This window comes from Typopeltis vanoorti, chromosome 15 (genome assembly GCF_054136105.1).
Source record: "Typopeltis vanoorti isolate ZY-2024b chromosome 15, IOZ_Tvanoo_1.0, whole genome shotgun sequence".
Taxonomy (NCBI): Eukaryota; Metazoa; Arthropoda; class Arachnida; order Uropygi; family Thelyphonidae; genus Typopeltis; species Typopeltis vanoorti.
This window is the reverse complement of record NC_143563.1, coordinates 9,373,399-9,517,577: the sequence shown is the minus strand read 5'-3', so window position 1 is coordinate 9,517,577 and position 144,179 is coordinate 9,373,399. Positions and strand designations below refer to the sequence as shown.

Below are 144,179 nucleotides of genomic sequence, written 5' to 3'. Positions count from 1 at the left end.
TCACAGGGTGGTGCATGATCGGAATGGATTGCCATTGGATGTTGTGAGTGCAAGCATTGTGAATGAATTCAAGAATAAGCATGACAGCTGATGACTGTAGGATGACTCTCTGGATAGATCCCTAACTCACTGGAAGTCTTTCTCTTAATAAAAAAAAATTCATACATTTTTATTCATTAACAAAATTTATTAATTAAGTTTTATGTTAGTTTTCTTAGAAACTGACGCTTCGTACATCTGAGGCTGAAACTGCATCGCTTCCGAAGACCACTGGCACTAAAATCATTTAGCTTTTACGTGTACATAAAGTTTAACGCAATTAAGGAAAAAACGAACAGAAGAGGTGACCAGTATATTAAAAATATTGCCTCACAATTGACGGCTCTTTTAGCTAAAAATAGGAAGAAATTAAGGGAAAATATTTCCTTATTTTTCCAAAGCCGCACACTTTACTACTTTTCTGCAATAAAAATAAGACACACAATAACTATTCTTGGGCGGTCTATAAAGAAAGTGAAATTTCTTTATAGACTGCTTAAGAATGTAAAGAAAGTGAATTTTATTAAGAAGTATTAATGAAGAAGTATATTACAAATAATAATATCATATAACAGGGATACAAATGCAAGTATTATTGTAAAAAAAAGTAATAACAGAAGAAAGTAAAAAGTAATACTACATATATTGTAATATCTACTCATACCAGTCACTGAATTAGCAAACTTTTATTTTACGTACAGGAATGCAACTGCTATTACTGATCCTCTTCAATTCGATCACAAAGTTTTTTTTTTTTCTTTTTCAGCCTCACCCTCACTGACTACATATTGACACAGTGAATGAGTCATGCATGGGAGGTGGCTCACGTACTTCGTCCTGTCTGTAAGATCAAAATCACAGCCACCATAGTTGGTACAGTAATTATTAATTTTGCTTACGTTCGGCGGTGACATCATTGCCTCTGGGAATTCACGTGTTTTCTGCTTTGTGATACCAATTATCGTCTGTAATACCCTTTATTCTTTACTTCTATGGTTCACAAAAGAAAGAAATTTTGTCATGTGATAGTTTCCTTTTGGGTACTTTATTTATTTATTTTTTCCCCCTTTAAGTATTTAGTGAAAGTTTAGAGCTATTTTCAAACACCAAATGGTAGGAACTTTTCCTATGCTTATTGCACAGTGTTATGTCCGTTAGATCAGTCTGTTTGAACTGTTCGCAGTTACGTAGCATTTAGTTTTTGGATGCTGCCTTCTTTGACTATGAGTTGTTTTTATCTATATTACTTTTGTGTTGTCGTTCTTCCTCAAGAACAATTCTCTGTCTCTTGCCCGTACAATTAACTACATCATTTACTGTCTTTTGCTTTGTTTAATAATAAGAAGTTGCTGATTAAGTCTGGCCATGCGAAATGTTTATATAGCCTCGCCATCCATTTACTATTAACATTTTTATCTAATCAGATGACGGCCAGTTTGATGTCCATTTTCCTATTGATAGGTGTTCTGTGAGCATGCATGATGTTCTTCCTTTCAACTCCGAGTTAATTATTCGGCTATAGTATATATCTTTTCATTGCAAACTTCTGGTAAGCCATTTATTTTAATATTGTTTAACTAGGAGCACTGCTTCAGTAGCGCACTCAGGATTTAATCTTGGTGGGGGCCCGAGTTGAGTAGACGATTTGAGAATACGCACTACGCATCGCATACGACCTATGACTGAGCACCTGCAATGATCGCTAATTCATAAGTAGTATAGAAATAGAAGACATGACACAACATGAATAAAAAAAAAAAAGAATTTTAATTAGAAAAGGATTTTTGGAAAATTTTCTAGTTTTTTTTTTTCTTTTTCTTTGGGGGTAAGGGCCCCTTGGTCTCTCCTCTGGGTGCGCCACTGCACTGCTTCATGTTATTTTCCTCCCTGTAGTTTCTTAACCCTCCGGAGCTCGCGGTGGTAAAATTGCAGCGTAGGTCGCGGTATATTTGAGAGATACATTCATTACTAGTATGCGCTAAAATGCAATAAAACATAAAGAAAAAAACACTGTAAATATAATACATGATGGTAAAAATTAAGTGGATATTGAATCCAACATTATTTCATAGCCGAATATAGAAACTACAACAGTTTCGTGCCGAATGAGCATAAGCACCCTTATGGGCAACTCGTAGTAAAGGTGGAGTAAGCTCCAGATCACTTTCCTTAGTATTTTCCATAAATGTAAAGCACATCTCCTAGAACACATGCATGATAAAAATAATTTGGCTCTCTATTTCAGTAATACATGATGGTTTATTTATTTTCAGTTACAATCTAGAAATAATTGAACAAAGAATAAAAAAAAAAAACCACTAAACCATGCTATACTGACATCGGAGGTCGCGGTATCTCTCAGATACAATTTACTGTCAAATATCACAAACATTTACATAACATGTGTTAAACAAACTGACAGCAAAAAACAGTGCGGAATATCACTCGTAACATATGAATGCAGAGCTACTCATGATCTCCCAGCTATACGCTGAATTGTGTAAGAATATTTATATTAAACATTTTGCATGTTTCTGTTAGATCAGCTGCAAACTATGGAGGGTTAAGAGAACCCTTATGCCTGCTTCCGCTTCCCCGTCATCTCTTTTTAAAGCTTCAGTGTAACTGTTGGTGTTACTGCTAGTATTTATTCTATCGAGAGCTTGAGGATAATTAGTTACAGACGTGTCTAGTGCAACTACGACATTTCCATTTTAATTTCTTGCTTTGACATTTTTTCTAATAGATTCCAAAATGGGGATGATCAAATATTCGATACATTCCAAACAGCATTGCAATAAGTGGCTTTCAATGTCACCATTGCAGGTTTTGCAATTTACAGTGGACATGACTTTGTTTAGTGACCTTGAAGAGGATTATTAGGGAGGCACCGTTTAGTGAACTAGGCAGTCATTGCTGCACTTAGGATTATATTGCATCATGACTACGGCCTTTGTTCTCCTAGTGTAGCTTGACCAACACTGTTGGCTGGCTTTGCAGTGGCGATGATTTATTTCTATTTGTTTTATGTAATAGTGAAATCGATTCTAAGTGTTCTCTCTCTCGGGCATATGATTCACTATCTGCTGAGATCATATTTATTTATTCGTGTTACCTCAGTCAGGTATCGTCTACCACCTGCCACGTCTTAGACTGTCCTTTAGTTCGAATTCCTTTGTTTGTCACGCTCAATGTCCTGTCACGGCCAAGTAACTTTGTTTGTTTGATAGGATGATTTAATTCTACTTACACTGTATATAATGGCTGTGAATTTCGTGTATTTTTCTGGGCGAGACCAGCGAAATGTTACTTCAGTTGAAAAGTTCTGTTAAAGGGTTATTCACAAAGGGATCGAACTGGGGTGCTTGCAAGCAAAGAGCTTCGTCTGTGCCGATTGTGCTACAGAGGCTCCTATGACATTTAATACTTTCATTGCTGTTTTTTATTCCTCAAACATTTCGTTTTAACGAATCTTCTGGGTTCGAGAGTACTGCGTGTACCGTGATTACTAACTACGCTTATTGGTCCATAGCACATTTAGTATAGCGTGAGATGCACATAAAAAATTAGAACTATTTAAGTCCTTTTCCCTCTCTATTTATACAAACAGATGGGTTTCGTATAAAACTTTCATGAGAGATTTCTTTCACTGTACATCTCCTTAAGATGTACAGTGAAATTGTTTATACTAACTAAGCGCATTGATGAAATATTATTGTCAATAAGTATTTATTCATCATTTATGGACGTAGTAATTTTGTTTGTGTAATGAAAAACGAATCACAATGATAAATTTAAAAATAATATTGTTGAAGTAGGGAATGTCATTGTTAGTGAGAACCAGGGCCGGTCCGAGAGTATCTGATGCTCCTAGGCAAAAAAAAAAAAAAAAAAAAAAAAATTTAGGCGCCCCTATACATTGTCTCTTTATATATTTTTTGTCATACTCTCACAAGCACACGTACACCTGCACATGTGGATATTTATAAAAATAATATTATTATGAACATTAAAAAATATTAATCAAAACTAATACATTTGTATACATATATGATTACTTCTAATATCTGTATAGCAAGAAAATTATTACATCTTAAATAAATCTTAATTTCCCGAGGCGACTGCCTAGGTTCGCCTAATGATAAAACCAGCCCTGGTGAGAACATCACCTCCTTGCTTATAGGAGTTCTAAAGGATTTCGGTCAGGGTTTCAACATTTTCTAATTCTTAGCCCAATTACAACCTCTTGTGTGTGTGTGTGTGTGGGATTCCAGTTATTAACAAACATACAAACAAAAAATGCTTAGTTGCATATGATTACAACATAGCTCTGAGTAATCTTATAAACTTCATTTACTAGAAATATCAGAATCTACTAACGGATACTCACGTATTATCTTGATTTGGAGATATAAAAAAAAAAAAAAAATCGGTCGGGTACGGCCTTTACAGGAAAGGAGCGTCAGGCTTGACTCGGAATACTTTTCCATAAGTAGTTTTTTTTTTTTAAGAAAATGATAGAAATCAGTCACATAAAAGGTGTTCCCCATTGATAACGTCACTGACGTATGCGACGTGTGCCATGACGTCATATAAACATTTTGTATAGTGATCAGTTTTAACGCTAAATTTGAGGTTTCGGCTGACATATTTTTTGTCACATCCCTGTTATTTTTTGTTCCATCACAATGAAACAAAAAATAACATTTTTTGTTTCATTGTGAAGTGTTTGGCAAAAATTGACTAGTAAATTGTCCCGATTGAAACACCAAGATCAAGATGACTTAACAAATTTTAGCAAAGATCTCAGAAAAATGACATTTAGAGAATCTTCATAGCTCAGTCGATATAGACGAGGCACTTTGGTCGGAAAGACCTGGGTTCGATTCCCGTCCAAGACGTGAGGAACCTTTATTTGGTCTCTTTGGACTAAAGGTAAGCAAGTCGATCTCATATTGAGGTAGAAGGTTTTTTTCACCCGAAAACTCGGATTTTTCGTACCTCAGAACAGACAAACCGGCCTGTGAACACACACGGATCTACGGTCATAGAATACATACTTAAGGAGGATTCAACCAGTCCTAAGGACGGAGAGGGAAAGGGGAGAAACCCCACACGAATAAATAAATTACATTTAGAGGGGAGAAGTAACGTATTTACGGAAGAGTAAAAAAAAAAAATGAAACCAAGATGAACTGCTTATGCTGCGAAATACATCAGTAGAACGACTAGGTATCGATAAAACCCACATTGTCACGTGGTTTACACAACAGCGTTCAAAGAGAGCCCCATTACAAACTGGTCATTGTTCCGAGATGACTTTATTGAAATCAAGAACATATTATTATTATAAATAATTACTAATGCATTGTTATTATATCTGTTAAACAAACAATTAAAGGAATCACTAACACAGTCCTACTTTGATGCAGTCAGAAATTGAAATTTCTCTATTGAAAGTTAATCCCGTGAGGCACCACAGCGGCTGAGTGGTTAAGCACAAGTCTCTTGCTTCGAAGAGAATTGTGCTACTTATAAAATTTTTCAAGATTTTCAGGCAGACGTTCGTTCAAGATATTTTGAGGACATGAAGAGTATTTTCAATCCTTCCGCCATAATTTTTATTACCCAATAAGCCTGCTTTTGCAATATTATATAAATACTTTACTGTTACTAACTTCGTAATTAATTTGATAAGATAAACAAAGGAATTTGCTATGAAAGAGAAGTCGAGAAATTAGTTCAAAGATCTCCTGTCTCTCTGTCATCTTTGGCGTATCTTTTAGGTGGGACATTCGTTAAAATCGAACATTATTTCTATTAAAGGACTTCCTAATCATGACTTCCTATCCCCCCCACAAAAAAAAGACAAAAAAATCAGGCGTGAATCCGGATGCCTTCTAATTTAGCATCTGGGTTCATACATAGCCAGACAGACATAACAGTTCTTATTAAATGCAGTCACACTGACATTATCCTAAAGAACTTTGAATCCTACAACACTGCGAAGCGTTGCCTTTATCAGGGGCAACTCCCATCCCTTAAGGGACAACAACTAGTATATCCGGTTTGTTTAATGCTCATCTCCGGAAATGAGAAGCGAGGTTTTGGCATAACTAGGCATTCGTACTAAAGGTGCACGCCCGACCAGTTATTTAACAAGAAACAGAGAAGAAACTCTCACGACGACGGACTGAAGAACACACACACACGCACGAGCAAACACCAGGTAAAAGAACAATTGCCAATTTCTAAGCGTGCAGTGATATTTTTCCATTGATAGTTTGTCTCGGCAGTATCTGATCACGTGACTTCGAACTCATCGGAGTTGCTTTCAAAATCGGCTCGTTAAATCCCACAGAAAATGAGGTAGGTTGTCCCATCACTTTTGTTGACGTAGTGTACGTTTACTTCCTGATATAGAGGGCAGCATTATATAAACGGATGTTGTTTCCGCTGTGTGCGCTTCTATAAATACGTAAAGCCCTCCTACATAGTACGGTGGTTTTTCCCATCTCAAGGGCTAATTACGACCCAGCTCCATACAGGACAAAACAGGTAAATCCCCATTCTCACCCCCCCCCCTCACACGGGCTAGAGATAACAACTCCGGAGTTTCTCATTGCAATGAGTGCGAAATATTCGGGGGTGTGTATATTGGAAAAGGTTAAAAGGAGTTCAATATAAGCAAAACGTTAACAGAGTGTGTCATTACAGGTAAGAAGAGGACGAAATGTCGTTGAAGATTTGCGTGTTTCTGTTGATAGCGCCGTCGTGGGCTTTCTCGGCCAATGTTGGTAAGTACTAATGGTTTTTAGCGCCACTGTCTGCGCACGTAAACTTTCCTGCTGTGTGAGCGATGTATTAGTCACACTTATTTCATGTGTTTATTTCTGGTATTAGATGGTTAAGTTACATTAAGAATTTTCGTGCAACTACACCCAGATGTGTGCGATTTGCCAGGCACAGTTAAAATAACTGACTTTTTATTTAGAGATAACTATAGCGCATAACCTCTTTGAATGTAACTATGATTTAATAAGAGCTGATGCATTGAATTCGAGCAAAATATTTTTATTATTTTTCAATAGCTATTTACTTTATCAATGTAACAATATAAAATATTTAAAATAAATAAAATATTCTTTAATTTTCAGTACGAAAAACTTATATTTTAAAAAAAATTTCAAACACCTATTATTTTAATCATAATCTGTTATATAATAATGTATTTGAAGCAATAGCCGGCCTCAACATCGCTGTCCTTCGTGCTTAAATACACAAGTTTCTGAAAGGAACAATTGTGATTTGTCTTTGTTAATTATCAACTAAGACAAAACGCATGAAAAAGATGGTGTACGATGTAATGTGGAGTCATTGGATGAATTATGTAACAACAATAATAAATTAATTTCGAATACAATGTTTCATTTAATATATTATATATATATATAGTTTTATGAAAAAAATTGAATGACTTGAACCTAGATTTAATTAAAAAGGTTTTAATATAAACACACTACTAGTTTCGGCCTGTAACAGCCTTCTTCAGGTGACATTATAAAAGAAAAAACACTAAACATTGAGGGTTAAAAGACTATGAACAACATAGACAGTCTTTATACATAATTAGCATGAAAACGTTGTGATATATATGATCATTCTGTCATATATATATATATATATATATATATATATATATATATATATATATATATATATATATATATATATATATATATATATATATGTATGTATATATATATATATATATGTATGTATGTATGTACATATATGTATGTACATATTATAAGCTTGGTTATTTTTCGTCTACTGCTATCACACATGCGCGTAACATAAACATGCTAGTATGCTCAAATGTCCAACAAGGAAGATTCATATATATTGAAAGCATTTCCAAAATTCTGGAAATACTTTTAATTCTGCAATTTTTTTTTTGTTTGTTTGTTTCTTATAGACAGGGTATTCTTAATAAAATTAAAATTTATCAACGTATTATTGTAATTTGCTATAATTACAACATATTATCATAATTCAAGTAACTTGTTAGTCCGAGTTGAAAAAGAACGCATCAATTTTTGTCTTTCGCAGGGACAAACAGTACATCGTCCTCAGGCCGCATTTTTGTATTCCCAAATGACCCCGAAGTCCGGAGGTCAGGTAGATGCACGGCCATCACGAAAGAGCCGGGGATTTGCGTGAGTGTTTTTAATTGTCCCGACTGGATCAACTACATCCGGGATCGTCCGTGCGACTGGGATGACGAAGTTCCGTACATGTGTTGTCCTGGACGCATAAAGGCTGCTGCCTCCGAGCAGACCGACGCCACCGTGCCCAATCTACGTACTTCCGGTAAGTCACCTGAATGCAGGCGATCACCCGATTACAGGCATCGCCGCTTAAACTCTTTTATAGTGCAATGTTGAAATAACCCAAACCAGTTCTAAACTGTTTGATGACACTCTGTTTGCATTCACACTTGCAAGGTGACATTTATTAACTTGTTTATTTTTTCCCGTGTTTTTCAAAGGTTGTGGGCTTCGACGAACACGCATGGTGAGGTCAACGAGTGCACCACCCGTAACGACCGCCGAACAACTACTCAATAGTAAGTGAGCTATCTTTATATTTCTATTTATATAACCGGTATCATTATTTACATATGCATCCGGTGGAATGCCGATTTAAGCCTTCTTTATGTAAGCTTTTGTGTGTGTGTGTGTGTGTGTGTGTGTGTGTGTGTGTGAACCTTTCAAAACTTCACGGTAGAAATAATCTATTATAATCTCCAATGTATTAGTAGGAACTTTCGTATTATGAAAATCAATTCACCCTTCTCAATAAGGATCATTCTCAGATATGAGATTTCGATTTTTATTTTGTTTTATATATAATTTATTTTATTCTACTCATTTAATTAACATTTTAAGATAATTTTATGAAATAAATATGCAAATATTATAAACTAATAAATTTTATCTAAAGCTTTTAAATTATTTGAAAGTTTTAAAATATATGCTGAAAATTATCGCCGCACCTTTTTATAAACCAAAACATAAATATTAATAATACAGTATATCCGAGGTTTTTTTTTTCTTTTAAGAATTTAAGAATCTGTTCCATTGTAAACCCTTCGCTTGTGATCATAAATTTTTAAAGAGAGAAAATATAGCATGTCTAAATCTAAATCTCTGTTTTCTTCTCCCTACTAATTAGAAAAAATTAACTTTCATTTTGTGTTCTGAGAGAATTTAACTGCATTACAACTCTAGAGACGTGAAAGCAAAATTTCTCAGGACTGAAAAATGAATAACTAAACCTGAGACGATTGCAAAATTTCAGTGTAATCTGTGAGGTAAAAATGCTGCCCACTGGTTGCATTTTGATTACCTGTCTATATAATGAGAGTGTTTGTTCGTTTGTCTCTGACGTTTGCTTTCTCAAATAGGCAAGACATTCTGGAATTCAAGCTAGAAGTTTTAATATACACAAAATTTTTTCAAGCGCTTCCAATTTGTGTTTCGATCAGACCATTCATAGAAAGCAATGGGGAGAAGGTGAAAATTATTATATATTTTACGATAACCCCACTCTGGCTGAATGCAGTTAAAAAAACTGTTGGATATGGGATTACCTATTAAATTTAGTCACAGCGATTTCATTTCGTAGGTCAATTAGACCATTTCTAGTGGAAAAAAAATTTGGCAAAACAACTGTATCTAGAGTTAATATGAACCACACAGGTTGTTTTTCCCCATAAATATAAACCCCACCCAGAAAAGTTGCAAATCTCTAGTACTTGAATACTGTAGTTGAATTAAGGCTCATATAAGCGCCTTCGTATCGCAATTGGAAGAACGACGGTACATTGCGCCCTTCGATTGGAATAGGCCTGAGTTCGATTCTCGTCGCGACGGAGGAATCTTTATCTGGTCGATTTCAATCGAAGGTGAGTTAGCCGATCTCATACGGAGGTAGCAGGGTTTTTTCTCCCGGAAACTCGGGTTTTTCATCCCGCATACAGACAAATCGGCCCTTCAGAACACACGCAATTTATAGACAAAAAATATTGGTGGAGATGGGCGGTAGATGGCGTTGATGGAGATGATTCGTAGTAGAGGTTCGGTGTAGTGGTTGAAACAGTTGTAGGTTCCTCCCGCGATGAGTCTTCGGACTCCTTGGAGGTATCAGGAATAATAATGATAATAATAATCTAAATAAACTAAAAATGATTATTTTTAGTTTATACTAAAATTAATATTTTTAGATTATTAATTCTTGTGTTAGATGAGACTAGTTTCTAAAATAAATATGTAATTATTATATATATTATATTATTATATTATTATTATATATTATTATTATTATATTATATTATATATTATATTATATTATATTATATTATATTATATTATATTATATTATATTATATTATATTATATTATATTATATTATATTATTATATTATATTATATTAAGTTAGCAAAATTTATAAAAAACTCTTAAAGTATTTGGTATTTTGAAATTATATTATGAAAATTATTGCTACACCTTTTCGAAGCGAAACATAAATATTGACAATATAATAAAGGATGGATATGCTATCAATTTGACCAATCGGGATCGGTATCGTGTGAAGAACTCGCTATATAGTTTGTCATATTTTTCGAATATAGATCAATGTCCCATCATCTATCGACATGATGCTCTCATAAAAATAAGAATAATTCTCCGGAATTACAAACGGAAATGCGAACATTCGAAAATTTGAACTCTAAATTTCATAGCCTACCCGCTTTCCATCGCTTGTCCAACAAGCTATGGATATAAACATTGATTCTTTGTGATTGACTTTAGATTACGTTAATTTCATTCCCAATGTGAAACCACTGTCTCTCTTGTTAGAGGACAAAAGTGCCTTCAAAAACTTTCATGTTTGTTCTGTGGAGCAGGGTTTCCGAATTATCAGAAGATCCATTTGCAGTACTAATTTAATGTTCTACATAATGTTGGTGAAATGCCCATTAAAAACAAACAAGAAAAAAAAATTAAGGGCTAGTGGTACAATACACTGTAATAGAGGTCTGTTTCGAGCAGTCCTGGGTACCAGTGATATTGGATGATGCGTTGGATTATGGTTGTAATTCCATTTTTATTGGCAAAACGATGGCCTCCGTAGCTTTTTGGTTGGAAAGAACTGGGACACGAAGGCATAACGCAAACAGGAGACCTACCTGCGTTATTTTTGTTGTTGTTGTTGTCGTGCTACCGTCCGATCGCAAGCAGTAATCAGGTTTCTAGCATGCCAAGTTTGGCCGTGACTGACCATTGAGCGCAATGCAAAAGGAAGATGAGATTGGCAAAACGATTTGAAGCTGTAATAATCAGATTCGCTTCCCTCTCTTCTTCTCCTTATGGTGCTATCTTCAGTTGAAAGTCAGCGACCATCTCGGCGAACAGTTAATCTGAGCAGTTGTCGCTGCTCTTTCCTGTCCACGTCTTGGTATTGTCAAACCATGATATTCTTTTTCTTCCTCTAGCTCCTTTGCCATCAATTCTTCCTAACAAAAACAGTTTGTAGAAGTTGGTATTTGCTGTTTCTCATGATGCGGCTAAAATATGACGTTTTTCGTTTCTTGATGGTTTATATGAGATCTTTGGGTTTGCCAATGGATTTTAAGGCCTCTTCATTGGTAATTTTTTCTGTCCATGATATCTTTAGCATTCTTCTATATAGCCACATCTCAAACGCTTCAATTTTCTTGATGGTTGTCGCCTTCAATGTCCATGTTTCAACTCCATAGAGAAGAATGGACTAGACGTAACGTCTCGGCATCTGACTTCTGTGTTTAGATCCTTATTGCAGAAGAATGTTCTTCTAATTTTCATGAAGGACTGCCGGGCAACTTCAATCCGTTTTTTTTATATCTATTTCAGGATCCCACCTTTGATTAAGCCAGCAACCAATATATTTATACCTTGACACTTATTATTATTATTATTATTATTATTATTATTATTAAGAGAGACCTCCAGGGAGTCAGAGACTCATCGAGGGAGGCCACATACTACACACACCAGCTATCATACTTATTCTTGAATTCATTCACACTGTTTGCACTAACAACATCCAATCGCAATCCATTCCAATCACGCACCACCCTCTGAGAGAAAAATCTGGCCCTTACACCGTTCTTGGCAGCCTTCATTCTCAGCTTCCAAGGATGCCCTCTCGTCCTTTCCTCACCCTCCATAAATTGAAAAATCCCATCAATTGAAATCCTGCATGACCCTTTCAGCAGTTTGTAAGTCTCAATCATATCACCCCTCTTTCTCCTATTTGCTAGTGTCTGCAATCTACAAATTCTCAATCTGTTTTCATAATCAATATTCCACAATCCTGATGTCATTTTTAACACTCGCCTTTGTACTCTCTCCAATATATCAGAATCACATCGGAAATCAGGAGACCAGACCTGCGCACAATAGTCCAAGTGAGGGCTTATCAAGGCCTTGTAGAGAAGCAAAATAATAAAAAAATCTTTACATGTGAACGTTCACTTGAGCATTGCAATTATCTTTTGAGTTGTATTTGCAATCTTTGCCACATGACCCCTGAACTTCAACGTCCTATTAACACTCCAAGATCCCTAGCCTCATCAGTTTCTTTTAGATTAATCCCACCAATATAATACGACATTGGATAAGTAATCATGCCGAAGTGGATGACTCTACATTTATTGACATTGAACTGACACCCATATTCCCATGCCCACAATTCCAGCTTATTCAAATCATTTTGCAAGGACTGCATATCAGCAGCATTCATGATTATCCTGCCTACCTCTGCATCATCAGCAAATAACTGTATGTCGCTTGTCAAATCCTTCCCAATATCATTAATGTACAGATTGAATAACAGTAGACAAAGCACTGATCCTTGTGGTACACCACTTGTTACCTTAAACCTTGCAGACTCAGATCCCCGTATACAACCTTTTGATATATGTCAGTCAGCCATCCTCTTATCCATGCTAATGTTGTATAACCCAAACCCATTTTCTCCAATTTATGCAGCAGTCTGTCATGTTGTATTCTGTCAAAAGCCTTAGCAAAATCCAAAAGATTCATGGTGCATCCATTCCCCTTGTTTAGTTCAATGGTAACGTTGTCATAGAATGTGAGCAAGTTGCTAAAACATGACCTTCCCTTAGTAAACCGATTTGCTCATTACAAAGTAGAGATTCACTGTCAACCCATTTCTGAATGCGGGCCTTGACTAATTTTCTAAAATCTCCACCACCACTTCTGAAATACCAATTGGTCGATAGTTGGACACATCGGTCTTTGCACCACCCTTGTGCAATGGAATTACCATACATTCCTACCACACCTGCAGAATCGTTCCTGTTCTGAGACTCGTGTTAAACATCCTGGTCAAAGGAATGGGTAGTTCATCTGAACACTCTTTTAACACACGTGCTGATATTCCATCAGTCTATACTGCTGAATTCTTATTCAGTTTGTACAACAATTCTAATACTTCGTCCTCACATTCCTGCGTTTCTTCATCTAGTGAAGAGGTAACAGTGAGCTCAATGTTGCGTTCACCAGGTTGATAGCTTTTAACGAAATGGGCTCCATCTGGATTTAGAAGAGTTATTCTTTCATATTCATTCTTTCTTCTACTTGCAGCATATCGATAGAATTCTTGTGGGTTTTCTTTCGCGCGCAGAGCCAATTTCTTTACATAATCAGACTTTGCTTTCCGTACAACAGTTGTGAGTATTCTAGCCTGCTTCTTATAACGTTCATAACGGACTTCATCCTTATGCAAACGGTGTTCCTTCCACATCATCCTTTTCTTACGAATCTCTTGCTTAATAAGATTACACATCCATTTGACTCCTACTCTATTTATTCTTCGAACTCTCGGGACACATTCTGATATCGCATCATTTAAACATTGTTTAAATGCTTCCCATACACTGTCGATATCCTTTCCATCCAGCAACCGATCCCATTCCACTGAATTCAGTATACTCCTGTAAAATTTCCTGCTTTGTAGTTCAACATGTAACCTTTTCTGAATGGAACATTCATAAACTTAGTCACTTCCCAAGTGAGTACTGCATGATCACTGTCACCAACTGGAGGCAGAAAAGTTACGTCTTTAACTGAAATGCCCTCTGACACTATAATCTAATCTAGCACTCTTTGCCCTCGAATTCCTTCTGTCACATGCAGAAGGAACTCGAAGATTGATATTTTCTTCCCATTGAGTGTCAGTTTCATTGATGAGGTTGGATGTCTGCTGATGACCATGTATTTCGTCTTGTTGATGTTTATATTTATTCCCATTCTCTGGCTTTCTATGTATACTCTGTCAATGAGTTTTTGGAGATCCATAATGTTATCTGTAATTAGCACAGTGTCATCTGGATATCGTAGGTTGTTAACAATCTTTCCATTTATTGTGATTCCCTCTGGACATTCTTCCAATGCCTTTTTAAAGATTACCTCTGCGTATATGTTGAACAAGAATGGTGAGAGCATGCATCCTTGTCTCACTCCTCTTTTGATGTTAATATCACTGGTGGTAATGTTGTCTAATTGAATGGAGCTGACTGATTCCAATACAGATTTGTTATTAGTCTTATGTCTTGTTCGTCTAGCCTTGTTTGTTGAAGGACTTCTATTAAGTTAGTGTGTCTGACTTTGTCGAATGCTTTTTCAAAATCTATGACACACATAAAGACAGATTTCTGTTTTTCTATGCATTTTTGTATCAATATTTGGGCACAGAAAAGGGCCTCTCTAGTACCAAAACTATTCCGAAAGTTAAAAGTAAAGAAACTCAGAGTTTCTTTACTTTTTCTATAGAGGCGATTCTGAATTATCTTCAAAAATATTTTTAATGTTTGACTCATTATACTAAGAAGTCGAAAGTCACCACAGGAATTTACTTTGGGTTTCTTTGGGACAGTGATAAACGTAGAGTTGAGCCAATCTGGTGAAAATTCGCCACTTTTATATATTTCATTGAACAGTTTTTCAATAAGTTTGATGTTATCTGGTTCTGTTAATTTTAAAAATTCTGTTTTCACGCCATCTGGTCCACTGGCTTTTCCATCTCCACTTTTGCTGTAATGGTGGAAAGAATTTATTGGCAAAATGATTCCAAATTTTAAGGACAATTTTGCCCTTCCTCCATCCGAAGGACTTTAATTTTGGTATTTAGAATTACTATTAAACTGCCCCAATATTTCTTTGAACTACGACAAAACAAATGGTATTGTCGCTGCCTCTTTCGTCTGGGACAGAATGCCGAAATTTCCCAAATGTAGGCTGAAATGACTATCGCTTACTTTCTCCAAGAGTCAGTTTCAGATTTTATATAATATAATATTTAATAGTATGTTTATACTTGTCATTAATTTATTAATGACATTCATTAATTCATTAATTTATTAATGCATATTATTATTATTTATAAATTTATTTATTTTTTTTTTTTGATTGTGTCCTTTGCAATTTATTCTACGAATTCCAGTTGATTTTGTTGTTTACAGCAGACATTTAATTGAAGTTTCTTTTACAGACACTGATTTCCCCGATAATTTCTGGGATAATGTCATAGAGGGAGCCACTGCCGAAGAATATTCGTGGCCATGGATGGTATGTATCAGCAGCGCTTTTGCCGATTAATAAAATGTTGATATGATCTAGCCATTAGCTGATTAATCTGATTAATGTTAACCAGATTTCTGTATTCAATTAAGTAATTTCTTTCCAGGCTACCATCATTCAGTCATCATCTTCAGGAAAATTAAGTGGATGTGCGGGATCTCTCATAAGCAACAAACACGTGCTCACTGCTGCGAGCTGCTTTGACAGCGGAATTGTGTAAGTATACTTCGGTATATGTATATAGTATTTTCTTATGTACAATATCTTTTTACGAGTAAGAATATATTATCAAAGAATGGTTTGATTGGTTATACTTATTATAAGAATACTATGTCTATTCTGTTGTTGATCGTTAAATTGTACGTATATTGGGTAACGATGTATGGATAAAAGAATTCAAAATAATACATATCTGTCATAACAAATATTGTTAAAATTTATTTAATATTATTTAGAAAATAATTGTAAATATTTAGTTAATAATAAATCTTCTTAAGATATTTGTAATTTTTAAAAATATTTTTAGTAGAAATAAGAATTTAAGAAAACACCTTTTATTTTATTCGATCAGTATTTTACATATATTTTTATGTAGTACAACAATTGTTGTGGGAATCAATCGACCGTGAGTTGCGGTGATTGATTCATTCAATCCAAAATCCAATACCCTTGGAGGGTAATGGATGGCAATGCTGTAGCCAATGAAGTTCTAACTGAGGCTCGGCTATTGCTGTTACCCTCCTGCCATGATCAGAGCTTTAATAGCGCAACAACACCTTATATCCCTACACTGTACTCTACAGATAACGGGGAAGATGAAAAGCATTTTTGCTTCGCCCCTTTAAGCCAGTCCTTATTATAAGGACAATTGTTGTGAATGATGATTCCACCCTGGGAGGGCAATGAATGGCAATGCTGTAACCAATGAAGTTTTAACTGAGGCTCGGCTATTGCTGTTACCCTCCTGCCATGATTAGAGCTTTAATAGCTCAATAGCACCTTATCCTTACGCTGTCCTCTATAGATAACGGGGAAGATGAAAAGCATTTCTTGCTTCGCCGTGAGATGTGGCGATGGCTATGACTGAAGAAAATCCTTCAGCTCTTCACGTCACTGACGGGAATCGAACCTATTACACTCCTTCCCCAGGCATATGGTTGCGAAGCACAAAGCCACTAGGCTAACTGCGAAATACAAATAAATTGAAAAATAATAAAATTAATTTTCTGTTTCTAATTAATAAAAACAATTGTTATACCCACTGTAGTACTATTGGTTTGCAACATGTTGTGGTGGGGTCACATAAAAAATAGGAAAACCGCTTTTGTGTTGGACATTAGTAATTCCCCCCCCCCCCTACCAGAAAATAAAAATATAAAGCTGTTTGGAGATAGGAAGTTCTCTAGTGTGCATTTAATTTATTTCGTTTTAGTTAATTTTTTTATATTTTACTTTTTGCTTCTCTGATACATTCATATGCGTATTAAAAATAACGAAATTCAGGAAAGTGACAAAGTTCAAATTTGTTTTCTGCGTTTATCATTAGCGATCCATCTCAGATTACTGTTCTGTTGGGGTCTCAACGTTCGACAGCCGACAACAAGGACGCCACATACCATATGGTGGAGAAAATCACTTTGCACGAACAGTACGAAGAAGGTGAAAGTCATGACAATCTCGCCATCATTTATCTGGAAGGAGAGTCTGAGATAACCAGCACGAAATATCCACTCTGCTTGCCAACTCCTGGCCTGTCCCAAGAAGAGTTACTTGGGTCACGCTCTACAGCCTTGGGATGGAGTGAGACAGGTAAGCCCTCCTCTCACTCTCCATTCATAACATTAATGTATTCTGAGATTCTTCTTTTCTCATGACTTTTATATTGTGTTTTGTGTTATTTTACAATATTTTACTACTGTTGTCCAATTTTCAATATTAGTGGATGTCTTTTTAACATCTGTTTAACTTTAATATACATATATATAACAAATGTTTGTTGGTGTTTGAGACGATGCATATAAAATTATCTTTTAACCAAGTTAGCAGTCAGAGAAGGACTCGCTTTGATAGCTACGATATGAAAACAAACGATATTTAAACATCCTGTAAGAGAACTCGCTATAAATCATTAAATATATATATATATATATATATATATATATATATATATATATATATATATATATATATATATATATATATATAGATATAGATATATATATATATAGATATAGAAAGAAAAACTGGACAAAATTTAGTCACGCAACCGACAATAACAAAATGTTTGAGCGTACACCTTCAAACAGAAAATCTGAATTCAGAAATTTTTAATTGTAATAGATATATTTAATGAAAAAAAAAGGTGTACTAATAATATTCATTTTTTTTAGAAATATTTTCTCATTTAAAATAATAATGAAATATACTAAAGTATATTATTACATTACATATGATTTTTATTTTATATTTTAATTTAGATGAACTTACCGAAGCAAAATTCTATGTTGTGCCTCCAATTCAGTGTCAGCAGTTTTATTCCAGTGATTCAACTGACGTAGATAGTTACGTGTGTGGAGTTGCTACTGCCGGAACCGCTTCAAACTGTAAGGTGAGAATTTTAGATAACAAAACAAGTCATGTGATCTCAATACGATATATTAAATCAGTTAACTTCAATCATGGATTCTAGTGCAACTAATGCCTGAATAAAAATTAAAAATAAAATATAAAATTGATTGAAATCACAATTTCTATTTAATAATATTAATATTTAACAGGTTAATATAAATAAACTATGTGATAATTAATTAATTTTCTTTTTCATTAATTTTTTATTCGTTAACAGGTCACTTCCGGAGGTCCCTTAATGATCGAAGACCGAACCAATTCTTGGACTCTCATTGGAGTCGCCACTTCAAATTTCGACTGTGCCCAAGTTGGGACGTACTCGCTTTTCACCAGAGTGTCCAACTATCTGCAATGGATCAGTGACAATACAGGCATTGGCAAAGGTCTCGCTTGGTGATATTTTAAACAACGTACTCCCTTACGAGGAGATTATTTTGCTGTTTATGCAATTCAAATAAATCGAATTGTAGTCCACAAGTGTGAAGTGTTTTGAATTTAATCGAATTTCAAACCACACGCTCACCCTTAAAATAAATTATATGATTTGACAAAGTTTCACGTGTTTTTTTTTTTTTTTTTTTTTTAAATCTTCCAAGTTACATTTATCTGATCAAAGATATCAAACTGCTGCTAATCCCAACTATTAGTCTAATATGAAAGGCATTATATGGAATTGGTTGAATTTTGCGTTGTAACAATCGTTCTTTTCACTAGTTTGGGAAAGTTGCCTCTAATTCCTCTTCCAGAAGAGCATTGCTGCGTTCAGACATTGATGGGACGATTCTGCCTGGTTCACAATCGGCGTTCCAGTTCATCCCACAGGCGTTCCATGGGAAATTATATAAAGGAGGTAGAGGAGGTGCGAGATCCGGGAATCTTAGTGGACAGGAAGGGAAGTTCAGGGTACACATTGCAAAAGATGTGTGCAATGTGTACCCTGTTTTCTGGATAATCTGGAAATATTATCCAGAAAATTGCTGCTATAATACTAATCCCAATAAACAAGGATGAAAAAGTGAGGTTATACTGCATAAAGCACAAATCAGGCCAGCCACATTTGGATTTCTGCGCATAGAGATGGTCACCTGATCAGATAATATGGGCGATACAGAAACGTTGAAAAGAATTCAGAGTTGAATAACTAACACATCAGAACAATGGAATGTTGAGTATGAAGACATGTGATGATAATGTGGTCCACAGAGCTTGACAAACAGGAGGGGAAGAGATTATATGCCTAAGACATACTTTTTTTTACATATATAGCGTGGTGAGAACAGCCTGAAAGGAGATTTATTGCATAGGGGTGGGTGGTGATATAACAAATAATTTTTCCTGGGAACTGAATAAATATCACGCAGGTAAGAAATGGAAAATATTTTTGTATGGTGAGTGAAATTCATTGCCAGAAAGGGTAATAAATGCTCCAGAGCTTAATGTTTTCATGGCAAGATGAGAGAGATGCTGTAGTCTGTGAGTGACTCACGCAATAGATCTTCTGAATCCATAAAGGACTGTAAATAACGCTAAAAGTCATCGAAACAAACTTTATGGGAAGACAAATGAATGAAGAAGGATCGATATTTTATGGGGTACCCCAGCTATACTAGAGGTACTTCACGAAATACTGACTTCTATATATTTGTATAGCATATAACAGGGAGCATGTCTCTTCAAATCAACGAACCATGCGTCGCACTACATGTGCCCATCATCAGGCCGTTTTGCAGTCTTTAGGCCCATACTTCCGATGTGCTGCTGCAGTATCCTTCTCCCTTCCTATGGACACATTTCACAAGCAAGGTACGTTTAGACAAAGTGAGATCCATCGTGCAAGTCGAAAGACTGTACCTCCCATTTTTATTTTATGTTGCTCACATGACTGTCCGTTGTCACTCTCTTCAATTCTTTCTAAAAAGAGCCCTTTTAGCTCACTGGAAGTGGCGGATGCATCCACAGTACTAGTCCGCTTGAAGAAACACATAACTTCAATTCTAGTCGCCGAGTAGGGGAACTTTTTTTTCTGAGCCTTTCCTCGATCGGTCCCCACGTTAGTCTATTTCTGGCACAGCAAATCATTTTTTTTTCTCTCCTGGGGATTCAGGGTTTTCGTTCAGTGAACTCACTAAAATCGACCGTGGAACACACACACACACACACACACACACACACACACACACACACACACACACACACACACACACCATTTCAGAAAATAGTGTATTGTGTTAGGATTAGGACCACAAGATGGCGCCACTGGTCACTTGCCTCTTTACTGTATGTATCTCAAAATTAGTGATAGTCTTGAGCCAGCTATCTCTAATTGAACACTGGTAGAGATTAAACTAGGCACTTAATTTCCAAAGTTAGGTATGACAAAATTGACGTCTTCTACCCCCTATACGGAAATAAAAGACGTTAGCGGATTTATTTTATTTTACTTTTTATGGGAAATACAAACTCAACTTCCATGCTACCTTGAATCATCTGAATTAATAAACGATGGCCATTATGGATTCCCCCACTATCAGTTAGCAGGGATCTGTAGGTGGATGGTTGTTTGAAATTTTATCAAGGCAACTAAGGCTATCATGACGTATCTAATATTCTAAATTTTGTGTGCGTCTATGGCGGGTTCGCGTGTTTTGAGGGATGAGTTTCCAGGAGGAAAAAACTGTGCCATTTGTGCATGAAACTGAGTAACACATTTCCACATTAACTAAACTTTTATTACATATTTCTTGGCTTTATGCAAACCGCTTCTTGCGATTTAGGCACCCGTTTTTATTTCCATAGTTTGTCTTGCGTATCACCCATCCCATTCTAAATAAATGCCTAACCACTCAATCATTGTTGATCCTTTTAGTTTCCTGTTGAGTTCTGAGTGTGAAAATCTGATGACAAAAGTGACGTCACTGTAGTAGAAATATTCATCGGGATTAAGATTGTTGGCAACATTGTTTCCAATATATTTTTCATTCTTGGGAAGTATTTTACTGCGTTTGAGATTAATTGCATTCAATTCCTACTCAGTTCTTTCATCTTGACCGATCACTGCTCAGAGACCTTAAAACACTTTACCTCCTTGACATTCTCAGGTTCTGCAATGTTTTTATGCTTTTCTTATATCCCTACTATCAACGTTACTATCTCTTTGTACCAATGATATCGCCAATTATTTAGATTCTGGGTTCCATTCCGAATATATATTTTTTTCAATATTTTTTAAATGCATTGAATTCTTGAAATCAAACTGTTCAGTGACTGACTTCCTTTTGCGGAGTATCTTCCAGAGTTCAGATTAATCTATTGAAGACTTAACAAGGTTTAAGAATCACGCCAACGGTCTACACCCTCTATCCGAAAAGAAACCGAACTTTTCGAAAATATAAGAAACTAGTGGCTCCACCTGTTGTATCTTTTTGTTGTCGAAAGCGGCAACCTATGTTAGTATTGTGTCAACTGTTCATGACATTTATTTCATTAGAAGCCGAGTTATAGTGGCAAGAGTGACAGTGCGTTTTGACGAACTGTCGGTCGTCACGATATTCATGCCGTACGCGACGAATACTCGCTATCAATCGCTTCAAAACTCCGAGATAAAACTCGCCATTGACCGTTTGGCCAGCAGGAACGAATTCTTTGTGGATAATGAATGTCTTTGGAATCGTAGAAACAAATCAGCATTGTCTTTACTTTTGACTTCTCCAAGCGACTTTTTTTTCGGATGCCCCTCTTCTGGTGGTCTCCACTCAGCACTCTGGCGCTTTGTTTCAGGCTCATACTCAAAACACCACGTTTCGTCATCAGTAACGATCGTTTCAAGGTCGTTTGAGTCATTATGAGCGGTTTTAATGAGGTCCTTGCAGTGTTGAATTCGATACATCTTTTCGTTGTCAGTCAACTTGGGGGAACAAATCGCGAATTAAATTTACGAAAGCCCAAACTCTCGGTCAAAATGTTGTGCACAGTTGATTTTGGAATCCCCAATTCATCTTCAATCAATCTCACGGACGATTTCGGGTTTTGTTTGATGAAATCACGCACGTTTTGGATGTCAACTTCTCTCAGTCCAGTTTTTGGACAGCTTTTCGTCGTCCTCAAGTGTCTCACGACCACTTTGAAATCGCTTAAACCACTCGTAAACTTGAGTACGTGATAAGCATTCATCACCGTATGCTTTTTGAAGCATTTGATGCGTTTCGGTAAACCTTTTACCAAGTTTAACACAAGAGTCAATCGCAGCTCTCAGTTTGAAACTCATTTTCCAACCGTTCGTCAAAACGCACTGTCACTCTTGCCACTATAACTCGGCTTCTAATGAAACAAATGTCATAAACAGTTGACAACACTAATGAAGGTTGCCGCTTTCGACAACATAAAGATACAACAGGTGGCGCAACTAGTTTCTTCTATTTTTGAAAACTTCGGTGGATGTTTGTTTGAAATTTTATCAAGGCCAGGCGGAACGACAAAGGGTGTAGATAATGCTTTGTGGAGTCTTCGTTCGTAGGATTAGTGCGATGGTCGATTCAACATGCACCGTCCTGATATCGATTTTTTTTTTTTATTTACTGACATTAAGAAGGAACATTTGTTACCAATAAAAAGGATGCAAAATCTTCCGAGTTATGAAGGTAGCTCATGTTCATATATCCTCGTATGTTCTCTCGTATGTAGATCGATGATTCTGGAAGTTCTCATCACGCAGAACTTCCAAGACCCTTGGACGGTTATAGGTGTTGTCTCTTGGAGCTACAACAAGGTCGACGGGTTTTGTTTGTGAAAGTGTGTAGCTACCTCTCATAGATCGTAGAATATATTCCAATGAGTGCGCCATCTATCGTATAAAAATACATTTAAAGTTCAGAAACTCATAATTATGTCGTTGCGAGCAAACTTCTTTGTATGCCTTTAAATTTATACTGAAATAAAGTTACAGAAAATGTCAATAACTCAAAATACAGTACTGAGTTTTTCGCTATTTCATATATAGAGACGTTGAAAAGTATGTTGTTGTTTTTTTTCGACCAAAAAAAAACTAATGTAATAAAAAAGAACTAACAGTAGGTTTATGGGACGTAATGATTTAATGGCCTACTTAGTGTCTCCACTTAAACCAGTGGCTTCATCTGGGTTTGGGATGAACATGCAAATATACAGAAAATAAGGTTAAAAGAAAGTATTGCTGAACAGAATCATTTAGGATGGTCAACGTGACAATTTTTGTTATCCTTCATAATGGTTTTACTTTACTGTATTTATTTTATCATTAAGTAAAATGAAGATCTCACAATTTCTACTGGCTATTCTGATTATAAAAAAATTAGTAAAGTGTAACTTTTCGAAAAAAAACGGAACACTCTTTTTTATGAGATAATACGAGAAAGATAATCGGATTGAATCTATGGGAAACGACCCTGGAATAAAAAAGGTAAAACGAAAATGGAAACGACAAAATATAATATACATAGCAAACTGGAATGTAAGAGGAATAGCATATAAAGAAAGAATTAGACCAAATATTAAATGAAAGAAAATTTAAAATAGCAGTAATCACTGAAACAAAAAAAGAAATTAAAAGGAACCATGAGAACTGAAAATTTTAATGTAATATGTAATGGATTTGACAGAGATCAACGAACAAAAGCAGATGCTAGGATTTGGATTCATAATTCCCTTTCAAATTAGTTAAAATATTATAAATTATGGAATGAACGATTAATAGAAGCTAGAATAAAAATAGATAGAGGCTATTTAACAATAATTGGTTTATATGCCCCAGAAGAAGGAAGAGAACAGGATAATATTGATTTTTATAATCAGCTACAAAACATATATAATAAAATAAATAAAAATGATTACATAATTTTAGCAGGAGACTTAAATGCCAGAATTTAAAACACGAAAATTAATAATAATATAGGAATACATGGAGAACATACTCTAAACAGAAATGGTAAAAAATTGATTGACTTTGTAGTTTATAATAACCTAAAAATAATGAATTCCATCTATAAGCATAAAGACATACATAAATATACTTGGGCAGCAAGAGGATGGAAATCAATATTAGATTACTTCATATTAAATGAAAAGACATCAAAATTTTCACTAGATGTTAGAGTTCACAGAGGATATGAAATAAGCAGTGACCACTTCCTTGTTAAAATAAAATTAAGATTACCACCTAAATGGCTACAAGTAACAAAAACAGAAAGAAAAATTGAAACATGGGTTTATAAAACTAGACTAATAAATGACACAAATGTACAATGGCTATATGAACAAAGAATTAACCAATATCTAGATAAAATAAAACAAAATAAAGAAATAGAAATAGAATGGCTTAATATAAAAACGATACTAAATGCAGCAGCAAATGAAAGCTTAGGAAAGACCAAAAATTTCAATAAAAGAAAAAAAACTGAAGATATGGAACAATACAAACAAAGAAATAATCAAAATGAAAAAGCCTGTCATGAATGGTTAAGCAGTAAAAGATTAGAAGGTGAAATAGAAATAAAAGAATAAGAGCCATAGCTAAAAGAGAAGTCAGAAAAAGACAGAGAATCATGTGACCAATTTGTTTCTAATTTAGAACATGATTTATATAAAATAAGACCCAATGTATATAAGATTTTGAAACATTTAAGTATATATACTTAAAATTAAACACCGAATTGAAATTAGAAGAATTTCTAAATTTCTATACAGAATTGTGGACAGATAAATATTTTAAAAAAGATAACTGGGAAACATTTAATGAAAATGAAAAGGAAGTAACTAATGAAGAATTAGAAATCAGCCTCAAAGAAACAAGAAAATTCATCTGGAGAAGATAAGTTAGGTTCAAAATTAACGTATTTTTCGGACCATAAGACGCACCTTTTTACATAGAAAAATCGACTGAAAATTGGGGTACGTCTTATGGTCCGAAGGTGATATTAAAATACGAATCTTTACACTGTACCGAAGCTGTTAGCGAAGTTCAATTACTGGCGCAATCTGTTACTAAAAATGAGTAAGTACGCCACTGAAGGTAGGTACCTAAGTTATCTCGCTGCAAGTGGGTGAATCACCGATTTAGAGCGTCAATAGTCATTAGTGTATTTGTACGGTTCATTTTAATTATTTTTTATAAGTCGTTAACATTTTTATCTTAAAATTAGAAAAAATGAGTGTAAAACAAAAAAGACTTTCACATAACGTGAGTTATAAATTAAATGTGATAAATTATGCAAAACAATATATAAACAGAGCAGCGGAAAGACATTTTGGTCCACCACCAACAGAAAAAATGGTTCGTGAGTGGAGAAAACAAGAGGAACAATTAAAACTGATATGTAAACACAAGAAAACATTTCGTTCGCACCTAGAAAAATGGCCAGAATTAGAAGTACAAATGAAAAATTGGGTAACAAATCATCGAAACATGGGAATATCTGCTTCTACGAAAATGATAATTTTTGAAGCGAAACGATGAGCAACTGCTAATGGAATTTTAGATTTTACCGGATCACCGTCTTGGTGCTTTCGATTTATGAAAGGACACGGGTTATGCATGAGTACAGAAACCACCCTAGCCCAAAAAATGCCGGCTGACTATGAAGCTAAAATTATAGAATTCCATAGATTTGTCATATCAATCAGCGAGAAGGAAATTTAACTTTGAGCTTAATCAAATTGCGAACATGGATGAAGCACCTCTAACTTGTGATGTTCCTTCAAATCGGACAGCAGATTCAAAAGGCAACAAATCAATAGTGATCAAAACAACAGGTCAAGAAAAAACTCACTACACTGTAGTTTTAGCTTGTTGCGCGGATGGAACAAAACTACCCCAATGTTAATCTTCAAGAGAAAAATGTTACCGAGAAATGAAATTCCTCGTGGCATTATTATCCACGTTCGAGATAAAGGCTGGATGGACGAAACAGGAATGAAATTATGGATACAAAAGATATGGGCAAAACGTCCAGGTGAGTTGTTTAAAAAGCCTGCGATGTTAATGTGGGATCAATTCAGAATGCATAAAACAGAATCAACCGAGAAGCCTCTAAAAGAAATGAATACAGAATTAGGTATCATTCCTGAAGGTCTTACAAGTCAATTACAACCCTTGGATGGATCTATTAATAAACCATTCAGAACTTTTATGCGGGAAGAGTGGAACAAATGGATGGCAAAGCCAAATCACGATGTTACAGCAACAGGACGTATGAAACGGCCAACAATTTCATTAGTATGTACCTGGGTGAAAAATTCATGGGAAGCTGTGAAAGAAGAGACGATTATAAAGTCATTTAAGAAATGCTGGATAGGTAATGCGATGGATGCTACCGAAGATGACGCAGTTTTTGAAGGGAGTGACAACAATAGTTCAGACGAAAGTAATACGAACGGTGACATCAACGAGACGAGTGACAGTACCGAGAGTGAACATGAACTGAATATTGATAATAAAAATGACTGTAACAATAAAATAAAAATTACGGTAAGTAAGAATTTGCAAATATCTTTATATAATAATTTTTTTTTTCTAAAAATCGTCTCATAGATTTGGTGCGCGTTTTATCGTCCAAAAAATACGGTATATAAATATGCAGGAACAAGTTTCAAAGAAATTTATTCCTGCATAGCGGAATTTTAAATAGCAAACTAATGAAATATTCCGAAACTTTATTTTAGAAGTACAGAATGGATTTAGAAAAGGACGATCATGTATAGACCCGGCCTTTTGCCTAAAATTAATAATAGAGAAAAGAAGAGAATACAATTTAGAAACACATATTGCATTTATTAACTTTGAAAAGGCATTTGACAAAGTTAAAAGAAACATATTATTTAACATATTAAAAGAAAGACAAATACCAAATAATATCCTAAAAGCTATCACAAGTATATATGAAAATAATCAAATACAAATAAGATTAAATCACGAGCTATCATATACGAGAGAGATAAACTAAGGGGTCCGACAGGGATGTCCCCTCTCAGCAACTCTTTTTAATATCTACTTAAATGAAATAATAATAAAATGGAATAAAAATTTCCATCAAGGAATTAAACTTTCTTCTACTTTTTGCCAACGACCAAATAATAATTACAAATTCTGAAGATAACTTACAGAAAGCTATTTTAGATCTAAATGAGATATCCAAACATTATGGTATGATAATATCAACGGAAAAATCAAAAACTATGGCCTTTAAAGGACAAGATCCAGCAAGAACTAAAATAGTAATAGATAACAAGATCTTAGAACAGGTGAATTCATTTAACTACCTAGGACGAATGATCACTTATGAAAATGAAAAAGATATAAACGTAAAAATTTCAAAATATTTAAAAATAACAGGTGTAATTATCTCTATATTTAAACCTGACCTACTTCAAAACCAAACCAGAGTAAAAGTATACCCCACCGTCCCATTGTATGGAAGTGAAATGTGGACAATAAAACAAAGATTAGTAACAGCTGAAATGAAGTTTATGAGAAAGACTGCAAAGTATACTTTATTTGATCACAAAAGAAACGAAGAAATTTCAAAAGAATTAAACCAGGTATCAATAATAGAAAAAATAAAGAAATATAAATATAAATGGACACGTTCAAAGAATGAAAACAGAAAGATTACCAAAACAAGCCTTAAATTACAAACCATTAGGAATAAGAAAGCCAGGACGTCTTCTAAACAGATTCAATGATGACTTTTAAGGCCGGAACGGTCTAAATCCCTGACAAACATGATGATGATGATGAATTTTTTTTAAATTGTTTTATTTTATTCAAATATGTTTTCGTTAACTAATCCAGTTGAAGCTCGGTTTAATGTGACATTACCGAGGCTGACAGATACGTGAATCAGAGCAAAAGATTTGTTAAATCGTAAAGTCAGCAATGGATCCGATGCTGACACCTTACAAATGAATGCCCGTCGAGAGACAGAGAGAGAAAAAGGAACGAACCAGAAAGACAGTGAAGTAAGATTTCTTGATTAATAAACCTGAAAGATTTGAGCACCACAAGAATATTAATATTCTGTTCGTGGAATGCAATGCCCAGTTCCGTAGAAACGCGAGCCGGTTCTTAAGCCTTCTGGTCGTAGAAGAGTCAGTACTAGTCAAGAGGATGCAATTGCCAACGAGCAGGTTTCACAGAAACGGCCTATAGAAAGAAGCGATTGACCCACAACAGATTGTTCTTTTGTGTGCCGAACGTTTCTAACAGAGTTCACAGTATCCAGGTAAGTTTATTAAAGATGTCATTGTTCTCTCAAAGGTCATGCAATTTACTTGGAAGATTTAAAGTTTCACCATTATTGGTGTATATTAGGGTTTTACGTCATCATGGTAGAAGTTTTGACGCGATATGACGTCACAATGGATACGACTGAAGAATCAATAAAATTGTGACGCCAGCCTCTCTCTTTGTCATGCAAGTACGCATGTGCATACATGACTGTAGTTTTCCATGGCATAATTTTTTCCTGTTATCCAAGACACTGTTGACTCTTTCACCAATTACCAAAATCGGATGCAAGTTGTTTCATTGTTAATCAAATAATTGCTAAAAATATGATTTACTTAGTTTTTTATTGTTTGTTGTGAGGTATTTCGAAGGCTTAACGTAGAACAGTTATTATAAAAGAAATTGGCTATCATTGCTGAACAACTAAATTATTACTGGGGAAAAAATGAAATGATTCGCCATTTTTTGCTATTTTTTTTACGAAATTTTTTGCTGTTTGTTTACGAAAAACGTGTAAATTACAAAATGTAATATAACTTTATTTACTTTATTTAAATATTAAAATGTACCTGAAAATTATTACTATGATTATTCTTATTATTACTAAGTGAATTATACTTTTATGTTATTTACATGAAATGTTACAAATAGTTCTGTTTGTTACCTAAATATTATACGCATGCAACGTACTTCAGAGCTAATAAACTGCTTATAAAAATATCATCGACATCCCACTACGAGCTGATATTGCAATGCCATGACCTCCACGAATTTATTTTATCGAAATTAATTTTTATATCTATGTTTGTAATATTGATACCTATATTGGAAAAGAAGATAGAAACGAGAGAGATAAACAGATAATGACCAATAGGATCAAAACAATATACACATCACGAAATTCCTCACCTTGTTTCTTTCTTTTCAGGACATCCGACATGAAAAAAGCATCGTGCCGGTTGTCATGGCAACTGGCATATTTGAGCGATCTTCCAAGCAAGCTTCAAACTCAATTAGTTTATTTAATTTGAATATCATAAGCGGATAATTTCAGTGTTAGTCTATCGTTATCAGATAAGTATACTGTGATATCTTACTGTAAGAGGAAAGTACAAACATTACGTAGAATAAAGAATACGAAACACTAATGCTATGCTAATATACAACCATATTACATTTTAGTGGTGAATTCAATTGAATGCTGCATAAAAAAAAAAAATCACATTATTTAAAACAAGTATCATCGTAGACTAGAGAAAACTATGTACCCATATATAATTATTAATTATTTTTAAATTAAAAAATAAGCATAAAATTGCTATAAATCTTCTTGGATTTCCATTGGTATATATTTGGGTATGCTATGCTTATTTCGTAATTTATTTTCATATATTCTTTATTTTTGTATTTTATTACGTTTATATAGTTTTATTTTTATATATATTTTTAGTCATGTATATATTTAAACTGTTGAAAAAGTTTAACTTAAAAGACTAAAGGAAACATTTGAGGACCGACGCTATTCAGTTTTGATATATGTTCAGCAGAGACTTAGGAGTTCGTCAAATACAGAAAATACATTTTCCTATAAATTCTTTCAGTGTGGAACAACAGACATTGAATTTAAGCAAACTGTGGGTTACAATATTTAAGAAATACCTGATGGCAAAAGGCTGATTCAAAGAAAGTAGAGATAGGTGCTGAGTTATTTACAGTGCAATTAAATTCATAAAACATGTCAGTTAGTCAAGCTGTAACTCTTTGTTTTGCCAGTAGGTGGAGTATGGACATGTTGCTAATTGTTGGCACAAAAATACTGTATTTGTATTTCTAGAGATTAGTCATATTGAGAGGGAAAAATGTAATAAAAAGATATGAAGTAGTAATATTTTAGACCTTCTTTATATCATTATTATCATTATTACGCAACAATTCCAGGGAGTCCAAAGACTCATCGACGGAGGGCACCTACCTTCATCATCCACACCAACGCCATCTACCGCCGACCACCCCTACTAGTATTTTCACAGACAATCACAAATTATTTTTTCATTAATATATTTTAATCTTTTTCATATCTTTTTTGATTTTTTAATAAAAACATCGAAATTCACCATTAGCGTACGTAGGATTTATCAAAGGTCTAAAAAGAATATGAAGATCTGCTTGTTTAGTCAATACTATGAGTTCTTCAAGACTTATAAAAAAGAATAAAGCCTAACTATTAAAATATAAAGCATTTCAAAGGATGTGATTACTACATTGAGTTGCAATACCATTGAAGTTGATACCTTCTGTTTTCAAACAAAGTTGCAGCCTGGCGATTACAACCATAATGTTGCAGATACGAATTCAACTGGGGATTCATCAATTTAAATGTTGAATGAATTAATGAGAAGTTTCTTAAAGAGATCAAAAGTATTGGTCATTATTTTGGTTTATAATTGTATCTTATCTGATGCTATTGGTAAGTTAACATGCAAGTTAATTAACTAGTGGTATTTATTCTTCACACTTGTTTGTTTCCATGAAGTAAAACTGGTTTTCCCTTCGAAGTGTGCTTTTATTCTGATAAGTTTGATTCGCTTCTATTTAAAAACGAAAGTCGTTTTTAATACATTTAGTTTAATCCTTTATCCAAGTGCAAGCAAACAAAGTTTGCACCTGAAGTATCTTCAGGACTGAGGCAACTCGTGGTAAAGGTGAACCTAGCTCTCATTACCCCTGCTCTTAGTATTTCCCATAATGCAAAGCACATCTCCTTGCGGACATGTATAATGCTAGGTATTAAGGGAAGGGCCACTACCCAGACCGATTTTGACCTTTATTGAAGTCTCGTCAGTGGGAGCCAGACCCAGAGGTGGTGGACTTTACCTATATGATGTGTCGAAAAGGTGTCTCACCTTATTATTAAATTACTTTGGATTTAGAGAAAGATGTTGAAAGTTTTTTTTCCCACTTGGTTAGACTATAATAAATTTAGTTTAATCCTTTATCCCAGTGCAAGCATTACGAATGCAAGTAAGAATGAAAATCAATTCTATGCAAAGATTAACTGTCAGGGATGAACAAAAGCATAATCTAAAGCTGAAAGAATAGTGCAAGTTTATTAAACACTGACATTTAACTCCAAGTGAGTATAGGATGCTGAAAATACTGCAGAAATTAAAGCAATGTAGCAAAATTACATGATTTTCATTTTTATTTCATTTCGTTTATTTATTTTCATTTTTTGTAAGATGTAATAATATCGGTTTTAATTTCGAATTTGGGATATCCAAATAATGGAATTCTGTGAATTCTTCCTCCCCTCTTTCTCTTTATCTCTCTCTCTCTCTCTTCGAATATGTGCATCAACCTGTTCAAAGAGTCCTTACGTGTTTGGAGGGTCCTCATTCCCACCTAATAAGTGACCATGGATAGCAAGTACTTCAGTTATACTTTGAACTTACAGAAGAACATTCAACATATACTGAACACCGAAAGTATCACATAAAAATATACTGACTTGACTATTTATAAAAATCTTTACTATTTCTTTATCTTTCATTTGATTCGAGTGGCCTCTAGAATGAACTAGCGAACGTCAAGATAGATCGTCCCTCAATAGTAGAGCCGGAGAGCACTGATGAAGAAAAAAAAATTAAACAAAGTAAGTAATTTTGAAAGCAATCTATTCTAGTTCACCTTCATCTACCTTCCAACTTTAGTATACAACTCACTTTCTTTACAACTGGATCCTTGTGTGAACCATATCTAGCTATAATGCCTATAATGAGGTTTGGCTAACTTGGTTATCATCAGTGTACAACATTAGTCAGAAAATGCAGCGCTGTTTTCTCTACTTCAGCCCAACGTCCGGCTGTTGTTCTACAAGAGGCAAGTATTCCCATGTTGGATGGAGAAATCTGCGGGAATCATTTCAGAAGAGATGATTCTGCCAACTCTTCCACTGTTATCTGTGCTGAAAAAGGCAGATGAAATATTAAAGCATGTCTAGTAAGCAGATTTGTTAAAAAATTTATTAATATTTTTTTTTCTTTCGCATTAAATACAACACCGCTCTTTGAAATTCAGAAAAATAAAAACTCATGCATTCAACATCTGTCAGCAAATTAAGCCCATTGTGATGGATTGTTTCTCTTCCGTAGGGTGATTCAAGAAGTCCTCTCATACGGGGGGGGGTGTAAAAATTCTTGTATACTTATAGGTGTTGTCTTATATGGAGCTAACTGTAAGCAAAGCTGTGTTAATCACGTTATCCAACTACATCCAGTGAATTTTATAAACTATCATATGACTGCGCCATCTACCGTACAAAATTGAATTTAATGTACAAAAAAATCAAAATACATGTGTGTGTGTGTGTGTGTAAATTGACTGTTTTTGTATCTTCATAAAATATTTGAAAAAAGTTACAAATCGTACATAACAATACTTATTAAAATTAATTCAATTTTTTATTGTATAAAATTATTAATGAAGAATTGACCGGAAAAATCAAATTATGCTGATTAATATACATATATATTAATCAGCAGATTATGTAATTTACATACAATCTGTGATTATGTTTACTTCAATTTGAAGACTATTATTTAATGCAGAATATATCGATATTATCCTCAGAATGGCCTATCAATGGGGATTACAAACATGCAATCACGATGTTGGTTCAATGTAGTCCAATGTATCTACTTTTAAACAGTTGTCCCTGAACTTGCACCATTCTACCATGACGGCTGAGTGGATGATGTATGTTAGTTCCTGAAGAACAGATCGAAGAATCCAAACGCAATCTCATGGATGTTTGTTAAAGGCTGTGGATTGCAGCTGATTTACGTGGTTCGATTTGATGTCGTACTTCAAAACAGTTCCTTGCTGGAATTGACATAAAATGTTACAACTTAGACAAGGGTAGTTTTACTAAAATAAACTTTATTTTATGGTGAAGGGTACATCACACACTAAACTTGTAAAACTAATTATATTAATGTTTATAAGTTTCACCATTTTTCAATTGTATTTCCCCATTAAATACCACACATCCACACTAGGGTTGCCACCTTTCGGTGTCTAAAGAGGGACACATTTATCGAATGAAAGTCTTCCCCTCTCCTAAATGCATGAAATGAAAAAACCAAAGTTGAATATGTAATTCTAACCTTATAAAAAATTAAAAGATTGAATACATTGGTACCAGTATTAGTGATTTAACAATACTGTATTTGTATTTTAAAGTTTAATTTGTATGATTTTACCTTAAAAATGAACAAAATTCACTATAATATAACTTGAAACACTTTTAATGGGGAGAAAATACTGAGGAGCACAAATCTATCTGTTCTTGAAATTTAAGATTTGAAACTCTACTTCTTATTTGATTTGGCTGCTTCTAAAAGATGTCTGTTTTATTTCACTCTCACAAAATAGTCCTTGCAAGTATCTGTAACATTTTTTGAAATGATTATTTCAGTTTTAATGAAGTCAATTGAGCACTTTTTTCTTGAGTCCATTTTAAGTTTATAAGAGAGAACACCCTTTCTACAAAGGCATTACTATTAAGGATGCTTAAAACAAACCGCATGAGCTTATAGGAAATACGAAAGGAAAGGAACAAACAAACTAATAATTTTTTAGAAGAATCAGAAATCAGCCTGAAAGAAACAATAAACGGAAAATCACCTGGAGAAGATAAGCTAAGTTCAGAACTATCTACATATGCAGGAACAGGATTCAAAGAAAGACTCCTACTATTTTTAAATAACATTTATACAACTGGTAACCCCTTAATATAAAGGAAAAAAACAATTGCGATTCCTATCTTTAAAAAAGGTAGTAGAGATGACCCTAAAAATTATAGAGCCATAAGTATGCTAAATCCCTGTTACAAAATATATAGCAGAATATCAAATAGAAAACTAATGAAATAATCCGAAAACTTTATTTTAGAAGTACAGAATGGATTCAGAAAAGGACGATCATGTATAGACTCGGCCTTTTACCTAAAATTAATAATAGAGAAAAGAAGAGAATACAATTTAGAAACACATATTGCATTTATTGACTTTGAAAAAGCATTTGACAAAGTTAAAAGAAACATATTATTTAACATATTAAAAGAAAGACAAATACCAAATAATATCCTAAAAGCTATCATAAGTGTATATGAAAACAATCAAATAGAAATAAGATTAAATCACGAGCTATCATATACAAGAGAGATAAACCAAGGGGTCCGACTGGGATGTCCCCTCTCAGCAACTCTTTAATATTTACCTAAATGAAATAATAATAAAATGGAATAAAAATTTCCATAAAGGTATTAAACTTTCTCCTACTGTGAACTTAAACACTCTCCTTTTTGCAGACGACGAAATAATAATTACAAATTCTGAAGACAACTTACAGAAAGCTATTTTAGATCTAAATGAAAAAGCCAAATATCAAGAGAAAAATCAAACACTATGGCCTTTAAAGGACAAGACCCAGCAAGAACTAAGATAGTAATAGATAACAAGATCTTAGAACAGGTGAATTCATTTAACTACCTAGGATGTATGATCACATACGAAAATGAAAAAGATATAAACATAATAATTACAAAATATTTAAAAATAACAGGTGTAATTAACTCTATATTTAAACTAAACAAAGATTTATAACAGCAGAAGTGAAGTTTATGAGAAAAACTGCAAAGTATACCCTATTTGATCACAAAAGAAACAAAGAAATTATGAAAGAATTAAACCAAGAACCAGTAATAGAAAAAATTAAAATATAAAATATGTTGAAAGAATGAAAATAGAAAGATTACCAAAACAATCCTTAAAGTACAAACCATTAGGGAAAAGAAAACCAGGACGTCCTCTTAAACGATTCAACGATGACCTCTAAGGCTGGAAAAGGCCATGCTTGGCCTAAATCCTTGATATGCACGATGGTGGTGATGATGATGGGCTTATAGAGAGATTGGGAATGTTTTCTTTACCAATATTCTGAATAATCTCCTTCCATTTCATGCCTATGGTCTCGCCTGATGTGTAGTCCACTTTAGTGGTATTTATTATGTCACAATTCATGCAGAATACCTCGTATAACTCATCCAGGCTAATGTGGGAGTCTAGATTAAGTGCCTTCACAGTCTCTTTGAGATGCTTGAAAGACAATTCACTAGAGGTTTAAGTTCTTCAGCAGAGTAAAAAGATGGTTTTCTGTAATACATCAAATCAAACCAAACAAAGTGCCAGAAATTGATGGTATAAGACCTATGGATATCAAGCAACACGCAACTAGCTTAGGTGCTATCCGGCAAAAATTAATAAATAAAATATTTAAAACAGGACAGATACCAAATATGCTAAAGACCGCCATAAGCACACCCATATACAAACAAGGAAAAATAAATTTAATCAGCAATTACAGACCCATAGCAACATTACAATTATCAATCAAATTATGGAGTGGATCGTACTAAAGAAACTCACAGCATATACAGAGAACTTTCATATTATCCCCAAAACACAATATGGTTTTCAGAAAAATAAGGGAACAACATCTCTCTTGGAAGACTTTACAGACGTAATTAACACCGCCTTAGACAAAAACAAAATAGCCATGGTAGTCTTTATAGATCTAACCAAAGCATTCGATACACTTACACATCAAACTTTGTTAGAAAAGCTGAGGCATGTTGGAATAGACGGGCCTCTTCACAGGTGGTTCACAAACTACCTTCAAAATAGAAAGCACATCACACATATCGGGTCAAACCGAAGCAGAGAGCTACCAGTAACCTGTGGAGTACCACGGGGAGCTGTACTCTCCCAACTCTATTCAACATTTACACTCACGATATTAATCAGCTACCTCTCAAAGGTAAGATCGTCCAATACGTAGACGATACAGCTATAATATTCATCCATAACTTTGTCAAGAATTAGTCCTAGTTCTTCCATGTCATTACAAGGAAGTACAAACATAGCCCAAACAAATATGCAACATGACATAAATCTGATCATAGACTGGCTCACGAAAAACGCCATACACCTAAACTCAGAAAAGACAAAATTAATGATATTCAGAAATCCACTGACTCGACCAGTTGACAACAAATATGTAACCATCCGACATCCAGTTTCCAACATAAAAAACACACAGAACAGCAAAACCACTACAATCACTCAGGTTGAAACGATACGATACCTTGAACTGGAATAGCCACATAAACCATCTACACAACAAACTTCACTGATATCAGTTGAGCTCTGAAAGCTATATCAGCTGGAGATTACACCCAGTTATGATCAAGAATTGGTTTAGTAACCATCAAATATGTCTTGACGCACATGTTGAGGGGTCAAGCAAGGATAACCGCAATTATCCTTGCTTGATCTAAGTCTTTATGGTAGGGTGTCCTAATAATATAACCCTTAGAACATACATACATAATATTTGTGCTACCAAATTTCCACCTTCCCTGAAGAATTATCATAAAAATAACAAACACGTAACGATCTCTTATACACATAACAGTCTGCGTGCATTGTGTTGCAAAAACAATAGACCACCTATCATAGACTTGACTAACTGCTGATACACCATTCTGGGAAAGTGTTCCTCTAAATGTCTATAAATCCCTTTAATGAGAGAAAAATAAACAGGAAAAAAATGTTGTTTCATCGCTCTTTGCACTTAACCTTGTTAATCAGGCCATTCTACAGTCAGTCACTTATTCTTGATTTTGTAAGGATATTTATGTCTTTCCCAGAACTACAAAACGTAGTCCAGACCGTTGTCATATTCCCACGACACCAGCGTTTTTTTCTCTAAGCTTCTCTCCTATAATTTTTCTTATCCTCGTCTCAAAAAATACGTTTGTATAAATCTTACCTGGATCACTTAGCAGAGAAAATCATATCAGAACATCGCATCAAATATTGTGGTAATATGAGTATCGTATTTCTGGCCAAATATCATCTACTCCTTTTCTTCTTCAAGTATTAATATGTACTCCTGTTTGCAGTCCTCTCGAACATTTTCTATTATTTTCTCACTGCTTGCTTGCTTCATTCAGACACATTTCAAAATAATTACTCCAGACTCATAGAATATTTTTATCTTCAGTTTTCGTATCACCGTTATCATCGTTAATTCCTTTTTATTCTGCCCTCCATTTCTGAGGTCTTTCAAAGCTTCCAGAACATTATCCCATCTTTCTAATATTTAGGTTATGCATTCTTACCGTAATTTTCTTATTACTGTGTTTAGCTACTTAATGGATTAATTCTCATATATTTTTCTCTGTGAACTTTCGGCATGCATTCTTCATTTCCAAAACAGCTTCTATGACTTCTTTCGTCCACCATGGTTTCATTCATCCTTGCCTACAACTTCCCCTCATTCGTCTCTAGCTGAATCAATCAATCTTTTCTTCAGAGTTTGCCAATGAGACTACAAGGTTTGGTTCTTGTTTTTACAGCGTTTCATTTATTCATGAGTAATGTTTGTATAGTTGAATATACACTTAAGCTACTCATCTTCAATCTTTTCAACCTTTGTTAAATATTGTACTTCTCAATGTTATATTCATTATTAACGAACGTAAGATTAGGTGATAACACTTTCAGTATAAAATCATCTCTACACTCTTGTGTCCTGAACTAGCATGAAAATATCACTATCAACGATAATGTAGCCAATGAGACACCCATTTGCCTTCTCTCCTAGTCAATGTTTGCACATCTTTATGTTGGAATATGGCGTTACTAATAACTAGTCGGATTCCTGAGCAGAAGTCCAGCAGATAACATTTTTATTATCTTTGCCATTTTATTCAAATTTCCTCAAAACTTTTCGATATGCCTGGTGGAATTCATCGCTACTCTGCTATTTAGATCTCCAACAACGACGACTTTTTCCATTTTCTTTTGCCCCCCAACCGGAATGAAACCTTATAATCTTGTACCATCATACTTATTTCTGGTTTAAGCCGATATCCACTCTAATAAACTAATATCTTGGTACATTAATTATATTCATGAAACTTTGAGTGGTTTCCTAATTAAGTGCTTCACTAAAAAGTGAAATGAGATTAGCAACCTTATTTCAAACTAAATGCACGTAGAGATTGGAGAAAATTAATTTACAGTTGGCATTACAATTATTTGAAATGTGAAAATTGATTTTCACATTTCAAAATTTAGATATGTTGATTCTATTGATTTTTACACATTTTTTATTATCTTTAAAATGTTGAATATTTTAAAATTCAAAAAAAAAAAACATTTGAAGGAAAACTTTGAAGGATTGATGATGAAGATTTATTCAAGGCAAATATACCATCTATGGAACTTTGGAGATCGTAAAGATTGAAACATACCATTTGATTTTTAAGACCATGGATTTAATAAACATTTATACAAATCGTCTACTAGTTTCGCTAGCTGTAACTGTCTAGCTTTGTCAAAACGAGAAAGGTTATGCTAGTATTAAATGCAAAAAAACAAAAGAATAAAGTAACGGTATAAAAACAGTTAGGCAAATTGCAGTTCACGCATGACATCACACGCATCAGGCGTGAAGACTTAGTTATTGTTATTAAGTCGAGTTTTATCATTTTTCGCTTAATTTAGTTCCTTTAAACTTAATGAATTTAACAGATTTTTTCACATGTCTTTTAATACTATTCCCTGGTTTCTATTGAGATTATTTCCTGTTCGTAGGACTACTGCAGCTTCTTTAAAGGTTCTACATCTAAAATCCTCTTCGATGTATGGCATGGAACTGTTATCCCAATCTATTGAATGGTTTGAAGTTGAGAATTGATGTGCTAACCCTGAGGTGTCTGTTCTGTTATGATTCACATCTCCGACATGTTGTTCCTTCTTTCGAATTTCTAGGCTTCTTGAAGTTTGGCCTATGTAGGTAAGTCCACACGTACATGGTATTCTATAAACACCTGCGTATTTGTAGAAAGCGACTCTATCCTTAGTGGATCTTAATAACTGTCTTGTAGTTGTGGTAGGTTTAAAACAACACTGATGTTAAAGGGTCTCACGATTCATGCAATTTTGGTGGAGACTGATCCAGCATAGGGTATGACGATGGAAGATACGTACTGGGTCGTCCGAGGTTGTTGCTGGAGGTTGTTTCTATAGAGACTTTTGTTGATCGTAAAGATGCATAAAAAATACTTTTTCTTAGAAATTCCTTCAGCATGAACCCGGGCTTGCCTGAAAAGAACGACAGACATTCAATTAAAGAGGTTCTCGGTGGGTTACAATGTGTAAGAAGTATCAGATGGCAAAAGAATATCAAAGCACAACGCACTATCTAATCACGACTTAAAATCACTTTCTTAATTCAGCTAACCCACACGATGGGTTTGGGTTTATGATTTCTTGCAAATCACTGGGTGATCGGGAAAACTTTGGAGACTGACGGGGGGGGAGGGTCAGCCTCCTCCAGCAGACAATCAGAGAAAGCTGGCCCAATATTATCAATATTTATAAATACAGCATCGATGAAGAGACAACTGACAAGTGTCGCCATCTAATGTTCCCTAACTCTAACACATCATTATTTGTCCGAAATAGTGTGGGTTCTGCGATAAATGTTCTTGAGTTTACGGGATGAAAACTCCAAGTTTCGGAAAGAAATTAAGCTACTTTCCTGTGTCAGAGACCAACTAACTCCGAAAGTCGAAAAAAAAGGCTTAGTAAACGTTTCTCTAGTCGGTGATCAGAATTGAAACCTTAAGACGCTCTTTCGTAGGGCTGTCCAGCGCCGTGGACGGCAGACGACACTTCCATTGAGACTATATTATTAAACCAATAGGACATATACACATAGTAAATAATATTTAAAATATATACAGCTACTTTTATCCCGAGGGATAGTATTGTTTGTTATAATCATTGAATTTTGTGAAATTGCTTCTCACAGTTCTATTGTTCAAAACTTATTGTGATTTATATATAAGTTCATTTCTTTTTTCGTTTCAGCATTCTTTTGTAAACAAATTATTTTATATTTAAGACATTTCTTATTGCATTTCTGACCTAATTGTGTTTTTCCATACTTAATTCTAATTACATAACAATAATTACACTGGTGTCTACAAGCTAAGGACGAACTACATTCTTACCTGTAGATAAAAAAATCATGATTACAGCCATGGCCATACATTTATTGCCAGAATATTAATAAACTGCAGTGTGTTTTAAATTTTGTACGTATTAAATTGCAATATATTTTTGATAAAAGTTACACATTTCGCAAGGACGTAGTTAAGGAATTAATGTACAGTGCTTACAAAAAAACTATGCGGAGAGACATTTCAGTACGGAATATGTTTACTCCGAACTGCGATTCATCGCACAACGTAGTACAATGCTTAGCACCAAGTAAGGAGTTCTTGAGGCAAATTTGCCAATCCTCCATCTTCAGAGTAAAGAAAAAAGTTTTTGTTATTTTCTGAAGGGAAATTTCGAGCCTTAATGCGTCTCCCTATTGCGTTCTAAACGTGTTCTATGGGGTTGAGATCTGGGGAGCTTGCTGGCCACTCGATTCGATTAATATCCTTGGTCTCCAGAAGATTCCCCCCTTTCGTGTACGATGTAGTGTGGTATTATCATCCGTAAATATGAATTATTCCTCCTACTGCGCCACAGAACAATCGAATGTGACGTTGAAAAATTCTTAAAAAATATCGCTCACCAGTCATGTGTGAAGCATTGGATGATCTCAGGACAGGAATTAGGATAAGTGGTACATTGATCAGTAATCTGAGGTATGCTAATGATACAGTACTCCTTTGTAATGACATGAAAGAACTAGGACTAATTCTTAACAAAGTTAACAAGATCAGTAATAACAGAGGACTTCAACTCAATCCTAGCAAAACAAAGATTATGATTCTCCAAGGAAATACAAACAGAGAAGCTCTTGAGAAACAAATTTTGAGAAATGGAGAAAGAATTAAGGAAGCCAGCAAGTTTGAGTACCTGGGATCCATTATTAATGTGAAGAAAATTGCTGTTCAGAAGACATCAGAAGAAGGTTTGGAATGGCTAAAAACAACAGTCAGAGACCTGTCTAAAATCTGCATCCAAAATGAGGATTTTGGATGCAGTTGTTTTTCCAACAGCGACTTATGGATGCGAGACTTGGAACCTAAAGAAGTCAGATAAGAAAAGGATATCTGCTTTTGAATTATACAGAAGGCCGTTGAGGATATCATACACTGTAAAGCGTACAAATGAATGGGTGTTAGAAAAGATCAGTAGAACTTTAAGGCACCTTAAGGATATTGACAGAAGAAAGTTAAAATATTTGGGACACATTGAAAGGATGGAAGGAGGACTTCTCAGAACAGTAATAGAAGGTAAAGTTCCTGGAAAAAGAGGAAGTGGTAGACCATCAATGAGATTGATGGTGTGTGTGGAGCAACTAATCTTCAGAGAGTTGAAGTCTCCAGAAAAGCATACAACAGGAATACATGGTGAGGCCTGGTGTGGCATATGACTGAGCATCGGAGTGACCATACGGCATCTGTGGATGTCCAGTGAATATATAGATAGATATAGATAAACCAGTCATAGTCCATTTTCCAGTACTTGTACCTCGGTGCTTCCATTAAGCATAATGTCTCCGACCATGACCCGTCGTATCTATCCATTTCAAGAACATTCTCGCTAAGGTAGGCAGTACCACTTTCACGCCAGATCAAGTGTCGTCTAGAATCGGAGGAAAATTAAAATGACTCTCATCTGTAAAGAGTACATTAGCTCATTGGTGTACTGTCGAATTTTTATTACAACATGACTGAAAAAGTACTCTATGATGAGCTGTGGATAAAGGGACCCAGAGTAAAGACCCCCCCCGGGCGTATAGACCTATTTGTCGCCAACGTTTCAACACAGTTTGTCGAGATATTCGCGTAACTCTGCTTGCATGGAGCAGACTTGCAACTTACCTTGCCATGGTGCGTCGATTACTTTTTCCAAACATTTGTCTTCATGCTCCGTGGTAGAGCGAGGGAGACCTTTTAGCAAACGTCTGGAATATATTCAATAATTTCACGCGTGAAATCAACTCTAGTATGTCTTTGAGATACTACAAGATATCAAAGTTTTCAACTTGATTCCATCACAAACTGAGACAATTCGCTTAACGCAACGTTTATCTTTTATCCTGTTTACCGATATCACATGATCCTTTGCATGCGATTCGAAAAATCAGAATGGAATGTGTTTCTACTCGAAATCGTCAGTTATACAACAAATTGCCACAAGTTGATTCGTCTGAATTTGGGGTTGTAATCTTCAAAAATAATGTTCGTTCCTTCTTAGGTTTGGACACCAGTGTGTGTGTGTGTGTGTGTGTGTGTGTGTGTGTGTGTGTGTGTGTGTGTGTGTGTGTGTGTGTGTGTGTGTGTGTGTGTGTATTGTTAAAGTTAGTCCTATTTAGAGATAAAAAAATTGAACACATCTTAAAATATATATTAAGTAGTAATATTTTATTGACCATTAATAATAATAACAATTGATTCAATGAGTGTGTGTGTGTGTGTGTGTGTGAGAGAGAGAGAGAGAGAGAGAGAGAGAGTGGATGGGTGCGTCTAAGTGACACTTGTGCAATTCAGAGTGTTCTGCTTTCTTTCTTTCATTTTTTTTTTTTTTTTTTTTTTTTTTTGCAGTGGCAAATTCTCAGAATGGTAACTTCAATTGCAAAATTCTCCAGACAGGTGAATGGACTTAGAATTATCGGATTAGTGATCTGAATTACCGATGGCGTCTAAACTATTCCCCATTAGGATTATCCTGCGATGGATCCCAATCAAGTAGAGGTCAATAATTAAGTTTTGTAAATAATGTCGAAATATTTCATTGATGAGCAAAAATAATTCTTTGCTCATCAATATTTTTCATTTTTTAATAAAAAAATGACAGTTTATTAAAATGCTTTAATAAAAAAATTCATCTTATTCTTATTCATCTTCTTTAGTTTCTCTGCTAATGTTAATTACATGAACCTGCTATCTAATAATCGCATTGATAACTAAGTTTGATCGCATTTTTCTACTCCTAAAATTAATATAGTGTATAATGAACATAATCTTGTTTCTGATTTCAAACTATTTTTTATATGTCAGAACCTTGAAACTACCAACAGTTCTCGTCTATAAACAGAGATCACCTTTTTCAAAGAAGACCAAGAATTGAACCAGTTATGGTTCAACATTATGAACCAAGAAGATGGGTCACTTTACAAGATAAGTTGTGTAACGATCTACAATGGACACATTTCTTCCTTTTACTTTATCAAATTCTGAACCTCATTTGCCTCTGTTGCAGGGGAGGCTCGCGCATAGGCACTGTGGAACTGCAGCACCCCCAATTTTTATCGATATATAAATATATTTATTAATTTATTTATATTTGCGTGTCATATTTAATTTTATCATCAACAATCCTATACAATTCTCTTATTTTGTATAAAAAATAATAAAAATCCATCTTGTAGCACTTAGGAGGGCGCTAGCAGCACTGTGTTTACCACGGTGTCATATTGCTACGCGCGCAAGCATATGCACTTCATAGTAAGATGCGAGCTATTAGCGTAATGCCGCACTGTCCGTTGCGCAGTTCCAGTGTTGTTTATATGCAGTTTGCGCCAGTAGTAGTGTTCGTAGTGCTTATCGTGTTTACTCCGTCTCTTTAAATATTTGGACATTACAATTAAAGACATAACATTTGTTATAGTTTTTATTTTAGAACGTTATTGGGATTATGATAATGGATTTTATTTTTTAAGTAATTTTGAATTATACTACTGTATAATTTTATCGATAATAAACAATATTTTTTCATGTTTAATTTTTTTAAAAAATTTTTTACCATAATTTTGATATTTTAGCCAAACACGTATACACTGTACTCACAGTGTGTATGTATATTTCGAAAGTTGCAGCATCCCCACGATTTAAAGCCATGAACCGCCACTGTTCTGTTGTGCAGGAGTACGTTTATTTTTTCCCCCCCAAATTCCTTTACTACATGGGATTTTAAGTGTTATCCATTCTAAGTAAGTGACCTAACCATCTAATGACATTAATTTAATGCTAATGATGTGTGGATCGTTAATGGAAGGATCCATTGAAGTTAAACTGTTCATATTTGTCTAATGTGTTAAAACTAAGAACTTTTATTGTTAAAAGACCATAAGATTTAATTATTACAAATACAAAGAGCCAACAAGTTTCACTAGCCACTGTCTAGCATTTTCAAGGCTGTACTGGTGTGAAAACAAATGCATCAAGTTACATTTAAAACATACACTTTAGTAACTGTTAGGCCGTTATTACATTTGATCATTCGTGTTTGATGGCGTGCATGCGTTCGAATTCTTCAGTCAGAATCTGGTACATGACCACGTGTTGTGTAGGTTTTCGCATATTGTAGTTCTGTTGAGGTGAGAGAATTGATGAGATATTTCCATATGTCTTTAAGAACAATGCCCTGATTTCTATTTAAATTATTGCCTGTGCGTAGCACTACTGCTGCTTCTTTGAAAGTTATTAGAAGGATCCATTGTTATTCTACTTACTTCACTTCTTTCGTATCAACATTTTTTTTTCCAACTCATAATAACGTTGTCTACATGGTCTATATTTCAGTAATGTTACAGTTCATATTAGCCTATTATAGCATCATTCTATTAATATATAAAAAAACGCTGTTTAAGACAAAAAGGTCGTTCTGAAAGTCACCCTGATTGATGATAACGTGTTAGTAAATATTTCAAATTATAAAATGATTTGAATTTAGCACTTAAAGGAAAATTTCGACTTTCGGCTAATACTACTAGGTTAATACTAGCTAACTTACCTATGGTTGAAAAGATTAAAAAAAAATCGTATCCTAGATGGGATTTAAACTTAGGTGTTACCATGAATTCCATGGCAGCACAGAATGTGGTTATTGAATCTCGCTCGCCTCAAAAATATACAGTCAAGTCAGGCAAGACAAAAACATTGAAAGAGTAATAATCCAAGTAGATAAGGGGCTTCTAAAATTTAAAAAAAAAATTCTTCAGCTGTTTTCACAGGGAGCACTCTGGCGTGAGGACGATTACTACAAAACGCTTCAAGCGAAAACTGTCGAATAATTATCACATAATTCTCTCATTTTTTAGTTGATTTCATTTAAGAATTTCAGTTTTATTTAAAATATAATAAAATGGTTTTAATTTTTTTTTATTTTATTTGAGATGTGTGAATAATGGAATATGGTGGATTTCTTCTGTTTTTCCTCCTGATTTTAGAATGCGGGCATCAACCTCTTGCAGAGTCCTTACATTTCTGGAGATTCCCCATCTCCACCCATTAAGTGACCTTGGATGGTGAGTCCGAATTTCTAGACATTCCGCACATGCTTAATACTGAAATTCTCAATCGACGCTTTCTCTCCATTGGTTCTCATCCGATCAGGTTGCCATCTATCGAGAACCTGAAAATTTTCAGTGCGGGGGTTCCTGAATCTCAGACTAACACATACTTAGTGCAGCTCATTGCTTTTGTGATCAGAAAACTGGAAGAGTGCACTTAAATTTCAATTGGCATGAAGCATTTTCTCTAATTCACTAAGAAATATCTGTGGAGTCTTTCTCTGAATAAATTTAAATATTTTAAAAAATCTTGATAGTGTTTCTAACCGAAATCTTTGTTTGTTCCCGTTAGGCATGTGTCCACATATTTCATTTGTGCTGGATCAAACAACCTCAGCGGAACTCTACATTGAAGAGCTCTTTGTTCATCCTTCCTTTGTTTTCGCTGGCCTCGAGAATGATCTAGCGATCGTAAGGATACGTTCTGTTCCTCCCTGAATGCATCACGTGTGTTTGCCGGTGGTAGAGACCCCGGTTCTGGCGAAGAGCCGATTCTCATTGGTTGGGGACAACCGAACCAAAGTAAGTAATTTCTGAAGCAAACCATTCTGATTCAACTCGAAATATTTATAGAACAGATTTCTCTAAAATAGCCACAGAATTCAAAGTTATTTTTTCTGTTTCAGCGCAGCCCTCGGTGGAAATTCTTCAAGAGGCAACCATTCGTATGTTGGATGAAAAATCTGCAGGAGTTACTTCAGGAGTAACGAATCTTTCATTACTCATTTCCACCAATGTCATCTGTGCTGGAAATGTTGAAAAAAATATTGGAGCATGTCCAGTAAGCAAATCTGTCTTCTCATTTTGTTAGATTTTTTTCATCTCATAACATCATCATTTAAAATCCAGAAAAACAAAATATGCATTTGATATCTGTCAGCAACTTACGCTCATTCTGATTGATTGTTTCCACTTCCATAGGGAGATCCTGGAAGTCCTCTGATGCTGAATGGTAAAGATTCTTGGACAATTATAGGCGTAGTGTCTTATGGAGCCAAGTGTAGTGAAAGTCGACCAGCTATCGTTGTCAGAGTGTCCACACACACCCAATGGATTTTAAGAATTTTAGAAGTTATTACATGACTGCGCCATCTGCCGTATAAAAATGAATTTAATATACAAATATTCAGAATACCTTTTTTGGTTGTAAATTTTCTATTTTTGTGTCTTCATAAAGTATTTAAATAGTTACAAAAATGTGATGAACTAAAACTGTACAATTTTTTACGTTTGTATGGACAGAAATGTTTTCGTTTTATAGAAATAAATGTTAAACTCTGAGTAAAACGTATTTACGAGAAACTCGTTGATGATAATAAATTTGCAATAAATTAATTTTGGGTGGATAAGAATTATCAGTTAAGTGTAGATCTCATGAGAGCAAAATGCTTCATCAACTCTTCTGATTTTCTATCTAATGTGTTTTTTGTGTTGTTAATCAACTGATTATGTAAATGAATTTGCATATAAATTATGATGTAGAAACAAAAGAAGAGTTTACTTCACAAACCTAATTAATAAGAAAAAAATACATGCATTCTGAGAATTATTCTAGGGACAGACATGATTTCGTAATTAAGTAATTTTAATTGATTCTTTTATTTTTAACTGGATATTCTGTACTTTGTAATGTAAATGTTCCAAGATTCCTGGAAGATTGTGGAAATTCTCTTAGAAATCAAAATAGACTATTGTGTTTTCTTTATAATTTATTATGCAACATACAAAAACGATTTTAAATCCCACGGCTAGCTAATCTTTCCTTTGGTGATAGGCAGTGGGGCTTGTGGCTTGAAATCGTGGGGGTTCTGCAACTTTCGAAATATACATACACACTGTAAGTGTAAGTACAGTGTATACGTACTAGAGATGAATACCAGGAAAGACCATCAAATATTAAAACAGGCTCGACAGCAGAAAGATGCTGAAAACTCACCAAAATATCAAAACACTATTCTGGGATCCATTTACAATCTCTGAATTGGGAGATGCCTTGGAGAGACTAGATATAAATAAATCATGTGGACCAGATAACATACAAGGAATTATGATCAAACATCTTCCTTCCCTAGCTTGGCTACTTCGCCTATACAACAATAGTCTAAATCAAGGAAAAGTTCCGAAAGACTGGAAGACAGCCACAATCATACCAATCTTAAAGCCTAAAAAACCGAAAGACCAACCAGGAAGTTATAGACCAATTTCAATGACTTCAATTCCAGACCAATTAATGGAAAAAATGATACTCCAACGTTTGAATTACTATCTAAACAAAAATAGTATACTACCACATTTTCAGGCTGCCTTTAGAAGAAATCACACAACAAGTGATCAACTTTTCTACTTAACCCAGACAATTCAAGATAACTTCCAGTCCGATCGAACCTACCAAATCCACCATTGCAGCTTTTATAGATTTTAGCAATGCCTTTGACAAGGTGTGGAGGCAGAAACTCGTTTCCAAACTTTGTCATATTGGAATAGAAGGGAAAGTTTTTAACTGATCTATGACTTTCTAAGAAATAGAACAATTCGAGTTAGAATAAATAATACCTTTTCCAAGAAAGTGAAAATAAGACAGGGACTCCCTCAAGGTAGCATTTTGAGCCCACTCCTTTTTTTCCATCTACTTGAATGACTTAGATAAAAATATAAATAAAGAAACAAAGATAGCTATGTTTGCTGATGATTTGGTTCTATTCTCAGTTTACAACAACCTAGAAAAAGCAGAAGGTCACTTAAACAAAGCCATTGAAAGTTTAGCTACATACTTCTTCTTCTGCAGCTTCTCCCACTTAAGTGGGGTCACTGTTGAGTCTCCTCCACACCTTCCTGTCTTGGGCGGTCACCACATCCAAGTTCATCCTCAAATCCTCTTCTACCAGCTCCCTCCATCTCTTCTTTGGTTGCCCACGCTTCCTCCTTCCTTGCACACCCATCTGCATGACCCTTCTTCCCACATATTCGTCCTCCCTCCTCATCCCATGACCAAACCATCTCAACCTTGCCTCCTGTATTTTCGCTCCTAAGTTCGTAACTTTCACTGTTCCCCTGACATAGTCATTTCTCAGACGATCCTTTCTGGTCACACCGCACATCCACCTAAGCATTCTCATCTCTGCTACTTCCATCCTGCTGATGTTATTTTTCCTCAGGGCCACAGTTTCTATAGCATATGTCATAGCTGGCTTCACTACTGTCCTATAGATTTTGCCTTTCAGATTGATCGGCACCCTCTTATCGCACAACACTCCAACCATCTCCCTCCAGTTCCTCCAACCCGCTTGTATCCTGCATCCCACTTTCTTCTCAGCTCCTCCATCTTCTTCCACTGTTGAACCTAAGTATCTAAAGTCCCTCACCTTCCCGATGACATTTCCTTCCAGCTCCAGATCTGTCTCCTGTCCGCCGCCCACTGTGCAACACATATACTCTGTCTTACTTCTGCTCAGTCTCATACCTCTCTTCCAGTACTTTTTTCCATCTTTCTAGTTTAGTTCCTGCTTCTTCTCTTGAATCTGCACACAGCAAGATGTCAACTGCATACAACATTGTCCAAGGCGTATCTTCTCTCACCTCCTCTTTACCACCTCCATCACAATATTAAACAGAAACGGACTTAACGTTTCTGTTTAATATTGATGCAAGCCAATTGTTACTTGAAAACTTTCTGTTTATCCCAGACAGGTCCGAACACTTGTCTTCACATTTCTGTACATTTCCCGCACCAACCTGACATATTTCTCCGGAACCGTCTTCTCCCTCAGACACCTACAGACTTCTTGCCTTGGCACTCTATCGCATGCTTTCTCCAGATGAATAAATGCCAGATGTAGCTCCCTTTGTTTCTCTCGATACTTTTCCATCATCTGCTGTAACCCAAAGATAGCATCTGTTGTTGATCTACCAGGCATGAATCCAAATTGTTCCTTTGCAATCTCCACCTTCTTCTTCAATCTACCATCAAGAACCCTTTCTAGGATTTTCATTGTGTGGGACATCAACTTTATTCCTCTGTAATTTTTACAGTCTTGTGCATCCCCTTTACCCTTGAGATGGGAACAAGAGTACTCTCCCTCCATTCCTCGGGTATATTTTCCTGTTGGCAAACTTTCATGAACAGGTCCCACAGCAGGTCAATTCCCTCTTCCCCCAGTGCCTTCCATGCCTCCACTGGAATTCTGTCGGGGCCCAACGATTTTCCATTCCTCATTCTCTTCATGGCCTCCATCATTTTCACTCTACTGATGTTCTGCACCATCCCCTCAGAAGGCTGCCCATCTTCTCTGTGAGTCCTTGCATTTTCCTCATTCAAAAGTCCCTCAAAGTATATTTTCCATCTGTTTCTTATGTCCACATCCCTCCATAATATTCTTCCTTCAGCGTCTTTGATCTGCCTCACATGTGAGATGTCCTTTGCTGCTTTATTTCTACTTTTCGTTAGTTGGTAAATTTTTCTCTGTCCTTCCTTTGTTTCTAATTGATCATACAGATCTTGATATGCCATGGCCATTCCACCACCAACCCTCCTTCTGCTCTCTAATCTTTCCAGATGTCGCACCAAGCACCTCGATTGCACAGCTCAGAATTACTTTTTAATTATGTTTCCACCAATCTTGTACACTTTCCAGTCCATCCGGAATCCTCTCTAACACCCTCTCCCTAAAACGATTCCTCACACTCTCCTCTTTTAAGCGAAACCACGTAACTGTCTTCATCCCATGGCATCCAGAGGTTTTTATCTTCGATCTTATTTTAAATTCTGCGCACAGCAGTCGGTATTGCTGTGCTACTTGATCTGTTGGAATTACTTTACAATTTGTCAAAACCTTAAGATGTTTTCTTCTAGTCAAAATGTAGTCAATTTGTGAATTGTTGTTACCACTCCTAAATGTTATCAAATGTTTTCCCTCTTGTAGAAAAACGAGTTCACAATTGCCAGATCAAACGCTACTGCAAAGTCCACAACCCTCTCTCCTTCCTGGTTCATCATTCCCACTCAGTAGCCACCATGCACCCTTTCACAGTCTCTATTCTGTCTCCCTAAGTGTCCGTTCAAGTCTCCTCCGACAATCACCATCTCATTTTCTTCCAGTTCCCTCACTCTTCATCTAACACGATCCAGAACTCATCTTTCTCCTCTGCTGTACAACCAACTTGCGGGGGGCATATACACATAATACGACCACCCGCTCTTCTCCAAGACCCAATTTCATTCGCATGATCCTGTCGTTCCTTCTACCCACTTCCAGTACTTCACCCTTCATTCTGCCACATACCACAATTACTACACCATTTCTTCCCTCGTTATTCGCCCCAGAGTAGAACAATTTATATCCATCTCCCAGTTCCTTTGCCTTTCCCTCCTTCCACCTTGTCTCCTGCACACATAAAATGTCCAAATTCCTCTTCCTCATCATGTCTGCCACCTCTCTTCCCCTTCCAGTCATGCTTCCAACATTCAGTGTTTCCACTCGCAATATCTCTCACTCGCAATACCTGCTGGGCTCGCTTCTTTAACCGCACCCGCCCTTGATGCGGTAGCATTCGTCCACTTCTCGCAGATGTAGGGCGATGTGTCTGCGCGTCGCTTAAGGGGTACGCCCTAGCCCTTATATCATTTTCTCTTTGAATGATATCATAGTTTGAGCTGGCATTGACATTTTACGACCGGATGCCCTTCCTGACATCAACCCTCGCCATTTATCTAGGCTTGGGAGGCACCTATTGAGGCTAGCTTGCCTCCTTCGGTGGCTGCATAAGAGGAAATGACTTAGCAAGATAGGAAAGACTCACCCCTAGCCCTCGAATACTCTAATAGCATCGGGGGAAGGAGCAAGGAGAGGAGAAAGAAGCAAAGAAAGAAGAGGAGGGACCAGTCTACAGAATAATATAACAGATGTATATTACATGAAGTAAGGCATGGTCCAGCATCTGGTACCTCGGGTTTGCCATGCCCGTACTCACTAAAGTGAGCCCTTGAGCCTGAAGTTTAGCTACATACTGCGAAACCAAAAAATCAAAATTAACCCTACTAAATCAGAAATGTGTGTTTTAACTATTAATATCCACCTCAGAAAGTGGAGACCAAAGATTAAGCTAAACAGTCAACTAATTACATTTAATGAAAGCCCCAAATACCTTGGAGTTACTCTGGATCCATCGCTAGGCTTCAATAAACATATCAACAATGTTGCAGTCAGTGCAAAAAGAAGATTAAATATCATGAAAAGTATCTCAGTGGCGAGCTGATGCTAAAACCTTAAAAGTCACATATACCTCTATTATCCGTCCCATAATGGAATATGCTTCGCTGATCTGGATGAAAACATCACAAACCAGTTTAGACAAGTATATAAAAATTCGGAAAAATGCAGCTAAAATCATATGTAGACTAAGGAATACAACTCCTGGAAAAATAGCAGAATTCGAATCCAAACTTGTTCCTTTAAAAATTAGGTGGCAAGAAAATCTTACAAAATTTGTAGAAAAAAGAGTCAACCTTGCACATCACAGAATAAGTGAATTTTCTAAAAACTGGAAACCAACAAACAGAATAAAGAAAAAATCAACAATGCATGAAATCATGGAAAATAAAATTCCCTTGGATTGTCCAAATAAAATAGCCGACTACCCAGCATTTCCTCCAAATCAAGACAGGAAAAATATAGTTATCAACTTCGAAATAGGGAAATGAGAAAAAAAGCCTAGAAAACCATGAAATCTTGAGATCATTAGCTCTTTCAAAAATAATGGAATATGGACCTGACTCAATAAAGATCTACACAGATGGCTCCAAAAATCCAAATGGCAATTCTGGGAGTGGCGTACTCATCTATGGCTCTCATAATATAGAACTAAAAACAACTAACAGTATTGAATGCAACTCGTACCATGCAGAATTAATAGCCATTAATCCAGAACTGCAATATTTGGACAAACAAAACCCGAAGGAGTTTATGTTTTTCACATATTCCTTAGAAACCCTTCAAGCTATTAAGAACTGCTACACTAGCCATCAAGAAATACTTAGAGACATAGCAAAAAACATAAAAAAACTACATAAGGATTCCGAAATAATCTTCCAATGGATCCCATCTCATGTGGGATTAAAGGGAAACGAAACTGCAGATGAAATAGCAAAATGGCTGCAACATCAAGTGATACCACAGACTTCGATCTTTTTAAACCCAAAAAGAAAACATAAAAAGAACATTTCTTCAGGACATGACTCACCACTGGTACTCAGCAGAAAATCCAGGACCTACCATCAACTCCAAGTTTAATCGCAGTGCCACTACCATCATCTCTCACTTTAAGACCGGCCACACAAGACCAATCAAGTTTAGCAATGGTATAAAATCTTCCCCACCTGTAAAATCTGTAACATCGAGGAAGCATCACCAATGCATTTGCAAAACTCTATGAATATTTCCAAATGTGAACTCTATAACAACCCAGAAAAGGTGCTGTATAAAATACATGAACTTGACCTCTATGAGATGGTGTAATAATACCATGGGATAATAAAAAAAATTAAAAACAAATTAAAAAACCAGTGTATACGTGTTTGGATAAAATATCAAAATTATGGTAAAAATTAAAAAAATATTATTTATTATCGATAAAATTATACAGTTTGGTATAATTCAAAATTACTTACAAATAAAATATATTCTTCTTGTTTTGTTTCATGAAAAAATATTGTTTATTATCGATAAAATTATACAGTTTAGAATAATTCGAAATTACTTTAAATTTTTTGAGGGTATAATTGTCAATAACCCCTATAATGTTCTAAAATAAAAACTATAACAAATGTTGTGTCTTTAATTGTAATGTCCAAATATTTAAAGAGACTGAGCAAACACGATAAGCACTACGAACACTACTACTGGCGCAAACTGCATATAAACAACACTGGAACTGCGCGAAGGACAGTGCCGCATTACGCTAACAGCACGTATCTCAATATGACGTGCATATTTTTGCGCGCGTAGCAATATGACACTGTGGAAAACACAGTGCTGCTAACGTCCTTCGCCCTCTTAAGTGCTACAAGATGGATTTTCATTATTTTTTATACGAAATAAGAGAATTGTATGGGATTGTTGATGATAAAATTAAATATTATAAGCAAATATAAATAAATTAATAAATATATTTATATATCGAGAAAAATTGGGGCTGTTGCAGTTCCGTAGCACCTATGCACGAGCCATCCCTGGCGATAGGTTTTCCTCTTAGCTTCTTAGAAGCACCAAAAGTGCATTAATCTTGTCAATTTGAATTAACAGTTATTAATGAAGGTAGTAGTAATTCTTCTTGACAAGATCCTGCCTGGCAGGTTATCATTCTACATGTTAGAAACAATATGTTTTTATTTATTTATTTAATTTATTTATTCATGAATTTGAGATTTCAAAGGCACGACACATAAACACGCACTGCTTTCTGGGAAAATTCCCATGTATTGCCGCTAGTCGTGCCATCTGCCGAGTGCAAAGTGAAATTCCCTAAAAATAAAATTTACCATATAGATAGATTTGCATACCCCACAAATCGACAAAGCCATAATAGTAGACATACGGGAAAACGAAACAATGTTTAGAATATCGGAAACAGCCATGAAATGTCACAAAATCTCAATAAACGTTCACAGCCCCTATATAATATCCGAGAGTTGGAAGCTCCGCAACATAAAAATTAGGTGACGACTCTGAACAACAGAAAACAACACAGATATACCCAAGACAAAGACACCAAGTTAACATGACATAGCCTCCACTTTTCGTAAGAGCTCCGAAGATGAAACGGCTCACACATCCCCTATTTCCACCCCTAATCTCGTTTCATCATATACTATCCTTCCCCCCCCTCCTAACCAAAAATTCCCCCTGCTTCTCAAAGAGTTCACACCCCACCCTTAAAACCTGGGTTTTAAATTCATCCCTTTGACTTATCCAATTCTCCCATTTCTTTCTATTTCCACATCCCCCCACACCTTCCTTTCTGTTATACTTCAGCAGTGATATATAAATGTCTATCGCTATACGCCTCATGTTGCTTCAAAAAAAAAAAAAAGAAAAAGAAAAAGAAAAAAATACTTTTTAATATGTAAAAATATCTTCATTTTGTTTGTCACGATGTTTGTCATTCTAGTAAAACGTTATTTAGAATAAAGAAGACAAATTTAATTTATTAGAAAAAGAAATATGAAACTACACTTCTTCGTATGGCACTAGCAATAGTTTCAGCTGTACGACTCTGCCTTCTCTATTATTTGCAACAAAAAAGACTGAAAAGAAAATAGCACTTAATGAATTCAACCAATTCGAATTTGACGAAGTTGGTTTTTATTCATCGGTTTTTATTCAATTTCCGCAAGTAAAAAAATCTAACAATGACATGCATGACACTTTTAATTTGTAACTTTTTTGATTATATAAATAAAAAAAAAACACATAATTCAGTTTAAATGAATTAAACAATTCATTCTCTCGATCTGTCTGCGGAATGTTCGGAAAGCTGCGACTTGATTTACTTCTTCTTTGGTACGTTTTATGTTTCCTGGGACACTTGTAGGGAAATTGAGATTTGTGCAGCTAAGAACCTCTCTATTTCACTCAGTCTTCGCTCCAAGCACGTAAACACTAAACTGCGTTCTGCGGCATAGATCGAAAGGTAAGGCTATGCTTTCTGTTTAGAAATATAATCTTTGCTGTTTTCCTCTGTGGCGAAAGTAACTCGTTTTGTTGAAGCATTGAGCTCACACGTTTTTTATCTGTCTTAGTAAAAGCAAATATTTTATTTATTTATCAGGTAGATGCTTATTCTCCCACATAGTTTAAACCTATCATTTATGGGCATGCTATATTGCAAAAATTATCCGATATAGGAAAAATCGATATAATAAAATTATATCTTAAACTCTATAATATCAGTTTACCTAACCGTGGTGTTTGCATCACCACATCAAGCCATGCTTGGATTCAACTTGCACATTTCATAACACACTAAGATAGTAAAGCTGACTGTTGGTCAGCAAATCAGATAGACGTGATTGGGTATATGAGGAATACCACAAGAGCAGTTGCTCGCATCACTCATTCCGTGTTGTGCTTTCTATTAAGAGTTTTAAGAAAGTAGGTATGATGATTTCGGATATTATTTTGGCTTGGGAGCAGATCTTTTGTTGTAACGCCGTAAACGTGAAATAAATAGAAATATTTTGACATTTCAGACAATTCAGCCTTGTCAAGTTGAACAGATACTTCAATTCGAAAATATATTTCGAATTAATGCTAGTGCAAAGGTTTGAGCTGACACACTAACGCAGACTTTCCATCTCAAGTGTGTGAGATACATGTTCGGATAAGTTAGATTGCATTGGCCGTGGATGAGACTTAAAACACACATATTTATGTATTATTAACACTATTACAAGATGCTTATTTAAAAACCGGATTCAGTCTGGAGTTTATTCAGAATGCATTTATACTTCTGCAGGAAATCGAGTCATAAAAGCAAAAAGCGACATATTGAACCATGACCCTTTTGGAACTCTCAGTACTGAGTTTGTTAGCAATTTCAATGCAGTATTCTGATCCAGGTAAGCACTTTGATTTTGCTCTAATTGTGGGTCTTAATATGAATGAAAACGTATGCAAATTAATACGATAGACTTTGTAGTTAATAAATAATATATGAGTTTTTATGTGTGATTTTTTCAAGTATTATTCTGATATTTATACAGATTTATTTTCAAAGAAAGTTTGAATATTTGATTATAAATACAATAAGAAAACTTTGATTATTTCAACTTGCTTAATTCACAGAAAAATATTTTTTTCTTCAACCATGTAGTTTCATTTGGCTCTCAATGAATGCGAACACGTGATTCAAGTGGAATAATTAGTAATTTTAATGTACACAAGTAAACAACCCGAGTGAGACTGCCCATCTTGCAGATTTACTAAAAATTGCAAAGATTCTCCATCTCATGGATCTTTAAAACATTTGAAATATTTATGACTTTTCCGACTTATAAAAACGTCCTCAAATCAGCCCACATAAGGATCCAATATTATTCCAATTCCTCATCATGTTATAATCATATATCTTGCATCATTCTTCAGATTGCAGGAAAAATTAATTTTCCCTGATGCTCGGTCGTTGATCTTCCCTTGATAATCCAAGAGAAGAACAATCGTATGTGATACAAAAATACATTCTGTTTCTGCATTTGTCCACAATTTATATGCTACTAAATACAAAGTGATCCAAGAGTTCCATTCAGGCAAGTCCTCATTTAATAATCACTAAAGAACAAATAAACAAATACCAAGTGTTCAAGTAGTATGAATTACAGTTGATTCATAATTTGTTAAAGTAGGTTATCAGTTGTGTTTAACAATGATAAGAGGAATAAATTTCTTTCACTTGAGCATATTGTAGTGATCTGTCATAATTGATGTCGTTTTAGAATGTGGACTTCGCAAGAAACAGCTTCTGACATTGTTTCCAGGATCACCCGAATCCTTTGATGCTAGTAAGTATTTCTCTGTTATTTCCACTATTTGAAGTCATATGACCCAAACCATGAAATGAGTACTATTCTCCAAGCTTATTTCATCCACGATTTATTTATTTTTCTTATACAGATCAGTGAACTCTTCTTTCCTCTCTCCCATAACTTTTAGGTTAAAATTGCACTTCTTCAGGGATTTTCTTTTTATAGATAGTTTAGTGCACGTGAAAACAAACAGAACCTCAAAAATGTCCTCCACTGTTATACAAATGTCCATGTACTCAACACAGGTTTCAGGACTTCAGTATAGTATGCAGACATACTTAAGTGGTACCAAATATAGATATTGCCTTATTTTGCAGAAATATTTCACATATTTTTACAAATGATCAGTGAGATCATTGGAGAGACTAGATTTCTAGATTTTCTTAACCTAAAAATGGCACATCATAATTCTCTGATATCCATATCTAAGTGCAGAATTAATTTTCTCCAGAATAAATATCTACGCAGAAGCAGATCTCTCTCTCTCTCTCTCTCTCTCTCTCTCTCTCTCTCTCTCTCTCTCTCTCTCTCTCTCTCTCTGTATTCTTTTATTCACGTGTAAGACACCAAGTCTGTGCGTGAAGTGGCTTCGCGACTAGGCTACAGTCTTTCTATACCAGTAGTTATTAAACAAATTAAAACAAATCCGGATAGTGTGAATTACCACAGTCTTTTTTTCCTAATTCCACAGATATTACAGTTGTCCGATACGTTATAGGCGGGAAAGACGCACCTCCACACTCCTGGCCTTGGATGGTAAGCACTCATCAATTATTCGGCATTTAAAATGAGAATGCTTTGATATCTGAACAGATGCAGTTCAATATGCTTAACTGCTTTGTTTCCTTCTGTGTTTCAGGCTGCACTATTCACTAACTACTCCAAATACGGATTGGAATTTCGATGTGGGGGCTCTTTGATTACCAGCAAATACATCATAACAGCTGCTCATTGCTTTCTGATTGAACTTCCCAGAACTGAGCCAAAAACCATGTAAGGATTTGTTTCTCTGATATCCAGAGCCGATTTGCCTTCTAATTTTTCTAGTTTATTTTCTTCATTGTTTCTTTTTTTTTTCTTATTGCAGCGATGCATCCCCTTTCATCATTTATTTAGGATCGAACGAAGCTAACGACGGATCTCCGCACCAGTTGCAGAGCGTGAAGGTTCACGAAAAATACAATCGCACAATGTACATGGATATCGCGTTGTTGAAGCTATCGACAGAAGCCATCCTCAGCACCAAAGTATTTCCAGTGTGCCTGCCTCCTGCATCCATGACTGGCGAGCGATACGTGAATAGAGAGGTCGTGGTTACTGGATGGGGTACCACCGTTTATTGTACGGTTCTTGATTCTTTATTATTATTATTATTATTATTAGATTAAAAATATTTAAAATTATTATTATTATTATTATTATTTCTCCGAGTGTTTTCATTTTTGTTATTCGAATAATCCCTAATAGGGGGCAAAAAAAGCACAATTCTGCAGCAGGCCAAGATAAACATCGTATCAAATTCGAAATGTCGTAAGGCTTACGAAAGATTCAGAAAGAATATATTCATCTCCAAAGGAGTTACTGATGATATGCTGTGTGCTGGAAGACGTACTGAAAGAGTGAATGCTTGCACGGTGGGTTATCGCAAATGAACTGGAAGTGAAAAATAAATACTACCGAATAAGTAAAAAAATTTGATTTATTTATTTTGACAATATTAATAAGGATGTCTATATTTATAAGAAATTATTTTAAAGTTTAATGCCTTTTTAAATTCTGCATTGAAGTTTTGTAAATAAAAAATATTTATTAATCATTCTTCTATAAAACTCTAACACCTTTTTTATATTTGTATGTTCAATATACTTTTTAAATTAAGTTTATCAAATGTGTTACCATTATTAAATTAAATTAAAGGATATACACATGCATACGTCTTCAAGGCCCACCTTTCCTAATTGGGTTGTGGGGGAAAAGAGGAACTTCCAATGGTCACGATCCTCTGCCACCGAGCTAAGGTGTTCCGGGGGGAATTTCAAACGTGGCCACCCAAACCTTTGGATTTTGGATAGATATAGATATATAATCTATCCAGCGAGTCCTTGGCCTTCCACGTGGCCTCCCACCCTCTGGATTTGCAAAGAGGGCCTGCTGAGGTAGCCTTTCTTGTGGCATTCTGACCAGTTGCCCGTACCAAAGTAACTGTGATCTCTCAACACGGAGAAGCAGCGGTTGAGTATTGAGATTTTCCCGAATTGCAGAGCTTCTGACCCTGTCGAGTCTTGTGAGCCCCGCAACCACCGAGGGAACCTCATTTCAGCCGCTTGGATTCGTGTCCGCATTCTTTCGGTCGTTACCCAGCTCTCATGACCATAGGTGAGGATGGGAACACAGACTGTATTGAAGACAGCCACCTTTGCCTTCTGGCTTAACTCCCACTTCAATACTACCGAACGGCCAAGCTCCCGCAATATTGCACTTGCTAAGCCAATTCGAGCATCTAGCTCTACGTCCCATTTTCCATCATTCGTGAATACGGACCCAAGGTATTTAAACTTCTCCACCTGTCTCATTGGGACTCCACTTACATGTAGCGTGCACTAGGATGGTTGTCTTGAGACCACAAATGTTTCAGTTTTGGCCACACTGATCTTCATTCCAGCGTCTGCGCAAACAGCTACAAACCTATACAGGGTCCGCTGGAGGTCATCTGTGGAAGAGCTAAGCAGAACTAGGTCATCTGCAAAAAGCATGTCCAATGATACATCTTCCAATTCTGACACGCTCACTGCCTCGGCTGTGCCTATCAATCCATTCCATAAATATTATGAAAAGGAGGGGTGACGGAACACACCCTTGGGAGAGGCCAACGGAGACTGTGAAAGGTTCAGACTTTGTGCTGTTTACCCTGACACAAAAATCTGGGCATTCATACAGGGACTTGATGGCAGCTAATAGTTGGCCATCCACTCCATACTCCTGTAATACATGCCAAAGCTTATCGCGAGGAACCCGGTCATATGCCTTATCGAAGTCCACAAAACATGTGTAGGCATTCTTGGCATATTCCCAAGATTTCTCAAAGACGCCTTAAAGTGAAGATTTGGTCAGTTGTGCTTCTACCAGGACGAATGCCACATTGTTCTTCCTGGAACTTTGACTCAACTATGCTTTTGTACTGTCTTTCCAAGCACTAGCATACACTTTCCCAAGCAGGCTAAACAGAGAGATGCCACGATAGTTTCTGCAATCCTTCTGGTCTCCCTTCTTGAGGACTGGTATTATTATGCCTATCAGCCATTGCTTTGGTGCTCGCCCAGATACCCAAGCAGCCTGACAGACTCGAGTCAGCCAGAGAACACCGTCTCGATTTAAGGCTTTTAGCATTTCGGGCCGAATTTCATCATCGCCAGCAGCCTTGCCCGATTTTAGCGATTTTATTGCTAAATGGACCTCTTCTGCTGTGAGACTAGTCATTGCCCCGAACCTACAAGTATTCCCTCCATCTGTGGAGGATATCCTTCTCGGTTGTTAAAAGTGCACCATCAGAGGCCTTAATTGCCCTTGCTGTGCACGACTTCCTCCCTCGAGGGCGGCGGATGGCGGATTAAAGTGGATAAATGATACAATTAATTTTTAATTTTGGTATTATTATTTCTATTTTTCTATTTTTTCTGATTGAAGAAGTCAATTTTAAAACCATTTATTATTATTATTTCTTTCTTCATAAATGCTAAACCCTATCTTCGAAGTCGATGGGATTACCTCCCTCAGCACCGCTTAAACAACTAATATTCATAATCACTATTATTATAGTTATTAATATTGCTATTATTTCCCTAACATTGAACTATTCGAACTGAATAATAATAATAACAATAATAATAATAATAATCTCCTTCTTTCTTTCTCTCTGTGAAATATATATTTAGAAAAAATATTAATTAATTCAAAATAGTATACCTAATCCCTGTAGCCACGAGAAAATGTAACAAATATATCTTAGTTTTATATAAAACATAAAATGTATGGAAGATGATAGCTTTTAAATGACAATATGAATATAACAAGTATTCGTTTGCACATGTGTGCAACGTATAAGTTGCAGTAGTAGGTACGAATTTTAAAGACTGAATAACTATTTTAAAAATAGTATTAATAATAATTACATGTATTAATTTTTGTTACAGTAAAGAGAATTAATTAATTAATTAAATTAATTTTAATTCATTTTTTAATTCCCCATTGATATGTCATTCATAGATAATATATTGTTATATTTCTTCTATAACATTTTCATACCTCTTTCATATTTGTATCTTAAATATACTTTTGAAATTTAAGTTTATGAAATCGGAGCGAATCGACCGTGAGATGCGGTGATTGATTCATTCAATCCAAAACCCTTGGAGGGTAATGGATGGCAATGCTGTAGCTAATGAAGTTCTAACTGAGGCTCGGCTATTGCTGTTACTCTCCTGCCATGATCTGAGCTTTAATAATAGCTCAATAACACCTTATCCCTACACTGTCCTCTACAGATAACGGGGAATATGAAAAGCATTCTTGCTTGGCCCCTTTAAGCCAGTCCTTATAAGGATATAAGGATAAGTTTATGAAATGTATTAGGATTGGTAGGGGTTCGGATGAATCAATCGACCGTACGATGCGGTGATTGTTTCATTCAATCCAATACCCTTGGATGGCAATGCTGTAGCCAATGAAGTTCTAACTGAGGCTCGGCTATTGCTGTTACCCTCCTGCCATGATCAGAGCTTTAATAGCTCAATAACACCTTATCCCCACTGTACTCTACAGATAACGGGGAAGATAAAAAGCATTCTTACTTCGTCCCTTTAAGCCAGTCCTTATAAGGAAATTTATTAAAGTAGATAAATTATATTCAAATTATACATTTTTAAATTTGGTATCATTCATTTTACTTAGCAATGAACCTTTTGTATCGTGGTGTTAAAAAATCTTAACTGTTCTCGAAGACAAATACGATCATTAAATATTAAAAATATTATTAAAATTTATTGCCAATTAAAAAAATGTATTGTGAAAAAGTGAGCATTCAGCATTCCTTACTGCTAACAAAAAAAATCAGCTTCAAATGTAAATTTTGAATTTAAATAAACTACAAATTGATGTAGTTAGCAAACTGTTGTTACAATATAATTATTATTATTTTATTTCAGGGTGATTCTGGAGGACCTTTAGTAATGAAAGAGAACAAAACCCGGTTTTTGGTGGGGATAGTTTCGTTCAGCTATCGCTGTGCAGAGAAAGGCTATCCTGCCTTGTACACTCGAGTCACATCATATCTGGATTGGATTACTAGCCACATGGACTGAAGTGAAAAGAAGACCTTTTTTTTTTTTTTAAATTTTCCTTTGCTTTTCGATGCTGTTTATTTACTTTATTTGAAATCATTGATGATAACCCTGTAACCATTTTGCTATTACACTCTAGTTTAATAAATGCCTCCAGTGAGTTTTTAATTTAATGACATCGTCTAATGCTCTACTTAACACAAACTGCACCCTTAACTCTTCAAAGAAACCTGGCATATCTGAAACCAGTCCTTTGAAGTGGTATCGCGAATGACAACCTTATAGTCCTTATAAGGACTGGCTTAAAGGGGCGAAGCAAGAATGCTTTTCATCTTCCCCGTTATCTGTAGAGGACAGTGTAGGGAGAAGGTGTTATTGAGCTATTAAAGCCCTGATCATGGCAGGAGGGTAACAGCAATAGCCGAGCCTCAGTTAGAACTTCATTGGCTATGGCATTGCCATCCATAACCCTCCAAGGGTATGATTCGTCCAAACCATGACAACCTGAAATGTAGATGGAAGACATATGCTAATTATGTGCGTATTCTGTTGGTTTGCTTAAAGAACATTCGCCTCTTTAGTATGAAATAAAAAAAAAACCTTAAAACAAGGATCTAAACGATATGCTTCTAAAGTATGGTTTATGAATCCATCATAGTATCAGGAAAACGACAGACAGGATTAATATATTTAATACATTTTCTCATTCACACAATCAACGTCATGGAAACGCGTTCGACCTATATTCAAGTTAGTAATCAAACTTTATCTCGTAGTCAAAAGATGCAACCATTTATGAGCTTTTCCATCTCCAGAAAGGGGCATTTTTTATATTTAAATAAATAAATAAAAAAAGTAAATGCAAATAATTCTTTTGCAATCAACAAACATAATTTATGTGGCTAAGATTTGAATTCATTATTTAAACTATTCTTAATGTATTTATTTATAGTAAATTATGGCGTTTTCCTAACCAAGTACGATTTTTTTTCTCTGTTTCCATAATGATGTAAAAGTGTTAACTATTGACGCGGAAATTTAATATTGCGAACCTCTGTAAGGAATGCTGGGAATGTACCTGACTTGGTATCACGTTGTTTGTCGAAGTATTGAATTGCATTGCGCAACTGCCGAGGACATTTCAGAAGTGCACTGTAGAATAGAAAAATTGGCTAAGAATACGTTAGAGTTGCAGTCGACTGCATCTTTCAAAAATAACATCGTTCATTTGACGCTTTATATAAAGAAGTACGGTAACTCATAGGTAAAGTATGATTTCGTTTTATTACAAATAAACTATGACTTCTCTATATGGAAATCACAGTGGTTTATATTATATAATTATTATTTATACATAATAATTTTGTGAAGAAAACGCACTTATTATATAATTATTATTTATATTTATATATATTTAAATATATATTTAATTAACTAATTAATATATAAATTGTTTAATAATATATATAAATATATAAATAATATAAATACTATATAATATAATAACATATAATATAATATATAAATAATATATAAATATAAATTAATTAATTAATATATAAATAAATGAATTAATATATAAAGTGTGTGTATATGTATATATGGTGGGGTGGTCAGAATATACTGAATAAGGACTCGTGGACCAACAGGGTCATAAGGGGTAATCATCTTGATTGTAAAGGAAGTGGCACTCCCATGGACACCTAGCTTGATCTATCCTCTTCTTCTTCTTCTTCTTTGAGGAATATCCACTCACTTTAATCTTTCCTATAAGGTCTTATCAGCCAACTCTTCTTATTTTATGTCCCTTGTGCTATTAGAGTACTCGAAGGCCATGGGGTTTTTCATTTCTGGCGTAACAACTATGTCCCTTTTATAAACCTTTACTATAATTCTACTCTATTCTCCTATAATCTACTCTTTTCCCTTCAATATACCCTATTCCTCCTATGGGTTTAATCTGGAAGAAGGCTTGTTTTCAGAAGCCTTAAGGCAGCAGCGCTAGCACTTAACCATCAATCGTCAGTCTAGTCACCTGACATGGAGAATATAATTCTACTCTTAAGGTGACAGAAAAAGGTAATCGGAATGGATCTATGGAAAACGACCCTGTAATGAAAAACGTAAATCGAAAATGGAAACGGCAAATATAATAAATATAGCAAATTGGAAGGTAAGAGGAATAGCATATAAAGAAATAGAATTAGACCAAATATTAAATGAAAGAAATTTTAAAATAGCAGTAATCACTGAAACAAAAAAAGATATTAAAAGGAACCATGAGAATCGAAATTTTTAATGTAATATCGTTAAAACATTATAAATTATGGAATGAAAGAATAATAGAAGCTAGAATAAAAATACATAGATGTTATTTAACAATAATTGGTTTATATGCCCCAGAAGAAGGAACAGAACAGGATAATATTGATTTTTATAATCAGCTACAAAATATATATAATAAAATAAATAAAATGAATATGTAATTTTAACAGGAGACTTAAATGCAAGAATTTAAACACGAAAATTAATAATAATATTGGAATATGTGGAGAACATTGTGTATATCATTTCTGGGAAAACTCCCATGTTACTCCTCTTAATAAACTATTATAATTACGGCTATTTAGCCTGCTTCAGTTTAGGAGTGCCCCTGTTTATGTCATTGGCTATTTACTCATGGATTCTTAGGGAACCTACAATGCCCTACAATGCCTAAGAATCCATGAGTAAATAGCCAATGACATTTAAACAGGGGCACTCCTAAACTGAAGCAGGCTAAATAGCCGTAATTATAATAAAAATGTGGAGAACATACTCTAAATTTCGTCTTCTTCAAGTGTCATCCCCTAGAAGGAGGTTGGCAACCGTGGCACGGAACTTTTTTCCTTCTTTTGTTGCTCTGGAACATTCATGTTACTCTACACAGGAATGGTAAAAAATTTATCGACTTTATAACGTTAGATGTTACAGTTCAGAGAGGATACGAAATAAGCAGTGACCACTTCCTTGTTAAAATAAAATTAAGATTACCACCTAAATGGCTACAAGTAACAAGAACGGAAAGAAAATTTAAAACATTTGTTTATAAAACTTAGATTTTTAAATGACACAAATGTACAATGGCCATATGAACAAAGAATTAACCAGTATCTAGATAAAATAAAACAAAATGAAGAAATAGAAATAGCATGGCATAATATAAAAATGATACTAAATGCAACAGCAAATGAAAGCTTAGGAAAGACCAAAAAATTCAATTAAAGGGAAAAAACTGAAGATCTGGGATGATACAATCAAAGAAATAATCAAAAAGAAAAAAGAAGCCTATCACAAATTGTTAAGCAGTAAAGATTAGAAGATGAAATAGAATATAAAAGAATAGGAGCAATAGCCTAAACGGGAAGTCAGAAAAAGAGATAGAGAATCATGGAACAAATTTGTTTCTAATTTAGAACATGATTTATATAAAATAAGACCCAATGCACGAGTATATAAGATTTTGATACACTTAAATACAGATACTAAAGACAACATAAAATTAAACACCGAATTTAAATTAGAAAAATTTCTAACAATCTATACAGAATTGTGAACAGATAGGTATTTTAAAAAAGATATCTGGCAAACATTTAATGAAAATGAAAAGGAAATAAACAAAGAAGAATTAGAAATCAGCCTGAAAGAAACAAGAAACGGAAAACCACCTGAAGAAGATAAGCTAGGTTCAGAAGTATATAAATATGCAGGAACAAATTCAAAGAAAGGCTGCTATTATTTTAAAATAAAATTTATTCAACTGATATCCCAGCAATAGAATGGAAAAAAGCAATTGCGATTCCTATCTTTAAAAAAGATAATAGAGATGACCCTAAAAACTATAGAGGTATCAGTATACTAAATTCCTGTTACAAAATATATAGCAGAATCTTAAATAGAAAACTAATGAAATATTCCGAAAACTTTATTTTAGAAGTACAGAATGGATTTAGAAAGGGACGATCATGTATAGACCCGGCCTTTTGCCTAAAATTAATAATAGAGAAAAGAAGAGAATACAATTTAGAAACGCATATTGCATTTATTGACTTTGAAAAAGCATTTGACAAAGTTAAAAGAAACATATTATTTGACATATTAAAAGAAAGACAAATACAAATAATATCCTGAATGATATAATAAGTATATATGAAAATAATCAAATACAAATAAGATTAAATCACGAGCCATCATATACGAGAGAGATAAACCAAGGGGTCCGACAGGGATGTCCCCTCTCAGCAACTCTTTTTAATATCTACTTAAATTAAATAATAATAAAATGGAGTAAAAATTTCTATCAAGGAATTAAACTTTCTTCTACTGTAAACTTAAACACTCTCCTTTTTGCCGAAGACAAAATAATAATTACAAATTCTGAAGATAACTTACAGAAAGCTATTCTAGATCTAAATGATATAACCAAAGATTATGGTATGAAAATATCAACGGAAAAATCAAAACTATGACCTTTAAAGGACAAGATCCATCAAGAACTAAGATAGTAATAGATAACAAGATCTTAGAACAGGTGAATTCATTTAACTACCTAGGATGTATGATCACATATGAAAATGAAAAAAAATATAAGCGTAAAAATTGCAAAATATTTAAAAATAACAGGTGTGATTAACTTTATATATTTAAACCAAACCTAGTTCAAAAACAAACCAGGCTAAACGTATACAATACATTAGCCCTACCGGTCTTAATGTATGGAAGCGAAATCTGGACAATAAAACAAAAAGACAAACAAATATTAACAACAGCAGAAATGAAGTTTATGAGAAAAACTGCAAAGTATACTCTTTTTGATCTCAAAAGAAACGAAGAAATTATGAAAGAATTAAAGCAAGAACCAGTAATAGAAAAAATTAAAAAATATAAACATAAATGGATGGAACCGTTCAAAGAATAAAAACAGAAAGATTACCAAAATAAGCCTTAAAGTACAAGCCATTAGGAAAAAGAAAACCAGGACGTTCTCTTAAACGATTCAACGATGACTTCTAGGACCGGAACAGGCCATACTAGGCCTAAATCCTTGATACGCATGATGACGATGATATATATATATATATATATTTATATATATATTTTGACAATTCATTTTAACTCACTATAAAATAAGTCATTAAACTTATTTTATTTGACTAGTGGCTATGAGCTTCGCAACCATATGCCTGCGGAAGGAGTGTTCTAGAAATGTTCCCGTCGGTGACGTGAGGAGCTGAAAGATCTACCTTAGCCATAGCCAAGTTAGCCCTTCTCGGGCATGGACAGTAGGGTTTTTTCACCAGTTTATCTGGGGTTTTTCATCCCGCAAGCAGGCTAATCGGCCCCGTGAACACACAGACTCAGTCATAGGATACACCAGGGCGTAGGGCTGACCACCTCATCCTGTGAACGGCTTGAGGTTAGTGTTGCCAAATGAAAATTACTGAAAACAGCTAAATCCTAAATAAAAAGAGCTAAAAAGGATGAAAAATGGAAATTCGCAGCTAAAATGTTAAAAGTAGTAGCTGATACTTTTCTTACTTTATTCAAGTTGAAGTGATACTTGCATATAAGTGGCTAAATAGATCTTCCATGTGGTCTTTTGCGCTTAATTCACCCACGTTTTCACTTAGATTTTCAGCTTTATTATATGTGGCCATCGTTCCAATATTACACAGTGTTGATGCTGGTAAATCATAGTCTGTACAGCACTTGTTGTTACGTCTGAGGCCATACTTGACTGACAAAATAGCTGTCAGCATTGGCAATTCCATCTTGTTTCTTAATTTAGTTTTAACTACATTCATGAAACTAAAAATTCTTTCAATTTCCGCATTTGGGCGTATTAATAAATGTATTGCACACTCAGCAATTTCTTTAAATTGATTCATTCCACATGCATCTTTATATTCTCGTACTTCAGTCCAGAATAGCTCAGTGTTTTGTATATTTGTCCATTTATTTAAGTGGATAGTATTGTACTGGCATTCAGCAGCAGCAACATCTTTTTCTGTTTTCAGCATTATTTGTAAGATGGGAGTAACAGGTTCTTTTATATGTTTTAGGGCAGTGTTTCTCAAAGTGTGGTACGCAAAATGTCGTTAGAGGGTACGTGGCAATTTTCGGCTATGCATAATTAAAGGAGTCATTACATTTTTCAACAAACAGTGCAATTAGAGACAACCGGGATAAAACGGCACTAACTAATGAATCACATCCCCTCTCCAACAGAAACGGTTGTATAGACCAAACAAAACCATATGGTGCCGGTGGAACATATGGTTTTTCTTGACACCACCCCCGTAGTTAACGTGTTAAAACTAAGAAATATATAGTGCATATGTTTCAGATATTGTGGAATTCGGTTGAAGGGAATTAGCATCTCAACTTAACTGTTGAAATGCTAATTTGTCTTTGGTTCGCGCGATCTTTTGTTAATACCGAACCAATCATATGCAGTTCTTCACTGCTCTACGTATCTCAAGTCTTGTAATCACTGGTAATTTTTGCTTGAAATAATGGGAAAGAAGATGACGCTATTTGGGTAGATGACTTTGACGATTCACACAAAGAAACTGTTCTCAATGCCAAAAGCAGTGATAGCGAGTAGGAGCTTCTTGGTAAGTCGCACATTTTCAGATTTTTTCTGAAAACTTTAGTTTTCAGAAAAAATTCTAATAAAATTCCCGCACGTATCTCGCAACACGATTTTTTAGCTTTAATTTTGGGAAAAAAGTTAGAGTTAAATTCGAGTAAATACAGTATTTTTTTTTTAATTTTCAAATTCTTAGGTATGGACGTTAAAGATTGAATTTATAAAATCCCCAAAAGAGAGCAATATAGCAAATACAAGCAACAAGAAAGTGTTGATATTGCATCTGGATCAAATGAAACTGATAAGAGTGTGTCGTCTGACATCTCTGGAGAACCAAAATTTAAAAATAAATAATATTTTTTGTTTGCATGAACATATAAACAAATATTTTAAATTAATTTATTAGTTTTATTAGTTTTAATTAAATTTAATCAATTTATTTATTTATTTTAATTAACTAATTAATTTATTTTTAAATGAGTAATGAATTTATTTTTTTAAAATAATTAATTAGGGGGTACTTGGTAATGAAAATTTAAGAAGGGGTACGCGGATATCTGAAGTTTGGGAAACACTGTTTTAGGGTATTGTCAACAGAAAAATAAGACATCATTCTTAAAATGTCCAAATTTTCAGGCACCCTTTGCTTAAGCTGTTTGAAGAGACCAAGAAGAGACTCTCTTGCTCTTCTAAGATTTCGCTCATTATTTTGCATTATTTTCTTTTGTATCATCAACTCTGAAATTTTTCTTTCAGATCTGTAACCAAGATTTGGATCGGGATCCAAATAGCCATCAATCTCTGATTCTAGAGGGTCGACTGTGGATGATGGTAGCACTAACATATTAGTAGTAGAGCGAATCAAAGTAGTAGAGCGAGACAAAGGTCTCTTCAAATAATCTCATATTATCCACACTGTTAGATTCGAAAATTTTGTTAACTTGCTAAACTAAAACTAGGACAGGATGCAAAAATAAAAGGTGCAACAGATTCATTTCATCTCCCACAAAATTTGAGCTTTGTAACATTTCTCAGTCACACTCACGACTTCGAAGTGAGTTTTTAATTCCAATCACTGGCTGAGAATTCTGTCTACTGCAGATTCAATGGAGAGCCACCTTGTTGCACAATTGCTTACAATTTTCAGAGGAGCATCATCTTCGTTTATAGTTTGGTACAGCTCTTTGTATGCTGCTTGTCTTCAAGAAGAATGTGAAAACCACTTATACGTTTCGGCAACTAAAAATTCTAATTTTCTTGGGAGAGATTCTACACAAGTGTGAGACATTGTCAGTTGTAATGACTGACATACATGTCTAATTAAAATTAACGAGGGAATATATGCCTTCAGTTGTTCATAAACGCCATTATTGACACCCACCATAACACTGGCATTGTTTGTACCGTTTGCAATGAGATTTTTAATGTCCAATTTCTTGGTCAAGAGCTCTTTTTTCAGTGCAGCCACACTACCACTAGCGTCACACTTTTCTAGAACCACCATGCTCAGAAATGTATGCATAATGTTGTTGAATTTCCTGCTATAATAAATGATGGCCATTCCTAAAATCTTATTCACTGTGATATCATTCGATTCGTCTATTAGCAATAAGATCTTCTTCAAAATGCTTACTTATAATATTCTTTACAATTGCAGAGCACTTAGTTCGGTGCATTTTTACCTTTGGCATAATTTGACTGTCTGGGATGATATTTTTGCCAAGATCTACTAGATGATCGCAACCGTTGAATGATGAGTGACAACAAAGAAATAATGCTAACCTACCTTCAGAGTTCGCGGTCTCATCAGACTTTTTCCCAAGCATATTTGTAATAGGAACAGCCTTATGTGGAACTGCAGCAAGATGTTTCTTAATTTCGCTATGCTTTACAAGCTGACAATATTTAGCAGCTACATCACATTTGCAAAATTTATAGTGGCCTTTTGTAGCGTCACCAGGAACTTCACACAACCATTTACTAAACATTCCCATTTGCAGCCACTCCCTCCTAAATGTTTGCTTGTAAGCTTTAGTTTTCTTTGCTCATTTTTGAAGAAGGGTATACAACTCTTTACCGCAACGAATTACGATCAGTCTTTGAAAATTTCCCACTCGCTGTCGTAACTACCAACCAAAACACTGTGCAAAGACTAACATGTAGCGGTACTACCAACTTTAAGGCGAAAAAAATGGTAGACTGTTGGGCCACGTGACTGAATGATGTCATCATGCGTTTGAAACGTGTACAATACTCGCACGTAAAGTACAATACAATTCCTTATCAAATGCGAACATCTGGAAAACTTTTAAAACAATTTCTTTAACAGTAAGTTGTAAAAACAACTAAAAAGACCTGAAACTATTTCTGAAGGAGCTAGATTTGAAGCTGGGTGCTAGATTAACATTTTTATAGCTAAGGAAGAAAAAAGAGAGCTAGATCTAGCTCCAAAAGAGCTAAATTGGCAACACTGCTTGAGGTCCGTTGATTAATAAACCCTCTACACTGCAAGATAAAAGAAGAAGAGATGAGATTATATAATAATTTTGCGATGAAAACACATTTAAAGTCCTTAAAATGGCGAAACAAGAATGTTTTTCATCTTCCCCGTTATCTGTAGAGAACAGTGTAAGGATAAGGTGTTATTGAGCTATATAAAGCTCTGATCATGGCAGGAGGGTAACAGCAACAGCCGAGCCTCAGTTAGAACTTCACTGGCTACAGCATTGCCATCCATTACTCTCCCTAGATACCCATTTTGGTCGCCTCGTACGACATGCATGAGCTACACTGGGGCTGATACGTTAAGTAAAGTCCTGTATAAAAATTAGATTAGAACGATCCCAAGACCACTCAATAGTGGCCGAAAGATCGTCCAACTCAGTGTTCGTTCCACTCAGTGACGATTCCCTCCCCCCTACCCCCACCAGCACCGAGCAGAACTGCTCATATTCCAGGGAGAAGCATTCACTTACAAAGCCCCTCGCGGGCCACGCCAGAGAACACCCTCCCCAGAGACACAAAATGTTCTCTCAGGGAAAACTCCCCGAAATCTACTCCCCCTCACCGGGAGCAAAATTCGAAAGAAACCCGAGAGAGCGAAATTCTGCGTCCATTTAGTTGCCTTTTACGACACGCATGGATTTGGGGTGGAGCTATTCTTATCCCGGCCACCACACAGGAAGAAAATATAGTTATAAGTCCTTATAAGGACTGGCTTAAAGGGGCGAAGCAAGAATGCTTTTCATATTCCCCGTTGTCTGTAGAGGACAGTGTAAGGATAAGGTGTTATTGAGCTATATGAAGCTCTGATCATGGCAGGAGGGTAACAACAATAGCCGATCCTCAGTTAGAACTTCACTGGCTACAGCATTGCCATCCATTACCCTCCTTGTATATCCATTTTGGTGGCCTCATACGACATGCAGGAGCTACATTAGTGCTATTCTTATCCCGGCCACCACACGGGAATCCTACCATATTTTGAAAATACAGTTATCTTATAGTTCTTATAAGACCTGGCTTAAAGGGGCGAAGCAAGAATGCTTTTCATCATCCCCGTTATCTGTAGAGGACAGTGTAGGGATAAGGTGTTATTGAGATATTAAAGCTCTGATCATGGCAGGAGGGAAACAGCAATGTCTGAACAAAATAGCACAATTAATCTATAATATTAAATATACTGAATGGTATAATAAATTTTTGAGAGTAGAATTATATACGAATAATAATGTTAAGGAATTAAATACATTTTTCTTGAAATATAGTCGTGAATAAAAGAAAATTAGGTACTGTCATCACTACATTTCGAGATCCATCGAAATTGATTCTTCTTATTATTAAAAAAACTTTGAAAAGTAGTTTTGTAAGCATCAATCACTCTCTCTCTCTCTCTCTCTCTCTCTCTCTCTCTCTAAACAAGTTTGAACTGTTTATCATACGAAAACTGAATTAGTGACTCTCAAAAAGGATGTCGTGCACTTTTTATTCCGTAAAACTGCTTCTCTAATTAATAATAGAAAGAAAAATATTCAGATATTTGAACACTGAATTTAAAAATGTATGAAACTAGAAAAGATGCAGTTAATTTTGGACTGCAATATATTATTTATAAATCTAATAATTAATTAAACTGTAGTAGTATAATATACCTTTTTTTAGGCAAAATAGAATAATAAAAAGGCAATAAGTCGTGCCATAATCGTGGAACTTATGGTGGTCATCAGTTTGTTAGTAGGGCTGACGCAATCCTAGAATTCCCGTAAGTATCCTGATGTTTAAGTGATTTTGATTCGTAATATGAATGAGAATGCTTTCGTTTGTAAAATTGATATTTCTGCATTCTCCAAATTATTAAATGCTGATTTCAAAATAAACACTGAAATCAAGTGTGAATGCTTGAAGGGTAGGCATACTACTCTGATGATAACATTTTGCCGTAATGAAAGAGAGAAAAAAAAACTATTTTTTATAGATTATAGTTAGGAAGGTAATTTCAAAATTTCTGCACAATGCAAAGTTGAGGAATTAATATCTTAGATATTATCAAAATATCTAAGTTATTATTATTATTTCTTCGTACCAAACCTATGGTGATGATTTTTTTAAAATAATTTTCTACAGGTTCAATGGTAAAATAACAGAGTTATTCTTGTGATGAAATTCTTTAAGTTATTTAATTTTAATGTCTTTAGCAAAAATTAGGAACAGAAGATGATTATACTATAGCAAAATTACTCATGCATTTAACGTAAACATAATGATAAAATTGCTGCATGATTTGCTTTCTAACATATTCGCAGATAACATGCAAAAAATCGGAGATTTTTTCAGATTTGTTATGTATACTATGAACATAACCCAACATTACTGGTTAAAAGGGCGAAGCAAAAAATTTTTTCTATTCCATGCTATCTGATAGGGGTACAGTGGAGAAAGAAAATTTATGATCTAATTGCCAACCCTGAGAGGGAATAGAGATTTCGCATCATTGCGTGCAGCTAAGATGGCTTTTGACCTTTTGAGTTTGAAGAGATCCGTTTCGTCATAGTTTGCAGCTTGTTGAACGAGTTCATTGTGGTGTATAGACATTTTTAAGAAGAACTTTGCTGCTAAAGATTGCAAGAGTAGATATAAGGGATATTTGTTGTATCTCGATGAAAGTTAACGTTTCCAACAAACTATGGCGCATTTAGGATCATACGTAAGCATTTGTTTTGCATTGTTCTCAGTTTGAGTATATTAGTGTTGCATGTGTGGCTCTAGGCTGGAGACGCGTATGTAATTATGGGACAAATTATCAACAGGTAGAGAAGCAATTTGATTCTGGTGTTTAACTTGCTGTTCCTGTTAATTAGAGGGCAGAGTTGGGTGATGGCCTTATATGCCTTAGCACAAGAGGCTTTGATATGAGGATTGAAGATTAATATTTTGTCCAGCAGTACACTAAGATATTTGGCTTTTGTTTGCAAGGAATTTCGGTACTAAACACAATGCGATCCCCTTTAGGAGATGTTGAACTTCTAGTGAAAAGCATAGCAATGCTGTTTTGGGGACTTTACTTGCAACCTCCATTTGAAGAACCATTGCTCTAGTTTTAGCAGATTTTCTTGAATTTTTTTGGTAACAAGATGTGGCTGAAGAGATCTGGCTAGTCCTTATCCTTATAAGGACTGGCTTAAAGGGGTGAAGCAAGAATTCTTTTCATCTTCCCCGTTATCTGTAGAGGACAGTGTAAGGATAGGGTGTTATGAGCTATTAAAGCTCTGATCATGGCAGGAGGGTAACAGCAATAGCCGAGCCTCAGTTAGAACTTCACTGGCTACAGCATTGCCATCCATTACCCTCCAAGGGTAATGGATCACCGCATCTCACGGTAGATTCCCAGATCTGGCTAGTGAATGCTATGAAGTTTATTATTATTATTATTCCTGACACCTCAAAGGATTCCGAAGACTCATCGCGGGAGGACACCTACAACTGATACAACTGTCTCAACCACTACACCGAACCTCTACTACGACTCATCTCCATCAACGCCATCTACCGTCCTCCTCCACCACCACTACAACTAATATTCTATGTCTGTAAATTGCGTGTGTTCTGAAGGGCCGATTTGTCTGAATGGGATGAAAAACCCGAGTTTCCGGGAGGAAAAAAACCCTGCTACCTCCTTATCAGATCGGCTAACTCACCTTCGATTGAAAATCGTCCATATAAAGATTACTCCCGTTTAATATTATTTATTTAAATAAATAAAGTTGCGGTGTTTTGCCATAATTTAATTTAAATCAATAAATCACATTAATTTTTAGTAGAAATACAGTAATGTCAGTTTTAAAGTTTAAGATAAAGGTCGAACAGCGTAAATAGTGATCAGAATGTTAATCAAAAGTAAATAAAAAATTCAACTAGTTTTTGGAATGTTGTGATTATTTTCAACATTGTGTCATCATTACATGCAGGATACGAACATCATCATCGCAGTAGTACGAACAAAATCCCATCAGTCCATAGCATATACTGCAATAATAACTATAATAATTATTATAATTATGCTTCATTCACCACGTAGGATATTTCTTAAAGTTCTTAAAAGAACTGGGAGATGGACTGAGTCCTTGACTCTTTATTTCGTCATCTGAATGAAGAAAATCTGAGTGGATGGGGTATTATAGAGCTAAAAGCTCTAGTCATGGCTGGGTAACGGCAATAGCCAATCCTTAGTTAAAACTTCCTTGGCTACAGCATTATCATTCATTACCCTGGAACTCCTAAAAAGGACTTTTTCCTTCATTAAACTCACGTACGATAGTTGAACTTAATTGGTTGATGGACTGAGTCCTTGACTCTTTATCCCTTTACCTGGATTTTAGTTTGTGGGTGATGAGATTATTGGGTAATTTACCCGCTCATTGTGAGCATTGAGGCTGTATCAGCTTTCTCTTGCGATGGAGGATTTCGGTTTTTATGTTAGAAACAATCTGAGGGTTTGTAGTCCGCTGCTTGTCGAATTAGCTGATTTGGGTGATTATCCGTGATTGTGAAGAATTTCTCTGCAATGCCTGTCATGTAGGTCTTAATATCTGGAAGACTGGCTTCTTGATGTAACTGGATGTTTCTGATGAACCATGGGGCATTAAATGCCATTCTTAGGCATTTATTCTGTAATATCTGAAGTCTGTTGATGTTGCTTTTAGTTGTGTGACCCCAGGTTGGAGAGGCGTAAGTTAGTTGCGGTATGATTACCGATTTGCAAAGGAAAATTTTCTTGCTTATGCTTAGGAAGCTGTTCCTATTCAATAGTGGATATAGCTGTGCTATGGTCTGACTTGACGTACGATAGTCCTTATAAGGACTGGCTTAAAGGGGCGAAGCAAGAATGCTTTTCATCTTCCCCGTTATCTGAAGAGTACAGTGTAGGGATAAGGTGTTATTGAGCTGTTAAAGCTCTGATCAGGGCAGGAGGGTAACAGCAATAGCCGTGCTTCAGTGAAAACTTCATTGGCTACAGAACTGCCATCCATTACCCTCCAAGTGTATTAATCACCGCATCTCACGGTCGATTCCCACGCAGAACGCAGAACAATACTGACTTGATAGGTGAAGTATAAATGCTTTTCATGTTCCCCTCCATCTGAAAAGGAAAGTTCTTTGAATGGAGAATTATTGAGCTTTAAGTGTGCCCTGAAAGGGCAGTGAGATTAACTTTGTTCAGCTGAGCATAGAATTGATTTGGGTCTCTTGTATTTGCTGAAATCTGCTTCATTATGGTCTGAAGCTTGCTTGATCAGTGGCTTCGGATGATTAATTGTCTTGATGAAGAATTTTCAGCTAGGTCGTGAAGGAGGGATGTGATGTAGGGAATGTTGACTTCTCTGTGAATCTGGGGGTTTTTGATAAACCATGGGGCTTCCAAACTCATTCTCAGACATTTGTTCTGTATTCTCTGCAGCTTTTGAATATTTTTGTTCGAGGTGTGACTCCGTGCAGGAGATGCGTAAGTGATGACTGGGCGTATTACCATCCTGTATATGAGTAGTTTGTTCTGAGTATCGAATTTACTTTTTCATGGGGTAGAGCTGCGCTATTACTTTGGATGTCTTTGAACTTATGTGTTCTATATGATTGGTGAATTGTAGTTTTTTATCGAGAATCACGCCGAGATATTTGGCTGTATTCTGCCATGGGATTTTAATTCCTATTAAATGTATATCTTCCTTGATTTGAGGCTTTTTTCTAGTGAACAGTATGGCTGAACTATTTTGTTGGTTGGCTTGGATTCTCCAGTCCATCAACGATTTCTGTAGTGTGTGAATACTGTTTTCGAGTCTTTTGATAGCTAGTTTGGGGCTGAGAGATCTTGCTAATAATGCAGGTGATACTGTATTATTAGCAGATGATACAGATGACTCTTGGCCCCCTTGCTGTTTTCTAGCTATATAGATAGAAAACAGCAAGGGGGCCAAGAGCTGCGGCACTCCCGCCAGAACTTTGCGTCTAGTTGACACAGTTTCATTTATTTTGACTTGCATATATCTGTCTCGGAGGTATGAGTGAATTATTTTAATTAGATTAGTAGGTATATTGAATGTGATGATCTTGTAGAGAAGGCCCTGATTCCACACCTTATCAAAAGCCTTTGCAGCATCTAAAAAGACTGCAGCTGTATGAAGGTTCCGGTTGAAGCCTTCAGAGATGAATTCGATCAGACTGTGGATCTGCTGAACGGTGGAGTGGTTTTTTCTAAATCCAAGTTGTTCATTTGGATTATACGTAGTTTATCCATTTGTGATTGAAGTCTTGTAAGGACTACTTTTTATGCGATCTTTACAAGGTTAGACAGAAGACTGATAGGTCTTTAGCTTTCAGGGAGTTGAGTATTTTTTCCAATATTTTTGATTGGCGTTACATCTGCTATCTTCCATGTTAAGGGGAAATACTTGAGTCTGAGGATGGTTAATTGTGTTGACTAGATGTACAATGGCTTTTCTGGGGAGCAGTTTGATTATTTTGTTTGTAATTCCATCTGAACCTGGAGCTTTATTGTTGGGTTTTGATATTTATAACTTCTGTTGGAGAAGTGGGTGTGAGAGGTTCTAGGTCATCTTTTTGTTGTGTTATGGCCTGCCTGACTCGGCGGTGAACCTTGCAGATGGGAATGATGTTCAAATTTTCATAAGAGGGGTTGCATTGAGTTTTCAAGCTCTCCGCCAGAGGCTCTGCCTTTTCCTTGTCAGTATGGGCTATTCCCTTCGTGGTCTGAATTGGAGGTAAAAGTTACCTTTTAGTGCGGAAGGTTCTCAGGAACTTCCAAATGTTATCTTCTGGGTTTAATTTCGCTAGCGTGGAATCCCCATCTTGGTTTCGATGTTTTTGGAGGGCTTCTCGGACTTGTCTGTTAAATTTATTCAAATTTGTTTTATCTTGAGGGGCTCTTGTGTTATGGTACCTCTTTCTGGTTTTGTTTTTCAGTCTGATTAAATCCATGATTTCCTCGGGGATCCGACCACTTGGGTGAAAGACTGTAGTTTGGGTAATTGACTTTATTGCTTTTTTGATTTGACTGGTAAGGTTGTTTGCAGCCAAATCTCCTCTTTAGTGTGAACAGCAGGGACTTGGGACAAACTCTCCAGAATCAGGTAGGATTCTGTAGAGTTTGTCCCAAGATATGAAAGAGCAGGGAGGGGAGAATTGTTCTTGTGTAGCGAGTTGAAGCAGAATAGGATTCTAATCGGACGAAAGTTCATTTATTGTTTCCAGCTGGTATTCGTATCTGATGTTTTTGAGGATGACTATGTCAAGTACATCTGAACTTCCAGCTGAGCTGTGATGGGTGGGCTCCGTAGGTCCGGTTACAACAATAGAATGTTGTGTTGACTAATGATTTAGAGTTCGACCTATGTCGTTGATTATGGAGCTATGCCCGGCCTGTATGTTTGGCGGTAAATTCACCAGCCATGATGATGGAATCTGTGAAGCCGAGAATGGTGTCCAAGTCAGATACCAGTAATGGAATACTGGGTGAATTATATACAGCATAGATTTTGATACTGCCAGCATTGTTGGTATGAACTTCAATGCCTGTTATCTCTAGGGTCTTGGTTTGTGGATTGGTCAGAACATTGTGGCTTAGGTAGTTTTTAATGTATATGGCTGTTCCTCCTCCGTTGCTATCTATCGTGAGTTCTATCTGTTTTATACATAATATAGTTCCGTAATTTGGGGTTATTAGCTGGCCTGAGATGTGTTTCATTTACCAGTATTATGTCAGGATTGTGTCTGTGAGTGAACTCTTTGAATAATTTTGTTATTCAGTCCATTGGCATTCCATGCAGTGATCATGAGAGAGTTGGGATGAAATTTTCTTTTATTCATTATTGAGGGCTGTCAAAATTGAGTGCGTACCTTGTAGGAATCTTTTCGTGGAGGATGGCGAAGGATTTGTCATACTGAATTCTTGTAACATGGTAGCTAGTGAAGTAGTTAGTAGTGATGTTAGATTTGAGCTTGTTTGATTATGAGATGGAGTTCGTGCCTTTGTTCGTGCTGCCTCTGCAAAAGTTTTGGGCATTTGTTTGCTTTCCTGGATTGTCAAGCTGGAGATAATTTGGACCGAGGCGCGAATGTCTTGAGTATCGCTGAAATGTGTTGGAAGGGTAGTTTTTGCTGACCCTCGATTATTTGGGTGTGTAATGCATTCCTTGTAGTTGGTGGGGTGAGGTCCTCCACAGTTGGTGCATTTAGCTGGTGTGGATCTTGGCTTTGTACACATGACGGTCTGGTGGCCCTCGCCGCATTTTAAACACCTGTAATTTGCCTTGCAAAGTTTTTGGGCATGGCCAAACCTTTGGCACTGCCCAGCTGACGACTTTTCCCTTAGTGGTTCAGTAGAAATTCTGAGGCCACAGATCGTTGTCAGTTCATATATCTCTTTCTGTGCCTTATCAATTTCTATGAATTCCAGTGGCATTGGCCGTTTATCTGCCCATCCTGCTCACTTTCACTGGTGTTAGGCTTCGACTTATAAGGTCAGCGATTTTTGCTTTTGGCTTTTGATGAGAACGGGCGTGTTATTTTAGACTGAGCCTGAATATATTGCATACAAGTTTTCTCAGTAATCTCACATTGCACTGGCACAGTTTGATTCCTACTGTCCCCTCCTCTGCACGAAATATGCTAGAGGTCAAATGGCCGGCAGGTCCCACCCGCAATGAGGACTAGTGGTGAATTTAAGGTTTTATAGGGAGGTAGGTTTCTAAACTGTGGCCAAGTGAGATACTGATACTCCTTTTCCCCAATTAGTAGGTTGCAACAAGACTTAATTTGCTAGTGGACCAACTCAGTCTACAGGACACTTGCTGGCAGGCCCCTAGCCCTGCGGGATTATTTATACTGCTGTCAACCAATTTCTGCTGGCAGGAAATCGCCAATTTGACATGGAAAATATCAAAGAACAGATCCAGATACTTAATAAGGAGCAGTCCCTGAAACTCATAATAGGCAAGCTAGAATCTGACTGGCCAGGATTTATAAAACAATACATACACTCTAATGCTCAGGATGGAGAGGAGGAGATTAGAGTGTATAATTCTTCTTCTTTTATTAGAGTGCTTTCTCTGAGAGTTGTTTTGACAGGGGGATTTTGGTGACAGAGCTATAGAAGACCAGATGGATGAAGACATACCAACATCAGATGTCCCGAGGAACACCAAAAAGGTTCCACCTAAGGGACAAGGACAAAGGGATCACTGTCACATCAGCCCTTAGGGTACATAAAATCTCATATTTCTCGGCTAAAAATCAAGATGAAGGAGTCAAAATCCAGCCAGCCTCAGTCACTGACTACAGACAGTTGACAAGATTAATGGACAACAAAAGTCTTCCAATCACACTTTTGCTTTGCCCACTGAAAAGAATCTCAAAGTTGTACTTCCGGGGTAACAGAAAGAAGATTGATTCCCACTTAAACTTCATTGGTTCAAAGTTTAAGTGGGAATCAATCTTCTTTCTGTTACCCCGGAAGTACAACTTTGAGATTCTTTTCAGTGAGCAAAGCAAAAGTGTGATTGGAAGACATTCCCACACTTATGCTGGTAACTTTTAAACACTCAACACTAAGACCAACAAATGGTGTTTTTCGTAACTGACATTTCTAGAAAAAATTATTGGTTTTTCTAAATTTTACACATAATTTAAGTTATAGGATAATAGTAGCTTCATTTTTATATAACATTTTTTCTACTAGTTTACGCGACAACGAATATTCTAAGGAAAATAGAATATTTGTCCAAAAAAGTCTTTTAGTTTGTGTATACTTCCTCCCAGGCGAATTAGTTCATGATTAACGCATGCAAACAGAACAGCAAATTATATAATACAGACAACTCTCCTAGAATATTTACCAAAAGTTTGTAATATTATGTCTTTCACCCATGACAGGCCATATAGCACATTATTAGCGTAAGGAATTTTTAATTTTTTTTTTTTTTAAATTCTGTCTGTTGTTAAGTAGTGGTTATTTTCTCAAGAGGTTATTTTTGTGTCATTGCAGAGTACTATCCGCCATCTCCAAACCAAGTGAGTATTCCCATAGTTTCCTCCCCCCCCCCTCACCCTCTCAGTTACACTCCATGAAGTATAATCACGGGTCATCCGATACAGAAGGTGACAAAGCTCAAAGGAAACATAGAATTTCCTTTGATACGCACGAAGATATCAAATATAAAGAAAGAAAACAGTCAAATTGATTGTTATAAATAATAAAAAATATTTAAATATAAAGAGCCAACAGGCTTCATTTCGGCGATATAAACATTATTTAAATTAAGGGGATATTAGATCCCACATTGTTTTAGAACCGAATAAGAAACTCAAAGACTGGAATCAGAGAGTTTCATGCCAAATATAGTAAACAATAAAAGTATTGGCGGTTACTAGCGTGAGCTAATACAAGTAGTCCTAGAACGTAGTACAATCTCAGGCAACTCGTTGCAAAGGTGGGGAAAGTTCGGATCGTTAATCTTGGTATTTATGTAATAACAGCATACATTTCCTAGGAAATGTGTTTTTACATTATGGAAAATACCAAGAAAATACGTTGCAAAGTACAACCTCAGTTGCCTGAGATTGTACTTGCAACGAGTTGCCTGAGATTTATGTAATAACAGCGTACATTTCCTAGGCAATGTGTTTTTACATTATGGAAAATACCAAGATTACCGATCTGAACTTTCCCCACCTTTGCAACGAGTTGCCTGAGATTGTACTACGTACTAGGACTACTTGCATTAGCTCACGCTAGCAACCGCCAATACTTTTATAGTTTACTATATTCGGCATGAAACTCTCTGATTCCAATCTTTGAGTTTCTTATTCGGTTTTAAAACAATGTGGGATTTAATATCCCCTTAATTTGGATAACAAAAATTATTATTTATAATTATTATGTTATAAATTATAAAAATTTCTAAGTTAAAACTATATTATGCAATCGAATTAGCACTTACAGATTGTGGACAGAGCAAAATAGTAACAGTTTCGGATATGTGGGCTACACTAAAAGCCAGTATGAGGGTTGAGCCTCCATACCTTCCCTAAAAGGATTCAAAACCAAATAAATAGCTTTTAAAAAGAAGGAAATTGTGTTTTGTAATAAATGTAAAAACACAAAAAAGCAATTGACTCATATGAGCCTTGCAAGGTTCGTAGTTATGCGAACTCAGGTTTATTTCCCGATTTTTGAGTCATTGAAAAGAAGCATTCGATGGGCCACTCACACTTGCAACATTTTGGACCTTACAAAGCCGTCTCTGGACACAACTCTGAAATCCACAGTTAAATAAAAGTGTTGCAATTGGTGAGCCTTGTATATATGTTAATGCAGTAATATCTGATGTGTTGATAGAAAATGCTGCGCCATTCATAACAACTGTGCAGTTCATTTTCATTATATTATAATTTCATATCGCATTTTGTAAGAACACTAAGCAAATCACCATCACCACTTGATGGAAATCTTACACACGAGGTGCAATGTTTAGAAGTAAATGTTGACGTATCCATAATTGACAACCCACTCTGACTTAAGTCGAGAATAATATTAAAAAACTAAAAATATAACAAGACAGGTAAAGATAAAGAAAATTAAATATATAACTCCTAATAAAACCACCTGAGTCCTTATAGTCCTTATAAGGACTGGCTTAAAGGGGCGAAGCAAAAATGCTTTTCATCTTCCCCGTTATCTGTAGAGGACAGTGTAGGGATAAGGTATTATTGAGCAATTAAAGCTCTGATCATGGCAGGAGGGTAACAGCAATAGCCGAGCCTCAGTAAGAACTTCATTGGCTACAGCATTGCCATCCATTACCCTCCAAGAGTATTGGATTGAATGAATCAATCACCGCATCTCACGGTCGATTGATTCCTTCACCACCTGAGTTTACGACTTTGGAAACTGTTAGGGAACTGTTATGAATTTAAGAAAAAAGTGTACTTAGTATTTGTGGAATTATAAATAAAATTTTAAAATTATTTAGAGAATCTCAATTCTAAACAATGTATTATTTAGAATGCCATAAAAGTGTATAAATAAAATATATATCTATATAAGACTATCCTCTATGCAAGGAATTATTCCTACTGGAATATACATCTACAGTTATTACACTTCAATTTACGTTAACGTAGCTAAGATAGCAATTTATTATCTACAAACGCAGTTTACAGTATCACTTCGTAGAACTTTTTGTAAACTCAATAGCTTTCATCATGCAGAAGGAAATATTGCAGCAAATAATCAAAATATATCTAAATTAAGCAGTAATAAAATAAAATAAACGCTTTCACGAAACATAATGAACTCATTCTTAACCATGCTATGAAAATTTAATTTAAAAAAAAAGAACGTCAGATTTCTATTTGTTATATTGTAATTAGAGATTTACAAGTCGTTACAAAATGCGGACTTCGACAGAAATAGCTGGAAGATCTCTTTGGAAAGACCGATCATCCCATTCAGATGGTGAGTATCACATTTCTATTCCTTTTCATTGTCATGAACAGGAAGTCATAGTCAAATATTTTATACACTCACAGTTAAAATAGAAAATAATTTCATTTCTTATTAGGGAATAATTTATTATTATTTTTATTACAATGGTACCTGTATATAGTCTAAGACTTTTCGTGGTAGGTCCCCTCGACACAAAATATTAAACCTGCAAAACAACTAGAAATATAACTTTCAGGAATAATCAATCACACCCACCAAATACGGGCCATGCATCCTTAAGTGTATTCACCGATGATCCACTCATCACTCTCTCTCCGGCAATGATGAGTGGATCTTACCATAAGAAAATTTCTTACTCCCTTTTTCAACGAACTCTTGTTCATCTTTCATGAATGCTCTCTTGTTCTTTCTATTCCTGCCTTGCATTAAAATTCCGCTTGTATTGATTCTATTAAGCCTCCTCACCAACTTATATGTCCCTCTGCTTATCTGACAGAGTGCAACTCTGTCAGATAGGCAGAGGGACATATTTGGTTTATTGTTATTTGCAGAGTTATTTGGTTTTGAATTCATTCTGATGAGTTTGAATTCGTTAATTAAATAAATTAACTGGATATTTCAAAATCAATAATTTGAAAAAACAAATCATCCCGAAATGGAATCGGATTTGAGTATTTTATTTGACTTGTCACACACACACACACACACACACACACACACACACATGGAGGCAAATCATCCACAGAACGCACGCATTTAACAAACAAATATATAATTATATTTGTGGCTGTGCGCTTCGCAACCGTATGCCTGGTGAAAGAGTGTCCTAGGTTCGATTCCCGTCGGTGACGTCAGGAGCTGAATGATCTTCCTCAGCCATAGCCAAGTTAGTCGGTCTTGGGCGTGGACAGTAGGATTTTTTCCCCAGTTTATCCTGGGTTTTTTCATCCGGCAAAGCAGGCAAACCGGCCTTGAGAACTCAACACTATAGGACAGAAGATACACAGGGGGCGTAGCACTGACCATCTTATCCTGTGAACGGTTTGAGGTCCGATGATTAATAAACCTTCGACGCCACAAGGTAAAAGAGTGTTTAATGAAGATGAGATGAGATATATCATTAGATAGCGACAGTGTTTAGATGGTTTTTATTAATAATGTAGTGTGTGCGTTGTGTAATGTGGAGTGCCCTCAAGCAATGAGTCTTTGGACAACTTGAAGGTACCATGTAGTAATAGTGTTCGTACTGTTATTACCTTCGGATAATAATAAATTAATTTCTTTCTTTCCACAGGTACCCATGCCTTTCCGTGCATCGTTGGTGGTATTGATGCTGAACCCAATAGTTGGCCATGGATGGTAAGTGCGGAAACCTCTGATTATTATTATCTCTTAAGATTACGTTATTTAAATTCTTTCTGAAGACACCACTAACTATTACAGCTTTTCTTCATTGGGTACCAACCATTTACAAATCATTTTGCTGATTTAATGGCGTTTCCTGTGAGGAGAAGACAACTGTAGATCATGGGCTATCGTCTGTGCCTTTCTTGTCCACAAAGGAATTTTGTTGCTCTCGATGGAATGCTGATAACATGTGGTACATTGGATAGTTTGCCTGCCTGGTAGTGAAAACTCCGAAGTTCAGGAAAAATCTTTCTAACTTCGTCTTGAGGCCAGCTAACTTACCTTCAACTTTTAGACAGGGAGAACCTGCATCTTCTTTATCTTCTTGCCATCCACTGCTGGATACTGGCCTCCCACATAAATTTCAAATTCTGTCTGTCTGTAGCCAATGTTTGCCACCTCATTTTCCTTCTCTTGTTATCCACTAGGTGCTTAATTCTTCCATCCTTTCTTCAGGCAATCTACTGATGTCTGACCCATCTTCATTTAAAGATTTACAACACTTCCCAGTATGCCATACTCTATTTATCTCTCTAATTCTAGTATTTCTCATTCTATTCCTTTTTGTTAGGTGGAGCATTCTTCTTTCCAAGACTCTTTAGGCCCACATCCAACTGTTCTTCCTGACTTTTCAGTCCTTTTTCCGCATGTCACACTTCAGTATGTAGGCAAATATTAAATAACGTTCTTTTTAAGCCTAATCGTACTTTTCTGGGATGGCCGGTTGTTTTAAGTGTTGGTTATTTCTGATGGATAGAGAGAATCAGCGGGTATCATCTATTGTAGAGAATCTGGATCTGAATCCTGTTTATTATATGCCCGTATATCATCCAAAAACGTTGTGATTCTATTTGATATAATGGATATAAATATTTTGCAGAATTGTGATAGCAAACTGATTGATTATAGTTATTAATATCACTGCTGCCTTTATTATATAATAAGATAATCAAGGATTTATACGATTGCACTGGAATCTTTTTGTAGTTAAAATATCATTAAACATACATATTGAATACAACTTTACAAAACTATGGACCTCCTCATTTTATGTGTTCTGCTAATATCCCATTTTCTATAGGACTTTTATTATTCTTTGATAACTTGAGGACTTTCCATAATTCTACCGTCACGATGGGCGATTCAGTATCAGCTCCATCTAAATACGGTAAAGGATTTGCATCTGTTTTTCTGCGGGTTTATAGGCCACTATAAAATTAATTACATATTTTCGTTGTTTCTTGTCTATTGTATTGTATTAGATAAACCGATTCAGTCAATAATTTTTCAGTCAGCTTTCCATCGATGATTTCCTCATTTTTTTATTTATGGTTTATTCTATCTTCACCTTCTATTATTATTCGTTTCATTATCAATTTCAATATTTCTCTCTTGACATTCACTATCATAATTAAACTGGTTGATATCAGATGTCTATTGTAGTATTTTTATGCTTTTCACAGTAATATAATCTATTTTTATTAAAAACTTCTCCATTTGGTGATCTGAAGATCCATTTTCGTTTATATCGCTTTTTAAAGAAAGGATTTCCTATATACAGCCTCATATTCTGTGTCTTGTCTCATTTCTTTCACTCATACCTTGCATAGCAAAAGCACTTTTTTCCTGTCGCTTCTTGCCTAAGATCTTCCATTAGAATTTTCCAGTGACATGTTCTGGCTGATGAAAATGAACTCAATATTATAATAGTCTACATGCCAACATCACAACATAGTGATGAAGAAATAGAAGAAATTTATGAACAAATAGAAGAAATTTGGAGCAGCTTTAAAGACAGAGACAATACAGTAATAATGGGAGATTGGAATGCTATAGTGGGAGAAGAGAGAATCTTCCTAAAACATTATCTTCCTGATAATGTTTCAGGAAGATTTGATCTTGGACGTAGGAATGAAAGAGGAAAGCAATTAATAGAATATTGTACACAAAAACAGTTAGTTATAGCAAATACGCTATTTCAAGTTCCAAAAAGAAGAAGATATACCTGGAAAGCGCCTGGGGATTCAAATGTATTATATATTGTTCAAGAAAAGATACAGAAATCAAATAAAACATTGCAAAATCTATCCAGGTGCCGAAATTAGTAGTGACCATAACCTTGTCTTAATGAAAACAGAACTGAAACATAGGAAACAAATCCAAAGATACAAACCAATAAGATGGAACCTTGAAAAATTAAAGAGTAAAGAAGTAAAGAGAGGATACCAAGAGGCAACTGATCATAACATTCCAGAAAACATAAATAGTCAGAATAATATTGAAAACCAATGGAATATGATTAAAGAGTTAATCACAAATTCATCAAATCAATTATTGAAAAATTCAGAAGAAGAAAAAAGAAAACATTGGGTAATAGATGAAATACTTGGCCTTATGGATGAAAGAAGAAAATATTAAAGTGCTGTTAAAGAAGAAGATGTGGCCAAATACAAATATCTTAAAAATCAAATTACAAGAAAATGTAGACAAGCCAAAAAAGAATACCTGGAAGAACAGTGTAATAACATAGATGAATTATTTAAAAAAGAAAATGTAGAGAAAGCCTATAAAGAAATTAACAAACTGACTTTCAAATTTAATAAGAACAGCAAAAACAATGCCATCAAAGGTGAAAATGGAAAATTACTAATAGAATCTGAGGATATATTAATGGAATGGAAATAATATCTTAAAAATCTCTATAATGGCGAGGAAATTGATGTTGATATCAGCATAGAAAATCAAAATGAAGATAATCTAGGATCCCCAATAATGCGAGAAGAATTTGATAAAGCACTGTCTGAAATGAGTAAGGGAAAAAGTCCATGTGTAGACACTATTCCTATAGAACTACTATAAAATCTGATGAGACAAAAACTTTACTCTATCAATTAATAGTCCAAATCGATGATAAAGGAGAAATACCAAAGGAGTTTATGAAATCAACCATAATACCAATACCAAAAAAAGAATAATGCAAACAAATGCAGCCAATTTAGAACAATAGCTTTAATCCCACATGTTAGCCAAATTCTGCTAAAAATTATTCAAAATAGAATTTATTAAAATATAGATTGTCTATTGGATGAAGACCAATTTGGATTCAGAAAGAATAAAGGAACAAAAGAGTCAATACTCTGTTTAAGAACAATAATAGAGAGAAGATTAGACCTTAGTCAACATACTTGCATTTGCTTCCTTGATTTAGAGAAAGCGTTTGATAAATAAACCAGCAAATACTCTTAAATTGTCTAACTAATATCGGCATAGATTTCAGGGATAGGAAAATAATTTATCAAATTTACAAAAATCAAAATGGACGGAATCAATGATAAGGAGAAAATAATAAATATCAGGAGTGGAGTAAGACAAGGATGTATACTTTAACCACTTTTATTTAATTTATATACTGAAAAGGCCAGTCAGGAAACTAAAGATAAAATAAATAATGGCATAAAGATAAATGGTGAGCAAGTCATGTGTATAAGATTTACTGATGGCATAGCCATTGTAGCAGAAAACAGAAGAACGTTGAAAACAATGCTAGAATTACTAAATAATAACCTTGAAAAATATAAAATGAAAATCAACACAGATAAGACTAAAATCCTTGTTACAGGCAAAATCCCTATGAATACAGAGCATATAGACATCAGCAGGGAACAAATAAAACAAGTGAAAATCTTTAAATATTTAGGTAGCCTAATAACAGAAGATGGCAGAACAAGAGAAGACATAAGATCAAGAATAAACAACGCAAAAGCCGAATTCTCTAAGATGAAAAGCATTTTAACAGGAAACCTAAACCTACAATTGAAAAAAAAATAGTAAAGACATTCATATGGAGCATTGCACTGTATGGATGTGAAACCTGGATTCTAGGCAGAGAAGATATAAGAAGATTGGAGGCTTTTGAAATGTGGTGCTGACGTCGCATGAACAAAATAAAATGGACAAAAAAAATCAAACCAACAAGTCCTGAGAGAGATAAACGAAACAAGAACTCTAATAAAATCGATCAAAATTAGAAGGGATAGGTGGCTTGGACATATACTTCGACATGATGGACTTGTGAAAAGAATAACTGAAGGCAAAATAGAGGGGAAAAGAAGAAGAGGCAAACCAAGGAAAAGCTTTCTTGACCAAGTCAAAGACAGCACGGGTTTGAGGAGTTACCAGGAGGTTAAGAAGAAATCCAATGACAGAGCGGAATGGAGGAAATTGCTGCTGAGCTATCAGTCCCAAGACTGATGCAACTGATGATATTGTGCTGGTTATATGAGTGTCGGAAATATCCTCGCAGAAGTTGTCAATATCTTCATCTGAACGATTGGAAGTTGGTACATATATTTGTGTTATACTTAAAGCACACTACTTATGGATTTTTAATCTTAGTTGTAATTCTCTGGGAGACTGGTCATTTAGCATGATCTCATCCAGCAGTATGGTTGATTCAAATTAAAGCACCTCTCTTCGAAGCAATCTGTAGAGAAAAGCAAGAGTCAAAATACCTTGAATGCAGATTTTAATATGATACTAAATTTGTGTGCTTCGTTAGCCGTCAAATGGGATTAATTCGACCTTCATTCGACCTTGCGCAATGAGTCTAACACGTGCCATGTTTCTATAGGAATGAGGAAAAATGCTTCAGCAGCTGCACATCGCGAGTGCAGACTCCTAAAGTCCTAAAGACGTCGAAATTATAGACTGCGAAAAGGCCCAGTGATCCGAATACAGTGCGATTTGAAGAGACAGGAAGTTTGAAAGTCTGACCACGAAGAAGACACAAATCGAATTCCGTAAATGACTGAAGATGTTGCAACTGCAGTTGTTGAGCAATTAAATGAAAATGCTATAGGTTCATGCAGTGCGCGTGCTGGAGCAACTAAGACAATTAGATTTGTCATGTAAAACGATATGAAGAACTTTGCTTAAAATGTTGCACTGCTACCCGTATAAACTCTGCCACGGCCAAGAGAGTTGCAAACCGGAGATGCCAGCGTGAGACAAACGTTTGCGGTGACATTTCTGGCACGCATGCACTCTCCATGCTCGTCCACGTGCTTGGATCATCCCATGGTATGATGAAACTCATGGCAAAATGGGATTCTCCACGAACATCATACGGACACTGGAAACTGCTGCATTACGCCTTCAGAGAATCCCGGCCCCCTGCATTTCAACAAATTCCCTTACATTCATTAAAAGTCGAAGTATGTAGGGTTTAAGACAGAGTTCGTTATCGACCCGTTTTTTCCCGAAGAAATCCATTAAACGGGACATGTTAAGAAGTTTTGTCATTCCACAAGTGCAGCAAAAAAGGGGGTGACTGAACATAACAGGATTGATGCAAGACGGAGTACCTTCCCGCATAGGATGCGAAGTTTGTTGAACTTCGCATCCTATGCATCAACTTTCACAGAGGATAGAGTAGTCAGTCACTCGTTTTCTATAAAATGGACAAAGCGTTCACCACATCTTAACCCCTGTGACTTTTGGCTTTCGAGTTACCTCAAACGCATCGTATATCGGGAAAAAGGTTTTCCCTGGCGGATATGAAAGACACATTGCACATCGTGTGTGAATGCTTTCAACAGATCAGTTGGTTTCCACTGTATACAAAGCTGAATGCATAACAACTACCAACTCGTTAAACGTCATCTGTATTGCTCATTTACTCTAAATAATTTCAATGTACCAATTATATATCATCGGGTTCAGATTAATGTAAATTTTCTTCTGATTATAGCGCCCTTTTTCTCCTATCGGTCATTTTGGAACTTTTTGTTATCAAAATCTCTTTCCTATGATGTGATATCTACCAAGCTTGAGGGTACTTTGGTTTGCTTGTTCTGTCTGTACATATTGCTCTGAGTAGGGGGGGGGGACTTTAATTTGTTGTTTTTTCGGTAATTTGTTTCTATTCTTGTCTCCTACCGTTTATACTGTTACAAGATTATTTCACAAAGAAGGTTATAGCACTTCTTAAACATTGTATCTCATATGGATATTTGAAATCTAAAAAACTCAGAAATCTGGTCTAACCATTGGTAATGCGTTTTCGCTGGATTTAGCAAATCATTATATGGAAGCATTCGAAAACAAGGTCCTAGAAGAATACCATTATAAACCAAAATTATGGTAAAGATACGTTGATGATATATTCTTAGTATGATCCAGAGGCTACCTTTACTTTTGCTTTTTCACGAGTACCTGAATCGTCAACTCCCTAATATAAAATTCACATATGAAATAGAATCTAATGGGTCACTTCCATTTCTGAATCTTCGACTAAAGAATCAGGAAAATTAAAATTCTCTATATTTCTCTACGTCTAAAATTCTCTACGTCTCTTCGCATCATCATCATCATAGACCTCAAAAATTGGGGATTATTTCTACACTAGGAGCGAGATCCGGCTGACTTATTACTGACAAGGGTGAAGTAGCCATTGTCCTGATGAAAGATTATTTTTTTCTTCTGTAAACGGGGTCTTTTCTCACGAATTTTTTCGTCTAGTCCGTGGTTAAAAGGTTGGAGTAATATTCCCCGGTTATTGTTTTAATAAACAAAATGCCTTTAGCATCCCAAAACACCGATGCCATGACCTTTCCTGCTGATGGAACCGACTTTGTCTGCTTTGGCGCTGAACAACCGGCTTCTATCCACTTTGAATTCTGGTGTGTAATGGGGAATCCAAGTCTCATCCATAGGAATAAATCGACACACAAAATCAATTTTATTCTTGTTAAAACGCTCCAAGCACTAATGAAGGGGATACAAATCCTTTGATGTTTATCTGCCAGTAAACGAAACTCTAAGAACTAGGACTAAGATCTATGAGTTTCTTAGAGTTTCGCTTACTGGCAGATAAACATCAAAGGATTTGTATCCCCTTCATTATTATTAAGGTTGCCAGAAAAATAGCCTTTTGGCTTTTATTCTACGCTCTAAGCACTGTTCAGAGATTTTCATGCGAGTGCGTTTTTGATCTGCTGTGAGCAAGCGCGGCACCCATCTTGCGCAAAGCTTTTTCATTTGCAATTCTTCATGCAAAATATATTCTACACGTTCTTTTGAAATGCGTATAGTCTCAGAAATGTCATGCACTTTGACTCGCCGGTCATCCAATACCATATCATGCACTTCATGAATGATTTCTGGTGTTGTTACACTTTTTGGACGTCCTTCAAGTGGATCATCCTGAAGGGTGGAACGGCCACGTTTAAACTCGGCAGCCCATTTCTTAATTGTGAAAGGAGAAGAGTACCCATAAACGTTTATGAACTTGGAATGAATTTCTTTTGGTGTTCAATCTTCTTTTACGAAACATTTTATGACCGCACGATACTCAATTTTATCCATTTCAAGGGATACAGACGACATGTTTGCTTCAGAGTGTTCTATAAAACAAACTACTTGATAGAATGACTTGCAATTTCACATGGATGCTTATGACAGATGTATCAACTTAGAAAAAAATCTCTTGTCGATAGTGTTGGCATCTGTGGTAGAGGCCGAGACGTTTCCGACCACCCTCATATAAATAATTTTTATTTCAAGCGTAATGTTAAAAAAAAACTGTTCCTTTCCTGTGCTGATGAACAAACGAAGTTCAAGATTAATAAATATTGTCTTTGGAAATATCACAATTTTATATCATACTCTTTAACTGCAATCGTTTGAGTATTTTTATGTTAGGGTGATTCCGGAGGCCCTATAGTGATAGAGGAAAACAACGTGTGGTATGTTATTGGTGTGGCTTCCTTTGCCTATGGATGTAATTCAAGTTATCCTACTGTATTGACTCGGGTTGCTTCTTATTCACTCCTGTTCATGAATAGTATATTAGTTTACGTTTTATGAAAAAGTTGTTGTGATAATCCATTGTAATTTCTCGATCTCCTGTTCTCAGAATTTTTAATAAATTTTTTTCAATTATCGTTCATAATAAAATTCCACGGCCAAAAGTTGCAGAAAAAATATGCATATATATATATATATATAGATAGATTAAAATGTCTTCTAATACTTTCTGTTATCATTAAAAAAATATGTTCATTTAAAATCTATCAGAAAATAAAAAAGGTCAATTTCTTAAAATAATAAAAAAAATAAGTAAATTATATTTGAGTTTCGAAACAATGGGATAATATCAGATTTTTTAAAAGAGACAAAAATATTTTATTTTTCTAATATACACCCTTTCATTAAACGAATATCAGTATTTTAATTAAAATTCATTTTAAAGTTAATTTTGTATTTGTGTATCAACTCGAGGAGTATTGTTCAGTTGCCTTTCTAATTCTCAATCAACAAGTCAAGATAGTAGCAGTTTATTAAATATTAAATCATGGTGTGTTTTCCGGTAAAATACTATTTTATTTTGTAATTCTTATGGGAAAGAAAATTTAAGCAAGCGCCAGGCGATAATAAACTGAAGTAATTGGATGACTAAGAAGGAAAAGAGCCTCGCTATAAGAATTAACTCTAAAGTTAATGGGAAAGTATTCATTTCTTTGAACACCTGCACTCCAGACCTTACACCATTATCATTTTTCATTTGTTTTTCACGTGTTCTCTAATAATCTCTACAAAAAGTTCACAGTGAGCTTGTTTGCCACACTTTCTGTCAAAATGGTAAGTCACTCACAATTCAGTACTAGCATTTTAATTTTTAAAATAAATACAGATATCCCTTGCTTAACGGGGGATTTGATTAATTGTGGCAATCCTTTGATATACGCGGCATGAGTTTTGATTAACGTGCCTTTAACCCTGCGGAGCTCGCAGCTGATCTGACAGATACATAAATGTTTAATATAAATATTCTTACACAATTCAGTGTATAGTTTGGAGGCCATGAGCAGCTGTGCATTCATATGTTACGAGTGATATTGCACACTGTTTTTTTTCCCTGTCAGTTTGGGTAAATAAAGATTTGTGATATTTGACAGTAAATTGTATCTGAGAGATACCGTGACCTCAGATGTCAGTATGGTGTGGTTTAGTTGTCTTTTTTTACTCTTTGTTCAATAATTTCTAGATTGTAACTGAAAATAAATAAACCATCATGTATTACTGAAATATAGAGCCAAAGGCTTATTTATCATATATGTCATCTAGGAGATGTGCTTTACATTATGAAAAATACTAAGGAAAGTGATCTGGAGCTTACTCCACCTTTACTACGAGTTGCCCATAAGGGTGCTTATGTCTGCATCCGCCATAACTTTTAGTTTATATATATTCAACACGAAACTTGTAGTTTCTATATTCGGCTATGAAATAATGTTGGATTCAATATCCAATTAATATAATATGTACCGTCATGTTATTATATTTGCAATGTTTTTTCTTTATGTTTTATTGCCTGTTTTCCGCGTTCTGGAGAGTCATTTTTCCTGTTATCGTAGAATTTATGCCGATAAGAAAAAAAAAAACTAAAACTGTTTAAACGACTCTTGATAACTGCTTTTGATAAAAAAAATTGTAGTAAATAATGTAGTTTCAAGTATTTATTAAACATTTACTTTGGATTAATTTTTTATCTTTCCTAAAAGAGTACCATATAAAACAATTTATTAATACAGTAACCGATCATGGACGAATTGTAATTTTTACCATTGATTATTAGATTGAATTAACGCGATTTTGATATACGCGGTAACATTGAAGGATTAATTAACGGCATTAATCGAGGGATACCTGTATATGCATTCTCGTGGATATATTTAGTAGATATACAGATTAAGTATGACTGTACCAATTCCATTAGAACATTAAAGAAACGGACTAATCAACCATGCATCTCATGGCTGATGGACCATTTATTCTAGCTTTGCCACCAATGGCAGAACTGCTTCAATGCTCTCTTCTGTGACCAATGAAAAAATCTTATATGTATATTCATGGCCACTAGGTGGCGAAAAGATCGCTGTGAAAACATAAGTTAAAATTTAAAATTGTGTGTGTGTGTGTGGCACTAGCGATAATTAGTTATGTAAATATTGTTGTATGATAGTTGTGATCGGTGTAATCATAGTTCTGTATTTATTAAATTTCTTGAAACGTAAGATGGTGCGAAAGACAAATGCAAGTGCAAGAGATATGGTACGTTTGGGTGTCTAAGAAGTGTGGCATACTTATGGATTATGAGATATCATTGAATGTGAGGGACAGTGGACGAAACATCGTGGATATAGCTACGCGAGTAGGCAGTGTTGATGGTACGGCTGAGTGCTTAATGGTAACGGTAAGGCAGTTGGTGAAAGTGGTGATGAGTTAGCGATGTTGATTGGTAAGACAGTATGCGTAGATGGGGTGAGTTAGCGGCGGTGAGCGGTAAGACAGCGGACATCAAGGTAATGTACGACTTGCGTAAATGACAATGAAAAAATAATTCAAGATATGAATGCGGAGATGGAAAAGATGAGGCAAGAGATTAAACGTATGAGGAATCAACTGAGGAGAATTAATGGATTTGCATGGGAATGTGATGAAGAAAGAGACGAAAGATTTGAAAGAAATATCAAATGATTTGATTGCGGTAATGTACGGGGATTCAATCATAAGAAGTGCGGTGAGTCAAAAGGTACGCACGGTCAATTTTTCGGAGGTAGAATGAGTAGAGTGGTTGAAGCATTGTATAAGGGGAGTACGCGAGCAGAAGAGTTGGTAGTGTTAATTGGCACGAATGATTTGACTGGTAACAAGAAGAATGTAAAGAGGGATGTCATGAGGCTGTTAAGCACGAGAGATAACAGTGTGTTAGGTCAGGTAATCAGCGTGTTGTCCAGGTATGAGAGTGGTGAGTTGAGGAAGCAAGGGACGATTGTGGATTCAATGAAAGCAGAGTTGTGTGAGGAGAACAGGTTTCATTTTGTGAATGTGTGGATGAGTTTGAGGGGCGAACAGAGCTGTATAAAAGAGATCGGTTCCATTTGAATGGTTTGGTGTGAGTCAGTTGGAGAAACTGTTGCAGCAAGAGAGAATGACTGAAGTGAATGAAAGAGCTGAGGAAGCAAGAGGTGATGTAGAAGAGCAGGAGAATAAGGTAGACAGGTTTGTGAATGGAGAGGCGAGTGGCACGAGTGAATAGAATAAAAGAGAAGGAACACAGAATGGACAGAGAAATGGAAAAGGACAGGATGGACGGGGACACACTGCGAGAAAAGTGTAGATGATGGTTTCAAGGCTGGATGTCCGCAAGAAAGAATTAAGGTAGTCAAGGATGTGGGATTGACATTTAGGCCTAGGGAGGGGTATATTATCAGTGATGATCGACAGGAGTGCACAAGGGAAAGTGTGGAAGAGACAAATCCGAAACGTAGGGTTAATTGACTTCTTACAGAAAACTAAATGGGCTAGTGTTCCAAACAAAGGAAATGAAACTGTAACGTCGATAGAGTTCATTAGTCCAAAAATTGTTGGTATAAGTGAGACAGGCTGAACGAGGATCATATTCTAACATGAACAAAGATGGAAGGATACCTAGTCTTTTGTGAAGACAGACAAAGGGAGGAGGAATGATATTGATGCTGCCAGAGAAGTTGTTTCCATCTAGCGTGGAAATGCAATGCGCAAATAGTGACAGTAGTTCTGCAGCATTATGGTGTGAAGTGGAGTTGGACAGGACTGAATGTTTAGTAGGGTGTTGCTATAGACTTGAGAATGCGGTAGGCAGTGAGAAGGAAATGTTTAAACAAATTGGTATGGCTTATAAGAAAAGGGTGATGATTATGGGCGATTTCAAGTACGGTAATACATACGGGAATGAAGAGACAGCATCAGGAACCAAAGAGAATGAATTTCATGAGTTTATTAGGGATAATTACTTAAACAGAGTCACACGCGGATCTAGGATCATGGATTTCATTATCTCATAAGATATTGTTGTAAAAGAAGTGTCACATCTTACTGCAGTTTGTTACCATGTTGGTTGACCATGAAGTGATCACTTTGGTTGTGACAAGCCATAACAGGACTTTTTTGAGAAAGGGTTAAATGTGAATCTCTAAGGAGGGTGATTATAGCAAACTCAGGGGAAAGCTAGGAGTGATATCCTGTAATAAGCAGTTGTATAGGAAGGAAATCAATGCTGCTTGGTCTATGCTAAGGAATTATCTGGCAGAGGCAATCACTAAAGATATTTCAAAGGTCAGGAGATTGAATAAGGTACGTGGGAAATCAACGACTCATGAGGTAAAGTACTCAGTTTGTGAATGAGGCACAAGATGAGTGGAGATAATCAGTTATATGATGAGTACAAAGAGCAAGCGAGGAAGGTGAATCCCTTAGCAAGGGTAGCAAAAGTGAGGTATGAGCAGCAGTTAGCAAAGGATGCTAAAGAAATCTTAGGTTGAGTTTTCGATATGTGGCCAGTAGAAGAATGATTATGGTAGGATAGTGTTGTCAGTGATAATAGGAGAACGACAAAACCAGAGTGGGATATAGTAGAGGTGTTTACTGAGCAGTCTATTAAAGTATTCCATCCTTGTGAGAATTGAGAGCGGTGGGAATGGGAAGGAACCAATGATGGTGAGTAAGCAGAAGGTATATGAAGAATGGAGTAAACTTGATGTTAACAAGGTCATGAGATTCGATGTTATATCACCGCGTGTCTTTAAAAAATGTAACAGGGAGCAGCTTTAACATATATTTTTAAATGAGTATTAGATTAGCCCAAGTTCCAAAGGAGGAAAGATTGTAAAATTGTTCCACTTCGTAAAGGAAGCGATAAGATCAGTGCTTCGAATTATAGGCCAATCTGCTTGTCTGGAGATGTGGTGGTTAAGGTGTAATAGAAGACAGTGAGGATATGGATTCAGAACTGGATTGACAGTAACAGAATTCCCTTTAATGGATAGCATGGATTCCATTGGTTAGGAACGATCGTACTTTATCAGTCTGCTTACTTATTATAACAAGATGACGAATACTTTGCACAAGGGGATGTATATAGTAGTATATTTAAATTTTGCAAAGGCTTGCGACAGACTACCACAAGACAAACCAGTAGGTAAACTGGAACAGATGTGGTTATATTGTAGAATAATGCATTGGATTGTAGATTAGCTGTTTGATAAGAATCAATATGTTGTGTATTGAGGGAGTGGTATCCCTGAAGAGGAAAGTTACTAGTGGCATGCTCCATAGGTCTGCTTTTAGGCCATTGTTATTTAATTTGTATGTAAATAACATTGTGATGTTCAGGTGTTTGTAAATAACATTGTGTGTAAATAAATGGTGATGATCAGGTGTTTGTAGATGATGTAAATTTGGGGAGAGTAGCAGAGCAGATAATTTAGCTTTGCAAGAGGACAATTTTACTGTCTGAATGGGAGAGTGTGTGTGGGAATATCAGTTCCATGTTGCAAAGTGTAACGTTTTAAAATTTGGGAAGCAAAGATTTTTAGTATAGGATTATTGAGGATATTTTAGAGGAGGTGGACGAGATGAAAGATCTGGGAATGATGGTTAATAGGGACTTGAAATTTCGTAGACATTTTGCTAAAATTGTGAGGACAACACAGTGGATTATGGGAATGATGCGGAGAACACTAACATGTAGAAGTAAGGAGGTTGGATTTCATTGTACAAGACTTTGATCAGGCTGCATATGGATTACTGTGCGCAGATTTGGTCTCCAGGTTTTCAAAAGGATGATGAGATATTAGAGATAATTGATTAAGTTTCTTTCTGGTCTCCTGAATGTGGAATATGAGGACAGATTGACAGAATGCAAATTACAGAGCCTAGTGGAGAGAAGGAAGACATGATCGAGATGCATAAGATGGTAAGGGTTAATACTAAATTAACGTGGATAAGATTGTTCAGAGAATATCTGGAACAGGGGTGTAGAATGCCAGGCCATCCCTGGAAGCTGTATAAGGTAGGTGTGAACAAGGAAGGGTGAGACGAATATTTCTTGCATGGAGAGTGGTGGCGGATTGGAATGCATTGCTTGAGTGTGTGTGATGATCAGGGAGACAGTGAATGCACTTAAGCTGAGGCATGATGAGCTGTGCATATGAGAGTGGAGCCTCCCAAGATGAATCTCTTGACTCCATGGAGGTGTCACAGGTATCTCAGCCTACCGACCCTTGCTTTCACTAATACAAAAATCAACAAGCAGGAATAAATCTCTCTCTCTCTCTCTCTCTCTCTCTCTCTCTCTCTCTCTCTCTCTCCTTGGAGTGATATTTATCTACATCCTCTTCTAACATAAAAATCACAATAACAACGTTTTTACTTAATAAAAGAAAGTTGCACTTCCGTTCAAGGCGTTATGTATGTTAGTATTTTCGGGATTAATGATTTCGTTCACGCTAACAGATCCCTTTGGCAATTCGATTGACGATAGGTTCGTCCGGGAGAACAGTTCTTTACAGACATCGCTCATCTCACATCAGTGCATGCATAGTATTTCATCATCTGTTGATCTTGATCTCCAAGTTCCCACGTCAGTCTATAAGTTGTGGACTCGAAGACTAGAGTAACTTCGAAGGTTTGTCATGGTTGCAACCCATGTTTATCTAACTGGGAAAGTAAAACTTCCTGAAGCAGATAACATCTGCTGGCGCAATTCACGTAAAAAAAAATACCAGCTAAAACGTTTGCTGCGGATATTGTAATTATCTCTATAACACAGTATTCTTGTTAAAAATAAATGAATAATGTAAAAAAACTAATACAAATAGAGTACCAAAACCTAAACTGCCACCAAACGTTTACAAAAACGTTCGTTCAATGTTCACTTAACTTCTACTTCTTTCTTATTATTATTACATACAAAATTAGAAATGGTATGTTGATAACATTAATTGAAATTTTGTATCATTTATTTAGAAAAGTATAAAAATGTAGAAATATATTATGAAATGTTAAATGTTATAACATTTTAAAGAAATTATATTTTATATTTTAAGTAAATAATATTTGAATAAATCCAAACGAAACTTTCTGAAATCGTGGCTTGTATACTGCTTCAAATAATACGGAAAATTGGATGGAAAGAAGAATTAAACATTTGCTTGCAGTTGAAGAAATGTATCAATTAAATACTATAACACTAAACGCCACTTACACCCACCTGATGAAATCCTGAACTGTTCTTGTAAAAACTATATAATAATATACTTCAACTTTTCAATATATAATTGTAGTGGAAGGCATTATCATTGTACTCGAAACACCAATCCATGTGTTCATGGCTTACCATTTTGGTCTCAGAAAAAAGGTTCTGGTCTTGCTATCGCCATTCCCCTTGTACTCATAAAAGTGTGATCCTGGATTAACGCACGCCTTTTATCATCTCTGCGCCCTGTTATACTCGGCTAGCACTCACTCCGTTGCATGGAAGATAAGCCCATATTCAGCCCATTTCAAAAAATTTACAGAATATCTATCATCAAACAGTGAACGCATTGCGCTCACCAAAATAATGAAGCAGGTCATCACAAGTAAACCCTCTTGTTTATCATTAGCTAACTAGTTATTCATTGATTACCAATTTGGGTTCTGAAACTCCATCCGCAGTAGTTCACCTACCCTACATACCCACTCTATTAAAGGGTCATGGAAAGGTTTGGAGAACCCGTTCTGTTGTACTCAATATTTCCAAGGCATTTTATTTATTGGATGTTGCATAGAGAGCTACCCCGCAGATTGTCATTTCATGGAGTAAATTCCACTCTTTGTAAAAAGGTCACAAGTTTTCTGTATCGTTCGATGCACATAATAATGTGTGTGGGAGGAGGTTCTCTTTTCACATTTCTTTATTAATGCAGGCATTCTTCAACGCTGTTATATCACCCAGCCTTTTACTCATATGGGTTGTCTTCAGCAAGGCCTGTTTCTGCTAAACCTGAAATAATGAACAATGGATGCCTGACTTCCATTTCCTGTTCAACTGGAGACCCGTACTTCCGTTCCATCCGAATCCATCCTATTAAGCAGCCTTTATCTTGAAGGATGTTAGTTTTAAGTACAACTTTCAGGTATTCAAAAGGTATAGTTCTGTTTTACACAAGAGACCGACTAGTAGGCCGTCACATGAAAAGCCCTTGTAAAGATGAAAAGCCAAACGGCTATTTTTTTCTGGCGAGGTTGATATAAGTTAAGGGGATAAAAATCCCTTATTGTTTTTCAGCCAGTACGCGAAAGATCGTAGTTTTCGATCTTAGTTTCGCTTACTGGCTGAAAAACAATAAGGGATTTTTATCCCCTTAACTTATATCAACCTCGCCTAGAAAAAAATAGCCGTTTGGCTTTTCATCTTAGTTATACTATGTTATAATATAATATAGTGACACACCTTTCGGGCAATCATATAGCAAAAGTATGTAAGTTTTCTTCACTTAAACTCTGATATTCTAGGTCTAGCTACTCACTGATGAGACCTCAAAAAAGGTTGAAACCGGTCTGGGTAGTGACCTCTCCTCATAATGTAAAACAGTACTACATCTCTTAAGAGCTGTGTGTTTTACATTATGAGAAAATATCAAGAACAGTGAGGGATCTTGCTCCACCTTTGCAACGAGTTGCCGTGGTGTGGCACTACCAAGTGGTCACTTACGCTTGGATACGCTGACAGTTCGTCGGCATGAAACGTTCAGATCGTAGTTTTCGATCTTAGTTTCGCTTACTGGCTGAAAAACAATAAGGGATTTTTATCCCCTTAACTTATAGCCCTTGTAAAGATTTCTCGTTTTACATGAGATCGAAATCAGGTCTTTCCATCCATAGGGGTACAGTCGTTACCGATTCAACCAAGAATGCGTCAAATATAAAAAAGACATTCTGTCACTGAACAAAATCATTACGAATTTTAATTGCTCAATTCCGAAATACCACAAATTTAGGTGCTTGTGGAATTCTAAAATGTTTATTTTAGAAGCATTTCGAAAAATGCGCAAACACCTATGAAATCATTTTGTTCGTCTGTCCGTGCGAGCGTACGTAGATTATCTTGAGGCTCAAGCTGGATGGACTCAACTTTATTGTGTGTGTGTGTGTGTGTGTGTGTGGAATTCTTACATAAATCTATTAGGTCAATCAAATTGTTGATTGATTGGAATGATCTGCAAGAAAACAAAGTGACCAAACATGTCAAAATTATATATTGCAATAAATCCTGGTGTGGAAAAATGAAATTTAAAATTTTGGATTTAATTTACACACATGTGCATGTGTTTCATGTCACAATCGACTCATTCTGGATGCATTTTTAGGAATCAAAATTCGGCATGATTGGAATGATATCAATAATGATTTCTCATTGGCTGAGTAAACAGATGTAATTTGATATTCAAGATTTTTATTAAAATTTGTAGAGTAATTTACCACAAACTTGCTTTGTGCATATGATTGTACATTTTTTGCATTCTAATAAACGCCTTCTTTGAAGATCGAATTATTCTTATGGCAGACAGACGTAACACAGAAAGAGGTTTTACGTGGATAAAAACTCTTCTCATTCTTCGGAGTAAAGTTTTAAAATAATTAAAAAACAAAGGAATATGAAAATATAAAGATTCAGTGCATTACAATGAAACAGCATTTTTGCAACAGGTGAAGTATTGCGCGAAATAATATCCGTTTATCACTTAGACAATTCCCATTTCCAATAATGATGCACGTTGTTTTATTTTTATTTTTGTAACCTGTTTGGTTAGATAATCAGATAAGAAGGCCGTTTCAAACGGAGATACAGTATTTATTAATTGGGGGAAAAAAGGAATCCACACAGCAGCCATTTCCCTTGATGTATCTAAGGTGTTCGACTGTGTTCATCATGACCTTGGAAGTTTTTTCCTCACTTGGTTAGACTATAATAACTTTAGTTTATTGTAGTCTAACCAGTTGCGCCTGAAGTATCTTCAGGACTGAAGCACCTCATGGTAAAGGTGAACCAAGCTCTCATCACTCCTTGTCCTAGTACCTCCCATAATGCAAAGCACATCTCCTTGCGGACATGCACAATGCTATGCATTAAGGGAAGGGCCACTACCCGGAGCCGTTACGACCTTGAGGTCTCGTCAGTGGGAGCCAGACCCAGAGGGAGTGATACTAAGGCAGAAGCAATGGAGAAGTCATATTTACCGATACAAGTTTCCGAAAGGTGTCTCACATTATTAAATTCCTCTTGTCTGCGCGGTTAGCCTAGTGGCTGTGCGCGTCGTAATCATATGCCTGGGGAAGCAGTGTCCTAGGTTCGCGTCCCTTCGTCGATGTGAGGAGCTTAGGGATCTTCCTCAGCCACAGCCAAGTTAGTCGGTCTTGGGCGTGGACAGCAGGGTTTTTCCTCAGTTTATCTGGGGTTTTTCATCCTATAAGCAAGCAAACCGGCCCCGTGAACACACGGAGCTACAGCCATAAATACTTAACCCCCCCATGAGGGGGCTCAAACCGCCCCAATAGACACGAGGGAGGAAACTCCACATGAATAAATAAATAAAATTGAATTACTCTGAATTTAGAGAAAGACGTTGGAATTTTTTTTCCACTTGTCCACACACATAGTCTAACCAAGTGGGGGGAAAAAACTCCCAACATCTTTCTCTAAATCGAGAGGAATTTAATAATAAGGTGAGGCATTCTTTGGCAATTTGCATAGGTAAATATGACTTCTTCATTGCATCTACCTTAGTATCACTACCTCTGGGTCTGGCGCCGACTAACGAGATCCCATTAAAGGTCGAAACTGCTCTGGGCAGTGGCCCTTCCCTTAATGCATAGCAATGTACATGTCCGCAAGGAGATGGGCTTTGCATTATGGGAGCTATATTAGGACAAGGACTGATGAGAGCTTGTCCACCTTTACCACGAGTTGCCTCAGTCCTGAAGATACTTCAGACGCAAACTTTGTTTGCTTACACTTGGATAAAGGATTAGACCAAATTTATTATATTCATCATGACCTGTTGCTAATGAAAATGTTCAAATACGGCATCAGAGGAATTACTAATGACTGCTTCAGATTCTATCTGAATAACAGAAAACAATATTCTAGCTACTGCACATTTAAAAGCGCAACAAAAATAATAAAATACGGAGACTAGCAAGGGTCTGTACTAGAACCCATTCTATTTTTAATATATGTTACTGATTTATGTAAATACAAACTTTTTGGCAGAATGATATCCTTCGCCGACGACACGACATTAATAGAACCGAAATGACCCCTGAAAATCTAAAAAATCGGATTAATAGTGATATGTTAAACCTAATTAAATGGTTTAGCAATAATGGACTTAAAATTAATACCGATAAAATGAGATATATGTACTTCACGTTAACAGATAAGCTAGACCACCGTATAATCAGAAAATGGCGTGAAAGGAAATATAGTGACATCCTAAATTGTAACTGTAGCTTAATCAAAAAAAAGTCAACTGTTTGGGCCTCCAAATCGATAACAATGTGAAGTCGAAATCCCACATCACTCTCTTAACAAATAAGTTTAGGTTCATAATTAAGAATATATTATGTTAAAATATTGTAAACGCAGCATTTTTAAGATGCTTGTGCTATTCCTGGGTAAATTCCTCACTGCAAAATGGCATCACCTGTTGTGGTGCAGATTATTCCAACAACATGCTTATTAATGATTGACAATTAATTATTAATGATCGATAATTAATTATTAATGATCGATAATTAATTATCAATGATTGATAATTAATTATCGATTATTAATTAATTAAACATCAATTAAACCAACATTAAATTAATTTGTGCTGATTTTCATTGACATATCCCATTCTGATCACCAAAAATTTAGTGAATGCAGACTTTTTCTCCTGTGTGCTGGTTTTGTAGGTTAGGTAAATATAAATAAAATAAATGAGTAAATCTAAGCGTTAAGAAAAAAACAATCATTTATTGTCAAATGTTAATTAGTAAAAACAAAACACATAAAAATAGTAAAACGTATATCGCAAATTAAGTTCTTAATGAACTTAGTGACTCCGATGTTTTTGGGTCTTTGAATTACAAATTCGTTTGATATCAGGCACAATATTAGAAAGTTGAATTCTCATATTTGGTGTAGCGTCGAATCTGTTCCTGGACTTTGATTTGGTTGCAGCATAATATGAAAATCCTGCTTCGCATAAATATGTCGTATGTCGTTGTAAAATGAAGTAAAACAAAAATAGCTAGTTTTGACATGCTTGTCCAGAAATCATTTATTGGCAGTTCCTTGTATTTTTGTTTTAAATCAGAGTCACTAATTAAATCAATTAGATTTTCATAGTCACTTGAGCTGAAGCCTGCTGGCTTAGCTGTCACTGTAAATGGATTCAGAACCCAGGAATTGTCCTCACTGGATTTTGGAAAATATTGCAAAAGGGTTGATTGCAAGTGATGCAAGTGTTCTAAAATTACGTTAGATACGTCTTCATTTACTTTAGAATTTAGTCAAAAATTCATGCAAGATGGGAAAACAATCAAAATTATTCTGTTCAACTGTAGAAATCCAGAATTGCAACTTCCTATCAAAAGATGCAATTTCAACTCTTGTATTAAAAATTGTAATATTCTTTCCTCGTAAAGTTAATTTCACTGCACTTTGTAAAAATATCTGCCAGATACGCAAGACACATCAACCATGAAGAATTTCTTAATAATTCAATAAAATTTTGTCCTAAATTATGTGACATCAAGAAGACCATTAACGCACCACGAAATTCAAAAAGCCTCAATAATGCTTTTCCTCTGGATAGCAATCTCACTTCGATATGTAATAAAAGTGCGTTATGTGCACTACCCATTTCATCGCGCAAAATTTGAAATAATCTGGATTGAAGTGGTCGAGATTTTACATAGTTGATCATTTTTTCAGCTTCATCCAAAATAGTTTTTAAATATGTACGAATTCTTTTTTTTGTTACTAGTCCTTGTCTATGCAAAACACAATGCCTTTTGGCATTGTGTTTTGCATAGACAAGCTCTTGTAGCTACTTGCAGGATACGTGTTACAACTCCCTTCATCTTTCCTACCATTGCTTGAGCACCATCTGTACAAATATCAATACACTTCTCCCGACCGATTTCCTGTTTTGAAATATAATTATTAATACAGTTGGATATATCTTCTCCGGTAGTTTTTACTTGTAGATATTCGCACATGAGTAAATCTTCTTCAATACTTTTATCAAATATGTAACGAACAAACACTAGTAATACAGCGAGTCCTGCGACATCTGTAGATTCATCCATTTGCAATGAATATTCACTGCAAAGTCTAAGTCGATGAATTAGCTCTTTTTCTATGTCAGCCGAAAGATCTTTGATGCGACGTGAAACAGTATCATTTGATAATTGTACTGCATCTATTTTTAGCAACCTGCTCGTTTAACATGCATGATACAATGTCTTTCACACAAGGCTTAATGATCGTCTCACCAATTGTATGAGCTTCACCATGAAGTGCAATGCGATAATTCACGCGAAAAGACGCCTCTGTTGCATTTTCAGTTGTAGCAATTGTAGCCATTTGAAGTTTAGATTTTTCTAGCGAGTCACGTCGTCTCTTAAAAAAATGTATATATTTTCCTTTGTAATCAGTGTGTTTCGTTTCGAAGTGCCTACGAAATTTAGCTGGAGCCAAAGAACTCTTTACTAGTATTTTATTACATAAAACATCAGGAGCATGTGTATTGCCAATACACGTAAATCCATAATTTAAATAACTTTCATGGTTATTAGATATATGAAGAGCCAAAGGCTTCAATTCGGCGACATATGACTTGTTTAAGTTAAGGGATATTCCATCGCAAATCCTTTCTTAGCCGAATAAGAAACTCAAAGAGTCTCATGCCAAATATAGTAGAAACTATATAAAGTTCGGCGATTCCAAGTGTAAGCAAATACCTGGATACTGCAGCAACTAACCCTTAAGGTAGTGCAAGCTAAGGCAACTCATGTCAAAGGTGGAGCAAGCTCTGATCACTATTCTTGATATTTACCCATAATGTGAACTTAGCTCCTAGGAGCTGTATTACTGTTCAACATTACGAGAGAAGGTCACTACCCAGACCGGTTTCAACCTTTATTGAGGTCTCATCAGTGAGTAGGTAGACCTAGTTAATATCAAGTTTGTAGCGAACAGAACTTACAACCCTTTCATATATCTAATAATTTATTAGGACACTCTCGGCAATACTTATAGAAGGGTTTTCCAAAATAGAGAAATAAATATTTTATTCTAATATATATATATATATATATATATATATATATATATATATATATATATATATATATATATATATATATATATATATATTTTTTTTTTTTTTTTTTTTTTTTTTTGTATTAAAATAATTAAACGTGATAAATAAAATTTTAAATACACAAATAAAATTTTTAGTTGTGTATTTTTTTTAGTTGTTTATTTGTGCGTAATCAGATATCAGGTTGGCTGAACGTGATCTATATAACAGAGTAGATCATCGAATAACTTTTTATAGAAACGTAGCTCGCGTAGTAAAAAAGGTTGAACACCACTGCGATATACTAACTAGCTCATTCATTTAAGAGCCTAATATATTAACATGTAAACCGTGTAAGGTGAACTCTCATAGATACGGTCAGTCACGGGACTCGTGGTGACTGTTTCGAGCTAATGTAATTCTCTACTAACCAGTATGGCAACAGCCTTTGATTGCACATAAATAATTAAACTAACTTACTTTATCACTAAAACCAGTAACTTACTATAAACTACGAAATGTATTTTACTCTATTTGTATATATAAGAAAACATTTGTTAACTGCAACAAAATAAATAGCCAAACATAAGTGTAATTACTAACAGAAAACAATAGTAATACTGTATTGTATAATATTATACACTGAACTGTAAAAATTGAATTGCAGTGTATAATACTACACATTGAGTTGTATAACTTGAAGGGTATAATATAAATATCTCGTATACGTGATGGGAATGAGAATAACCTGAAACATAAAATAATTATACTAAAATAAGAAGATATCCTAATCACTTCTTATTTGTCCTATTTGACAGTTTTCTTCTGGAAAACGGTGAAATTTAAAATCTGTAAATATAAACCGAATCCTCGAGAATAAATTAAATGGTATTTTATGCAATATTCAAAAAATATGAAGATAATTAAATAACATAATTGTTGATTATACTTTTATAAAGCAAGTAACTAATTATAAAACCAATTTGCTCAGCAGAACTTCAAAATTTTGTCAAGTTGCAATCTGCATTTTTCTTAGTCTGTGCAATGACGTCAGAACCGCTGCACTATTTCCCACCATCCCGACATGTTTCTTGACAAATCGCGATGTTCTTCAAAGGAACACATTAAAATTAATTTATCCTAAATTTAGTTCCTTTTAATCCGTAGTGAACACATGGGCAGAAGCCCAAATCGCTGTTGGTAGTCCTCCAAAGTTCGACTGTTTATCAGTCTTACAAAATTTTAGATGTAAGTCCAAAAAAACCTAAGATATCGCCCCTCCAATTCAAGAAACATGTTTCGGCACTTTTTGGTGCCTCATCAGGAGATGGCTAGGGAGGAGGGAACAGTCTTAATTAAATGTTCTTTTATTATTTAAGTAGTTAAATTATTTTTTTAGGAAAACACTAGCATTAAGATAATCTCCTAGCTTCATTTTTCCGTTTTAATACTGCCTTAGAAATGCTAAGTAAAGAGTTTTTCAAATTTGTGAGTGAAATCTAGATTAATACGTTTACATTGATCTTTGTAATACTCGCCATTAGTTTTTAATAGTACGATATAATTCGAGAAACAGTTTTCTGCTCGAGCATCAGAGAAATTGAGAAAAATATTATAAACTCTGATTGAAGATAATATACTCGTTTAGATAGTAAAAAAAAACAACTTAGAAGAGAAGAGTCACAAATTGATCGAATGTTAATTGGAATGCAGAGAAAACAAAGAACCAGTTGAACGGAAGAACTCCCAGTCGACCATCTTCACGAAAGCAAAAAATATATAAACGAGGATATACAAATGTGTAGTAATAAGCCGTTTGCACGAGGAGATAACACGAACATTAAGAAGGAAGATTTAAAGAACTTGCTTCATTAAAACTAAATCTTCAAGAAATGAGTTAAAAGAAAATGTCAGTAATTAAACTCAGAAATATAGAAGAAAAGGATTAACCGCGAAGTGGGAGCGAGATCTCCGTCAGAAGTACCATCGATTGTGAATTCTGTGTCATCCTGCATCCCCCAAAGCACCCAAAAGCTCAACCCCCAGTGTCCCTTGACACTGTCACTGTACAGGACAGTGAGTGTCACCTGTCACTTTAACCACCCAAACGCTACACTAGTGCAGACAGTGCACTAATGACACGCCACTGGTAAGGAACTAGCGTTTACTTTGGCGGTGTGACGAATCAACACTCTAAAGGATAGGATGGTCTTCCACCTCACTTCGAAGACGGTACTCAACTCCTGCACTTCCCAATAAAAAGAACATACCAGAAATTGCAAAACAAGATGACCCTTATCCAGTGTTTGAAATAAACCCATTCTACATCCAATGAATACAGAAAAAAAGTGGGTTAACCCCGAAGTGGGAGCGAGATCTCCTCCAGAAATGCCATCGATTATGGATATCATTCTGCATCCCCCAAAGCACCCAAAAGCTCAACCCCCAGTGTCCCATGACACTGTCACTGTACAGGACAGTGAGTGTCACCTGTCACTGTAACCGCCCAAACGCTCCACTAGTGCAGACATTGCACTAATGACACGCCACTGGTAAGGAACTAGCGTTTACTTTGTCGGTGTGACGAATCAACACTCTAAAGGATAGGATGGTCTTCCACCTCACTTCGAAGACGGTACTTAACTTCTGCACTTCCCAATGAAAAGAACATCCAGAAACAGCAAAACACATGACCCTTATCGAGTGTTCCAAATGTACCTATTCTGATTGCAATGAATTACAAGAAATTGGATGCTCTACGAATTCCAAATCGTACCGAACTTACTCAACTTCGTTAGAAATACTTTCAAGAAATGAGAAATAAAGATGTGACTTAATCAAAGTTCCAACTAATCTTGTACGAAATCTATTAAAGACAGAAATTGATTGGCAAGAAATCTGAAAGATATTTCCGTTAGTTTAGCGTTCATGAAATTTATGTTTGCATTTTCGAATGCGACATGCTCTACCAGTGTATGATCATGATCAGAAAAGAAAAAACGATACCCAATGTTTACCAAAAGAGAAAAAATTCCATTAATTAAATAGAAGATATTCCTTTGTCAATGCTGTTATTATAAATATGACGTGATGTAATCAATTTTCATCTAAGAAGAAAACCTTATGGAAATGATTTCAGATTAAAAGTTGCAAAACTGGTTCTGGTTTAAACAAACGTTCTTTTGCTCCAGAAACTGAAAATGTACTCTTTAACATGAAAACAGTCTGTACAATTGTGGTATTCTTTCCCACCCTAAATGAAAAACAAATTTAAAATTAAACTCCTAGATTATCTAAAGATATTAGTTATCTCTGGATTTAAAAGTTTATTCATTCAAGTTGAAACTATACAAGGCGCGTAAAGAAATTTTAAATTCACTGGAATTAAAACTTTAAAGCTGAATCTATCTCTCTCCTCCTCCCTTCCACGAGGATATCTTTATTTTGATAAAAATAAACTAATTCGCACGTTAACTATTAATATAGAAAGAGTAAAATGTCAAAATCTATTTAGATTAATACTGCTTGGAGATTTATGTCTTATTGATACTTATAAAATCAGTTAAGGAATCTGTGATTGAATCACGTGGTTTCAGGAAATTGACAACGTTAACTAAATAATAATTGAATACAAACTGAATTATCACTTCCTATGTTTCGCATTGTTAAACTGTCATCTTCAGGGATTAATGCACTGGTATCACCCATATAGCATACTTCGGTAACAGAAATCGGAGAAATACAAGCAGGCCTAAATTTCTATAACTATATCAACGTAGTTAGAGGACTTCGGTTATAGTTATAGGAACTTTGATCGATTTTTCTTGGCCATCGGGCTAAATATCTGTAGTCTTCCCTTCCTCCACACTCTACTTAAAAACAAATAAACAAATCGCCGTCTACAGAAACTCCTGCCCCCTCACACACAGGTAAATGCATTAATCAACAGTCGCTTCACCTCCACTAACTCCATAGCATCGTACAGATAGCATCGTACTGATCACTAATTCAACCACACAAAACACATATTTTTACGCCCAATGGCTACACTCCATTGGACAAAAGGAACGCTGTCATTCCGTATACTCCCTTCCCCGTGTCCATTCATAGATTATAGCAAACCTGTCTCCATTCCTATATTCGTGGCCTCTCAAGAAAGGTGGCCGAGATCTTAAAAATCATGAAGATGTCAATTTCCTGAAGTAATATCACACGTGATAATCAGTGTTCAAGTCTAGATGCGACCTACATGTGACACTTGTAATAATGACAGTTAGAGTTAAGGAACAGAAAATGGCAACTGAATCTTGTAGTATTGTCATACTTATAACTAATTTAAATTAACTATTCAGTACATTATTTAGCGTTTATTCATATAACCTGCGTTACTTAATTTGTTATAAATTGATGACTTAAACCATTGTTACGAATAGAGCAGGAAGGTTAAAATTAGCATATATGAAGATTTAATTATAATATACTAATTAGGATTAATTATCTTTAATAATTATTACATAGAATATGAAAGTAGTAAAAACTAATTACTAATTATATTTCCAGAAACCTACTCACTTCATGCCGAATTTTGAAATGAAATGAAGAGTAAGATACGCCCAAAACTTTCTTTTCCTTAAGATGTCCAGTGTTTGTTTAACTGTGTGTATTGAAAACGAAGGTGTGTTACTGATGGCCAACAATGCCACATGGAACAATAGACTCATTTTTATTGGAGAGTGTAACGAAACCACTGACTTGCTGTCTAACAATACCTTTCGTATGTAATAGTTAGTGATTATTGTTGAAGATGTCTAAGGGACGAAATATTGTCTTCGAAAACAGCTACACCATTTAAAATATTATTTTTACCTCACCTATTTCTCAATACGCACACACAATATGTTTTCATTTCAACATTCGTTTCGTTTTTTCAGAACATCGGCTAAAATCCTATAATCATATTTTTACGTATTTTTACGGTTAGTGCCAGCATTCAGTTGAATTAATACTTGTACTAACTGTAAAAATATAATAAGAAGGGTTTTTTATTTATTTACTTTTAATTTAGAAAGGTCCCATAGTCATTACTGCTATCAGAGGCAAGGGCCTCATCTAATACCCGATGAGTCAAGCACCATAGGCAGGCTGTGATGCTATTATAAAAGAGGTTTTTACTGAGCTACTCAAATGCAGAATGATTAAGCATGCCGACAATGCTCTTTGGTTGGAAAGATCTATGTACGAATCTCGTCTAGTATGCGAAAATCTTTTAATCTGTTCTAAGGGTTCTTGCAGACGCTGGATTTTTCACTTGTAAAACAGACAATTAAACAGAAGTCTGACAAACAGGGCAGACCTACTGCAATTCGTTTTAAAAATAACCATTGTTGGTTATTTTTAAAACCAACCAAAACTAGCCAAAGTCTTCAATTACAGCTCCTAGGAGCTAAGTTCACATTATGGGTAAATACCAAGAATAGTGATCGAAGCTTGCTCCACCTTAGACATGAGTTGCCTCAGCTTGCACTACCTTAAGGGTCAGTTGCTGCGCATCCAGGTATTTGCTTACGCTTGGAATCGCCGAACTTTATATAGTTTCTATATTCGGCATGAAACTCTTTGAGTTTCTCATTCGGCTAAGAAACGATATGGGATGGAATATCCCTTAACTTAAATAACCATTGTTGATTTGATAAAATCTAGAGCAGAAATAAGACTATTATTTATTTTACTTACATAGCAAAAATTAAACGTGTTTTAACTGATTTAAATGTGTATATATTCGGTTAAGTATTTTTTTATTTAATTAAATTTCAATTTTAAATTTAATTTTTTTTATTTCAATTTTATATTTAATGCACCGATAACGATTGGGACGATTTTTGAGTGTTTTGTAAACAGCCAGTCAACTTCTATAGCCAGATCTCGATATTTAGGGATTTTTCTAATTCTTTTTTGATGTTGTTATCGTTGGATACTGCAAGGTCAATAATCCAGACTTGTCCATGTTCACTAATTGCGATGTCAGGTCTATTGTGTTTCAAATGCCGATCAGTTTGTATTTGAAGATCCCAGAGAATTTTTGCTGTTTCGTTTTCCACTACTGTTTCTATTTTATGCTGCCACCAATTGTTAGGAGCAAGAAAATCATTTTTATGCATACATGCCAATGAATTATTTTGACCTCTAGATCATGGCGGTATTTATAGTCAATTTGAGCTATTTTGCTGCAGGCTCTCATTAGATGTTCTACAGTCTCAACTTTCTGATCGTATAATCTGCATTTGCTGTTATTATTGATGTTCAAAATTTTTGCTTCGATTGCATTAGTTTGTAATGCCTGTTCTTGAGCTGCTAGAATAAATCCGTCTTTTCTTTTTTAATGTAACGGTGTTATAACCATTGCCATGTCGTGTTCACGTCAATTTTGTCCTCAGTATCGCTAAGAAATTGGCTTGCAAAGGTTTATTTTTCCAGCGCACATATCGGTTATTTTGCTCTTACTTGTTTTAATCGGATTTGTTTCCTGTTGCTTTTAGAAGGTCCTCTTGTGTAATTGCTTGAAGCATTGGCTCAGTGCTATTTTCTTTGTATTGTTTGAAACTAATTTCTTCTTCTTCTTCTACAGTCTGTTTCATTTGTAGAAGACCTATTAAACCTCTCCATCTCTTGTTATCGGTAGATAGTTGGTCAACATCACTTCATTAAAATGGATTTGAATGCCGATGGCCGAGGAATGATTTACATCTAAGCAGCATCGTTCGTATTTTGATTCCTTGATATCCAATTTTTTAAGAAAATTCACCTTCGATCATCAACGGTCCTCCAGAGTCGAACTAGAAGGAAAAACAAAAGAAGTTATTTCATAGAATAAAACAGTAACTGTAATTCTCACGTGTTTCTAAAGAGACAGACCATCCTCCTTACGTGACATGCATCCGTTCCAGCGTCTGCTTCTCCTGCACACAGCATCTTGTCGCTCAAACCACGTGAAAAAACCCTGTTCGGTATCCTTGAATAGGATTGATTGCACTCCGCCAATGAGACCAATGACAAAGTCGGGCTCATAACGCCACCTGTGGACAAGAAATGAAATCAATAAAAACCTGACTGAAAGGGTAGAAATATAACTGAACGTCATGTGAGCATCAAATGTCTTCACGTACCATTCCTGTCTGTTCCCCAACCAAGCACCTTCCCGTTTCGACCAATGAAGTCATCCAAAGACATGTCAGGGGGTGGCAGACCGATGGTGTTCACTGTTAGAGTGAGCCACACGTCTTCTGCTAAACGGATGAGGGCGATATCATCATAATGCATCCTTTGATTATACCCATCATGCACCACGATACTGTCCACAGAGTTTAGCGTTCCCTTCACATCGTCACCGGAGATTGAGTTGGCTCCCAACAAGACCAAGAACCGCTCTCTGTGGAAGAATAAAAGTGCATTGAACTTCTTTGTTCAACTGGCTGTGTGAGTGGATTTCTCATCTCTTTTAAAATTAGATAAACCATTGTGTTATATCGGAAGTGAGAGAAGGGTGTAACATCCAGTGAAACAGATGATGGCCATTCCTGTTAATAATATTGACTAAGGCTGAAAATCGTACGTAATACACAGTGTTGAATATATTGGCAAATTATAAACATCTCACATTGTGAATTTGTTTGAATATTGCAATAAAATCCTATAATTTTATAACAATATTTGAGAGTTTTATTTTTCTGTATCATATATATATATATATATTTTTTTTTTTATTTTTTTTTTTTTTAATTAATTTATTTATTTATTTATTTATTTTTATTTTATTTAACTTGTTAAAATAAACATTACACGATAGGTAACAAGGACTATTTACATAATATATATTTTAAGTTTTTAAGTATATATATTTCAGAGAAAAGGAACATTTTCCTTTCGGGTGTACAATACAGAATGCAACAAATAAATTAAAAATTTACAGTTCAATTTCAGTCTGAGTTATCTTTCAGATGAAGCACATTGTCGTCGTCAATACAGAAGAGGGTACCAGTCGGATTCCACGCCTCTATGAATTTCGCGACAGTTCTTCTTTCTTTGAAGTGCTCAAGTTCCAATATCAGCCTGCTTTTTAGTTTCCGACGGAGGCTATACATGAGGGTTTGTGCAGTTTCAGTGATGGATGGGTGCTGGTTACTTCTTGTCTGTTTTAGGTAGAAGCTGTAGATGACGGCCTTAGCGCAGATGAAGAGGAAATTGCATGTTCTGTGTCTGTTTTCTTCTGTGTGGACTAAATTCCAGTAGTGTTCTTGGCTGTGTGCGTAGTTCCAGGTGCTCGAGGCAGTATTCAGGGCATAAGTGATTATCATGTTCTTTGCGGGACAGGTCAGATATGTGTGTTCCAAGGTACCTGAAACGTCACAGAATAGACACAGATCCGTTTCTCTTAGCTGAAATTTGCAGAGCTTAGAGGGAGTTGGCAAGATGTTGTGCCATAGTCTCCACTGTATATCGGAATCTGGTTTGGCACATTTTGATTTATATGGCAGATCCCACTGAAAACTGTGTGGTATATGCAGCCTTGTAGATGAGAGTGTGTTAAGGCTGAGTATAAGAAGGGCGAGGATGGGGACACTGATATGAGGAAGTGGTATATTTTCTTGTAGTTGGAGGGAAGAATTGGAAGTGAGGCTTCAGATTGTACAAGATGAAATATTGGCCCCGAGCAGTTTCTAGAAGGAATACGGATTTCCTGAGGTGTAGCGATATCTGGATAGGCTTTTATAATGGAGGCTTGCAGCTATTGATATTGCTTTTCAGTTTTTGGGTTCTTCATCGGTAGGCTTGTGAATGCTTTCCACTTTAGGGTGTGGGTTAGGAGGTCTCCTATGACTCTTTTTCCTGCCCAGTTCCATGTAGGGAAAAGAAAAGGCTGGCCCGTTGTGAGACTTGTGATGTTTCTGTTCGCAACTAGTGGTTCTGTAAGTACAGCTGATTCTGTTGATCCTGTGAGTGTGTGAAGAAGTCCTGTGTTTTTCCATTGCTGTAGAGCGTCTTTGTAAAAAAGAGGTAGCTTAGGAGGAGATGGTGCAGGACTGGCCATTCGGAGGATTGTGGAAAGTGTAAGTCCTCTGGTGGATGATTTCGTGATGTAATCGAATTTGGTTACATGTGATTGCATTGAAGTGTTTTTAGGAGGAGGATTATCCTGAAGGATCTAATCTTGTTTTCAAGGGAAATCAGGCCTTGACCTCTGAAGTCATATATATATGTGAAGGTTGGGAGCCGTAGGCACCAGGAGGGCGTAACTCCCTAGTGTGCATATATATATATATATGCACGTAGTGCAAGTCTGAGGTAACTGATGGTAGTTCTACTCTAGGCAACTCGTGGTAAAGGTGGAATAAGCTCTGATCACTTTCCGTAGTATTTTTCCCTTAATATAAAGCATCCCCTTGCAGAGATGTATGATGCTGTGCATAAAGGCAATGGTCATTATCCATACCTTTCCAAAAACTCGTAAATCCCCCGGATCACCCAATAATGAGCGACCCGCAGGATCAGGAAGTCAGAAACTCAGTTCGCTCCTCACCACCGAGCAGAACCGCTCATTTGCTCATCTGGAACGGTAATCTGGATGTCAATTGAACTCAGGCACGGCAACAGCCGTGCCTCAGTTAACTTCTCACGCTACAGCATTGCCATTCATCACCCAAGCTTCCAATCGGTTTCGACCTTTATTGAGGTCTCATCAGTAGGAGCCAGACCTGAGAATGGTAAGGCTGAAGTAATGCAGAGGTTGTGAATTTTACCTAAACAAGTTGACACAAGGTGCTTTGACCATATTAAATAAAAACTCATGATGAGAGATAGATGTAGAAAGTTTTTTAACTTGGGTATATTATGTATTCAAGATACCAAGTTATTTTATATAAACTTGTATCATACCTCACGGACTTGCTCACGTTTTATAACACAGTAAAAATAAAAATAGTAGTGGTCTTTGACCACTACTATTTAATTTGTTCATTAACGATATAAGAAAGGATCTGAGAGGAACGGTTCATTTGTTTGCTAATGATGCAAAGTTGGGTAGAGCAATATGAATGCACATGATGTCAAAACTTTGCAGGATGATTTGGGTAGACTGGAGGACTGGGCTAAGGAGAACGGATGGCAATTTAATGTGGCAAAGTATAAGGTCATGCATTTTGGGATGAAAAGATTAACAACATTGATACTCTGCTGCTAATCTTTAGCTGCTTGGGGTAGGCAAAAACCAACCCCAAGCAGTGCCTCTCATATAACCCTATGTTTAAGTAAACATGTCTCTAAAAATTAGGTATAATAATAACTCCTGTACTCCAGAAGATTGACAAGATCAGGGATTTGGGAGTGTTGGTGGATAGGAAGTTGAAGTTTAGAGGGACACATTGCAAAAGTGGCTAAATGAGCTCATCAAATCACTAGGTTACTGAAGAATACTTTGACGAGCAGAGACAAGCAAGTTTTTGTTCCTCAGGCTTGATAAGACCCCAACTTGACTACTGTGCCCAGATCTAGGCGCAGGGGTTTCTTCTTGATGTGGAGGAGGTGGACAGGATCCAGAGACGAGTGAACAAGATGATAGCAGGTCTATGGAATGAGCCTTATGAGAACAGGTTGAAGATTTGTGGGTTGCAGAAATTAGTTGACATGCGGAAAAGGGGTGATATGATTTGGGACATTCAAATGACTGATTCCTATAATGGAAGTATGTTGTGATTTCGTTTAGGTCTTGTTGTGCTTTGCAGAGAGCCGTGTTAATGTCTCTGTGGATTGCTAGTAGTGCAGTGTCATCTGCGTATTGAAATATTTGACTTCTTATGGATATGTTATGAACATCGTTAATGTATATGTTGAATAGAGTGGGTGATAATATGGCACCTTGAGATACACCGTGTTTTACTTGTATACTCCGACTGTGACATGTACCTATTTTTGTTACTTGTGTTCTGTTTGAGAGGTAGTTCTTGAACCATGTATGCTGTGTTCCTCTTATACCTACTGAGCATAGTTTGGCGAGTAGTATGTCATGTTCAAGTGTGTCAAATGCTTTGGTTAGGTCCAGCAGTATAAGGACGGCGTACTTGTTTTGTCGAGAGCTTTGTTTATTGTGTCGGCGATGTCTTCTAATAAAATAATGGTGCTTTTTGTTTTCTGAAAGCCGTATTGGTTTTGTGAGATGATGTTGTACTTCTGTAAATAGTTCTGTAGTCTGGTGTGTGTTATTTTTTCGAGAATTTTTGAGATGACTGGTAGTGTAGCTATTGGTCTGTAGTTCTGAGTATCGTTTCTTTTGCCGTGTTTGTATATTGGCGTAATTACTGCAGGTTTTAGTTGTTGTGGAATAATGCCTCTGTCGAATATTATGTTCACGACTTTCAAAAGTATTGGATTTATTTGTTCAAAGTGTGTTATAAGGTTTGTGAGTCTTATTTTCTGGAGTGGTCTTTGGTTTTAATGTTAGGAGTGCCTCTTTCAGTTCATGTTTTGTTATGGGTGGAAAATACATCGTTTTTTGTTGACTTTGTGTTGGTAGTTTTTTGTTGATCGTTGGTAGTTTGTCTTTTTTGAGTTGTGTAATGTTGTTTGTGAAAGCATGGTTGAATGAGTCTGCTAGTTCCTCTTGGTTTGTGTCCTGACCGAAGCTTTTGGCAATAAAATCTTGTGCTGAAGTTTTCTTTTTTCGGGTTACTAATTCGTTGAGTGTAGCCCTATGTTTGCTTAATGTTGTCGTTATATTCCATGAATTTGGAAGTAGTAGCGTCTTTTTGCCCTACGAAGTTTCGTTGTTAGTTTATTTCTTGTGTTTTTGTATAAGGTTTGTAAATGTGTGTTACTGGGTGACTTTTTAAGTTTTTTCCATAGATTTTCTTTTTTAGTAATAGTATTTAGTATGTCGTCATTTATCCATGGATTGTTGTCTGTTTTGCGCCTCGTTTGTGTAGGTTTTGTTGCTTTTTTGTATATTTCTGTGAACTTTAGTTGAAAATTCTCGTATAATGTTACAGGATCATTTATTTTAAGTTGGGAATTCCAGTCTGTATTTTTTACTTGGTTATCGACAATGCTCTTTAGTATGATCGAGTTTTGTGGACTTTTGTGGTGGTGGGAGGGGGGGGGGGAAGGAAACGTAATAAAACGAAGTTGAGACAAAGTAGTGATCGGCAATTTTTACGTTAATTACTGATGATGTATATGTATGGATGGGAGCCCGTATATTGATATGATCAATGCATGATTGTGTTAGTGAGTTGTTGAGTATTTCTTCTCTTGTTGGGGAGTTAATGGTAGGGTTTATGTTGTACTGATTTAGTATATCACGATATGTGTTAGTGGTTGAAGAAGCGTGGTTAAGAGTATTTATGTTAATGTCTCCTATTAGGATGAGCCTGTGTGTTGTACGCGGTTCGATGCCGCTTAGCCATGTTTCTAACTCGTGAAGAAAACTGAGTGGATTATTATCTGGGGGGTCTGTGTATTGTGTTTATTGTGTATTTGATACTATCGTGGCTAATTATGAGTTCTAAAATTAGTGTTTCCGCATGTTCGAAGTGAGTTTGTTTTTCTGTCACATTGTATTTTTCTTTGATAAATGCCACAATACCACCTCCTCTTTGTTTGATCTGAATAAGTTGTAGGTTTGATAATTATTTATGTTGTATTCGTAAATTTCTGTGTCTTTTATTGCAATTTCGGTCAACATTAGCGCATCTATGTTTATCATGGTATAATTGAGCTGTGTTATCAATGTAAGCCAGTGTTTTTTTATACTTCTTATGTTTGTGTGTATGATTGTGAAGTTGGTGTTGGTGGAAATGTTGTCTGACCATTTCTTCAAAGAGTCAAAGACCTTGAAGTTTATGTTGTCTGACTGGAATATGTTCGCCTTTGTTTGAGATCATCATTATATAGTTTTTAAATGAGTTCTAATCTTATTCTTTAGGATGTAAAGAGTTAGTGTTTTATATTGGTAGGCTGTGTAAGTCGGATTCACTTGTAATTATGTATACTCGAGTGTTTTCATTCTTTCTCAAAAATATCTGGGAATTCTTTGTCCACAGGAACTTGTAGTTTTTCTCTGTTTTTGTCTTCCTTGCTTGGAATAATAATAATAATAATAATAATAATAATTTAAAATCTATCAGAAAATAAAAAAAAGTAAATTTAACAAAAAAATATGTAATTGTAAATAATATAAATGCAAACAAAATAGTATAATACACAATAATTTTTATATAATAATAAATATTTAATTAACAGAAATAAAGGAAATTATATTTCAGTCTTAAAACAATGGTATAAAATACAGATTTTTAAAAGAGACGAAAAATTTTTATTTTTCTAACATACACCATTTTCCTAAACGAATACCGTATGCTAATTATAATTAATTTTAATGTGTGTTTTGTATTTGTGCTCCAACTCAAAGAGTATTGTGCCATTCTCCTGCCTGATTCTCAATCAACAAGTCTAGATAGATAGTAGCAGTATTTTACTTAAATAAATATAAAGAGCCAATGTGCTTAACTTCGGAGATGTAAAATTATTTAAATCAAGGGTATATTAAGTCTCACATTATTTCAAAGCCGAATAAGAAACTCAAAGATAGAAATCAAAGAGTTTCATACCGAATATGGCAAAACCATAAACGTTTCGGCGGATTATAGCGTAAACTAAAACACATGGTTCAATACTAGCGCAACTCTTTGCGAAGGTGGGTAAAATTCTGATCACTATTCTTAGTATTTAGGAAGATCCCTGGACCACTCCACAGTGGCCGAAAGACCGTCCAACTCAGCGTTGTTCCACTCAGTGACAGGCCCACCTCGTCACCAAGAAGAAATTTTCAGCGTTGGCTCTACCCAGTGAGTGGATCACCCACCACCAGACAGCCATAATCTCAGCGCTTGCCCTACTCAGCGACAGGCAAAAACCTACCCCAAGCAGAGCTTCTCATGCATTCAGGAAAACGAGGTGTTTTTAAGTAAAGACCTCTCTAATAATTAGGCCACTTTCAACGAGAGACCGGAGGACCGTCCAACTCAGCGTTGTTCCACTCAGCGACAGGCCTGCTCCGTCACCAAGAAGAACTTGTCAGCGTTAGCCCTACCCAGCGGTTGGCATTCCCTACCACCAGACAGAGATTCATAATCTCAGCGGTGCTCTACTTTGAGATAGGCAAAAACCTACCCCAAGCAGCGCCTCTCATATATCCCTATGTTTAAGTAAAGCCGTCTCTAAAAATTAGGATGATCCCTAGACCACTTCATAGTGGTCGAAAGACAGTCCAACTCAGTGACAGGCCCTCCCCGTCACTAAGCAGAACTTCTCAGCGTTGGCTCTACCCAGTGGCAGGCTCACCGTACCACTAGACAGAGTCATAATCTCAGCGGTAGCTCTACTGAGACAGGCAAAATCTACCCTAAGGAGAGCCTCTCATGCATCCAGGAAAATGAGGTGTTTTAAAGTAATGAGCTCTCTCTAAAAATTAGGCGATCCCCAGACCACTCCCTATGAGCGACCGGAGGACCGGCCAAGTCAGCGACCGGCCCACCCAGTCACCAAGAAGAACTTCTCAGCGTTGGCCCTACCCAGTGGCAGGCTCACCTCATCATCAGACAGAGCCATAATCTCAGCGGTGGCTCTACTCAGAGACAGGCAAAACCTACCAAAACCAGAGCCTCTCATATATCCAGCCCTGTAATTAAGTAAAGCCGTCTCTAAAAATTAGGACGATCCCTAGACCACTTCATAGTGGCCGAAAGACGTCCAACACATTGACAGGCTCCCCACCACCGCCACCACCAGACAGAGGAATAATCTCAACGGTGGCCGTACTCAGAGACATGCAGAAACATACTCCAAGCAGAGCCTCTCATATATCCATTTCCAGCCTCAACTTCTCATCAATGACTAGGTAGACCTAGATAATACTGAGACAATTGATATTTATGTCTTTAGGGGTGAAGCACGATGCTTTTCATATTCCCCGCTATCTGTTGTGGTTACAGTGAGGGTAAAATTTATGAGCAGTTTCCTCGCCCTGAATGGGCATGGAGATTATGCATCGCTATAGGAGGCTAATATAGCATTTGGTCTTCTATATTTGAATATGTCCGTTGCTTCGTATGCTGCAGCTTGCTGAACCAAATCGTTGGGATGTGTGGACGTCTTTAGACAATACTGAGATCCTTATAAGGACTGGCTTAAAGGGGCGAAGCAAGATTGCTTTTCATATTCCCCGTTGTCTGTAGAGGACAGTGTAAGGATAAGGAGTTATTGAGCTATAAAGCTCTGATCATGGCAGGGGGGTACCAGCAATAGCCGAACCTCAGTTAGGTCTTCATTGGCTACAGCATTGCCATCCATTACTCTCCCTGGGTACCAATTTTAGTCGCCTCGTACGACATGCATTAACTACATTGGTGATACGTAAGTAAAGCCAACCTCTAAAAATTCGGACGATCCCTAGGCCGCTCAATCGTGGGCGAAAGACTGTCCATCTCAGCGTTGGCTCCACTCAGTGATGGCCTTCCACCCACACACCACAACCGAGCAAACCGCTCATATTCCGAAGAAAAGCATTCACCGACAAAGCCCCTCAGCGGGCCGTGCCAGAGAACACCTTCTCCGGAGACTCAAATTGCTCCCTTAAGGCAAAAACCTTAATAGAGCGAACTCAAACTCTCGAAATCTCTACTCCCTAAGGGGTAACAGCAACAGCCGAACCTCAGTTAAAGTGGTTCATAAAAATGGGTTATGTAGAGCAGGGACGAATGCTGGTCTTGAAATTCACGCTTGCTTTTGTTATCATTCAGGGAGCGAGAGATGTGATTGAAGTCTGAGTAGCGAAATAATGAATTACTGACCATTTAAAACTATATATTTAGAAATTTATGTACATTTAATCATACAAATACAACATTTATTTTACAAATGATATTCTATCTTTTTTTAATTCAGCTACTTGAATACAAATTCTACCCTACGGTTCTTCTTTATGAACTGGTCAATAACATCGTCATAAAAAGTTTGTTGTAACTTAATTTTCCCAAGCAACACGCACACTTTAACTAAACGCTGGCTGAAGTTCACTGGCTAGAGCTACGTTGACTGCGTATGGCCTGTGTTTAAGACGACGTGAAGGGAGCGGAAATGGCTATGCGCGAACATGAAATCACAGTGTTGCAGCGAGGACCTGGAAACTTACACAACTGAGCAAGCCAAGGTAGCTTTGACTAGACGAGCAAGCATCGGCCTTCGATACACAACGCAAAGCTCAATTATTGCCGCGCAAGCTTAAGACGTCTTCTGTCTACAAAACTAAAAACCTAAATGGAATGATTATAAATGCATGCATTTATTAACAAATAAATATTACTTCTTGATCAATTAATGAGCTTCTCAATTAATGCATAGCAAGCATGGAAAATTCGCCCCGGATGTAGAGTGGAGTATATTCCCCGTGAATTCTTGAACTCCTTAAAGGTGTTACGTAATAATAATAATTGGTATCATTATATGTGGCAGTGTTTTGACACCTATTAATAAAGTATTGGTAAAACTATAACAAAAGATGTTATTAATATGTTTCTATTTATTTACCTGCTGCAAAATACAAAGCAGTATGTTATGAGTCATTAAAGTATGAAGAAATGTTTTAAACGTTATTTCGAAGTTCATCTGCTAATAAATATACATTAACTAATAAATTTGATAATAAGTAATTGCTAATAAGTTAATACATAAATGCACATAAATTAATTTTCAGACAAAACATACCATAGTTTTGGTAGTAGTTAGATGGCGCTGTTTGTAGTGTCGGAGATAGTGAAATGCTTTTTATGAGAACAGAGGAAAAATAGATGCATGCTGGAGATAAAGTCCGAATTACCAGCAAAGTTGTATCTTTTCAAGCGAGAAGTAACCATCGATTAATTAAACAAAGAAGAGACATTATTAATTGTAAAGAAAGTAATTCATATTTGAAATAATGACAATATTATGTTAGATTACATGTACATCTTTATCAATGCGATCGTAATATCTATAACCTTCTCGGTATCAAGGTAGCATTAGCAGAGTCGCTTACAGCTTGTGGAAGAAGAAAACATGTCTCGTTACCGTAATTGAGGGCTCGACAGTTTTTTTTGTGCATGCAGTGAAAAGTGATTTCTTGCAAGGAAAGTCCGGGATAGCTTAGAAGGGGGGGGAATATTCAACACCCACTCATCCTGCACCAGAGACGATACAAACAAGGACTTCACATTTGTTTCGTTGTTACAGCTTACGAATTGTATCAAAAAACACAGCGAGCAGATTAACTTCACCCCAAAGCTAACTGTAAGCATCGTTGCGTGTGAACCTGCAAACTCAGTGATAACCAACTTTATCGTGGGGGGGTAGAAAAACGAAGGTATTACCACTCAGCCAAGAAATATACAGGACCCAGGAAGCTAATACAAAGATATTCACGAAATCTAAGAATGGTGGTATCGAAGTTTTAGGAGTCCAACGCAGACATACACTACCAAGAAATCTTATACTTGGTTTTCATCCGATTCCCAAGTAAGGAGCGATACTAAGGTTGAAGTAATGCAGAAATCATATATATCTCATATACAAGTAGACAAAAGGAGCTTGACCTTATTAATAAAAATCTCTGGATATTTCACGTGCAAAACATTGTTTTGCTTCCTTCGGAAAAGGATTAAAACCAAGTATAAAATTTCTTGGTATCATGGGTGTCCTCCCGCGATGAGTCTTCGGACTCCTTGGATGTATCACAATAATAATAATAATAATAATGATGAACGTATATTTCACCGGAGGCAAAAAAAACAAACTTTCTACATCTTTCTCTCATCCAGTGATTTTTATTAAGAAGGTCAAGCATCTAATGTCTACTTGTATATGAAATATATATGACTTCTGCATTACTTCAACCTTAGTATCTCTCCCAGGTTTGACTCCCACTGAAGAGACCACAATAAATGTCGAAACCGGTCTGGGTAGTGGCCCTTCCCATTATGCATTGCATTATACACGTGTGCTTTGCATTATGGGATACATACTAAGGCAAGTGATGTGAAGTCATCAACCTCAGAGGTATATATATATATGCAGTTATACAAAAGAGACTGATGTTATTTTGTGAAACGCTCTGCGTGTTTTCGTATTCTGGTGAACATTCTTGACTAATGTAGGCTAGGATGTATTCAGAGAAGTTAATACTTTGATTAATATTTGAATGTTTAAGGATTTAATGCTATTTCCAATGATTCTCATATTTTTCTTCCTGTTGTATCATAGCAATGTGTAATAGTTCTGATTTATTTCGTAACACGTGATGTCTCATTTCAGAATCGTCATGTGGATCATCTGAAGAGAGCATGTGTGATGACAACGCTGATACTTCGTTTCTATGGTACTCAATATCGCGAACGTGATCTTGAATACGTTGCTCGATTCATTTGTCTGTCTGTCGATTCCAAGATGACCTGCATTCGCATCATAGCCGATAAATAATCTGATGATGAAGTGGGCTAGGACGAGGTTTGTGGATCGGACAGTGATCTCATCTTGAAAAAAGGATAAATATTGCTTTGATTTTATATTTCTTAAGTATTTCTATGGAAACCCAGCTAAATGTGGAAGCGTGATGAATCCTCTGTTTTTTCTTCTTCATTAGAAGTTTCTCTGGACTCATGTCGGTTGAGTAGTCTGGAGATTGCTTATTGTAGCCATTTTGAAGGAAGGTGTTTCTTAAATGTTGAAGTTCTTCAACGAGTTCGTCCTTGTCAATGATGAGTCAGCGGGCTTGTGCTCCTAGTGTGGAAATGGAACCAAATGTTTTAGGTCTATAAATGATGGGATGAGTCATGTCGATATCGATCAGTATGTGTAAGATTTCAAAATATAGAGACTTTTAATTTACCCGATTCCTTAGTAGTAGACGGTCTGGAAATTTTTCTAAAAAAAAAAAAATATATATATATATATATATATATATATATATATACATACATGTCCTGCCGAAGACCGACTAACAGGGGAACAGGCTGAAAAAAAAATATAGAAAAATGAGTACAAACGCCGTTTTCACAGAATTACACAAACCCCAAGTAAAGAATATTGTTTAATGGGATATTGGTTATGCTACGATGAATGCAGTTCATCATTTGGAACAACTGTTCTCACAAACGTAAAATGGCAATAAGTTCAATTAATCTTTCTTTACTTCACCAAACAACTGAATTTCATCAGCTAAATCCATTTAGTCATAAGCTACGTTTATAATAATACAGTGTGAGATTCAGCAGTAGCTAGAATTGAATCAGTTATGGAAGACTTATTATAATATAACGTGAAAGGATAACGTCTGGATAGGTTGTCAGACGATATCTATCAATAAAAGCTGCCATGAAAAAAAAAACAAAAAAACGGTTTCATAGGAAAGATAGGACAGTGGCTTGGCGAGGGTGTACAAGGGATTTAAAGAACCAGTTTTTAGCTGAGACAGCTGCGTAGAGATTAAGTAAAAACATGTTAAGAAGTGAAAATAATTGCATTGAATAACAGTAAATGCTGAGTGATGAGTCATCTTGTGTAATGTACTTTGGGAATTATCCTCATTGAAGAATTAGTTGCCGGGAACGCAAAGAATCCAACAAATCTTAATGTTTCTTTTCCATGTAATAAGGCCTGTGGAAAAGCTATTGAAATGATTTATATATATATATATATATATATATATGTTAAAGATACCAAGCAATTTTAAAACTGGTTTTACTCCATTTCCCAAGTAAGCAAACAGACTAAAAGTCAAGTTTGCGCCTGCAATTGATGCAAGTCTAACTGATCCCACAGGTAGGGCAGGACCAGGGCAACTCGTGGCAAAGGTGGAACAAGTTCCGATCACTAATCTTAATATTTTTTTATTTAATAAGGTTAAAACACCTTATGGTAACTCGTTTTGGTGAAATACTTACAAGCTCTGTATTACTAAATCTTGGTATTTCTAGCCTAGCTCCCACTGACGAGACCTCAATAAAGGTCGAAACCGGTCTGGGTGGTGGCCCCTTGCCTTTAATACAAAACAACATACATCCCCTTCTTGGAGATGTGTTTTGGCATTAAGGGTAAATATTAAGATTAGTGATCGGAGCTTGTTCTACCTTTGCCACGAGTTGCCCTGGTCCTGCACTACCTGTGGGATCAGTTAGACTTGCATCAATTGCAGGCGCAAACTTGACTTTTAGTCTGTTTGCTTACTTGGGAAATGGAGTAAAACCAGGTTTAAAATTGCTTGGTATCTTTAACATATTTATACCCAAGGTAAAAATACTTTCTACATATATATATATATATATATATATATATATATATATATATATATATATATATATATATATATATATATATATATATATATATATATATATATATATATATATATATATAAACCTTTAATATGTTGTATTACATTCATATAATATTGTAAGCATTGCTATTATTTATAAACACAGAATTTGTATTTTTCATTTTTTCCTTGCGGGTGCTGCAGTGTCGCAGTGCTTATGTGCTAGCCACCACTGGTCACAGTACACGAAGCAACAACAATTTGGTATAAGAGTGGACTTAATTTAAAACAAAATTGTAACTGATAACACACGGAACTAAAGTCCTAATTAGGCGCCATCTACGTTGGAAAAAGAGAGAAAACAAATATTAATTAGATCTTAAAATGGCTGTCTCACAGAGTTTGCTAAATTTGGTAAACCATACTTGTTTAAGTTCGGACTGTGTTTTAAAGCATTTGTGGATTCCAAAAACAATATGTGACTTATAATTACTTCTCTGCAGCATTTTTGATTTCTTTCATTTGATGCTCTGTGAAGGGGAATCCAAGGCATGGCCTGCTAGATCCGACGTGCCATAACGATAGTGCTGGTTGAACTTTTATGTTCACGTAGGCGGATGTCCACATTTCTTCCGGTGTTTCCATAGTAAACCAGGTTACTAGAACTTCATAAACTTGTAACAGTACTCAATTATAGATCGCGCTCCATAAACTCCTGGATGTGATCAAGAGGAGAGTTGTCCTTCGGTGACAAAATGAGAGTTGCAAGTTTGGCATACGGTTTAAATATGGTGCATAGCTGATGTTTATTAAGCACTTCATATAGCTTTTCAGATGTGCCTGGAATGTACGGGATAGTAACAGCTTTTCTGTTGTCCTGTGTGATAGCCAATAGAAAGGATTTCTGGGGAGCATTTGATATTTTTTTATCTTATGGGAATCATAGTCATTGGGCTATGAAAGTCTGACGCATGTGACTGAGTTCAGGACACGGATAGTTCTAGTTCTGTGAATTAGTGTTTTTAGGATACCATACTTAGCCAATGGTTATAATATAGTTAATAACGACTATAATGAGTTAAGAAATATTAATTATTTTCTTATCATTCTGTATTGTAATGAATACCATGAAAATTAACTAATATGTACTGCCAGCACATAACCTTCCCACGCGGTAAATTATCCATGTTTAAGACCGTGTTGACTTTCATCCAGTGATGCACTTCGAAAGCGGCAACCTTCATTACTGTTGTATCAACTGTTTATGATTTGTTTCATTACAAGCCGAGTTATAGTGCCAAGAGTGACACTGTGTTTTTAAGAAACGGTTGGACGTCATTATATTCATGCCGTATTTTGCGACGAATTCTCGCTTTCAATCGCTTCAAAACTTCGGAGATAAAACTCACCATTGACCGTTTGGCCAGGCGGAACGAATTATTTGTGGATAATGCCCTTGGAATCGATCGTTTCAAGGAAGTTGCAGTCCTTTCAAACGGTTTTAATGAGGTCCTTGCAGTATTCATTTCGATACATTTTTTGGTGGTCGGTCAACTTGCGGGGAACAAATCGCGAATTCAATTTACGAAGGCCCAAACTCTCGGTCTAAATGTTGTGCACAGTTGATTTTGGAATCCCCAATTAATCTTCAATCAATCTCACGGACGATTTCGAGTTTCTTTGATGAAATCACGCACTTTTTTGGATGTTAACTTCGCTCGGTCGAGTTTTTGGACGGCCCAGCTTTTCGTCGTCCTCAAGCGTCTCACGACCACTTTGAAATCGCTTAAACCACTCGTAAACTCGAGTACGGGATAAGCATTCATCACCGTATGCTTTTTGAAGCATTTGATGCGTTTCGGTGAAACATTTACCAAGTTTAACACAGTCAATCGCAGTTGGGGGGGGTGGGGGGGGGGGGGGGTGGGGGGGGGGGGGGGTGGGGGGGGGGGGGGGTGGGGGGGGGGGGGGGTGGGGGGGGGGGGGGGTGGGGGGGGGGGGGGGTGGGGGGGGGGGGGGGTGGGGGGGGGGGGGGGTGGGGGGGGGGGGGGGTGGGGGGGGGGGGGGGTGGGGGGGGGGGGGGGTGGGGGGGGGGGGGGGTGGGGGGGGGGGGGGGTGGGGGGGGGGGGGGGTGGGGGGGGGGGGGGGTGGGGGGGGGGGGGGGTGGGGGGGGGGGGGGGTGGGGGGGGGGGGGGGTGGGGGGGGGGGGGGGTGGGGGGGGGGGGGGGTGGGGGGGGGGGGGGGTGGGGGGGGGGGGGGGTGGGGGGGGGGGGGGGTGGGGGGGGGGGGGGGTGGGGGGGGGGGGGGGTGGGGGGGGGGGGGGGTGGGGGGGGGGGGGGGTGGGGGGGGGGGGGGGTGGGGGGGGGGGGGGGTGGGGGGGGGGGGGGGTGGGGGGGGGGGATTTTTCCATTCTATTATTACGTAACATGTTCAAGTTACTCTGTTGCAATTATATCTAATTAATTAATCAGTTGAGGGACTTATGCTGCTCGAAATATTATTTGAAGCCTTTAAAATTCATAACAGAGATGCAGTTGTAGCCCTGAAACAAACGTGCGTTCAAAATAAGAAGAGTTGATGGGTTAAAATTTAACCCAATGACAAATGAAGAACTTTTCAATATTTAAAAATGGTTAGGTGAGAGGAAAGTGATACTGGGCAACACAAAGTCCAAAATTCTCCAAGTTTCGTGGGAGTGATCAATAGAATCGATTATAGTTTTCATAAACGGGAAAAATTTTAGAGACAGTCAATGAGATTAAACAATTAAGATTAATAACCAATACCATATTCTGAAAAAACTTGCACGTAGCAGAAATTCTTCCAGAAAAATCGGTTAAAATATACTAGGACCTAGATCAATGAGCACCGAAAAAAACATTAAGGAGCTATTTTAGCGTTGATGACGTGTGTTACACCTCAAAAGGAGGCAGTCATATCTAAAAACAGTCGACAACAAAATTAGCAGACCGCAGTCCAAAGTAATCCTCATTTCACGACAATAACTCTCGAAGAAGCTTGCCTTATTGCTGGTTAAACAGCGATCTGTTTAAAAAATGCAAGAATTCTATCATAAATATGAAATAACGTCTTCAGCATATGAAAATGATATCATTGGTTCAAAAAGTGTACAAATTTCTGGTTCATCACCAAATGGCCGCCAAGTTAGCAAAGTTTATACAGATTCAATCTCCAAATAACACACTTCGAGTTGGAATTCCAGTACATGACTTAGATGTTTATGAATGTCTTTAGTTTGGAGATGAATTTAACCACCTAGTGTGAGATCATTAATCGTGATTATTAAAGATCTGAAGCATCTGGAAAGAGCTCAATGTTTATAAGGAGGATTTTGGATGATCTAACCCATATTCATTTACAGTGACAATATACTGTAGCTTTACAATCTTTCATGGCAAGAATTCACTTAAGAAAGAAATCTAGGACATCCATACACCTTCGTAGCTGGGAGAAAAGAAAGAGTTGAATGGGACAAAGAATAAAGCAAGTTAGCCGGTCTGGTTGGTTGAGTAGTTAACGCATCCGTTCGCCAATTAACAGGCTCCTGGTTAGAACCCGCTGTGAGCATAGAAGTTTGTAGATGTCTTTAGGCGAGAAATGAATTTCAACGCTCTATATGAGACCACTACCCCCCTCTCTTATTGGAGGCCTGAAGTGCTTTGAAAAATTTCCATGTTTACTGTCTAAATCAGGGTTTCCACACAAAAAAAAAATCAGCCAACGCCTCTGTTGTTCCCGTATAGGAAGTAGGCGGGGCTGTTTACCCTATCTAATTTTTGGAGACTGAGTGAGCAGTTCAATCTCCACTGGTAGCCAATCAGAGAGATAGCTGGCCCAGGGCTATCACTGATCCATCGGTACGCAGTGAAGAAAGGGGCAAGCTAGTGCCGCCATCTCGTGATTTCTGACCCTAACACAACATTTTTAATGTCTGAAAATAGTGTGGGTTCGAAGGTCGATTTTCTTGAGATTACGGGACAAAAAAAAACCCGCTGGCCCGTTCCAGAGATCGACTAACTCGGGAACTGGTTGAAAAAAGGCTTAGAAAAAGTTCCTCTAGTCGGCGACTAGATTTGAACCGCCAAATCCTTTCTTCGTGCGGTCAAGCACCGTAGAGTGCAAACGCCACTTCTACTGAGCTACACAGGCTTCAGGGTTTCCACATTATGTCAAAATATGCAAAATGTACAAAAAATAAATAAAATATAAAATAATCATACACTCATACAGATGTATGCACCCACTACAGATTCAAGTGAAAATGAGGTCGAAGAATTTGACAGCAGCATGCAACTAGTAGTATACAGTATGGGTAAAACAGATTTTTTCTCGATATTATGTGATTGGAATGCAAAAGTGGGGGAAAAATAAGAACGACGCATTGCTGGAAAATTATGTTTAGGACTGAGGAATGAAGCAGGAGAAAGGATGTTGGAATTGTGTGTCGAAAACAGTTGCTTTATTGCAAACACTAGCTTTCAACAACATAAAAGAAGATCGCACACATGGACTTCACCTAATGGTGAATACAGAAATCAGATAGATTATATTGTTGCCACCATAAGGTGGAGATGTGCTATCTAAGCAGCAAAAACACGACTGGGTGCACGGGACATCATGAATTACTGTAGCTGAAGTAACATTGCAATTAAGAGGTTAGAAGAAACAGAAGGACAGTATCAGATTTGATTTAATTCATATAAATGAAGCATTTAAAGTAAAAGTTGGAAAAAAGTTTTAAAAGTTTGAAGAAGATAGGAAGACAATTGGAAGAACTGTGGGAAGAAACAAAATGCATAATCATAGAAGCAGCGAACAAGAATCTAAAGCAACAAGAAATAAAGATTGTAAATGGTTGTTAGAAAAAGCTATTCAAATAGCAGAGGAGAGAAGAAAAATGAAACTTCAGAGAAACGAAGAAAGGGGTTAGACAACTGAGGGCAGATTTACAAAGACAGTCTAGGAAAGATAAGGAAAAACATCTAAACAAAAGGTGCAAGGAATTTGAAGAAAGCAATATTACGGGTAGAAGAAGAAATCTGTTTAGAAAACAAATGATGTTACAGGAAAGTTTATCCCTAGATTACCAGCTGTAAAAAGTAATTCGAGAAAACTCTAATGAAAGAAAAATCAGTAAACAAATAAAGATGGAAAGAGCATGTAGATGATTGGTAAAAGAAATATAATGATATTGAAAAAGAATTTGAAAGGATGGAATTTTTTAAGGAACCCATGATAATGAAAAGTGAAGTGATATCAGCAATGGACCAGCTGCCAAAAGGAAAAGCTCCTGGAGCTGATGGAATGTCAGTGGAATTATTGAGTGCAGCTGGGTATAAAGTAGTGAATAAGTGACTGAAATTGGTCAACGGGTTTGGAAGAAAATATACTGTATTAGAGATAGGAAAACATCAGTAATTATCACAATTAAAAAAAAAACGATCCCAGAGATTCTAAGAATTATAGAATCATCCTTGAATCTTTAATTTCACATGGAAGTAAAGTTTTCCCGAATTACTTTTTATCAGTGCCTTCTTTCCACACCTTCGGGACTAAACCAGACCCGAGACTCAGATTAAACAACATGGTCAAGGGCACTGATAATTCTTTAGCCGCTTCACGTAAGACCCGTGCCGCTATACCATCCAATCGCGCAGATGTATTCACATTAAGGTTCTAATCAACTATTCACCTCCACTTCATTCATCGCAATTCCCGAATAAACTAATGGTTCCTTCATTCTTTCAGTGTCACCACCTGGATGATATATTCTTGCAAAGTTCTCACTCAGTAATTCTACTACATCGACTGATTTAGTGACCTCCTTACCATCGGCATTCTTTAAAATCATTTTGCCGAGTACAGTTTTTTTTCTTGCTTGCAGCATATTTAAAGAACTATTTGGGATTCTCTTTAGCTTGCATAACTAGTTTCCTTTCATAATCCGCTTTTGCTTTTCTTACCACACTCGTTACCCTACTGGCCCGCGCTTTATACATTTCGTGTGCCTGCAGGTCACCTTTCTCTTTAAATTCCCTCCATAGTTGTTTCTTTTTTTGCACCTCAAGCTTAATGGTATTCATCCATTTAACCCCTACTTGTTTTACTATTCGTACCCTATTTTGCACCTCAAACTTAATGATGTTATTCATCCATTTAACCTCTACTTGTTTTACTATTCGGATCCTATGTACACAATCAGCCATAACCTCCTGTAAATGCTGCTTGACCATTTCCCATGCTCTATCGACATCCAGCCCTTGCAGTTTTACATGCCATGGCACTGAACCAAGCAATCTCCTCAGCTTGTCATACTTGCCAGCACAAGCACACTTACCGTGCCACATATACCCTGTCTTAATCGAAAATTCCACACCTTTAGCCACCTCCCAGGTCAAGACCTTATGATCACTCTCACCAATAGGTGGCAACATGGTCATATTGATGACTGTCTCAGATAGTCATCCCTTAATAATTGGATAAAATCCAGTTCCTTCCTCACATGTGTCTTCTCTTCCTTCCAATCAATGTTACCATAGTTAAAATCACCCATTTCATCAATTTGTTTATGCATACTATCTCCACCATCTATTCCATCACCTGGTCTATAGCAGTACCCAATTGTATATTTAGTTCTGTTAGTCTCAATCTCACACCAAATAGCTTCACATAAGCTCTTTTCACTATCTAGCAATACATCTTCAATTCTCCTTGGCTGCAGTTCATCAGCTATCATCAATAACACTCCTCCCTCCATTTTATTCTCTCTGTCCCTCCTAAACACACTATAACCTACACATTCTATCCCACTAACTATATCCTCTTCCGTCAGCCATGTTTCATTAATGCCAATAACCATTGGCCAGGAAGAGCCAACCATGGCCAAAAATATTTCCTTCTTGTTCCTAATACTCCTGGCATTAGTATACATGAAATGCAGAGGTCCCTTTATCCCACCCCTATCTTGATGCGTTATTCTACCTATCCAATTCCGATTACTTGTCTTTAGTACTGGCTTGGGTACATTATATACATTGTTACACTCAACTGTCTCACTGATGTCTGCATATCCACTTCCCCCCATCTTTGGTAATTCTAGTTTCCCTGGTTCTGCACATCCATTTTCACTTCATTCAGCAACACTTTTTCCAGTCTCCGCACACCAAATCCATTCAAATGCAGGCCATCCATCTTGTATAAATCCTTACGCCCATCAAACTCGTTCCACACGTCCACAAATTCCACACCACACCGTCCGCATGACCTGCGCATAGAGTCATTTGCGATTATGGCCCTCCTTCTAAACTCCTCTCTGTCGTACCACTGCAGCAGACTCACCATCCTAATTCTGTCACTCTTTTCTTTCGCTACCTTTAACAATGCTTTCAAGTCCTCTCATAAAAAAATTTATCTCCTTTCAATTCATTCGTACCCGCCACAAGTATCAATTCTTTCGCCCTCTGTTTTTGCGCTCTAATACTCTCACTTACATCCTTAAATTTCGCACCCGGAAAGTACGATTAAGTTAAACTCTTATCTATCACACCTCGTAATACGGAGTCACGGTACAACTCTCTTTCCTTCATTTCTGAAATTCTCCCACTCTTATGCTTATTTTTCCTTTCAAACGACCTCCATTAGCCGAGGCACTCTGGAAAGAGTTTTGCAGATGCTCCAACTGCCGCTTCGTACTGTGTATTACTCCGCGTAACCGTGCGATCTCACTCCTTACAAATAATTCCTCATTTTTTTCATCATTTAACCCATTTCCTCTCTTTGTATGATTGCTTTTACTCTCTCTCTCTCTTTGATCACCACTCTCATTGCCATCTTGTAAAACAATGCAATTCCCTATCAAGCCATTATTTTCACTCACATTATGGCTTTCTTCTACCACAATAATCTCACAGCCTGACACATACTTCAATTCCTCGCTTTCCTTACACTTTCTTCACAGTCTCCCACCAATATCATTTTTCATCCAAACTTCAGCCTCTTTTGGGAAAGCATATATCCCACACATATCAGACTGGACAAACTCCCTCACATTAAAGTTTTTGAACAACGACGTCGTGTATATATATATATATATATATATATATATATATACTTCATTTCTGAAATTCTCCCACTCTTATGCTTATTTTTCCTTTCAAACGACCTCCATTAGCCGAGGCACTCTGGAAAGAGTTTTGCAGATGCTCCAACTGCCGCTTCGTACTGCTTAATGAAACACTACACTTTCCAGAATATATATATATATATATATATTCTCGGAATTCAGTCAGTACAAAATATGAACATATCTTCATATATGTATGTAATCTAATATAATCTTATATAATATATAAGAAATCTGGAAATAATTCTTATTCTAGAATTCTTATTATTTCCCAGGGGGAATAAGTATTTGATGCGAAGAAATATTAGGGAATCACGCCAGCCACAATGTAATGCTGCCAGACGAATAATAAAAGAAATATGAGGGAATATACACATGATTTTTAAAATGGTAAATAAATTAATAGCAGAATATTCCTTTGATGCATGCAGTTATGATATGTGATCCATACACAATATATTTATTGCTTAAATATACACACTTTTTTCATCATCATGTTTCGCATATATCATGCAATGGAGAATTGCCTTGCATAGTTCCCTTTAATACAGACATTTTCTTGTTACAATTTGATTTCACAATTGAAACATGGTGAAACAGAAGCTGTATAACCTTATGAAAATACTATATTGGTATAAGGGACGAATAGGGGAAAAATTGCCAAGAAATGGTCATTTAGGAGTCGATTAATTAAAAAAAGAGGGTGGGGGGTTGAGAACACATATGGGATGTGTTCCTATATGGGATGGGATATGGGATGGGACACAGATGGGATATTAAACTCGGCTAGGTAAAGACACATAATGGAATTGTAAAAAATGGGAGGATAAGTTGGCTAATTAAGCAGCTATGAGCGATCGTTTTGAAATAAATGAAATGATCAGAGAAAGAATTAAAAATGACTTATCATTCTTAATTCTCTCACGAGCGCTCTCTTGCCCGAAAGAGAATTAAGAATAACAAGAAGTAGATTATCAACAAAAGAATTTGACGACTATCAAAATCATATTCCAGCTGGAAGAATAAACTGTCTCCAGAAGATTATTGCTGCTGATCATCTAATTTTTGATTGTAAATTATTGGAATTCGTTGAAATGCATATCAGAACAAGTACATTCAAAATTATTATTCAAGTGTTTTTTTTTTTAATTTTTGTCAGTAAAATTAATTTTCAATATTAGTGCAACGATGTTAATTCAAACTGAACATATTCCACACATCTCAAAAAAAAAAAAAAAAACTAGCTAACGCCTTTTATTCTCAGTGATTTTATTCTAAGTGGGGCCATTTCATTCCTATCTAACTTTTGGAGACTGAGTGGGCAGTTCACTCTCCACCGGTAGTCAATCAGAGATAGCTGGCCTAAGGCTACCACTAATTATCATGGCATCATTGAAGACAGTGACTGACAAGTGCCGCCATCTCGTGATCACTAATTGTAACACCATGTTTACTGTCTGAACATAGTGCAGGCTCTAAGTTCGGTTTTCTTGAGTTTACTAATTAGAATTATACATAAAATAAGCTAAATAAGAAAGAAATATTAAGTATTGATACTGAGCAAGTGTATTGTTTAGTCCACTTATGATTAGTTGTAGTTGGTGTTCAGAAATTACGAATAGAAACCCGGACTTTAATTTCTTTAAATCCAATAGTCAAGATTTGAAAAGAATCCATTGGGTGATCTGTCCACGTAGCTAACTTTACAAAGAATGTGTTCATTTCATTTGATGTAAGTTTCCGCTTGTAACTGGGACATAGTTTTGAATACGCTGTTTAACCAGAAGTGAATTCATGTATATCCATTGTTCCCCATCGTTGCTGTAGTTCACTAATTCGGTTTAGAATAATACTTTCTTTGCCTTTTTAAATGTATTTTTCAGAAACTGGTTAAAAGATCTGTATTCGGTTTCTATCGCTGAAATAATAATAAAAATATTTTTGGTTTCAGAATTATTATAAATTCAGCGCCTTATGTCTGTGGGAGGCCCTTTGGGTTCATGCATAAAGACGGCCTAGAGGCAAGCGTAGCTGCAGAATCTTAATTATAACAGGTTTTGCTTTGCTTTGCAATCGGATGCCTCTGTTTAAATGATTTTATGTCAAAGGTTAACGATCAACACGGCTCGTCGAAGGCCACACTCAAGGTCAGTCTGACAATATTACCTACTGTTGTGAAAGAACAGTAATACTTGAAAACAGGCATGTCAAACTCGTTTATCTCCAAGGGCCAAATTAAGAATTATACATCAAGCCGCGGGCCGCAACAGAAAAAAAATCTCGAAATAAAGAGGAAACAGATATTTTAATATTAACATTAAAGTATATAAGTACAAAATACAACTATGTGACAATATTTTTAGGACATGTCCAATATTTAAAACTTTGTAGCATAGTGTTTGCTGATGAATAATGCAATGAAAATGTTGAAAATGATTATTACCTTGTTCTTTGCATTTTTCTTTTAATGTTACAACTCCTTTAACAATACCAGTCATGGCAGCAGCACCATCGGTTGCACGACAAACTAGCTTTTTTAACCGTAAACCGTATTCATTCCAAACTTCCATAAGGGCGTCAAAAAATATCAACTCCAGTAGTTGTATCGTGCATAGAATAATTTCTAGAAGTTCTTCACTTACTTTTAAGTTCGTATCACATCCATGAATAAAAATTTTAACTCATACTGGTTGAAGGTTTCGACATTATTTTTATAAATTCTTTATTAATTATAAAGAAAACACTACACTTTCTTACGACTTGAAAATTGCTAACGGCTAGCCTCCGATTGCTGTGGTCAGCGGATGTAGCCGCTTACGCAGACTTGCTCGTTAAAATTCAATATTTATGCAGTGGTGTAACAAGATTTTTTGAAATGACAAATAAAACATTTCGTTTAGAAAATGCAGAGTAGTTTGGCGTATAAAATAATCTTAAGTGGAAATGTTGATTTTTAAAATAAGTTTACCTAAATCAGCGTTGTCAAAAGTTAAATAATCATATCGCTTACAAAGTTTGTAACCAATTTTTTTAATTGAAGATCGACACACGCACACGCACACACACGCACACACACACACACAAAGACGATTTCTGTGTTTTGTTTTTATGTGAAATAGCGATGAAAAATCCTTTCTCACAAAGATGCTTGTAGAAAACTGCAAGACGATTTTCAATGCTTCTTCAGATAATTCGGGAAATTCACTTCTCACTGAAGGCGAGATCCAGAATCGATCCAAACCAAGATCGCAGAATTGCATTTTAAGCTCACTGTCACTTAAAAGCTCAATTAACTGTTTTTTTTGTTTGTTTGTTTGTTTGTTTTTACCGATAACGAAAGGTCGTTCTCGTGACTAAGCCTGAAATGGATCGCGAACCCACAGAAATTTCTTATAAAAGTTATTCAGAAAATATGTTTCAAAAGTCCGTTTCAGATTTTTGAGGTGATCACAGACCCTTTCCAGAACCCCAGAATCAATAAAAATATCATTTGTCACTAAAAAGGATTCCAATGTTGGAAAAGGTGCAAATTATCTGTCTTTTACATCCATAACACCAGTATTTTCTCGAATGTCTTTATTTTGTCATAAGCATCAAGAACAGTTGAAGAATTTCCCAGAAGGGAGAGATTTAGTTCATTTAATTTCGAAAAATATCTGAAATGTCTGAAAGGTTAGTGTTGATAACCATGCTTCGTCAACAAGAAGTGATGCAAAATCAGAATTACGTTCATTTACAAATAATAAAACTTCGTGCCTTAATTGAAATGACTTTTTAGTACTTTGCCCCTGCAAAGCCAACGAATTTAAGAATGAAGCAAAAGTTGTATATATTCACTGCCCATTTCATCGCAGAGTACTGAAAATAACCTGGTATTTAACTGTCGAGCCAGATTTATTTTAACTAAATTATCTAGCAGAGTTTGAAATTCTGGTGGCATTCCATTGGAGGCTAACGCTTCCCTGTGTATGAAACAATCAGTGGCGGCTCGTGGCTTGAAATCGTGGGGGGTGCTGCAACTTTCGAAATATACATACACACTGTAAGTATAGTGTATACGTGTTTGGATAAAATATCAAAATTATGGTAAAAAAATTTTTAAAAAACTAAACATGAAAAATTATTATTTGTTATCGATAAAATTATACAGTTTGGTATAATTCAAAATTACTTAAAAAATAAAATATATTCTTCTTGTTATGTATTCTTCTTCTTCTTCTTGTTCATGAAAAATGTTGCTTATTATTATTATTATTATTATTATTCCTGATACCTCCAAGGAGTCCGAAGACTCATCGTGGGAGGATATCTACAATTCTCTCTACACCTAACCTCTACTACGAATCATCTCCATCAACGCCATCTACCGCCCACTTCCAACACCACCACAACTAGTAATTTTTGTCTGTAAATTGCGTGTGTTCTGAAGGGCCGATTTGTATGTATGCGGGATGAAAAACCCGAGTTTCCGGGAGAAAAAACCCTGCTACCTCCATATGAGATCGGCTAACTCACCTTCGATTGAAATCGACCAGATAAAGATTCCTCCCGTCGCGACGAGAATCGAACTTAGGCCTATTCCAATCGAAGGGCGCAATGTACCGTCGTTCTTCCAATTGCGCTACGGAGGCGCTTATTATCGATAAAATTATACATTTTAGTATAATTCAAAATTACTTAAAAATTACTATAACAAATGTTATGTCTTTAAATTGTAATGTCCAAATATTTAATAAAAAGGAGTAAACACGATAAGCACTACAAACACTCTACTTCTGGAGCAAACTGCTTATAAACAACAGTGGAACTGCGCGACGGACAGTGCCGCATTACGCTAATAGCTCGCATTTCACTATGACGTGCATATGCTTGCGCGCGTAGCAATAGGACACTGTGGTAAACACAGTGCTGCTAGCGCCCTCCTAAGTGCTACAAGATGGATTTTTATTATTTTTTATACAAAATAAGAGAATAGTATGGGATTGTTGATGATAAAATTAAATATTACAAGCAAATATAAATAAATTAATAAATATATTTATATACCGTGAAAAATTGGCGGTGCTGGAATTCCGCAGTGCCTATGCACGAGCAGCCCCTGGAAACGATGTACCCAATTCATAACCAATTCACAAGGGATTCGACAGGGATGTCCCCTCTCAGAAACGCTTTTTAATATCTACTTAAATGAAATAATAATAAAATGGAATAAAAATTTACATCAAGGTATTAAACTTTCTCCTACTGTGAACTTAAACACTCTCCTCTTTGCCGACGATCAAATAATAATTACAAATTCTGAAGATAACTTACAGAAAGCTACTTTAGATCTAAATGAGATAGCCAAAGATTATGGTATGATAATATCAACGGAAAAATCAAAAACTATGGCCTTTAAAGGACAAGATCCAGCAAGAACTAAAATAGTAATAGATAACAAGATCTTAGAACAGGTGAATTCATTTAACTACCTAGGATGTATGATCACTTATGAAAATGAAAAAGATATAAACATAAAAATTGCAAAATATTTAAAAATAACAGGAGTAATTAACTCTATATTTAAACCAAACCTAGTTCAAAAACAAACCAGGCTAAAAGTATACAATACATTAGCCCTACCGGTCTTAATGTATGGAAGCGAAATCTGGACAATAAAACAAAAAGACAAACAAAGATTAACAACAGCAGAAATGAAGTTTATGAGAAAAACTGCAAAGTATGCCCTATTTGATCACAAAAGAAACGAAGATATTATGAAAGAATTAAACCAAGAACCAGTAATAGAAAAAATTAAAAAATATAAACATAAATGGATGGAACACGTTCAAAGAATGAAAACTGAAAGATTACCAAAACAAGCCTTAAAGTACAAGCCATTAGGAAAAAGAAAACTAGGATGTTTTTAAACGATGACTTCTAAGGTTGGAACAGGCCATGCTAGGCCTAAATCCTTGATACTCATGATGATGATGATGATGATAAAAGTTTCATCTGGAATTTGACGAAAACCAACCAGGTTGAAACAGCTGTCAGGCTAGTGAGTCTATTGGTCAAAATGGACCAATAGAAGGTGAATATATAGACACTTGGGTAGCAATCATCTCTCCTAAAAGGTCCGACTAAGGCAACTCGTAAATATTGGCGAGTGTATTCCCGTAAGCTCTCTGGTCAAATTTCATACGAAACTTTTATAGTTTCTGTATTCGGCTTGGAAATAATGCTGGATTTAATATGCACTTAATTTTTATAAATTTTAATTTGTTTTGTCTGGATAATTAAAAATATGTATATTTAGTCCTGAGGATCACAGTTTGAGAAACACTGGTTTAAACAATTTACAGCTAGTCAAGAAGGGACTTTATAGCTCAGGGTTTATGGCTGTCACTATCGGTAGAAGTCTTATAACAAAGTCTCCGATTTCGTGATGAAACCGAAGCACATCACACCTCTTCGGAAGCAAACTGTCTCCACGAGACTCGTTTAACGTTTCGCTAAACACAGCTTTTACTCTTCTTACTCATCTATTCAGTAGTAAGCTTAGTGGCATGTTGTGGTCTCTTCCCATTTTCTTCAAAGGCCGTCCTCTATTCCTCCCTTGAGATCGATATCTCTGTGCTTCTCTGGGGAGTCTTCCTTCACTCATTCTTTCTCTATGTTGTCTCCATCTCACTCTATAAAGATCGAATTAGTCCAAAACACATATCACCTCAAGTTCCTTGACGATATCGCTATTTCTTTTGAAGTCTAGTCTATTATATCCAGCTGTTTTGCGCATGAATCTCATTTCAAAGCTTATCCGTCTTTTTCTATCTGCTTGAGTTACGATCCAGGTTTCTGAACCATAACGAGCAGCGTCCAAAACTCAATAGGTCTTGCTATTGAGTTTTGGATTCTTATTCTTGTTTTCTTGCTTGTTAAATTTGGATTGAATACCTGATTGATAGTTTTTGTTATTCCTATATAATTGGGATATTTTATGTTGCATGTCTTTCTCTCTTTCATAAGATAAGTGGTAACCTAGATATTCGAATGTATTAACCTGTTCTATAATATCATCGTTGATGCAAATTTTACTTGTAATTAGGTCTCGGCCTTTAAATGCCACGACTTTGGTTTTGGAAGTGGAGATTTCCATAATGTATGTTTTTGCTATTTCGTTTAATGAAAAGCTGCTCGCTGTAGTGAATCTTCGTTATTTCCAATTTGGAACCTGATCGTGGGCGAATAAACTTGTAGCGATGTTGACGTAATCATTTATGTGCATGCCAAAACTGGTTGTTTCCCTCCACTCTCTCATAATATTGTTAATATAGATATTGAAGAGGAGTGGCGATAGACTACATCTTTGTCAGACACCTGCATTTATGTTCTGTGA

General features: G+C 36.0%; 3 protein-coding genes and 1 long non-coding RNA gene across 4 annotated transcripts; all 4 read left to right on the top strand.

The window, feature by feature from the left end:
- The first annotated feature begins 6,539 nt into the window (after positions 1 to 6,539).
- LOC150098354 (clotting factor B-like) lies at positions 6,540 to 18,855 on the top strand. Its single transcript, XM_090405484.1, has 9 exons — positions 6,540 to 6,597; positions 6,757 to 6,836; positions 8,152 to 8,412; positions 8,591 to 8,668; positions 15,662 to 15,738; positions 15,857 to 15,966; positions 17,297 to 17,559; positions 18,228 to 18,358; positions 18,596 to 18,855. The coding sequence occupies exons 2-9, from the start codon at positions 6,773 to 6,775 to the stop codon at positions 18,773 to 18,775; spliced, it is 1,164 nt and encodes a 387-aa protein (XP_090261610.1). The 5' UTR covers positions 6,540 to 6,597; positions 6,757 to 6,772; the 3' UTR covers positions 18,776 to 18,855.
- A 27,706-nt stretch (positions 18,856 to 46,561) lies between these two features.
- LOC150098353 (serine protease 30-like) lies at positions 46,562 to 47,167 on the top strand. Its single transcript, XM_090405169.1, has 3 exons — positions 46,562 to 46,606; positions 46,711 to 46,865; positions 47,006 to 47,167. Exons 2-3 carry the CDS (start codon positions 46,752 to 46,754, stop codon positions 47,165 to 47,167), a joined length of 276 nt encoding a protein of 91 aa, XP_090261295.1. The 5' UTR covers positions 46,562 to 46,606; positions 46,711 to 46,751.
- Positions 47,168 to 56,592: 9,425 nt separating this feature from the next.
- LOC150098352 (clotting factor G beta subunit-like) lies at positions 56,593 to 59,311 on the top strand. The gene is made up of 6 exons (XM_090405168.1): positions 56,593 to 56,696; positions 57,570 to 57,635; positions 58,351 to 58,415; positions 58,519 to 58,652; positions 58,747 to 59,000; positions 59,127 to 59,311. Exons 1-6 carry the CDS (start codon positions 56,633 to 56,635, stop codon positions 59,309 to 59,311), a joined length of 768 nt encoding a protein of 255 aa, XP_090261294.1. The 5' UTR covers positions 56,593 to 56,632.
- Positions 59,312 to 64,157: 4,846 nt separating this feature from the next.
- LOC150098351 (uncharacterized) lies at positions 64,158 to 126,951 on the top strand. Its single transcript, XR_016549552.1, has 3 exons — positions 64,158 to 64,259; positions 85,937 to 86,001; positions 126,660 to 126,951. It is a non-coding gene; the product is annotated as an uncharacterized LOC150098351 (long non-coding RNA).
- The last annotated feature ends 17,228 nt before the right edge of the window (positions 126,952 to 144,179 follow it).

Excerpts from the sequence above, each read along its gene's own strand:
- LOC150098354 (XM_090405484.1), top strand. The coding sequence starts at position 6,773 with ATGTCGTTGAAGATTTGCGTGTTTCTGTTGATAGCGCCGTCGTGGGCT. Across the intron at positions 15,967-17,296 it reads TGCTTTGACAGCGGAATTGT|CGATCCATCTCAGATTACTG; the intron begins GTAAGTATACTT and ends GTTTATCATTAG. Across the intron at positions 17,560-18,227 it reads CTTGGGATGGAGTGAGACAG|ATGAACTTACCGAAGCAAAA; the intron begins GTAAGCCCTCCT and ends ATTTTAATTTAG.
- LOC150098353 (XM_090405169.1), top strand. The coding sequence starts at position 46,752 with ATGTTGGATGAAAAATCTGCAGGAGTTACTTCAGGAGTAACGAATCTT. Across the intron at positions 46,866-47,005 it reads AAAATATTGGAGCATGTCCA|GGAGATCCTGGAAGTCCTCT; the intron begins GTAAGCAAATCT and ends CCACTTCCATAG.
- LOC150098352 (XM_090405168.1), top strand. The coding sequence starts at position 56,633 with ATGACCCTTTTGGAACTCTCAGTACTGAGTTTGTTAGCAATTTCAATG. Across the intron at positions 56,697-57,569 it reads AATGCAGTATTCTGATCCAG|AATGTGGACTTCGCAAGAAA; the intron begins GTAAGCACTTTG and ends ATGTCGTTTTAG. Across the intron at positions 58,416-58,518 it reads CACACTCCTGGCCTTGGATG|GCTGCACTATTCACTAACTA; the intron begins GTAAGCACTCAT and ends TCTGTGTTTCAG.